This window comes from Cupressus sempervirens, chromosome 11 (assembly GCF_028749045.1).
Source record: "Cupressus sempervirens isolate cs-2001-9-10 chromosome 11, ASM2874904v1, whole genome shotgun sequence".
NCBI lineage: Eukaryota > Viridiplantae > Streptophyta > Pinopsida > Cupressales > Cupressaceae > Cupressus > Cupressus sempervirens.
In genome coordinates, this window is record NC_143128.1 from 240,490,182 (window position 1) to 240,634,360 (window position 144,179).

Sequence of the window (144,179 nt, forward strand, 5' to 3'; positions counted from 1 at the left end):
CACACGCATATCAACACTTGACATTCAAATCAAAACAACAAGATCAAGAAAGAAAGTCAAGAGACTACATGAACACAATACTCATTCACAAACAACACAACACAAAGCCCAAATCCACAATACAAGATTCACAAACATCACAACACAATATCCAAATCCACCATACAAGATTTAAAACACCACTTCACAATTCTCGAATCCACAATCCAAGATTCACTATACATTGCATGAACCCATAACAAATTTTTCCATACTTGCAGATTCATTATGCAATACAAAAGAAGGAAATGATCATGTTTTGAAAACACTAACCTTGGTCCAAGCTAAGGAAAAGAAAGTTGTAGTAGATCTCCCTTAATCTCCCTTCAAAACCTAACTATCTTTGAACTTAGAGAGTGGGTGAACACCCACTAATTTGACCAAGACTCTCTAATAAGGACTTCCCACTAGCTATTTTTAGCAAGGACATCAAGCCACTTTCTCTTGCAAAATTGTCTCCCTCTAAGTTTTCTATATTTTGCTTAGAGGAAACATGGAAGAAACACATGTGACAACACAAGTTTCGAATTGGTAGAAGAATGCATGGGTAAAGGGGCACCCTAGGCTATCTTGGTACTCACATGGTCAAAATTAGGTATCTAACATGATGTAATATCATATGGGTAACTTATTTTCACTTAAAGGAAACTTTGGGACCACCTAATGACCCCTCAAAACCCTAGCCAAGTCCAATTTCGAGTTTCCTTTGATTGTGACTCATCCTACTCCTTGTCAAGTGGGTTTACTTACTCATTAACAAGGTAATTAGTTTTAGTGTAAAATGCCACCTTGACCAAAACTCTACATGACATATCATTACACACAAAAGTACACAAGTGTCAAGTGACACATACAAGTATAGTCTACATCATCATGACATGCCCTTAATGTATCCTTATGATTAAACATTTCCACGTACAAGCAAGATTAAATTTATGAAGCAAAATACTTTCACAACGAGGCTTTTGAATCTTCCAAAGATTCACCTTGGTTAAAACTATATTCACATAGTTTTGGATCTTGTTTCCCCCCAAAATTTCCATGGTTCCACTTCCTACACATTAAACTTGAGCATCAGTAGTCCAAGGAGGTCATATAAAACATATATAATTAATTCATATAATTCCAAGTGTTACGTAACATGTATTAACATAATTCAGTAAATTTACTATCAAAATTTGCATATAATAAATCCTCATAATCACATCAACATTTGTCTGCATATCACATTAAATCATTTACCTTCATATCACATTAAACCACAACCATCATAATCAAATTAACATTTATTTGCATATCACGTTAAATCATTTATCTACATATTGCATTAAATCATTTATCTGCGCATCATATACCATCATAAGTCATTATATCATAATCTAATTCTATCATGTTGCATCCATATGTGTTCGATTATGCCATTCACCATATCAGGTTCATAATACATATCATAGGTGCTAAATACTATTGTAAATGCCAAATCAATAGATAAAATAAGCCATTATCTTTCTAAGTCTAGAATAATGCCAAAATATCCAATCCTGAATATCAAAATGCAAGTAACATATCCCCACTTAAACAGTACAATTTCACACTACAAGCATTTCCAAAATTTAGCATCCACCAATGCACATTGAAAAGGTTAGATCATGAACAAAATCATTATATCATTTAGGTCTTAAAGTGTAGACATCAATGTGCATCATCAAAATGTAGATATTAAAATAACATAATGCTATAGTCTCGAAAGTATATCAAAAAATCAAATTAGAGATACCATAACACAAATATGTGATCTATACTATGTCAGGTTAGGTGAGGCCTCACAGTGTTGCCTCTCCTACTCTAGTTATAGGTGCACAACCAAAAATTGTTCCTTGACAGAAGCAAGATATGACCAACAAGAAGCCTACCAAGTCTCAAGATGCTCAATGTTAGTCATCAATCCCTATAGATCTCAAGTCTTTAGCCAAGACAATTGACACTTCTCTTAATGTTAATATCTCCTTGTGGAATGTTTCTACTATGCCATCATAGAAGAAACTACTACAACTAGAGTTAGAAGGCATAAAGGTGGGAGGTTAGTTTTCCACCTTGGATGATACAATAAGTCTAGTGTAGCCAATAGAAGAGGGAGATACAAATAATAAAAATAGGCCTCCTCCTTTTTATGTCTCTTTGATAATAGGTGACAAGCTAGTTCATTCTAGTAGTTTTGTAATGCCTAGATGTATTACTGACCTCCTTGATATTAGATATGAGCCAATTGTTAGGGATGTTTTCCATTTAGATGATAGCTCTATTAAAATAGTAGGAATATTTTAAAATGTGCAAATGGCATTGCATGCATGCCCTGGCTATACTGTCACACAAGACATATCAATAGCTAAGCTCAATCCACATTTTTCTATTTGTCTTTCTAAGGACTTCTCTACACAAATAGGTGGCTATATTGCATTTGACTGGTCCTATATGTTTTTTAGAACAAGATATGGAAGAAAAGCTTTTAATAAGGGTAGAACCTCTAGCCCTTAATCATATAGATACCTATACTCCTAGTCCTATAAACATGAATTGTACAATTCATGAGATAAATTATAAAGACATAACACATGAGCCTACCATGTCTTTGGTAGAGGTACCTTATTACCTTTTGGATGAGTGGGCCACTACTTATCAATTTGATCCAGTATCGAAAGCTCTAGAAATAGGTCTTGGAATTTATTGCATGTTTGAGGCAAATGCTCCTATTCCAAATCTCATGAAAGAAAAAGAAGATACAAGTGGATTGTGGAATATGTTCTTTGATGGCTCAAGGGAAAAAAATGGTTCAGGTGCTGGTGTAATGCTTGTTTCACCTAATTTGGAGAAATATTACTTTTCATACAAACTTCATTTTAGCTACACTAATAATGGGGTAGAGTATGAAGCCATGATACAAGGTCTCCAACTTCTACAAAGGAGAGGAATTAAGCTCTTAAAAGTATTTGGGGACAATGAGTTGGTTGTGAATCAAGTTAGAAATTAGAATGTCATAGAGACAAACCTTCTCAAGTCATACATGCATAGAGTATGGGATTTACTTGAAGGCTTCCAAGCATTCAACATTTAGATTGTCCCAAGAAATAAAAGCAAGCATGCTAATAGGCTTGCAGCAATTGGTGCTCATCATGATATGCCAAAGCATGATGCTGATGAAAAGGAACAACATATCAGAATTGTTGTAAGGCCTGATGTCCTAGATAACTACTCAAATTGGCAACTATTTGATTCTAATTTTAAAATTATTAATTTCCTACAAAATGAGGTAGAGCTCTTTGCTAGAAATTAGCCTAAGCTATAGATCCAATATGGGGATAAAATTTTGAATCTTAGTTCCAATAAATTTCCTAAAAGTCTCATCATTTTAGAAGGCATTTTCAATTCTAACAACCAAGCAAGAAACAGGGGCTCAAATTTGACTGCAAGGAGAGTTGACTACATGCATGTCAGCATTGTTGATGGAAGGACTCTTAACTTGGAAAAGATATGCACTAAGACTAAACAATTTTTTTTGATTAATTTATGTCAAGAATTCAATGATATTATTGTTTTGATATATAAAGACTTAAAGGGTATTGACCCAAGCTTATTCTAGCATACTATAAATTTAAATCATGATGCAAAGCCTATTAGACAAAAATAGAGGCTAGTTAACCCTAAGATTGAACCTTTAATGAGAAAAGAACTATCTAAGCTCATAGAGGCTAATATCATTTTCCCTATTAAGCACTCCTCATGGGTAGCTAATCTTGTGCTTGTTAGGAAGAAGAATGGAGAAATTAGATTGTGCAGATTTTAGAGACCTTAAAAAGGCTTCTCTTAAAGATCACCATCCCCTTCCTTCTATGGAGCAAATTTTGTCGAAGGTTAGTGGCTCAAAAAGGTTTGCTTTCTTAGATGGTTTTTTAGGCTATAATCAGGTATTAGTCCAAGAGTTTGATTGATATAAGACAACCTTGATTACCAAATGGGGCAATTATGCCTATTGTAAAATTCCATTGGACTAACCAATACAAGTGCCACATTTCAAAAGGAAATGGAGATGGCCTTCAAGGGTGTGTTGGAGAATTTTTTACTGATATATCTTGATGATATAACTATCTTTTCAAAACATGTAGCAGATCACTTTGATCATTTGAAGTAGGTTTTCATTAGATGTAGAGAGTATGGTGTGTCCCTGAACCCCAAAAAGTGTGTTTTCCATTCAGTTTTCTTGGTAGGATCAACTTCGTAAGAAGGTTTATTCCTAATCTTTCTTCTATGGTGAAACCTCTTATGGATATGTTAAAGAAGAACATGGTGTTCATTAGGACCAAAGAAGGGAAGGCCAGTTTTGAGGAGATCAAGAAATCAATTGCATCATCTCCTACTCTTGTCAATCCCAAATTCAGTAGAGATTTCATCCTCTACTCTCTTTAAGGAGAATCAAGTATATCAATTTTTTTGACACAACTAAATGAAGAGAATTTTGAGCATCTCATTGCTTTCTTTAGTGAAGGGCTTAAATATTATGAGGGAAAATATAGCTATGTAGAGAAGCAGGTCCTTGTTGTTGTGAGGACTCTCAAAAAGTTTAGACATCTTTGTCTCATAAAAAAGTTCATCTCTTAGTTCCACATGCAAGTGTGAAAGAGTTTCTTCTAAACAAGGATATCAATGAAAAGAGAGCTAGATGGATTACCAAAGTCATGGAGTATGATATTAATATTAATATCACCAAGCTTGTAAGAGGAAAAGTATTGTGTGAACAAATGGCTTCATCTTTTGAGACACCTGAAGAGGCTGCCCTCTTAATATAGGGTGAGCAACTAGTGGAGAATGAGAGTGGAGATGATTGGTTGCATGATATAAATGCTACTTGGCAAATATTATGTCTTTAGAGATATCCACATTCCATCTTATGTTTACACACATATATAATCATATACAATGAAACCATAAGTTCATATGCTTAAAACCATAAATGTTTGCCTATGTGAAATCAAATGTCTTAGAAAGAGGATAAAAAGTGGTGAGAAAATGGCTAAGTTAGGAGTCCATCATTACCCCCAACTGAACTATTATTGGTCCCTAGCAATCATAAAGTTTTGAACCTTGGCACAAACCCTTAGATCATTAACTATTTTCTACCCTTGCTCATCATTAATATAATCAAAGTATCCATGAGTCTCATTTGAGTCTTTACCAATGTTGGACTTTAGAGGCCATGTCATAATATTCTACACTATCATTCATTGCTAGAAATGGATGAAGTAAGAGTGGAGGCTGAAACCTTAATGGAACCCAATGATTAAGGAGTGTCCTACCCAACATAGTATACCATGGAACTCTCCTTGTGGAAAGGGTTATATTCTGAGGTGAGTGAGGTTCCATTCTCTTTAAATCCAATGACATCCTTATCGACCTCTACTTGGAGGCATTAATTGCTATAACAACATCTCAAGAGGAATGCTGGTCCCCATTTGCAAAGGCTTGTTCTCTCACTAGATAGATCTTTTTGGCTCCACTTGTATTTCCTATGACAAAGATCCAATCAAAATATGTTCTTCTAGAGAGTTGTACCTTAGGCCTCATCATTAAAGGAACTGACATTTCTTCCTCCCTGTATGGAACAACCTGGTGTTCATGACTCATCTCATTCTACATCCATGACATAACTACTCTTAGCTATACATCTCCTACATAGAGGAGTGAATTCCACTCTGTATCATCAAGAACTACCAGGTTATGCAAGTACAATTCACACAATAGATTCTTTAGAGTCATTGGGGCAGATTGAAAGGCATAGTAAAATTCATGGAGATTTGATATGCTTGGATTGAGGCACCAAATCCATTAATGAATAGAAATAATATATGTACAAGGATATGTGGCACTAACTTGAAGGCGTTGTAGGAAGAGTTGCCCAAGAACTGCACCTACATATGTGAAGTGATGGGATGGGGTGGATGGGTGGGAAAAGAGAGAAGGTGAGGTGAAAAATTATTATGGATAAAGTATTCCATGAAATGTGAAATATTTATTATGGTGGTCTTGAATGGAATCAAGAATTAGCAGAATCATTGGTGGAAGACTGAGATTCTTTGGCTATAGGAGCTATTGTTGCAATTGTTCTCTAACACTCATCATGAATTATAGGCTTGTGGTAGAGTTTCAGACAATGCCCATTGATGAGTAATTTGAATTTAATAGGATCTATTATTGAAAGTTGTATAGCTCCATTGTCAAATACTGATATAATCTCATAAGGACCAAGCAATCTGGTATGAAATTTCCCTGGTGTATGTTGGTATCATAAATCATATAACAATGCCCAATCTCTAACCAAAAATTTCCTATCATGGATGAAATTATCATGCCACTTCTTCTATTTTTATTGTATCAACTCTATATTGTGTAAATTAGACTTCCTATATTCATCCAATCCATTTAATTGCAATAACCGGTCTTACTATACTTTGGTGATATCTATATCTAGATCTAAAGTAGTGCAAAGTGTTTTATGCTGGAACTCAATCAACATAGAGGCATATTTTCCATATACCAACTTAAAAGGAGTAAACCCTATGGTGGTTTTCCATGTGCTATGGTAAGCCCATATGGCTTCAAGAAGGTGAGTAGCCCAATCATTTTTATGCACAACTACTATTTTAGTGAGAATAGATTCAATCTCCCAATTTGTGATTTTAGCCTAGCCATTGGCCTAAGGGTAATAGGGTGAAGACTTACCATGATGCACCATGTACTATTGCATCAAATCAGTGATGAGCTTAGATGTGAATTATGCCCCTTGATCTGTGACAATCTCCCTTGGTACTCCAAATCTGGTGAATATGCATTCATAAAGGAACTCAACAACCTTGTGATCTCTGGTATATCTCATAGCTTTGGCTTCAACCCATTTTGTTGCATAATCTATACATACTAAGATGTAAGACTTTCCATTAGAAGAGTGCTCAATAGGTTGAATGAATTGAATACCCCACTTGTCAAAGGGTGTGACAACTACTTGCAGCTGTAGAGGCATTTCATTATTCTTTGTGGGATGCCCCATATGTTGAAACCTATCACAGTATCTTGTATGCTTTGCTACATCCTTATGAAAAGTAGGCCAATAATACCAAGTTTTCATGATTTTATAGGTTGTTATCTTTGTGAAAAATTTTCCTCCACATGGCTCATCATGGCATGCTCGAAGGATGTCATAAGTTTCATCCTCTCAAATACATCTCCTTGTGACCTAGTTTGGTCCTGTATAAAACATAAAGCCTGAGATCCAAGAGAAGTTAAAACTATTCTCAACTAATAGATGACACTATTTAGGAGAAAAGTGAGGTAGTGTTTTCCCTATAGCAAGGTAGTTTTCCAAGTCTACATACCATGGGTTAAAAGAATCAATAGAAACAAAGTTCTCATCAAGAAAAGTATCATCAATTGCTGCATGATCATCTAGCACTTGCAGTCGTGACAAGAAATCAACCACTACATTAGCCTTGTATAATCTTTACATCAAACTCCTACATGAGGAGTAACTAGTGTACTATTCTACCACTGATGGCAGGTTTATTCATTAAGTATTTGATAGTTGAATGATTAGTATACACAAATACTTCATAGCTTGTAATGTAGTGCCTAAATTTGTTTAGTGCATAAACAACTGCTAACAACTCTTTTTTAGTAACAATATAATTCAATTCTGCTCCTTGCAAAATTTTACTAATATAGTAAATTGCATGATTAGTAATACCTTCCTTTTTTCCTAGAACTATTCCAATAGTATAATCAGATGCATCTGTGTGGATACGGAATAGAAAATTCCAATTAGGTCCTCTCAGAATAGGTATTTTTTTTAGAGAATCCTTCAACTTCTGGAATGATGCTTCACATTCTCTTGTCCATGCAAATTTAGTCTCTTTCTTCAACAAATTATACAATGGTGCTACAAGTTGGCTAAAATATTTTATGAACCTTTTGTAGTAACTAGCATGACCAAGGAAACTTCTGACATCTTTCTGCTTAGCTAGTGTGGGAAGTGTGTTTATAACTTCAATTTTGGTAGGATCAACTTGAACTCCAAAAGATGAAAGATAATGTCCTAGGAATACTCCTTCTTCCATCATCATGTAGCACTTTTCACTATTAAGAGATATTATAATCTTGACATCTCTAAGAAATATTTTCCAAGTTAGCTTGTGCTTCTTCAAGTGTTGATCCATGAGTTGTAAAGTCATCCATATAGATTTCAATACAATTAACAACAATGTCAGAGAAAATACCCAACACTGCTCTCTCAAAAGTAGTAGGGGAATTACATAATCCAAATGAAAAGACTAAATAAGAAAAGGTTCCCCAAGGATAGGTAAATGTTATTTTGTCCTGATCTTCTGGTGATATTTGTATCTAATTATACCCACTTAAGCCATCTAGAAATGAGAAGTACTTTTTACCCACCAAATTATCAAGCACTTGGTCAATGAAAGGTAGTAGAAAGTGATCCTTCTTAGTGGCTTTGGTAAGCTCTCTATAGTCAACACATACTCTTCCCTTTTCCTCCTTTCTTTGGAACAATGACAAGAGGAGAAATCCACTAACTATCAGAGATAGGATAAATAAAGCCTACACTAAGAAGCTTTTGCAACTCGATCTTGATTATATCTCTCAAAGAAGATTTTATTCTTCTTTGGTCTTGCCTTACTGGCTTGTATTCTGGGCTTATATATTCTATGAGTACAAAGTTTAGGATCTAGGCCTATCATGTTAGTGGAATCCCATGCAAAGGCTTGCTCTCTATCTTTTAAAAGCTTTAGAAGACTGGACATCTGAGACTCAGTGAGGTTTTTATTAAAATTTGGTTCCCTTCCTAAAGAAATTTCAACTCTCCTTACTTTTTCTAACATCAATACTTCTGCTATGGATGGAGACTTTATCTCATGAGGTAGCAAAGTGTGAAGGTAATCAAGTGCTATAGGTAATTGAGATGTGGTTTGTTTGGGCAGTATTGCTTGAAGAAAACAATTTGGATCATCACAAGATGACTCCTTAAAATCATATTGGTTGGTAAGGATTACTACAAGAATCTCATCTTCTTCTTGGGATACCATGAATAGATTTATTTCAATGACCATGAGTTTTTTCATAGAGATTACTTCAAAAGTAATATCTCCCAAGTTAGGTGAGACAACTGCATCAAGTTCACTTTGGGGTTTTACTATAGAATACAAAGTTAACCTTTTGCTATTTATTCCATCTGATATGGTCATCTTTCCTAAATAACATGCAATGCAAGCATCAATCGTGGCTAACCAAGGCCTTCCTAGGATTAATGGGTAACCTCCAAGAGTGGCTTTGGGTGACAAAACTATAAAACCTGAAGGGTACTCTTAAGAATCCATAGTAAAAATGATATCTTCTACCATACCATCAGGTTTGACTGTGGAATTATTAGCTAACTGTAATATTGTTGGTGTGTCCTACAAACCAATGACACTAAGCTTCAAAATAACTTCTCTAGTCATAACATTAATTGATGCTCCTAAGATAATTAAAACATTATGAATTTGGATACCATTAATGAAGATGGTTACAATTGGATTTCCTAGGTCTGAATACTTAGGCATGACAACTTTACTTAACACAAGATCAAAGAGCTGGCCTAAGACATGGATAGTATTAGGGTCTTTCTTTTTCCTTCCAAGCTACTTGATATAGGCTTCTTTAATTTCTTTGGTATAGATTGGAATTTCTTTAAGTGTATCCAATAAGGGAATCAACACTATCATTTGTTTGAGCTGATCAATCAAATTAGTGGCGACATGATTTACTTTTGGAGGCACATCATGAGACAATATCTATAGATAAGGAGGTGTCTTAGACACTGGTGCAATTTGAGCAATAGGTAGAACATTAATAGGCTAGCTGATAGGTATATCCTCAGTATCACCAACTTCGGTTATTATTGGCTCTTTGGGTGCAAGCAATGTAGTTCCTAATCTAAGATGGATATCATTTATATGCAAGGAATAGGCCTACTACTTATTATTAAGATTTGGATTTGGCTGAGATAGAAGCTAAGTTGGCTTTTGAGGAGTACTATTTGCTATAGGAGGTGGTGGCATAATAGCTTGCTACTAAGGTGGAGGAATTAGTGCTTGCTACTAATTAGTTCTATTAGGTCCCCACTAAGGTTGTGGTTGCCAGTTACCCTGAGGTGCCATTGGTTATTCTATTATGGCTACTAGTAAGAGTTATATTGTTGTTGATATGGGTTAAATGGTGGTTGCTACTGATAGGCTTAGTTATAGTATGGCTATTGATTGGACCGATTGTGATTCCAATTTTGACCTTGAGGAGTAGAAATTTGGGGGTTTTGGTTTGGCCAATAGGTATTATTATTATTATTACCAAAATTATTTAGTGGGTCCAAAGATATACCTTGTCTTTGAGCCCATGGACGCCTTTGAGCAATGTAGAAAATGTCCCCATTCTCCTCATCTATATCTTTGAACTCGATGGGCATTGAGTTAACATCTATAGATGTAACCATATTACATTTAAAATTTCTTTTCCTCTTTCTGCAATGATAAAAATACTCACCAAGCACAACATCTGACACTTCCTTCTTCCTCCTTGCTTGCATACTATCTAGTTGAATGATGCCATTATTAATGATGTCCTGCTTGAAATTAGATAGTAGATTAGATAGCTCCATTTTAGATACTCTAGAACCATCGTTGGACTTATGTGGTAGGTTTCTAAGTCCCCTACCCTTCTTCAAAGTAGCACTTGAGTAATTTTTACATATATTCCTTATGTGAACCCATGCTTTTTGTGTGATATCACCTCCTGCCATCAAGTCTAGAGCCTCACTACTTCCATCATTCACACCTTTTAAGAAAAGGTGCTTCTGAGATGCCTCATTTAGTTGGTGTTGAGGATCATGTTGTAGGTTAAACATAGATCTAGATACATAATCCTCTAGTGTTTTTTCCTCCTTCTGAGACATTTTAAAAATGTCATCACCTTTCAAATCTTGACCTCTATAGTACTCTTTGTACATTGTAAGAAACCTTGTATGAATGGCATCCCAATATGTTACAACATTAGCACCCAACTCCATGAACCATCTCAAAGTAGCTTCTTTTAGAGTTGATGGGAAAAACTTCAGCTTGTGGGCATCGGTGTTATAGTCATAACTTCAGCAAAGAATATCAAATTCAAAGAGAAAGGTCTTAGGGTCTTCTATTAGGAGGCCATAAAATTTGGGAAGTACAACATAAGGTATATTTTTCAGATTTTGGTTGCCTTGCTTTTAAGGTATAGGAAAAGGAAAGAGAGCTCGAGCAACCATTCTGGGAGGAGGACCTTGCAGTGGTGGCTGATATACAACAAGAGCAAGCATATTATCTTGATATTCAAGCTTAGCAAATAGGTCATTCAAATGTAGTGATTCTTTAGATGATGAAGAAGATATGTCTTCCTAAGCATCAATAAATGGATTTTCAAGGGGTTCTTCTTCTTCATTCTCACTTTGTGGTTCTTCAATTTGAGTATTAAATAAATCAAATGGTTCTCCTTGATAGTTATAGGGAAGAAATCTCTGAAGGTGATCTCTTCTTCTATGCATAAAAGTGTTTACTAAAGTACTAACTTAAAATTAAGAATGCAACTACTAGGATTAGTTTTAATTAACACCATTCCTGAAAATGGTGCCAAAAATGCTTGGTCAAACAATGGTATTAGAAACCCAAAGTAATGGACTTCTTAATTAAGGATTGGACACCCCAAATGATTCCTAATGCACTATTTAGTCTCATTTAATTATCAACTAGGGACGTAAACTTGGAATGACATCTGCAAATTATATGCTTCAAACTTCCTCTTTGAGCCTATTTAAGGAATTTAAATGATTATGCTTTAGGAAAACTAAACTAAAATTGATAAGCAAATGCATTCTAATCAAAGTAAGAAATTACAGCTAGGAACTACTCCAACTGACTGTGTTGTAGGAACATACTACTAATTCTAGTATCAATGGCTATAGGAAAAACATAGTTCTAAAACATATAAATGAACAAGAAATGAACTCTATACTAACAAAGTAATTCACTCATCAAGTGGGCCCCTCTTGAATGAGTGAATGGAAAGTAAAATCAAGATAAAAGTTGCAAACTTGAGCTGAACATTCTATTCATCCATAAAAATGATTACAGTTGATTGAAATAGTATGCAAGAGTTTTGTATTAAAAACCAACTTGTTCAACTAACTTTGAAAAGAGTCACAACAGTCAATTATTTAAAAAGGAACTACGACTAACTCCTAAACCTATGATCACTTCATAATGAGGATCGGTCACAACTCATAAAGTTTCATAATAGAAACATTATTGACCATGAATAATCCCAAAATATAGCACACACTAAATCTGCACATTGCATGCAATGGAAAGCATTGACTTGCTTTGCAAAGATTTTGTGATCATGGTTGGCTTCGATAACTCTTGCTCTAGTATGCTAGTCCTTGAATATCCATGTTCATCTCCTACAAGATAATTAATACACACACATCCAACGATACAAAAATATATATCCACATAATCAATATTAGAAAAAGGTGTTACTCTTAATTATCACTCTTGTAAACCTACGACTATAGGAGGTAACTACCCAAAACATAGCTTAGGAGAGAAAACATCCATTAACCTATATAACTATTATATTCACCATTCTTGTCCATGAAATTAGGTAGATATTATGTCTTTAGAGATATCCACATTCCATCTTATTTTTACACACATATATAATCATATACATAAAAATAGTAAGTTAATATGCTTAAAACCATAAATGTATGATAAATTTTTTAGAAAGAGGATAAAAAGTGGTGAGAAAAATGGCTAATTTAGGAGCCCATCAACTGACTTCTTTATGGAAGGAAGATAGCCTCAAGGCCAAGACAGAGCCAAGAGAAGACAATTTAAGCTATAGTCTATTCATTATGTCTTGGTGGATGGAGTATTGTTTAGAAAGGATTCTACTAGAGTCCTATTAAGATGTATCCAGTAGGATTAGACTAGTAGATTATTAAAATAATTTCAAAATGGTCATGCTAGTGGTCATTTCTCAGCTAGGATCACAACAATGAAGATAATGAGGGCTAGTTATTATTGGCCAACCCTATTTAATGACTATCATAAGTGGGTGAGGAAATGTGAGAAGTGTGCATTCTTCCCAAGGAAGCAAAGATTGGTTACCCTTCCTCTTCATCCCATTCAAATAGACCAACCTTTTTCTCAATGGGGCTTGGATTTCATTAGTCCAATAAACCCACCCTCTAGTTTTGGTCATAAATGGATTTTGGCAACCATAGATTACTTCACAATATGGATAGAAGTAGTAGCTCTAAGAGATGCAATAGAGGCTTCAGTGGTTGAATTCCTTGATGGAATTGTGACCAAATTTGGCATTCCATCAACCATCATATCAGATAATGCCAAATCTTTTGTGGCAGCTCGTATATGTTCTTGGGCTCTAGAACATTGAATATATTTTATCACTTCCTCAAATTATTATTGCCAAGGGAATGGCTTGGCTAAATATTCTAATAAGAACCTCATCAGGATAATGAGGAGGAAAATCAAAGACAATCACAGGTGCTAGCATGCCAAGTTGAAGACTACCCTTTGGGTTGATAGAATTACACCCAAGAGAGAAATTGGGAACTCACCTTTTATGGAATTTCCTTCTCATGATGGAAACCAATGTTTTTGAAATAAATCACACGAATGAAATGCAAATTCTCTAATTTATTTATTTATTTTTCACTGTAACTTACTAGGGCCAAGATACCCTTACTTGGAAAAAATCCCCAATTTTTTTTAGTAAATTTGCTACCTTGAGAGAGATTTTTTCATAATTTTGCAATATCTTGCTTATTTTTGTTTTTCAATTTCTCCAAGCTTTTAGTTTAGGCTCCTCTACTATTCAAAAACCCAATACAAGTTTTACTCCAATTCAACAGGATGTGAGATATATGAAGATCTTAATAAATTGTTTAGAAATAGTAATTCTGCAAAAATTCTCTCAATTTTTCTTTAATTCCTCTAAGTTTTGGACTATATTTTATTTAATATGGTCTTCAAAAACCCTTTAAACATATTTGAAAAATTCAGTAAAATATGAAAGTTATGCTCTTCCCAAAATCACCCCAAAGTTGAGAAAAAATCATGCCTCTATGGTGCCAAGATCATGCTCTAATACTGCTTATAATGAAATAAATTGCATAACTTAGGAAATAATATGAAATATTATATAAATACTTGATAATAACTAAGAGTAATAGGCCACTTCGAGGGGGCAACCTCCAAATATCTCCAATGAGAACATACTTCACAATATGATATTGAAATAAGACTCACAACCTCCTATATATACCTAATTATGCTTTGGTTGAATAGACACAACCCTACATAACACCTAGGCCAACTTACCTACCTAAATAATAATATAATAATGAAAACATGACTTAATTAAGGATTAAGATAGCCACAAGTTGAATAACCCTATATACACCAATATTAAGGGTGTAGTATGCCCCCTCTCTTGAAAGAAGAATTTTCCTCAATGCTAACCAAGTGTGGATTCTTTTGAATGAACTCCTCATCCTCCCATGTGGTCTCTTTAACTAGTAAGTTCTTCCATTGGATGAGATACTAAGTCAAGGTTTTGTTCCTCAACTTCTTCATGCATGTTTGAAGAGTGCACTTTGGTTCCAAAATTATTCTTCCTTCTTCATCAAGTTCTGGTAGTACTATATGAGTAGGAATATTTTGCCCAATTACCTTTTTCAAAGAAGAAACATGTAAAACTAGATGTATTTTTGTTGGTGGAAACTCAAGCTTGTAGGCAATGCTACCAATCTTTTGCATGATTTGGTATGGTCCATAATATCTTGGAGACAACTTATTATTATTTTTTTGTTGCTTCATTGAGATTTTTTTATAAGGCCAAAATCTCAAGGAGACGTAGTCCCCAACTTCAAAATTTCCTTCACTATGATGTTGGTCTACTTGTTGTTTCATTCAATTTTGTGCATTAACTAAATTCTCCTTGAGTCCTGAAAGTACCTATTGTTGATGAAGCAAGTGGTCCTCCACTACCTAAACTCTTGGTGACACCTTTAATAATGATGTGATGGAAGGAGGATGATATCCATAAAGTGCCAAAAATGGAGACATTTTGGATGAGCTATGAAAAGAGGTAGTGTACCACCATTCTTCAAGAGGTAGCCAATCTATCCATTGAGATTGTGTTTCTAAAGTGAAACAACATAGATATCCTTCCAAAAATTTATTAACAACCTTAGTTTGCCCATCTGATTGAGGATGGTATGAAGAACTATGAGCTAATTAAGTACCCAAACATGAGAAGAAATCTTTCCAAAAGTGACTAGTAAAGATAGGATCACGATCACTAATAATAACCTCAGGTGTACCATGTAGCTTTTGGATATTCTCCAAGAAAAAATTTGCCACTATACTTGCTATAAAAGGATGTGATAATGTAGTGAAATCTGCATAACTAGTGAGGTAATCAACTACTACCATGATGACATTATGACCTTTAGATTTGGGAAGCCATGTGATGAAGTCCATGGATACCTCTTCCCAACGTTAGCTAGGAATAGATAAAGGCTGCAAGAGACCTAGTGTCTTAGCTGTTTCCTCCTTATTTCTTTGACAAACCAAACATTTAACCACAAATTTTTGAACATGACCTTTTAGCCCTTCCCAAAAAAAATCTTTCTTGACCCAATGATATGTCTTTAAAAATCCTGAATGACCACCAATTGGGGACTCGTGTAGTTCTTTGATAATCTTGTATTTAAGAGTGGAATTCTTGTAGAGATAAAGGCATTCTTTATACCAAAGAATATCCCCCTTTAAAGAAAACTTATCTGAACTACTAGGGTAACTTTTTATTTGATGGATGAGATTACTTATTGCAACATCATTTTGTCATTGTTCTTTGGCATCTACCACCCAATTTTCTTGTAATATTGAAAGGGCACACAATAAGGCTTCATCTTTTTCATCCTTCTTGGAAAGTGCATCGGCCATAATATTTTCCTGCCCTTTCTTGCATACAATTTCAAAGTCATATCCCAACATCTTAGTGACCCATATTTTCTTCTCTTCTAATGATAGTCTTTGCTCCAAAAAATATTTTTGTCGTAAACTTGAAGTGTCAAACCATTAAATAAGGCTTCCATTATTTAACTACATGAAGGATTTCTAGCATTTCATTCTCATAAATAGGGTTGAGTTGATTTTTACCTTTTAATTGATGACTCTCAAAAGCAAGTGGTTTACCTTCTTGCATGAAAACTACTCCTATCTAATTTCCAGAAGCATCACATTCCATACTGAATTCCTTGGTGAAGTTTGGAGTGGCAAGCACTAGAGTTGTACACATAGCCTTCTTCAATTGCTCAATGATACATTAGTAGATTCATTCCAATAAAAAGAATCCTTCTTCAATAGAGTGGTAAGGGGTGCTGCTATATTACCATAATTCTTCACAAATCTTCTATAGTATCCTGGAAATCCCAAGAAACCCCTCAACTTCTTAATAGTTTTTGGAATAGGCCATTCCATGATAGCCTTAATTTTGTTAGGGTCCACCTCTTCTCCTTCATTTGAAACTATGTGTCCCAAATACTCCACCTCCTTAAGACCAACATCACACTTGGATGGCTTAGCATAGAGTTGATGATCTTCGAGTAATTGTAATGCTTGATCTACATGCTACAAATGTTCTTCTCAAGTCTTGCTATAAATTAATATATCATCAAAAAATACTAACACAAACTTTCTCAAGAACTTCTTAAAAATGGAATTCATCAAACTTTGGAATGTAGATGGTGCATTGGTAAGATTGAATGGCATCACTAAAATTCATAACGACCCTCATAAGTTCGAAATGTTGCCTTACAAATATCTTCCTCAATCGGAATTTGGTGATAATATGATCTAAGATCTAACTTGGTGAAATACATAGCTCCATTTAATTCATCTAGAAGATCATCAATGACAGGAATAGGAAACTTATCTTTAAAGGTGTACTTGTTGAGAACTCTATAATTTGGACACATGTGCCAAGTTTCATCCTTCTTATGAACCATCACAATAGGTGAGGAGTAAGCACTTTGGCTATGCCTGATACTTCCTACCTGTAGTATTTCCTCAAAAAAAAATTCTATCTCATTTTTTTTGTATGTGTGGGTCCCTATAGGCTTGATGTTTAGCGGCTGGCTCCCTAGAACTAGTTGTATGGCATGGTCATGATCCCTCTTAGGAGGAAGTCCTTTAGGCATATCTCCAAGAATCACTGAGTGATGATTAATTATTGCTTGTAAATCTAGATGAGTAAGAGCATAAGATTGAGAGACTTCTAATAAACATAGTTAGGCCACAAATCCATCTGTACCTTTCTTAAGAAGCTTTTGTATTTGATGAGAGCTTATCATCTGTGAGGATTTTTCCTTCAATATCGTTAGCTCCACTACCTTTCCATCACATGAATAGTTCTTGGAAGTTCATCTCAGTTGTTCCCAATGTAGTAATCCATTGTACTCCCAAAACAATATCTATTGTACCCATGGATATCGCATACATTGGGGTTTCAAGTTGATAATCTTTCGTGGATAATTTAATGCTATGACACTTCCTTGAAAAACTAATTGTGCCCCCATCTACAATAAAAACCTAAAACTTTGGGGCTACATATATAAATCAATTTAGAAGAGTTGCCAAATTTTTGTTGATAAAATTATGAGTACTACCTGAGTCGATCAACACTGTTACTTTTTGCTTCTTTAAGAAACCCACTACCTTAAGAGTTTGTGGTGTACTAAAACCTAAAAGTGCATGACAAGAAATGATTGGTTGAGAATTATTTGATTCCTCACTTGACTCCCTATCCTCCTTTGATATGGGTTCATCCTCTTCTTCCTCACTTGGACCTTCAATATAACCATAAGAAAACTAGAAGAAAACCATAAGAACATAGATAACACATAGATTTAATGTGGTTCACCCAAAACCTAGGCTATGTCCACCTACATAGTCATCCAACCTTTCTTATTATCCAGTGATTATAGTACAGACCCTTACAGCTCAATACCACTGCAAGAACCATCTATCTCATTATACATTGCATGCTCTTGATACCTAACCCTATGCTATCTTATATGATATATCCCTCTTTAGAGTTATAATAAGCCTAAAAAAATAAGGCATGATAAAAATGGAGTGATTTTTTTTTCTCCAAATAATTATGAAGTATGTACAGTAGCTCTTTGATCAGTCACCAAAAACTAACAATCTCCCACTTGGGGACTGATCAGACTCCACCCTAGACAACAATCTCCTACTTAGAGACTGGTCCTATAGCAATACCACTACCACATGGGGCTCCCACTAGATAAAACCCTTTGCTATGTATTAACTTCATGATCATTAGTCAAGAAGCCCAATAGAAGTTAAGCAAGAAACCAACTTCTCCTTGGGGACTACCTTTGTGAACATATTTGCAGGATTATCACTTGTGTGAATCTTTTCAAGCTGTAGTTGGCCATCCTCCAAAATAGACCATTTAAAATGGTACCTGAGTTGTATGTGCTTTGTCCTTGAATGAAAAGTATAATTCTTCACAAGATGAATTACACTCTGGCTATCACTATACAATTGGTGATCTTCTTGCTTTTTACTGAATTCCTCTAGAAAAAAAATGTAACCAAATAATCTCCTTGCTAGCTTTTGTAGCAGCTACATACTCAGCTTGGATGGTTGAAAGTGCATTAACCTTCTACAATCTAGGAATCCAACTGACTGCAATACCACCTATAGTAAAAACATACCCTATAGTACTCCTCCTTGTATCAACATCTCTAACCAGATCAGAGTCAACAAAACCACTTAGAGTAGAACTAGATCGTGTGAAACATAATGCCTTTGTAGTAGTATCTCTCAAATATCAAAGTATCCATTTGATAGTACACCAATGTTCCATACCTAGATTACTCATATACCTGTGGATAACTCCCACTACATGAGAAATATCCAGTTGTGTGCATACCATTGCATGCATTAGATTGCCAATTTCTGATGAATACAGGATGTTAGACATTTTATCTACCTCTTCCTATGCCTTTGGGCACATCTCCTTAGTCAATCTGAAATGACTAGCCAAAGGTGTACTGACTATTTTTTCATCTTACATATTAAATCTTTTCAACACCTTTATATACTCACTTTGGGACAAATTCAAGGTTCTATTTTTCTTGTCCTGTGTGATCCTCATACCAAGGATTTTCATAGCAACACCCAAATCCTTCATAGAAAATGACCTTGCCAATTTCTATTTAAGATCATTTATCTGTTGCATATTAAACCCAACAACAAGCATGTCATCAACATAGAGTAATAGAGTAATGTAACTCCCATTATCTAATCTCTTAAAATATACACAATGATTAGAATGACATCTATGGTAACCTTTTTCAGCCATGAAACTATCAAATTTTAAATAACATTATTGGGGTGCCTGCTTTAGGCCATACAGACTCTTCCTTAACCTACACACCAAATTATCCATACCCTTGACATCATATCCCTCTAGTTACTGCATGTAAATTTCCTTCTCCCAAATCTCCATGAAGAAAGGCTATTTTCTCATCTAGCTATTCAAGATGCAAGTCATCTATAGCAACAAGACTTAGTATAGTTCTAATTGAAGTCATTTTTACAACAAGGGAGAATATTTTATCAAACTCTATACCCTTTTTTTGTGAAAAACCTTTTACCACAAGTTTTGCCTTATATCTTTTCTTTCCTCCATCTTCTTCATTTCGCCTATAAACCCATTTGTTAGGCAAGGCTCTTTTTCCTTTAAGTAAAGGGACTAAGTCCCAAGTCTTATTTTTCAACAAGGAGTCCATCTCCTCTTTCATGCCTTGTTTCCACTATTGTCTGGCATCTACCTGTATTGCCTCTTTATACTCCACTAGTTCACCAGAATCAGCCAATAAAATAGAGTATAAAGAAGGAGAAAACCATTCAGGAGATCTACTCAACCGAGTAGAATGTCTAACACTTACAGGAGTTTGTGGGATAACCTATTGTTGTTGAGCATTAGGTACCAGCAGCATTTCTTTTTCAAGACTCTCATCCAAAACCACATAGTCTTCTTTGACCTCTTCATGCTTCCTTTCTTGCAACTATTCTTTGTACATAATTAATTTAATATTTATTAATAAATAATTAATATTGTTAGAGTAACTAATTAATGACCTTCTCATTGAATATTGTTAGAGTAAATAATTAGTTTATTAATTATTTATTCTATTTACTTAAGCTTACTTAGGTAAATGCATTCATTAATTAGTTGTAGTCTAGGAGTTTGTTATAAGTTGTTAACAATACGAGAGTTTGTTCTCTCCTAAGTCATACTTATCCTCTCACATTGTTCAAGAACTTTCCACCTGATGTGGATGTATGCTTAATTGTCACACTTATCTCCTAGCATCTTCTAGCTTGTTCTAGGAGATTCCTGGAGCTCTTTATATTCGGGCTCCCTCATTGTATTTTCATATTACATTCTATTGTAAATACATTATTTCTTGTGTTTGCATATTTTCTCTCTCATGTCTGTTTAGGGTTTTTCCCTTGCTCCACGCTCTTCTCTCCTTGGCTTCTCTTTGACAAGTTTTCGGATGCAGGTGATCTTGGGCATCTTTGGAGTTGGATTTCATCAACTCCCTCATGGTATCAGAGCCTCCCTGCTACTGCTTCATTGAAGAATTTTTGAAGCCATAATTTGTAGTCACAAACCCTAGTTTGTTTGTGCATTTTTCTTTAAATTAGGGGGACAACAAATTTTCGGAGCACTTTTAGCCCAACGGATGCTGCCATTGGATTTGGAAGGCACTTTTCAGCTAGGATCCATATAAAATTTGTCTTTTTTGGCTATAGGGCATTTGGGATTTTTATTTTTTGGGACTTGAGGCCCTATCATATGGACTGTATGGACGCACAGAGCTAAAATTTTTTTTTTTGTTTCGGGCACGTCGCCGTAGTGCCACCAGGCAGCCACCACCGTGCCACCATAGAGCCAACACTATGCCTCCTGTAGTGGCTACAGCTAGCTGTGCCACCGTAGTTACACCATGTCCCAGCCTTTGCTGATGTGTCACCCTGGTGCGACCCTTTGTGATGCTCCTCCCGAATCTGCAGCCTCTGCTCCACCGAATTTTCTTTGCTCAGCTGGTGGTTCTGCTTTCAATTGCCACTCACTTGCCGCTCTACTCTACAAGGACACCTCAGCAGTAGTCAACTACCAGTTTTCCACTTGACACCATGTAGGGGTGAAACATGGCATGTGCGCCATGTGGCACATTATCGCATGGCCACTGCCACATCCTCTATCCTACCATGTGGCATCCATGTGGCACTGCCACGTGTTCTCCATGTGGCATCCTTTTTTGCACCGACAGTCTCCAAGTGATCAAATTTAAGGTCATGAAATGTTGACATTAGCATGACATCAGCACTGCATCATCCTTCCTCTCGCATTCTCCTTCTAGGTCCTTTTTGACCTACTCTCAATTTTTTGGCCATAACTTGAGCATACAAAGGTATTTTTATGATCCAAAAGAAGTGCCAAAAAGCTGGTTCCAAGATGGAGACATTGGTATAGGTATTTTTAGGTTTTGATGCATTTTTGTTGCCCATTTTTTTAGTTGAAGTCTAAAGTTATGTTTTTGACTCCAGCAAGCATATCTTTTGTGTCCCATGCCAATTTTTTGAAAACTTTATATTTTTAGAAAGCTGGTTTTGTCACCTTTTCAGAAATGTGGTCCTTTATCTTAGTTTTTGGCCCATGCTCTTTCTATCATATTTTTGGTATTTTTGCTATATGGTGGATATCTTGAATGTTTTAGGCCTGAGGATCATTTTCCTGGCATGGTTTCCTTTGTTTTAGGCTATACTATGTTTTGTATCATTTTTTTTTTAGTTTTGATCATTGTAGCTATCATTTTGAAGCACTTTTATGTATCACATTGAGATAAAGTGCCACTTTTTCATTTCAGGGTCATGAACATTGTTTTGAGTCAGTTGTACATGCACTATTTTCATAAAGCACCATGGGGGGGATAGTTGTTTGTTGTTTTAGGTATTCTCCCTTTTTCAAGTGAGTGTCCCTTCCATGACATTAGCCTCATGTAGCATTAGTTTGACAATGTCTTTATGGGTGTTTGCACCTCTTTCCCTCTCTCATCGTTCTTGGTTCGTTTGCAAGAGACTTTGGCCCACCTTCTTAGTTTCCTGTCATGTCACCCCATCTACATTAAGGTGGGGTTATGCTATTGTTCTAATGCATCCATTGTTCCTATTTTTCTAATGCATCCGTGGTTCGATGGTTTGTTAGTGTGAGCTATGTATTTAGTGGTTGATCCTATATACAAGGTGATTGCAGTGGCTGGCTACCTATGCATTTTGGTGAGATGGATCATCTACCATATAGACATGCTTAGTTAGTGCCTTCTTCTTCCATGAAGGTTCTTCAGATTAGTAGTTTCTTCTGATGATAGATTTTTGCGGCTTCTTCATGCTTCAGTGATGTTTCTTTATGACCACTCATTGTTCCTAGTTTTAGGGGACATTTCCATAGTTGGAGGCTTCTTTAGTTCTTCACTAGGTTCTTACCTCTTTTTGTGCAAGGGTTTTTCCCACATGGTTTTCTCTCTTTCCCCATTTATAGAGGTTTCATTTCTTTGCATTGTACATGGGTACCTAACATGGCCTAGTTGTCGGGACCCATTATGCATTCTGCTTTTTGCATTTCTTAGTTTTGTGAGCTTAAGGCATTTCCCTAAGTTGTACTTAAGGGGGGGTGTTAGAGTAAATAATTCGCTTATTAATTATTTATTCTATTTACTTAATCTTACTTAGGCAAACGCATTCATTAATTAGTTGTAGTCTAGGAGTTTGTTATAAGCTGTTGACAATACGGGAGTTTGTTCTCTCCTAAGTCATACTTATCCTCTCACATTATTTTAGGACTTTCCACCTAATGTGGATGTATGCTTAGTTGTCACACTTATCTCCTAGTGTCTTCTATCATGTTCTAGGAGATTCTTGGAGCTCTTTATATTCGGGCTCCCTCATTGTATTTTCATATCACATTCCATTGTAAATACATTTTTTCTTGTGTTTGCATATTTTCACTCTCATGTCCATTTAGGGTTTTTCCCTTGCTCCATGCTCTTCTTTCCTTGGCTTCTCTTTGATAGGTTTTCACATGCAGGTGATCTTGGGCATCTTCAGAGTTTGATTTCATAAACTCCAACAAATATAACATCTCTACTTCTAATTATTTTCAGATTTTCAAAATGCCATAACCAATAATCATAGTCATCTATTCCATATCCAATGAAGGTATATTTATGTGATTTAGCATCAAGCTTGGTTATATTTTCTTTATCAACATGGACAAAGGCTTCGCAACCAAAAGTTTTCATAAATGAATAATTTAATTTTTTACCAGTCCATTTTTCCTTTGGAATACGACCATCCAAATGAGTTGAAGGTCTTATATTCATCAACTAGACAACAATGTTTACAACATCTGCTAGAAATGAAGTGGCAGCCCAACATGCAATATCACTCTCCTTGCACATTCCATGATTGTCCTATTCATCCTCTCAAACACACGATTTTATTTTGGAGTTCCTAGAATAGTCTTTTTCCTTTTGATTCCATTAATAGAACAATAATCTTCAAAGGAGGTTTTGCAATACTCACCTCTATTATCCAATCTAAGATAGTTTAGCTTCTTTCCTGTCTCATTTTCAACCAAAGCTTTCCATTTCTTAAAAGTTTCAAAGACATCAGATTTTTGATTTAGAAAATACACCCATGTCTTTCAAGTTGAGTCATCAATGAAAATAGCATAGTAATGAGAGCCACCAAGAGATGATACGTAAGCTACTCTCCACACATCCAAGTGCACTAGCTCCAACTTCTCACTTTTCTTCTCTTTTCCAACTTTGAGAAATCTGACTCTTCTATATTTATCATAAACACAATTTTCATAGAACTCTAAATTAATATTTTTCAATCCTAGAAATAGATTCTTAGAGTGAAGGATTTTCATCCCTTTCTCACTCATGTGCGCAAGCCTATGGTGCCAAACAACTGAATCCGTTCTTGCAACATTTACAATAGCTTTCACTACATTATCAATATTAGTAGCAATTAAAGTGGAATAAGTGTTTCCAGTAAAAAAGTACAATGTTCCAACCTTTTCAGCTTTAGTTACTACTAGTGAACCTCTAGTTACCTTCCAAACATTGTCAGTAAACATGACTACATAGCCTTCACTACCCAGTTGTCCTACAGAAATTAAATTTCTTCTTAAATTAGGAACATGTCTTACCTCTTGTAGTATCTAGTCATTTCCATTTGGGCACTTGATCTTTATTTTTCCTTTTCCAACAATAGGACAGGGCTCATCATCCCCCAAATATACTTGTCCAAAATCACCTTGAACATAATCTTGAAAATATTTCCTATGGGGTGTAGCATGGAATGAGGCCCTAGAATCTGTTATCCATGAATCATTAGCATTATCTAAACACAAGATTAAAGCATCTTGTAAATCATTACTTGCAACATTAGCTTCCTTACTATCATCATCACTTCTATCTCCTTGTTTGTTTTTTTGAGACCAACAATCTTTATTCAGGTGACCAAGTTTTCCATAGTACCAACAATCTTTCTTTCCTTTAGACTAAGAATGTCCTTTCTTTGACGTTCCTCATGACTTGTCATGTGAAGGGCCTTTTCCTCTTTGAGTTTTTCTTCCTCTATTCTCCATATTCACTATAGAACTTGATGAGGTTGAAGTCTCACTTGTACTTTTTTGTCGCATTTCCTCACTTAGGATAACACGAACAACTTCAACAAATTTCAAAGTATTTGAACTAGAGACAAAGTTACTTACAACCATAACCAAGCTATTTCAGCTTTCTAGCAAAGAACATAAAATTAAGAGAGCCCTAACCTCTTCATCGAATGAAATTTTTATGGATTGCAATTGACTGGTGACTATATTAAACTCATTTAAATTATTTGCTATAGATCCTCCCTCACCCATTTTCATATTAAATAAATACTTCATAAGAAATACCTTATTTGAAGCTGAGGCTTTCTCATATAACTTAGCCAGTGTCTCCATCAACTCTACAGTCATTTTTGCCTTTGATATATTGAATGTTATAAATGGAGTAAGGTACAATCAAATAGATCCCAGTGCCTTCCTATTGAAGATCTCTCATTCTTCCTCTTTCATCATTCCTTGTCTCTTAGCTTTCCCTTCTAATGGCTTCCATAGATCCTTCTGATACAAATAATCTTCCATCTACATTTTCCATAAATAAAAATTATGGCCTTTGAATTTTTCAATCTTGAATTTGGAATCTTGCATTGCTCCCACTCAAATCTAAAAGTCCTATCAATATATAGCAATAAACCTCGCTCTGATGCCAATTGTTAGGAATTGATAGAGCCATAACAATATAAGAATAAATAGTTAAATGTAGAAACAAAAGAAGAAAATCATAAGAACATAGATAACACATGGATTTAATTTGGTTCACCCAAAACTTGGGCTATGTCCACCTACACAGTTATCCAACCTTTCTTATTATCTAGTGATTACAGTACAAACCTTTATAGCTCAATATTGTTGCAAGAACCATCTATCTCATTATACATCGCATGCTCTTGATACCTAACCCTAAGCTATCTTATATGATATATCCCACTTTATGGTTACAATAAGCCTAAAAAAATAAGGTGCAATAAAATAGGAGTGAAATTTTATTTTTTTCCAAAGAATTATGAAATATGTAGAGTACTTCTCTAATCAGTAACCACAAACTAACACTTAAGACCCCTAGGGACATAGGGTAATCAATGATATGGGTCAAATGGTGTCATAGGATAGCTCATGATCTCATTCAATTGATTGTATCATGACATGTTTCCCTAGGGGTCCTAGGATGCATAGGGACATAGGGTAATCAATGTTATGGGTTGAATGGTACCCATAACATCAATTACCCTATGTCCCTACATGTCTTAGGACCCCTAGGGATATATGTCATAATGTAATTGGTTGAATGGGGTAATGGACTATCCCATGACTCCATTTGACCCATAGCATCGATTTAGCACCCCTAGGGATAAATGTCATGGTGTAATGGGTCCAATGGGGTTGTGTGCTAGCCAATGACCAAATTAGACCCATTACATTCTTTACCCTATGTCTCTAGCAGTCCTAGGACTCGTAGGGATAGATATCACGATGCAATGGGCTGAATTGGGTCTTGGGCTAGCTCATGACCCCATTCAACCCATTGCATTGATTACCCTATGTCCCTAAGGGTCCTAAGAACCCTAGGGAAACATGTTGTGATGAAATGGGTTGAATGGGGTTTTTGGCAAGCCCATGACCCCATTCAACCCATAACATTGATTACCCTATGTTCCTAGGGTTCTTAGGACCCCTAGGGAAATATGGTTAATCGATGCTATGGGTCGAATGGGGTCGTGGGCATTCTAGGACCCTTAGGGACACATGTCACTATGAAATTGTTTGAATGGGGTCATGGGGGTCATGGGCTAGCCCACAACCCCTTTGGACCCATTTCATCAATTATCATATGTCCCTTGGGGTCCTAGGACCTCAAAGGACACAAATCGTGATGTAATGGGTCCAATGGGGTCATGGGCTAGCTGAAAACTCTATTGGACCCATAGCATTGATTACCCTATGTCCCTAGGGGTCCAAGGACCCTTAGGGATACATGTCATGATGCAATAGGTCTAATGGGGTCGTGGGCTAGCCTACAATGATATGGGTTGAATGGGTTTGTTTGCATCCTAGGACCCCTAGGGACACATGTCACTATTCAAAGGGTCAAATGGGGTCATGGGCTAGCCCACAACCCCGTTGGACCCATTTCATTGATTATCCTATGTCTCCTAGGGTCCTAGGACTCCTAGGGAAACATATTGCAATGCAATAGGTCCAATGGGGTCATGGGCTAGCTGACAACCCCATTGGACCCATAGCATTGATTACCCTATGTCCCTAGGGGTCGAAGGACCCCTTGGGACACATGTAATGATGTAATGGGTCCAATGGGTTCGTGGAATAGCCTACAACCCAATTGGACCCATTGTATTGATTACCCTATGTCCCTAGGTGTCCTAGGAACCCTATGTACACATGTCCTGATGCAATGAGTCTAATGGGGTTGCGAGCTAGCCTACAACCCCATTCAACCCATAACATCAATTACCCTATGTCCCTAGGGGTCCTAGAACCCCTCAAGACACATGTCATAATGCAACATGTCTAATGGGGTAGTGGTCTAGTTGACAACCCCACAGGACCCTTTAAATTGATTACCCAATGTCCCTAGAGGTCCTAAGACCCCTAGGGACACATGTAGCAATGCAATGGGTTCAATTGGGTCATGGGCTAGCCTAAAACCCCATTGGACTCATTGTATTGATTACCCTATGTCCCTATTCAACCCATAGCATCAATTACCCTACATCCCTTGTGGTCCTAGGACCCCTAGGGACACATGTCATGATACAATGGGTCCAAGGGGGTTGTGGGCTAGCCCACAAACCCATTGGACCCTTGCATTGATTATCATATGTTCTTAGGGGTCTTAGGACCCCTAGGGACACATGTCATAATGGAATGGGTCCAATGGTCATGGGCAAGCCCACAACCCCATTCAACCAATAACATCAATTACTGTATGTCCCTAGGGTTCCTAGGAACCCTAGGGACACATGTCATGATCCAATGGGTCTAGTGGGGTCTTGGGCAAGCCCACAACCCCATTCAATCCATAAAATCAATTACCCTATGTCCCTAAGGGTCCGAGGATCCCTAGGGATAAATTTTGTGATGCAATGGGTCCAATGGGGTCATGGGCTAGCCCATGACTCCATTCGATCCATAGCATCGAGTAACCTATATCCCTAGGGTTCCTAGGAACCCTAGGGAAGTATGTCCTGATGTAATGGGTCCAATGGGGTTGTAGGCTAGCCCATGATCCCATTCAACCCATTTCATTGATTAGATCCTATGTCCCTCAAGGTCTTGGGACCCCTAAGTACACATGTCATGATGCAATAGGTCCAATGGGGTCGTAGGCTAGCCTACAACCTAGTTGGACCCATTACATTGATTACCCTATGTCTCTAGGGGTCCTAGGACCCCTTGGGACACATGTCACAATGCAATGGGTTGAATGGGGTCTTGGGCTAGCCCATGACCCCTTTAACCCATAACATGTCCCTAGGGATCCTAGGACCCCTAGGGACACTTTTCTTTATGCAATGTGTTGAATGGGGTCGTGGGCTAACCTATGACCGCATTAGACCCATTGCATCAATTGCCCTATGTCCCTAGGGGTCTTAGGATCCCTAGGGACACATGTTATGATGCAATTGGTTGAATGGGGTTGTGGTCTAGCCCATGACCCCATTCGACCCATTGCATCAATTACCATATGTCCCTAGCGGTCCTAGGATCGCTAGGGGCACATGTCACAATGCAATGGGTCAAATGGGGTTATGGGCTATCTCATGACCCTATTCAACCCATTGCATCATTTATCCTATGTACCTAGGGGTCCTAGGAGCCCTAGGGACAAATTTTGCAATGCAATGGGTCGAATTGGGTCGTGGGCTAGCATACAACACCATTTGACCCATAACATCGATTACCCTATGTTCCTAGGGATTCTTGGACCCCTAGGGACATATGTCATGATGCAATGGTTCCAATGGGGTCATGGGCTATTTGGACCATTACATCAATTACCCTATGTCCCTAGGGGTCCTAGGAGCCCATGACCCCATTCGACCCATTGCATTGATTACCCTATGCCCCTAGGGGTCCTAAGACCCCTAGGGACATAAGGTAATTGATCATATTGTAATTTAAACTATATAATACTATGTGATAATTTATAATACTATGTAATAATATATATTATAGTAATGTTTATAAATAATAATAATAATATATAGATAATATTTATAATATTATAGATAATATATAAATAATAATGCTATATATTAATATATAGTAGTACGATACTAATATACTATCTAATCATCTTTAATATCATATATAATATTATAACAATAAAATTTGTTATAAAATATAAAATTAAAAAATTAAAAATAATAATATTCAAATATATATCATTATATTTTAAATCTGAAAACATATTTAAATATGTTTGTTAAGTTTTTGTTTAAAAGGTACAATTATTTCCCACCTTCTCAATTTTTGGAATATATTTTTTTGCCACCACATTTTGGGTACCGAATTAGGCTTCGTATTTACCAAACCTCTTTGGTCAACTCAAAAAATGTGTTTTAGACACGTTTCAATAACACTCAGACTTCAAGTAGTCATCTAATGATATTTCTTTCATCAAAATTCAATGAAGTGAAAAGGGTTTTTTGATAAAACTCTCAAGATTCAATTGATATAATTGCTGTCAAATTCTAAGTTGAATATGTATTTATTAGTTAATTTTTAATGAAGATGTTTGTAAACTACTGACTGACATACTGATTGAAAAATAGCTATAACTTTCAAATAGTATAATCCAAAAGTTGCATCACATTCTATGCTTCACCTAGTATAAGTAAAAATAAAATATTTTTGTACATTTTTTCAATTAGTTAAGGTGGTCAAACATGTGAGTTTTTTTATTGTGAAAAAGTTATAGTAGAAAATTTATATTTAACTATTTATTTGGAATAAAAATACCCAAAAATATGTGTCACATCCGAGCATGAGTCTACTTTTTATATCTATAATTATATCAAAAATTGTTATCATTTGATTTTGATTAAGGTGGTCAGACACACACCTGTTTTTTATTTTCACCGTAAAATTTTTGTAGTACTGCATTAAAATCCAAAATTTTGACAAATCAAATAATTTTTTCTCTAGATAAGGCCAAGTAATTTAGAAACTACATTCAATTGTTTATAGATTCTTTTCTTACATTTTTTACATAAATCCCATAATTACTTTAAAATTATGTGTCAACATAACCATAGTTTGTTAGTTTTTCACTTCCACTTAAGGCCATAGTTTGGTTGACCATGATCCTGCACATACCCAAATTTGTGGGTGTCATCCCAGCCCTAGTTTTTCCTTCACCTTGGAGGGTTTATGGGTAACCAAATCTCTATATTATGTGCTTACATTTCATTCATGTGATTAATAGTTAGATCTACATTCTATAAAATTTTATTTTACAAGTTATGTTATGCATGATTTAGATATGAGATGGAAAATGTGGCGAATGCACAAAAGTTATCTTGTTTCCCATGACCCCCCATGACCCCCCATGACCCCCCTGATTATCTTGTTTCCCAATTAAGACTTCCAAAAGCAAGGACTAAGATAGATGAGGTGTCTTTTAGGTGGCAAGTTACAATTGGTTTAACTAACATTTCAACATGTAGAAAGATAGGTTGGCGATAAGATTCACATAAAGTTGTAAAATGTGCTATGACTCAATGGTCTATTTTCAAATTTTCTTGTAGTGCATGCATACCCATTCTCTGTAGGATATTAATGGCAAGATTAGTTTTCCTCATGTGGATGTAATTCAAAAATATAATGTATGCATTTCTTTCTATTCTATAAATGAATGATTAGTTATCATAACAGAGCAAAAAGAGAAAAGATTTTAGCACCAGGAGACTATGAATTTTTGTGACAAACATGAAGTGTTACAACCAAGAATTTTTGAATATATTTCAGTAAGACCTTATCCCTTAAGATAGAGAAATTTTATGTGTTGAGATTTTCATAATTGTCAAGATACCTCCTAGAAGGAATTTTTGTGGGAAAGTAGATTACCAACACAAAAATGTTCACGATGATTTTTTTTGGAACAATTGAGTGCTTCAACCAATGAAGCTGCTAAACATAAAGAGCTGATTGTTAGAAATATATAATACTGAGAGGGTGGGGGGTGAATAAATATTTTCAATCCTTTTAGCCACAACTAAATATTATTAATCACTTTATGATGTGCATAAGAAAATAAACCTATAGTGCTGAGAAATGTAAACAACCATCAACATAGAGAGATCATAACACCATATTTTGTTAACTAGGGAAACTCTGGCCAAGGGAAAACCCTGGTGGGGGTGGAACCCACTAGATGATTCACTTTATATAAGGATCTGGTTAAGGATATTGACCCTATTAGGACTCTATGAAGCATGTATAGAGTCTCAAGTCCCTGTTAGGAGACTAGACCTTGTTAGAAGCCTCAACCCTATTGGGAGTTGCTTCAACCTTGTTAGGAGTTGGTGGATCATATACAAATGTGTCCAAGAAGAGCCCACTACTCTAACATGCAACTATATAATAAGTTCTTCAAGAAGTAAGTATACATACAATATTGACTTGTTTTCTATACTTTGCAAACATTTTGATTGATGATTCTTCACACAATAGAGACTGCACACATATTAGTCTACATCACATATTAAGGTGTCACATTTACTTGTTACTCTTATTTCACAAGATCATATCAACTTTGCATCACTAAATCATCATTCATTTTCACTTTCACAACTCACACTTTACACTTTAACTTTGCAAATAAAATGCTTTACTTATATGGAACATCTTAGTGAATTCTTCTTTAGTTGGCTCATATAACATCATTAGAGTCAGCTCAACAAGGAAATATAATTGAAAACAATAAATCAAATTGTTAAACATATTCTGTTGATATGCTCTATTTTGTATTGTGTCAGCACTGCATCACTATTTTCATCATAACTCGAGTTTAGTTGACTATATGGACATGTGCATTGGTATACATCATCCTTATGATGTCATGCATCTCTAGTTAACTACATAAGAGAATATTCCAAGGAAATATTCTATTATCATAGAAACTGTCCTGCTATTGTAACACTGTCTGATACTTAGACAATTTTCTTTTGTAACTGAATGGGGTTAATTTGCAAAAAAAATAAGTTTGCATAAATGACAACTATATCTTAATATATCTGATTGATTGGACATATTTCCAACAATCTCCCCCTTTGGTATTGATGGCAACATTTTGGGAAAATTGGCAAAGTCCCGAACATGCTGTCATGCCAATCAAAACAAATTATTCATGTTTATGAAAGATTACATTTCTTATCACTTGCTATTACAATTTATTGCTCCCCCTTACATACACATTACAATTTTTTACAATGCAATTTTCCATATATTCTCCCCCTTTGACATCAATGACAAAGGTTTCAAAAACTGTCAAAATCTAGTTGTTGCATGTCAAAATTTGGAAAGAAAATCATTGAAATTTGTCTTTAACTACTCAAATTATTTCTTCTAGCTATCCTTCAATGCATTAGATACATTGATAAGTGCACATAGAGCATATGTTGCCAATTTTTCTATGTTCAAGTCTGTAGCCACAAACTTTTCATATGAAGATTTTGTAGATAAGCACTCTTTCAATTGGTTTTCTAGTAATTTTATCTAAGGGAATAAATGTGCTCTCAAAAGAGTGAACCTTTTTAGGATTTTCTCCTTCTCCTCTTGTATTTCCCTTATATTATCATGAAGTATCTGTACTATAGGTTGAATGGTGTCCATTTGCTAATTCAGCTTCAAAAAGTTGTCAATGACTGTCTGAAGCTCAGTCACTTTGTCCTTGATCTAATCATCATATACTTTTAGATGAGTGTATGCTAAGTTATACTTACCATATACTTGTGTTCCTTCCTCAATGCACTACATTAGTGCTTTATTACATATGTTCAGAGTTTCTATGTCATTCCTTACATTAGTGTACATGGTGTTTAGAAGTTTACCATTGTGCTTAGTTTGTGCTTGTATGGTAGCCATATTTATAAGTGTAGAGAACTCATCATCAAAGGCCTTGCAAAAAATTGATACATGCTATTGGATGTTTTTTGGGGTGTCAATAGAGCTCACTACCTACTCCATTTTGTCCAAAATTATGGTCAAAGTCTTCTCAAGCAACTTGATTGACTTCTTCTTTTCGAGAAGTTTGTTCAAAGATGATATAAGATTCTTCACCTCATCTTCTTCATCTGATTGAGCTGGAAATGTTGTTATTGCTACTGCTATCTGTGTAGGAGTGGAAGTTCCTACTACTACTACTGAAGGCACACTTGTGGCACCTACTTTAGTACTTGTTTCTATCTTTAGTGTAGCTTATTTGGTAGTCTTTTGACCCTCTTCATTGTTAGAGCTACTATAATCTACAATATTTCCAACAATGTTGGCACCATAATTCTTAAATGGGTCCTATGATTTGTCAACAATCACTTTCGTGTTATCTACTTGCATAGAGTCACTACCAAAAGTGATGTGAGGAGGAGAGCTTGGTGTAGCTATAGGTTCAGCATTGTGAGGAGGGTTGTAAGATATTGGACTATCCTCCTTTGTCTGTGCACTCTCCTTGGCTTCTACTAACTACACACTCACTTTAGGCATTTGTAAACTTCCTCCAAGCATCTGGCTTGCCTCTACTGACTGCACACTATCTCTAGTAATTTGTGCACATAATCCAAGCATTTGGCTTGCCTCCACTCACTACGCACTATCCTTAGGCACAATAGACATGAAAGAAACTATGGCTTCTTGATTTTCCTTGTTGATTTTCTCAAAATTACCTCCCATAATTAGGATGGATCTTCTCTTATGCCTACGTACTGGTGCTATACTTTTCAAATTTTCTTTTATGTCTTCTTCACTATTTATAGTACATAACTTTCTTATAATGTTTACTCTTATCTATTTGTCCTCTTCTATAACTCTACTTTTCCTATTCAATAATCTATTTTACAAGTCTTTAGGTATTTTCCCCTTTAAAGTATCAAACCTTTTATCTTTCAAAATCATATTTTTAACTACACCATTTTCTAGCTATCTCCTATCCATGTTATTATACAAGTCATAATATTTATTCAACTGTACAAAATTTTTATCATTAATAATTTTCATGTTAAGGTTTTCTACCTTTGGCTTCCATGCTTTGTGTCCTTTTGATTTTTTGACTTCTTGATTAGCTGCTTCAACTAGTCTATTACTAGTTTCTTCCTCAAACTTAGATGAGCTAATCTATAGGGTTCTTTTCCTTTTGCTTGGGGGACTTATAGTATACTTTACTCTCCTCTTAGGAGGGGTTGAAGTCCATGTGGATTTTCTTGTTGCAGATGTTTCCTTTGTCTTCACTAGTTTTCTTGGTGGTTGCTACTATGCAACTGCTACATAGGGAAAAGAAGGAGTTTTCACACTTGTTTGGGCAACTGTGACCTCTTCTGTAGGTCCTACCATTGCAATGGGTGTCAATGTTTGGAGCTCAGTTTGGCCACTGGCTTTCATCTCCATGTTTATTCCCTTTACCTCATCAAACTCTTTTCTTGACATTCTAGATTCCTTCAAGATGGAATCAATAACTTTTTCTACCTTCTTCTTGGAGTCCTTCATGACTTGACTAGTTTTCACTTCCCTCATTTTCTTTGTAGATGTTCCTCATATGGGATAGTTAGAATTCACTTCAAAGTGAAGGATTATTTGCACATACCCTTCAATTAGGTCCTCACTCATTTCAAAATCCATAGGTTCAATGAATTTCACTCAAGGAACTACTGCCTCCATGCATGTAACGTCTGTTTCAACCATAAAACATATTTCATCCTTGTACTTTTCTACAAGTGCTAGAGGTATTCTATACCTCTTCTTCATTTCCATCTGAAAAGACTTCATGATTCTATCCAAGTTACTATCTCTGAATGCTTCAAGTCTAGATCTATAGGCTTGAGTGATCTACTGCATTGCACACTCATTCTTACTCTAAATTGTAATACCAAGAAATTTCTTGGTAGCATAGAAGAATATATGTGTCAGAAGGGATTCAAATTTGAATACTGCACTTCTTGACTTCTTGATTCTTGAGATATTGTCCAACAATTGAGTATTGACAATATCACACATGTTTACTTCTTCACCTCTTATAGCTAGCTAAGTTGCATGTAGAAATCTTATAGGAATTGAATCAATTCTTGATCCATGATTATATTTGTATCCCAAAATTTTGTAAATAAGTCTTACTCCATCATATTGGATTGAGTTGACCTTCATGTTCCTTCCATCAAAGTACATGTTGAGATTTGCTTCAACCAATTTGCACACATTCTTGATATTTACTAGATTGCTTCCCTAATTGCTCAATCCTGTGACCTTATGAATTAGGTCATTGTTTATGCTAATGATAGAATCTCCCAACCATAAAAGATCATTATGAACTCTGCTAAGAATGATTCTTGTCCAATCATTATTATTGAAATCCATGCAGAACATATGCTTAACTAGGTTAAGACATTCTAGATATCTATGTTCAGATTTCAGTGACAAATCATTATTGCACATCTTTTCCAATTCCTTGTGAATCTCAAAGTCACCTATACTTTCAATTTTGTAGTGGATATATCCTCTGATATCTTCCACATGAAGAACATTTTCTAGAACTTGTGAAAATTCTCTGATGGGGTCGTCAAGCAAAGAAACAAATGGGTGTTTCTTAAAATTATACCTAGGCATGCTACTTATATCATAAACTTCCTGCCTTGGAATTCTTGAAGGATTATGCTGAACAATTCAAAAAAAATACCTCAATTATGCACACTAGGGTTTCTAGCAACTTTGCATGCTTGTAGGGTTCTTTAATTCTTCAAATCTCACTTTAATCTTGCTCATAAACTTCACACAAATAAATTATGTGTGAAAGTCAATTCACATCCTTTAAATCTTCCATAATTTGTACTATGCAATAAATGTGTATTTGCCACTAGTTCACCATACTGTCTCTGTGTAACAGAGAGTTTGATGCAAACATATCTCCTCATCCTGATCATATCAGGAAATGTGCACTTTATTGTAGACTTCTCTCAATATCTACTACCCTCTATCAACTGTATAACTCTTAATACCTTCTCTAGCATTAGTTATCAATAACTAATAGTCTGTTCCACTAGGAATGCTTAATTCTGGTGAGAAGAGTCACTAACAATAAGTGACTTCATTGTCCTATCAGGTACATCTTCTATATAAGAACTTTATTGTTCCTTTGCTTTCACAAATGATTCCTTTAATTCATTTATATGTTCTTTTACTTCATTTCTTCTATTGTTCCTTCTGTAATTCTGATTCCTATTTAGATCTCTTCTATCCATTCTAATAAACCTTGATGTGTGTCCAAAGTTATTACATAACTGACATACAAGTACATCCTTTTTGTGTTCATTCAACTTTTCATCAGGTGTTCTACAATTTCTTGCAATGTGTCCAAGATTTTTGTATCTATAGCAAACAATCTGTCTTCTTTCTCCACTTTCATTACTATGAGATCTTCTCATGTTTCTTGCATGGTTAGTGTTCCTATGCATCCTACTATTTGCATTATCACTATCAAATTTAAGTTTCTTATAATCTACTGCATAATGACCATATCCATGACAATTATGACAATAAATTTTTGAAATAGGTTTGAATGACTTACCTTTGCAATTGGCTTTAGTGTCTTTAGGTTCATCGTACCAAGCAAAAGATTCCTTTCTAAACATATCTTGATTATATTCTTTGTCCTTCTCTGAGTGAGAAACATTTACTTTTTCCTTAGATATATAATATTTCTCGCTTAGGTCCTTATTGATTTCAAGAGTAACACATTCTTTTGTTTCAATAGATTTCTTGGTAGATTGACCAAGAAAGAATCCAAGTCTAGTCTTCTCATAACTGGGTCTTTGTACACATATTTGTTCTTCAATTTTATCACTGCTAGTATATAATTTCTCAAGTTGTTGCTTGGTTTGTACCAACCCACCTTTCACAATAGTGTTGTATTTTCTAATTCTGCATGTTCTAACTTAATAGATTCTATTTTTGATGTTACCTTACTTAATTTGGATCTTAGATCTACATTTTCATCTTTTAATTTAGAGTCAATCTTACCTCCATTTTTCTTAAGACTTAGCTTAAGTTCAACTATCTTCAACTCATGTTTTAGGATCTCATTTTCTTTCTTCAGATCTTCAATGTCATCATCACTAGTCTGATTAGCAGGTCCTTTCTATTTTATGTCATCTATATTTTCCTTCAATTCACCAATATAGGCTTTTGCATCCTTGTATCAGTCTTTGGGACCATCTCTTTCATTAGTAAGAAGATCAATCTATTCAAGTGTTTCTTCAAGGTTTTTCTTTAGTTGTTCCATATCCATAGGGATCTCATTCAAGCTATTAAGTCTTTTCTAAATAACTAGGCTCTAATACCAATTGTTAGAAATAGATAATACTAAGAGAGTGGGTGGGGGGGAGGGCGGGTTGAATTAGTATTTTCAATCCTTTTAGCCACAACTGAATATTATTAATCACTTTATGATATGCATAAGAAAATAAACCTATAGTGCTGAGCAATGTAAAAAACCATACACAAAGAGAGATCATAACACCATTTGTTAACTAGGGAAACCCTAGCCAAGGGAAACCCCTAGTGGGGATTGGACCCACTAGATGATTCACTATATATAAGGATTTGGTTAAGGATATTGACCCTGTTAGGAGTCTATGACGCATGTATAGTGTCTCAAGTACCTGTTAGGAGACTAGGCCTTGATAAAAGCCTCAACCCTATTAGAAGTTGCTTCAACCCTATTAGGAGTTGGTGGATCATATACAAATGTGTGCAAGAAGAGCCCATTTCCCTAACATGCAACTATATAATAAGTTCTTCAAGAAGAAAGTATACATACAATATTGACTTGTTTGTTGTACTTTAGAAACCTTTTGATTGGTGATTCTTCACACAATAGAGACTGCACACATATTAGTCTACATCAGATATTCACATCACATATTAGGGTGTGACATTCACTTATTACTCTTATTTCACAAGATCATATCAACTTTGCATCACTGAATCATCATTTGCTTTCACTTTCACAACTCACACTTTACACTTTAACTTCACAAATAAAATACTTTACTTATATGGAACATCTTAGTGAATTCTTCTTTAGTCAGCTCATATAACATCATTAGAGTTAGCTCAACAAGAAAATATAACTTAAAACAATAAATCAAATCATTAAATATATTCTATTGATATGCTCTATTTTGCACTATGTTAACACTACATCACTATTTTCATCATAACTCAAGTTTGATTAACTATATGGACATGCAAATTGGTATATGTTATCCATATGATGTCATGCATCTCTAGTCAACTGTGCAAGATAATATTCCTAGGGAATATTTTGTTATCATCAAAACTTTCCTACTGCAATAACATTGTTTGATACTTAGACAATTTTCTTCTGTAACTGAATGGGGTTAATTTGAAAAACAAATATGTTTCCATAAATGACAACCATGACTTACTTTATCTGATTGATTGGACATATTGCTAACTCTAATTCCTAAAAATCTAGAGTAAAATTTGATGATGGTTTCTATGGCAAGGTAAATCTACTAAGAGATGTGTAGACATCCATGGGTAGCCTAGAATTGTTTAAGAAATGGTTCTCTCAAAAGAAAAAGGATACACTCCATAACAATGCATGGGAGTTTGAATGGGGGAAACTGTTGGATACAATTGAAAATTGCATGATTGTCTTTGATGTTACACAAAATGTCATATCAGTCATCAGACAGAGTCTACCGAGCTCTGAAGGTAAGTACAGCTGTTGACAGAGTTTACCGAGCTTGCAAGGTAAACAAAGGAAGTTTAGTGTTTACCGAACTCAGTCGGTAAACAAAGGATATGAGATAGGTTTTCAATATTTACCGAGTTGACTCGGTCATCGAAGAAAAGTAGCAGACAGTGTTAACCGAGATCACTCGGTCATCAAAGAAAAGTAGCAGACAACGAAAAGTAGCAGACAGTGTTAACCGAGATCACTCGGTCATCGAAGAAAAGTAACAGACAGTGTTAACCGAGCTCACTCGGTCATCAAAGGAAAGTCAGATAAATCGGTGTTTACCGAGTTCACTCGGCGACTGAAGGATTTCACGAAATTCTCTGTATTAACCGAGCTCAGTCGGTTAACACAAGAATTATTTTTTGTGCAGTATTTACCGAGTTAAGTCGGCCAGCGAAGGATTTCTCGAAGGTTAAGTAATTAAAATTAATTACTTTATGTAATGTATAAATCCGACTTATAGCACAATTATTTATAATTGTAACTTGTATTTGAGCCGACTTGATAATCTGAAAGGTATATATGAAGGATCAAGTTGCGAATTCAAGTATGAAAGAATGAATGTAAAAAAAGGCTAGCAGATATGATTGAATATCTAATATGCAAATTATAAGGAAGATCAGAGCAAATTTTTGAAGGATCAGAGATGCAGAGTTGCATTTGATCAGAGAAGATCCAGAGGAACAGAACAGAGATCTGTATCAGCAAAGATAAGTTGCATTCATTTCAGATCACTCATTGTTACTTTCTAACAATTGTAACAGTGTTTTCAAATCTCTTAACAGAGTGGGTTTAACAGCCTTTTGTAAAATCCTCTAACAAGGTGGCAATTCAGTTGAATTGATCTAAAAGACCTCTAGCAAGGCCACTCCTAGCAGGGTGATCAAATCCTCTAACAAGGTCGCACCTAACAGTGTGTTTTGTAACCTTTAACAAGGTTGGCTCCTAACAGGGCTCACTTTAGAAGAGTGAAAAATAGTAACTAGTTACATTGGTGGTTTTTCCCATATTGGGTTTCCACGTTAAAACTGGTGTCTCTTGTTTCTTGTTTCTTGTGTTTTCAGTTTGATCATATGAATATCAGCAATAAGTATTTCCTTTGACATCTTAAGGGACTTGTGAGAAAAGTTATTGGAGTAACTGATTCACCCCTCCCCTCTCAGTCAGTCCATTCTCATTTTCCAACAGAAACTTATTGTACCTAGGGTATTCATGGATGTAGATTTATTAACTATTCTTGTGAGGGGATATGTCTCCATGTTATGACTAGTATAGAATCATTCTAGAGATGGCCTTTTAAGGGGACAATAGAGGTAATTGTTGTGGTTTCACAATGCACACCCTATTTCTCCTAGAAATGGGGACCCCCTAATTTATTTTTTGGTTTTTCAGATGCCTAATCTAGGGTTTGAGTCTTTTCTAGGGTTTTTCCTAGTGTCTTTGGTCATATCTAGGTCCTAATTTGAAAACCTAGATTTTGAAAGTTAGAATTCTGAGAGAATAAGTCATTTTGCAAAAGAAAATTGGCACACCAATGCACCTCCACAAGTGTGCTAGTGTGCCAAAGATTCAAGAAAGCATTTTCCACATGGTAATGTGTAATAGAGTAGCTACTCATATGTGCATCACCAAGTGGTGCTTTGGGTCCTGGGTCTATAAAAATTGGGACCCCTACCCCTCCCCCTACTTCATTTGCTTTGACACCCGCATTAGTGTAGCTCCAGTAGGTGCATTGCTACACCTAAAAACCTTTACCTACACAAGACAAACAATGTTAAAATACATAAAAGGTGCACAGTTGCACATCTATCTAGGTGTGCTACTATGCACCTTTTTTCTATGCAATGACTCTTTAAAACTTTAAAAGCATTAAAGAAATTAAATTTTAGTCTAGGTGCATAGTAGTGCACCTATCTAGGTGTGCTACTACACACCCGCTATCCTTGTATAACTCAACCTTAATCAAGGTGTGCAGTAGGTGCGCCTCAGAGGTGCACCAAGTGTGTACTCTAATTTTTTCAAAGGATAAAGGCACACCTAGCACACCTTTAAGGTGTGCCAGTTGCAATCATTTTAGCCTATCAGGGTTAGACATATGGTTTTTTGGTGTTTTTTAGTAGTTTTAAGGTTTTATGTTTTGGATCATTTTTCTGATCGTAACTAGGGTTTGTTTAGGGTTTTATTTTTTAGCCTTCTAGACTAATGTTTTCTTCTTTATGTAGGTAAAAAGGTATCCTCAACTTGTCAGGGTTTACACCATTGGAAAGAACTAAAAATCTAATTTCAATCCCTAAAATAGTGAACCTTTGGCTACCCAATTTTAGGGACCAACGAAGGTTTCAACTTGAAATTTTGAGTATAAGACCTTTGAAAAAGCTAGATAAAATGACCTAGGAAAAAATTGTAAAAAAAAGTATAAAAGTGTTTCAAACATTTGATCATTTTGGATAAATCTGGAGCACTTGGTCTCTGACTAGGAAGGATCAGGTAGTTGCAAAGAAGAATGAATCAAGCAATTTACACTAAAGATCAAAGATACAGAGGTTGGATACATGAACTAAAACAAGTTTTTCATCTTATGCAGCTATTTATGACAAGATTTAACACAGGTGCCTTGGGATTTTAGAAGCAAAAGTAGTTCATGACTATAAAATTTTTTAGCTATAAAGAGGGTATAAATCATCAAAATGATCAAATTAAGTACACAAAAGTGATCTAAAACCCCATTTGAGCAAAACCCAGAAACCATTTTCAAAATTGAGAACTTTGATTTTTTGGCGAATTGAGCTTCTAAGCTTTTGAGCTTCTGAGATGTGCAGATGTGTAGGTGCGCAAGGTGCATAGGTGTGCTAGGTGCATATGTGTACTTCTTTCAAGGTGTGTCAAAAGTTTTTGAAGAAGTTAGAAGTACACTGATAGTTAACTACTAGTTCTAAATTTATAACTTTCAATGAATCAAAAATGCATTTTGATGGTAGTTTAACTTCTACAGATGCCTAGTGAAGATGAAGCTTCTATTTTTGACAATTCCAAACACGTCTCCATTATTTTATGTCTCTCTCTTACTTATTTTCTCATGTGTTCTTTGTTTTAAGACATGTAAAGGCTCATGCATCCAATTAATAATATAAATATGGATGGAGTCCTACTAAACACTAGTTACATAGTTAGTTTGTACATAAATAGATTTGTTTTATTAGTTTAGAAGCATATGATTGCATAAAGATATCTCTCACTCTCAACACAAATTGAGGACAAGATTTCTTATAAATTCAGGAATGTAATATGTATTCCAAGCCACCATTATTTTGATGCAATAATATATGCTATTGGTGCTCGCATTTAGAGTGTAGTGATTCTTTCCTAAATGTGTTATATTTTATGGATGTATGTTCATGAAGTGTAATTGAGCTAATATTTTTATTGCATTGTTATGGTTGTGTGATCTTTTAATTCTAGTGTTTGCTACAAGTCTACAAATTTTGCCAACATACTTAGTTTGGGAAGAGATCACCATATTGTTCTTGTATAGCTTTTCATCTTGCATGAGTGCACTTTCTATGGCCTTATGATTTGATGAAAAGTGAAACATCTTATAGTTACTGAATTCCCATTGACAATTGCATCAATGTAATTAAGGAAGCGTTGCTCCTATTTTCATTGGTTACCCACTGATCTTTTCAAAGGCTTAACTCACAAACGTGTTATTTTCATAGTTTATGTCAGTTAGGATTTTACTTTCATGTTATTTTCTTAAAATTCTTGTTACCTTATCTTTGTTATTTTCTTTACTAACCCCTTGGTTAAATAAGGAATTCATATAGTTGCATTGTTAGATTGCATTCATCATAAAAATAGAAAAATAGAAAAATATATTTCTTTTTGTGTTTTTTATTCTTTTGAGATAGCAAGCAGATCCAAAATCTTATCCAAATTGTTTAACAAACTAGAAAAGGCCTCCTTGTGAACACTCACATTATCTTCAACTCAATAGGTTCTAGTAGGTCAGAAGATCCCCCAGAACCTTGGAGTTGATCCCAGATTAGCTTTTCAAGAGAGGAGTTCAAAAGGATTTTTGCTATTAAGCATCTCTCAAAATGATAGCTCAATAGAAGTGGTGCTAGAGGGAGGGCCTAGAACCATTCATCTCAGAAAAACCAAGTTTCTATTTGAAAAATTTTCAATTTAAAAAAAAAAAAAAATCTAAGTTTGTGAATTTTCAGTAGGTGTACAAGTGCACTATTTTGAGAAATTGTGCTTCTTGAGAGGTGCGCTTTTGCAAAATAAACACAAGTTCCTAGAACTCAATCACTTTCATAAGCATCATAATGATAAAGAGATACTAAGAACTCTACCCATTTGCATTACATATTCCATAATCATCATGATGATGAGGCCATGATGATGATTTAATAACAACATCAGAATTAGAGGAAGGAATGGCACAAGAGTCCCCAATGCTAGTTCTAGACCTCATAGTTGAGGATTTTAGGAGTAGGGGGATGGATCATGTCATTGAATAAGCCTCTAAAAGATTTATTTGTGATGATGATTTTGTTAAATCTATGGCTTTTATTCAATTCTTGTGGAGAGTTAAGACTCAAATTTTTAAGAAAAATACAAGAAATTGAAAGTAGAACAACCTAAAAGGATTCTGCAATAGAAGAGGAAGTGAAGGATGAATTAATGCAAAATTTTGACCAAATAACTCCAGAGGCTAGGATGTAATTGTTGAAGGATGTTGGTTTCTTGGTACTCCTTGAGTCAAACATTGACAACGCCATGGTTTTTGATGCCATAAGAAAGGAAAAGGAAACAAGATTTAGGATAGAAGAAGAAGCTAAGAAGGCTCATAAGGGAGTGAAATATAGTGGAGATCACCAAGAATTGGTGATGTGGTCAATACAAAAAATGTGTGAGTCCAGACTCCAAGAAATATTAGATTCAAAACATACAAAGAACCTAATGGTGTACAAAGTGTTGGAAATTGAAAGTGAACAATCAACTTTGATGATTAAAGAAGTGGCTGATTTCAATTTAGATATAGCTAGAAAAGAGAAACAAAAGTTCATTGATTTAAATACTAAATGTGAAAAAAATTTGGAAGCCTATAATGAAAAAGGAAGGAAAATCAATGAAATGGAAAGAATTATTGCCAACTTGGAAAATCAACAAAGGAAAATAAAGATGGTTGAAGGACCAAGTCAAGCAATGATTGTAAAATCCCCTACTCCACCTCTTCCTACTGGACCTATTATTGATATTCCAGACACCCCTCAACATTAGGAATATTATACCAAGGAGGAGTTGGAAGAAGAAAAGTTGAACTCAAGGCTTCCCAAGTGGAAGCATTATAGATTTATGAAGATAAAATTAGGGATGCTATTTTGTGTTTGGTTGATTGTGTTAACTAGCCCATGTTTCATTTTGAAATGTCTAGACTCGTAGATATGTGGGTTGAGTATAAAAAGAATTAGCATGTTTTGAGACCAATTCAGGAAAAATAGATCAGTGGGGAATAGGAACTAATTCATTGGTGGGTCAATATCATTGATAAATGTGACACAAATACATTGATTGAAAAAACATATGATCAAACCATTGACCTACTAGATTTTGATGCAAGAAAGAATATATTCCAAAGAAAGATGAAAGTATGGTTTTCCAAATATGTAAGTAAAAGTTTTGATCTATTCCTCCATGTTTTAAGTAACCCAGTTAATTTCAAATAAAAAGAAATGTGGGGAAATAAATTGAAATAAATTATGAGTTCATGAATGAATGGCATTATAAACAAGGAGTATAATATTTGGTTTTCCAGAATAGTTGAGGAAATAGTAAATGTCCAAATATTATATAATTTTTTTTGGCCTAAGTTTGAAGAACTAAAGAATATGGGAAAGAGCATCATGGATAAGGAGAAAGAAATACTCATTACTAATCACCCTAATGACTCAAAGTATAATGAATGGGCAACACAATATTCCTCAATAGCATACTATTCACAAGTGGAAGTAGAAGAAAAATCATAGGGCACAGACACAACTGAAGAAGAGCACAAATTCATTGAAATGATCTTATAAAAAATGAGGAAGCAAAAAAATTTGCGCCACCATCTTCAAGGGAAAATGTACAAGAGGAAAATAAAAAGGCTAGAAGGAGAAAATTGAAGAAGCCCATGCCCCACCACAAAGAAGGGACAATTAGAATGCATGGAAACAAATCACTGTCAAGAAAGGAAAAGTAGTTATCATAACAAGATACTTGACTTTTGTGACTCATCCACTATGTATATACCTACATAATGAATCATCAAACTAGTTTCAAATCAAATGAAATATGCCACCTATTCTGTTAGTTGGTGTTTTGAACCCCCAATTTTAAACTTGAAATTTTAGTCTTCCTAATGATTATCCTCTAATCAATATTGAAAATTACTTTATGTAGTCTTTTTTATGAAGGCAATGCTTAGATTAATTATCATAATAGCAAACCAAAGGACACATATGCCAAAGTTAAGGTTAGCTCACTAGTTTTATAATAGTCTTGAACTAGTATAAAGTGGCTCTAAACCACTTTGTACCATTTGAACTAGTTCAAAATTTCAAAGATTCAAGGTTTGAGCTCAAAATTGGGTTTATTGATTCAAGGTTTCAAGTTTGAGTTTCCAAAATCAAAGCATAAGTTGCAAGTTCAAATTTGCATCTTGCTAGGTCTGAATGTAGTTTCACTAGTTCAAAACAATGTGGATTCAGAGGTTCGATGAAAAAACAAGTTCAGATTCAAGCACCGAGTTCAAAGGGATCAATCATTAACAAAATCACAAGGTTTGTGTTTTAAAATTTCACATCCACTGGTTCAAAAGTGTAGTTCAAGAATTTGGTGGTGTAGATCCAAAAGTACAAATTATCAGATGCTCATTCAGATTCCAAAAATTACCAGTTCAAGGGTGCCTATATAAAAGTAGGAGTCACACGGTTCCAAGTAAAAAAGCTTAGAGAGTTAGATGGTTGGCAGTTCAAAATTAAGAACCTCATAGCCTATGATATCTCAATATTGTGAGGTGGGGTGTCCAAGAATTGGATCACCCTTGTATTTCAAGAATAAGTAAAATATAACATCATAATGATATGAAAGATGTGTTCATAGAAGATGTAGATAAATCAGTGGATAAGAGGACACACTATTTATCATTTTCTTGAAGATCTCAATAAAGAAAAAGCATAAATATTGCAAGAAATGTTGATACCATTGAAATCAACTAAAATAAGTGAGTGAGAGAAAACATTGAAAGGCCTCAAGTCTAGTCCCAATGAAAAAGCTCATATGTGGAAAATATCGGCAAGTTGTTTGATAATTGATTGCATCAAGCCATAGCCCAATCTCGTAGGCAAAGGTAATGCCTCATAGTCCCCATAGTGAAATGGATAAAGTTTGATATCTATGTCCTAGCCTCATCATTTGTGTAGGGTGTCATGGTTTCCACAAGTGGTATTGCATTGTGTTGATAGTATTTGGTCTCTCCACTAGAATATTTGACATCGACTAGTCCCAACTTGATGAACATCTTCATTTCCCAATTGTAGGGCCCATTTTTCATTGCACCAAAAGCCATGACTATTAGTGAACATGGAACACCACATAATTAACCACCTATGGGTAGGGGAGTGCGTCGCATCACCCAACAATCTCCCCCTCGATGCGCATACCAGGTGCTTACACGGGTCGGGAAGGCACCGGGGAGATTTGAACCCATGACTAGGCCAAAACCAGGCTCTGATACCAATTGTAGGGCCCATTTTTTGTTGCACCAAAAGCCATGACTATTAGTGAACATGGAACACCACATAATTAACCACCTATGGGCAGGGGAGCGCGTCGCATCACCCAACACCAATCCCATGACTACCAAAGGCCCAATAGTTTAAACATGTGAGTCTTTGTTTTGGTGTGATGAATGCACACTATTAAACTTATTAACAAACCTACATCAACCAAGTATGGGAGTATTGAAGTCATGAGTTTAATTGATCCACATGTAATGGGGAGTTCTTTGAAAACTCCACATAATCTTGGGGGAACATGGAGGATGATTCCCATGTATGATGGAAATATTTGGATATTTTCTACATATTATTCAACAAAATGTTGATATAAGAGCAGTCACCTCATTGATGACCCCCTATTTTTTTGTAGTACTTAAAGGGATATTGAATGTCACATATTAATAAAGAATTGCATAGTGAGTTTGATGACATGCTTGAAAAAATTGAATGATACCAAATATGAAGAGTGATGGCCAACTATTATGTGTGATGTATGCTTCCACATATCCCAAATTGCAAGCAATGGTAATCAATGTTTGTTTAAGGAGGTCAGTTATAACATTGTGAAGGATCACAAAATGTCTTAGACAGAGAAATGCCTCAACATCTTTGTCCAAGATGAATTGTACAAAGGAATCAAACTCAGTATTTATGAATATATGGTTATCAGGATCATGTTTGGAAGATCACATCTATGTTGAAGATGGATTTGTTTCATGATGGCTTTATTGATGCTCAAGTTCAAAGGCAAAGAATAGTATCAATTTGTTTGATAGAGGATGCTTTGAAATTCTATAGGAAACAACCTTTGGCAATATACTCATAGTGCATAGTTTTGCATAGCTCTCAGTGATGTCAAAACCATTAATCATCCCTTATGTTTAGAAGCCTTCAATGAAATTAATAGGGATAGTTCAAGTTGTAGTCTTGTGCTAAATGTCATGGTAGAAGTCACAAAGCTTCATCATTCATTGAAAATAGTTTTCTCAAAGGCATGGTTCACTGCCCATCCAATATATGTAGATTCATCTCTGAAATGATGAAATAAGTCTTTGCAAAATTAAGAGTAAAGAAGCTGATGATGTTGAGAAGAAAGGAGTGTAACAGAGCATGCTCCAAAATAGGGGATCATGACAAAGACTTTCTCAAGAAGGAGGATTCTCATACTTCCTTCTAAATGACACTTGGAGTACACTTGTTAACACATTACATCATTTTATATGTTATCTCTCCACATATAATCACAATCCATATTCAAGATACAAAAATGATATTATCTTAAACCTCAAATGTCAAAAAAGATATAAGCACAAGAAAAAGAGAGGATAGATAATCATTATAAAAAATAAAAGTTATCGAGAATTCTAGATAGATAAGAAATGAAAGAATATAAGTTAGAATGATTATTTTTCCAAAAATTAAGTTATGGAAACTATAAAAGGTCTTTTGGAGGAAGTCTATTTAGGGAGAGAAAGAAGAAAAAATTGAGGTTCCACTATTTTGGACAGATTGTATGCTGCAGAAGAAGGGGACAATACTTTGTAATCAAGACATGCAATTTTTTATTGTAATAACAGCTGCTAGTTTTAATTTAGTTTTCATTTTCAATTTTCTACAAGTATTATGAACTATCAGTAATATTTAGAAATTATATAGTTTCCAATTGAATGAAAGTTCCATTATTTCGAAGATGGTGTGCTTCGAATTGATCTTTTCTTGATCTATGTGTAGATTAAGGCTAGGTAGTGGAATCATATTATATTATTGATTTCATTTATTGCAGAATTTTTCTTGTGCTTAGTTGTTTCTTGATCTTTCTAAATGCATATGTGGGTGGAGGGACTGTGGGTTTATGTTGTTGTATGTGCTAATTGTTTCATTTCATTTATGTTATAGTTATTTTCCCCCTATCTAAGAATAGTGAGTGTAGCCTTCACTTTCAAGTTAAAAGCATTTCTAAGTCTCATTCTTTGCATATCTAATTAAGGAGCTATATCCTATAAAATTCAGAGGCCACTTGCATAATCCAATGACAAAGCAACCCAACTGTTGGTGGCTTTTTGTGTCATCACATTTGGGAAAATAAGGGTAATTTTGGGATTTTTATTTGAAGACAAATTTGTTTACTAACATATTTTTGGCGACTCTATTGGGGACTTAGAAATGATAGATCAATGTTTTTCTTTCCTTGGAAAAATTATTTATCTTGGTAAATAGAGATTGGCAACTATGCGTTTCAAACCTGTTGACTCATTAATATTGGAGCTCTAATATGTATTATGGTTGTGGTTACCACTCAACCATGGGGGGCTCGGATCAAACCATTTTCCTTGGTCTAGTATTCAGATCTACCTAAAGGATCAAGTGAATAGTTTCAAATGGTACAAAGTGTTTTTGCAACATTTTGTACCTGTTGAACTAATTACAAGTGGTTCAAAAGTTTAGTGGGTCTGCTTCGAACCAAGTTGCAAAAGACTTCAAAAATATGTGGGACCCATTCTGGAGGCTCATTTTTAATGATTCATAAGTTTGAAGGTTCAAGTTCAAAGCTATAGGTTTAGGTTCAAGGTTCAATCTTGAGAATTAGAGGTTCAAGTTTTATGGCTCAAAGCTCAGTTCAAAGTTTAGTTTCACCAATTCAAAATTGTAAATGAATGTTCAATAATTGAACTTCAATGTACATATCCAAAGACTTAACGTTCATAATTCATTCCCAATTTTGAAGATTCAATCTATACCATCCGAAGGATGTAAATTCATCAGTTTCAAACTAAATTTAGTTCCAAAGTCCAAAGTTCTAGGTTTGAAGTTTTGAATCAAGTTCAAATTATTAGAATACAGATTCAAAGATATTCAAGTTAAGGTCAAAGATATGGTCATTTGTTGGAATTACAATAGGAAAGGTAAACTTCTAAGAGGGGAGGGCAGGGCGGGGAGAGGGGGGGTGAATTAGTAGTTTGCACTAGGACCCATAAAACTTTGACCACACATCCATCTCATACATTTAACAAGTAAACTTGATATACCATGTAAAGCATGTAAATCGAAAGCATGTAAGCAAGTAAACATTCACACATTTAACACCAAATATGATTACCTAGAAACCCTCTAATGAGAAGGTAAAAATGGGGTGGGGATGACACCCAAAAATTTTCACTACTATAGTAATAAATTTTATCCAATGTGATGCAATGGACAAGTGTGATGTGGCTTGACCAAGTTCACAAAGTGAAAATGTGTAAGGGAAAGGCTATATTCCTTAAACCCACAAACAACAACTATCCACTCTACAACTTTGACACCATCCCAATGGCTATGGTGGATTTATTTCACTTATCTAAGATGGATATAAGAGGTTCTAATTGGTTTTAGACCCCAAATCCAATCCTAGCACTCAAATCCCTCAAGATTGCCTAGTAGCCCTAATTGCCCCAACTAGGTCTGTAACGAGAAAGATCTAAAGTTTTATCCAAAAATTTCCAAAGAAATCCTCCAAAAAAAAGGGTTTTTAGATACCCATTTCAGCCTTCTTCAACATATGTCAAACTCAATATAGGTTGTTTTGAACCAACAACTAGATCCCCAAACTTGGCACCCTTTTTAGGCATAAAATAGGGTGATTTTACAAAGCAAGTATATGCTTCCCATACATCCAAAGCTTAAAAATTTCAAGAGTCCTAAAAAATTATCCCAATCAAAGGAAAATCAATCAATTTAACTCCCCAACCTTTGCATATAAGAAACCCCCAATTTGGCCTCTTACAAGCCCTCAAATCTAGGGCTTTCTCAATGTGTGACCTCCCAAGCCAATACCAACTGAATTAATGTTGATTCACCATGTAAAAGGTATATGTAGATGATATATAATATAAAATACCCCTCTCCAATGGATAGATCTCCGGCTGCTACACTCCAGGCATGCATTTCACGCACCTACAAGCACCAAAAACCCATTAGAAACCTCCAATTGTGCAAACTCTTTCCCAATAATTGTTAGAATTATTATTTAAATTATAATAAAGCTTCATTAAATGGTAATCATATTCCTACATCCATGGAATGACCAAATGCTTCCAAAGTGACCAAAACTTGCACAGATTGTTGCAAAAGTTGCTTGAAATCAGCACTTTTGGTAAAATGAAAACCTATTTGTCTTACTACACTAGAAATGGTTTATATATCATCACAATAGGTTAAAAAAATTAAAACAAAAATTAGAAACCAATCCAAACAGAAGATCTAATGCAAATTCTCAAAAATGGAGTTTTTATTGCATTCCAATTGCCAAATCCATACACTACTGATGGAATCCATACAATGCCTTAAATCTAATGATCTTATGCCTTTACTAGGCTATATAGGATGAAATAAAACTTCCCCAACCATATTCCATTGGTTGGAATCCATAACAAAGGTTAAAATACTCAAATACTATTTTTCCCTCCTAAATCAAAATATAGTCGTAAAGACTTTAAATTTGAGTTTAAAACCTTATTAAAATGTTTTAACTTATAATTTATTTGTTTATACCACTTATGAATTACTATAATAACCCCCTAGGAATTATTTGATCCCTCTAACCAATCTAGATCCCTTGTTGGCAATATTGACCACCCTTACATCATTTTTATGCCTAAATCCTTTATCTGGATCTTTAAGAATTTTCAAGTTAACTTTAAATTGTTCATTAAATTTAGCCATTATAGGCTTCAAAACATTCCAATCCACTTTCAAGGATACCATAGATCCTTTTCTTTTGTTTGCATCCAAGGTGTGCCTAGATGTTTCTCTTGGTGCTTTCACACCACAATGAAGGTTACAATGATTTGACCATGAAACATGATCTATCGTATGAAATGTCTACCTTGTTAAATGCTTACAAAGACTATTAGGTCTTACCCTATTAAAGGATTTCAACACCTTGTTAGAAGTGTGCCTGGTCAAAGGACTTTAACTTACAATTAAGTAAGCACCCTGTTAAAGGATTTCATACAGCCTATTAGAACTACTCTGTTAAGAGATTTTGACTGAAATCACCCATGAGAATATCTCACCATTGATCCTACGATTAGCACTTGATTTCCTAGTAATAGATCACCTCTAAACTAATGTATTCTCGATCATCCCTGATCAAAATGTCTCTTTGTTGTATCATTTTCCTTTCCTTTGTTATACTCTAAATGATTATGTAATGCAATCTCACTTCATAACTCCTTATCCATCATGAATGCTTAGTTTGTGCATGCAAACTAATCTTCTTCTCTTTCATAAACCTTACATACTCATTAGAGATTTTAGGGTTAATCCTCCTTAAAAAGACTTTGATGACTTAGGGTTAGGTATGAATCTATGGTTGAGATTCATCAATTTTTTTGCTTAAACCTTCCTATTTTCTAATTGGTTCAATGTAATTGCATAGGGAATCCAACTTGAGATTCATCCTTATCTCCAAAATATCAAAATTCAATCTTAAGTTGGCTCAAAAATGGTTTACATAGTTGTTTGTTCCATTACAAACAAATATGTCAAAACTATGTCACTCGGCATCTGAAGTCTCTAATGCTCAGCAAATACTATTCTCTATGCTGTGACTCGGCATCTGTATTACTCAACATGCACTATTTCATTAGCTCATGTGTTACTCAACATACACTATCTACTTGGCACTTGAGTGACTTGGCACATGAGTGGCTCAACACTCACTATTGACTCGGCATGCTCTATAATATATGTTGTGCTCGGTATGTACTACTTGTTCAACATAAACTAAGTAAATAACTTAAGTGTGTTGACACTCACTTGTCAAAACTAATTTGAGATCAACAATCTCCCCCTTTGACATGAGTGTCAAAAACACTTGAGTATACATTAATATCCTTCTCCTTACAAGCATAACATATCTTACATTGGCTTATATACAAAACTTCAAAATTTCAAAATTGGCAGGTCTATTCTATATCCAAAATTTTGTACTCCTACTAAGTAAATGAGTCTTAACTAGTCTTAATTGATACTCTTTCATCTAATACTCCTTGTATTGTGATGCTTGTGATCTTGGCTCTATTTTAGCTTAATATTTTTTGTCTTTGTCCCTCCTCCTCCAAAGTTCTCTCAATTTTCTCTCCCCCTTTGGCTTATTCTCCTCCTTTTTTTATATCATTTCTCCTTTATCTTTCTTGGTACACTCCCCCTTTATTCTATCTCTCCCCCAAAATATTTCATCTCCCCCTTTTTGACATTCATGTCAATGGGCTATACACTTATAGTGTATTTGTCCAAAAAAGATTTATGGACATCTAAGATTATCTTGAGAGCTGCATCCCAATTTTCAAATGCAACATCTAGGGAATTGATTTGGATAGAAAGCTTGGTAGAAAGGTGGACTAGGCCATCTAATGTTGAAAGATGGGGGTCTTTCTTCAATAGCGTTTCAACATAACCTAGTTCCTTGTGCAAAATTTCCATATGGGGGTCAAACTTTTCTGAATGCTAATCAATTTAGCCCTTATGTTGGCCTCTTTTGCTATTAATGTAGATAATTGACTTTGGGTTTTTAGCAATTTCCTAAAGTGCATTTCACCCTGAGCTGGTGTCACTGGTTTCTCAGGTGAAGATTGTTGGACTACACAATTTAGTGTACAATGAGAAAATATTCTCAAGTACCTTCTTCACATCCTCAACCTTAGTTGTCAATGTAACTTGTGTTAGTGCTATGTCACCTGATATCTTTTCATTGACTTTGCTTTGAAATTTCTTTTCTGACCATTTTAGCAATTTTGCATTTGTATCTAGGTAAGCATCACTCACCTTTTCCAATATGTTTGTCTGCTATTCAATTAGTGGCTTGGTCTCATCTAGAGTTGGGAAAATAAATGCATCTAAAAAGATGTCTTTAATATCTTGTAGTTCTTGCTTCTACCTATGCTCCCTTCTAAGCATTTCTTGATACTTCTTCCTTGCTAGGGCTTATTGGAGTATGCCCATTTTCTCTATAGTTATTGTATCATATTCATACTTAGGTAGAATAATTTCTTCATCAAGGCTTATGTCTCCATATTGGATTAATTCCTCTACCTTTGATGTACTTAGGCTTGACACTGAGATCTACAATGGAGTTGCATCTGTGCTCAACTTCGAAAGAGTGTGACTTAAAGGAGTGCCAGATACTACTAATGTTACTATGGCTTGAATGGTTGTTTGTTCCTTTAGTTGTAGTATCATCTTTCAATCTTTAGGCTGGCCATGTTCTTCCATAATGACTTGTGATGCACCTTGATCTTGTGTTGTAGGTTCAGATAAGATTACCTATCTTGTTCCACTCTATGTTTCTCTTATGGATTGGGCTTCCACTATTTCCTTTGCAATTGTATCAACATTGTCTGATGTAGCTTTAGGTTTTGTGTCCAAAGGTTGTACACAAGTGATTTGACGGGGCATTGAAGGTGGTTCGTGTGTATTCACCTTCTCCCTTCTAGTATTAGACATTGTCTTTTACAATTCTTCCATAGTTACTAATATAGGATTATCACATAGTTTTGCCTATAGTGTGGACCGATCTAGTATCTTCTTGAGATCTTCCTCCAATAGGGGATTGATGTTCTGAGCTGATTGATCAAAAACATCCTTAACTATGATGTTTTAGTGCTTTCACTTGTCACATGTTGAACATTGACACTCAAAAATTGTGTGTCTTGTACACTCTATTCTTATAGCTGCTCTAGCTTAGCTTTTTCCTTATCATCTATTTGCATTTATGCTCCTCCCTCAAAAGTGTCATCATGATCATCTTCTTCATCATCCTTGACTTCAATGGGTTCTTGTTAACCTTACATGACTGTAGTCAACCCATAAGTGAGTTTCCACATTTGTGTGGACTTCTTAACTACATCCTCAATATTGTTTTGTAAAATGTTGAAGGCTCTGTATTAAGGTTAAACATAACTACATATTTCTTCATAACCTTAGCAATCTATGCCTTAGTTATTTTAGGCATCACTTGTGCTAGAGATGTTTCTCTCATTTATCTCTCCAAGTTTAGACAATAGTGCCATTTTTGCTCAACTCTATCATACAAATTCTTGGGCATTGTGTTGGCAAGCTCTAGTGGGGTAGTTTTCAAATTTTTCATCATGGCATATATGGCCTCCTCCACTTGATTTTTCTCCACTTTACCAAGGTTATCAAAATCTTCATGAGAAAATCTTGATAGATCTGCACTATTATGAATATTTTCACAAGGGTTCTCAAGATCTAATAAAGGATTATGACTCACCACTTTGAATTGGTTGATGTCATATGACTCTATTTTCTCTTCATTGAAATCTACTTGTGCTACATATTTCCTTCTTGGCCTTTTCTACCCTTGGCCTTCTTTTTTTGCTCATTTGGTCTTTTCTTTAGCATTTTGTGCTATTGCACATGTACTAGCTCTTGTAGTAGGTGTAGTAGGCTTGGCTTGGCTTGGTTTGATAGTTTTCCTAGCCCTTGCCATAGGTTGTGCCTTGGCCTTTCTCTTCTTTTTTTTAGTGGGAGTAGGTTCTTCCTTGGCTTCTTCAACCTCAACACCTTCAGCTACTTTTGTCTCTTCTTCATATTGTTCTTCTCCCATACCTTGTGTTAAAGCTAATTTAGCTTGGGCTTAAAAATCTTCTTCCTCTTCATCCTCTTCTTCATCATCTTCTCCTTTATACTTGGCACCCTCTCCAAATTTATCTTTTTGTTTCTTCACTATCTTCTCCTTCTTCTTCATTGCAAAAGTTGTCTTTAATTCCATGGTAATTTTGGACTTTGCCAACTCATAGTTTCCAAATGCCTTGGCATTTTTATCTACCTCTTTTTCAAGTAAGGCTATAATAGCTACAGAGGCTTCATACACATTTATTTCATAACCTAAGGGTCTTAACCATCTAAAACCATCTAACCCTTGGTGTAGTAGCTTGTGCAAAAGTATAGTCAACATCTACTAGAAAATAGATATCATCATAATGCTTTTCTACTAGAGATACTAGTATTCTCATTGTCTTCTTCATTGATTGTTTGAAATCCTCAAAATAACTTGTCATTACAGATTCAAAATTCTCTCCTAAATGCTCAATGTATTCATTGATTTGCACTGCTACTAACCTATTGGTTTTCCAAGAAACTATTCCAAAAGTAGGAAAAGCATTTTGTACATAAAAAAAATATACATATCAATATAGAACCAAATTTACATTATGCAATCTTGTCTTTCTGATGGATCCAAGGTTCTCAACTAGCTATTGTAGTTGTAAATCTGCTAGATCATATGTATGATCTTTCTTAACAATTTTATATCTCACATCCACAGCTATGCAGGGAACACTATTTAATCTACTAGAATGGTAAAACTTGTGTGAAATCACCTTGACAATAAACTCAATCAATGGATTAGTGATTTTATCAATAGTCATACCTCTCTTGTTCCATATAGCTCTAGTATTATTTTTAATTACCTCTTTAGCATCACTTCTTAGTATCTTAGGTGGATCTAGGTTTGGGTAACTAGTAACCCTATGAATTATTCTTGTAGTTATCTTGATAGGTCCATTATCCAGCCATAGTGAACTATCATGAATTCAGCTAAATACTATCCTTATCCATTTAGTCTTAAACACATTTGGAAAATCTAGGGCTCGTGTTAACCCTTTCTTCTCGACAATTTTGAATTCTTCTTTCAAAACACTATTATTACAGAGTATGTTGTATGCTTCCCTAATCTCCATATCACCGATGCTACCAATTTCATAGTTATAGCATTTTCTAACATCTTGCACCTTTAAATCATTCGGTGGTATCATAGATAATGAAAGAAAAGGGTCTTTCTTGTAAGAAATATTAGGAATAGCTTTGAAAATGGGTTTCTTAACTTCATTAATCACTAATTGGATATTGAAATCTTCCTTTCCCTCTACATCTTTGAACTAGATGCCATTGTGCGAAACTAAGGTTTATGAAAATGAAAAATTGCATAGCTCAGTTCTTGATAAATACCTTGTAAGATCAGATGAAATGATATTGAATCATTGCTTAAATCTTCTACAATTACTTTGGATATGTTTTTTGATTGCCTTCTACTCTACTCAATCTTTATCAATTTTGAAGTGATGAAAAATGAGTAAAAAATTTGATCAAATAGCCTTTGAAACCTTGCAATTAATGCTAAGTGCTTACATAGTTGTAAGCATGGCATAAACCAATTTCAAGCTCACTCAACATCCATTATTATTTCAATCACTCAAAACCCACTAAGAGCTCAGCATCAACTAGCTAGTCTATTAGCTCAAAATCTTCTAGCATTTCAATCAGTACACATAGGAAATATTAGATGCTCACCAATAATAGGAAAATCTTAAAGACTTATCTTGGATCTCTATCAACATTTTGCATCTTTGTTCATGCTAATGTAATCTTTTCTGTATTAAAACCTCTTGGAACTTATGTATGATATAACTTTTAAATATCAGTCCCACATACCTCTTGATTTCCTAGTTTAATGGGGTGTGATCACTTGACCCATTGGGTGAAGTGATCCCTTCTCCATTTGATGTATTGCAATAATCCTCTTTCTTCCATGTCTTATTCATCTCATCTTTGATGTGTTCAATGTTTGTCTTGCCTTTGCCTTTATCAAACTCACAACTTGGTGCCTTTGACCTTGTTGGACAACATTGACTGACGTGACTAGTCTTCAAACAACTAAAATAAGTGTTTTGACTTAACCATCTTTCAGAGTCACCTCTGAAGGGTTTCCTAATACAATTCTTAGGAATATGTCTATATTCTTGATAATAACGACAACTATATCTTGTATTAGAATCCATGTTATAAGAGTTTCCATTGTTCCTTACCTTCACTTGCTTGTTTGATGAACACATGGGTTTGGATCTGCACTCAAAAGCTCTATGTCCATACTTTTGATAGTTATAGAAATATCCTATAAATTTTTGTGTCTACATGGTCCTGGTTCTACATTTATATGCCTGATGAGCTTGCTTATTTCACTTATGGCAAAAAACCATGTCTTATATTTGACATTTTGATTTAAATTCTTGCTCCTGCAGGTATTAGTAGTATGTCCTTTCTTACCACAATTATGACAAGTAGGTTGAGAGTTCTTACCTTTGTTGTTCCTTTCTTCAACACTTTTGGATGACTCTCCTTCTTCAATGCTTGTGTATCCTAGTCTAGATGTATTATTATTGGATCTAAGAGATCTCAATAATTGCTCAAAGTATTTGATGGCTTCACTTGGTTTGTTGAAGGTCTTAGCAGATTCCTTTTCCCTTTTTAGATCATTCTACTATTGCTCATTTTTCAATTTTAATGTAGTTATCTCAATGTCCTTGACATTCAATTCATAGTTAGTGTTCATCATTTGACTTAAAGTATCGAATTGTATGTTGGAAATCTTGGTTAGCTCTATTGAATTCTCTTCCATTTTGTTGGCCAAAATTCTTTTTCCTTCTTCAATCATGGCTTTGTCTTCCATAGCAGTACAAGTTGTGATTCTGGCTCTAACTTGAGATTTTTGATTTCCTCAGCTTGGGCTCTATTCTTTTCCATTAGATCTATAATTGCTACATCAAATTCACTAGGGTATCCACTTATAAATAGCTTAGTAGTGTCCATCTCTTTGTATTGTGTGTCATTCTCTACAATAAAAAAATCTTTCCTTCTCTTCAAAGATTTTTTTAGCTCTTCTCATGCTTCATCCAGTTGATGTAGAATGGTTGTATTTCAATTCCCTGGTTCTCAATAATCTTTCCCAAGTTGTAGACTTCCATTTCAAGATCTTTCCTCAAAGGTACAATGCTTCTCTTTTAGAGAACTAGGCTTTGATACCAATTTTTTGAATCAAAATAGGAAAGGTAAACTTCTGAGGAGAGGGGGGGGGGGGGGGGGGGGTGTGGTTGTGAATCAGTAGTTTACACTAGGACCCATAAAAATTTCACCACACATCCATCTCATGTATTTAAGAAGTAAACTTGAAATACCATGTAAAACATGTATATCTAAAGCATGTAAGCAAGTAAACATTCACACATTTAACACTAGATATGATTACCCAGAAACCTTCCAATGAGAAGGTAAAATTGGGGTGGGAATGTCACCCAAAAATCTTCACTACTGCAGCAATAAAGTGTATCTAATGAAGGTTACAATATTTTGACCATGAAACATGATCTACCCTATGAAAGGTTTTCCCCGTTAAAGGCTTACAAAGACTATTAGGTCTTACCCTGTTAAAGGATTTCAACACCATGTTAGAAGTGTGTCTGGTTAAAGGACTTTAACATACAATTAAGTAAGCACCTTGTTAAAGGATTTCATACAACTTGTTAGGACTACTCTATTAAGAGATTTTGACTGAAATCACCTATGAAAATGTCTTAGCATTGATCCTATGGTTAACACTTGATTTCTTGATAACATATCACCTCTAAACTAGTGTATTCTTGATCCTCCTTGATCAGATGTCTTCTTTTTGTATCCTTTTCCTTTCCTCTTAGTGATTCTGTAATGCAATCTCACTTTACAACTCCTTAGCAACCATGAATGCTTAGTCTATGCATGAAAATTACTCTTCTCTTGCATACACCTTACATACTCACTAGAGAGTTTAGGGTTAGTCCTCCTTTAAATGACTTTGGTGAATTAGCATTAGGTATAAATCTACGACTGAGATTAATCTATTTTTTTGCTTAAACCTTCCAATTTTCTGATTGGTTGCATGTAATTGCATAGGGAATCCAACTTGAGATTCATCCTTATCTCCAAAATATCAAAATTCAATCTTAAGTTAGCTCAAAAATGGTTTACATAGTTGTTTGTGCCATTACAAACAAATATATCAAAACTGTGTCACTCGACATATGAATTCTCTGATGCTTGACATATACTATTCTTTATGCTATGACTCAACATTTGTATTTCTTGGCATGTACTTCTTGCTCAGCTCCTATGTTACTCAACGTATGCTATCTTCTCGACACTTGAGTGACTCGGCACATGCATGGCTCAACACTCACTATTGACTCGACATTCTCTATAATATAAATTTTGTGCTTGGTATGTACTACTTGTTAAACATAAAATAAGTAAACAACTTAAGTGTGTTGACACTCACTTATCAAAACCAATCTAATATCAACACATTTTCCCAAAAGTAGAGATAGATATAAGCCCATAGCTCAAAAGAACATAATCAATTCAAAAGACCATATCCATCAATTTGAAAATGATAGTTTAAATTTAAGTTTCACGTGCAAGAATTTTGCATACAGTATTGAACATGACTGGAGATCTCTGATTGCAACCCAATTCATAATTGGTGGAGGCTCAAATCCAAAACTTTATCAAATTGTTGTTAGTGAGTCCTATGTAAGAGTGGCATGACCAATGTTAGTATCTAGTAGTGAATTACAACTAGACAGTAATGCACAAGAACCAAGACTAATATAAAGGGCTATGAGGTTCTCTTTATATAGTTTTCTTTAACACATCCCATGTTCATAAATAGGTGACATCAAGAATCACTTGGTAAAAAATACCAATTTGGGAAAGCATAGGATTCTTTGTCACAACAGTATAAGAGTCCACTGCAAATCATGAATACATAAGGGGAACATGTCCTCAATACAACATAATGCTATTAATAGGATGATGCCTTTAATTATCATGAGCCACTCGATGGTGTGTATTTTGAAAAGATCTTTGAAATGGAATTTTCTTGAAGTATCATAGTATTCAATACTTGAACTTGAAATCATTAGCCTCTGTGGTGATTCACCATAACCAATGGTATGGAGATTGTGTGTGAAGTGTTTGATGAAATGCAAAACACTGAGAATGCAAGCATTGCACATGAATTGTGTGCAAACTATGAATCAAAATGCATCCTAATATACCTTTGAATCTAACACCAATAGCTAATACATCATTGGGAGAAGTCATCTTACATCTTCAAATGTGACCACAATCTTATTTTCCACCTATTAACATTGATAGTGGAAATGATTATGTACCTAACCACCAAAGTCTCAATTGGTAAAACATATGAGTCTATGCTTTGAAGCAATGCAGTTACATCATTAAAAGCATATTTCCATATTTGGGAATCATAACCATAGTAATAGAATTGAGTCCATAGAGGGAGATTCAAAAGCTTAAAAAGTTATTTACATTTGAATAAAAGAACATGAGCCAATATCCAAACTTGAATAGTGATTGATACTCTCAATAATTTAGTTGATGTCAAGATTGTTAATTTGACAAAATTTTAACTTCATGAATTTCCTTTGCTACCATACTTGTGAATCTAGATTGCAAAATATGAAATTGAAGATAAAAAGCTGACACCAGTGGTAATAATAGATAAAAGCATTAGATTCATTTTGAGCTTGAATAAACATCCTCATCCATACAAATAAATGGCATTAAATAGTAATATACTATAAATTACAATATGCTTTAGGGTCATCAATCTCGTAAGCATGAGTTATCTCCAAATGTCATTTTGACCTTGCAAGCCAAAGCTCGATGAGTATGGTGTTTGTTGCTTCTATGTGTTTAGTTTATGGGTTTTGAGTAGTTTTTATTGTTTTCCATTTTTTTTGGTTATTTCCTTTTCTCTCCCCACTAGCAATCCCTCTTTCTTGTCATGTTCTTTGACTCTACTCCCTAATGGAAAAGGCACTCATCTTTTGACTAGAAATGTTGGATTCTTTATGTGCCTTTCATGGACATACTCCCAAGTCAAAACTAATGTTAGTTGATGTTTTGAACCCCCAATTTTGAACTTGGAATTTCAGTCTTCCTAATCATTCTCCTTTGATCAATATTGAAAAGTACTTTGTGTAGTCTTGTTTTATGAAGGCAATGTTTAGATTAATTTTCATAACAACAAACCAAAGGACACATGTGCTAAAGTTTATGTCAGCTCACCATTTTCTATAATAGTCTTGAACTAGTAAGAAGTAGTTATGAACCACTTTGTACCATTTGAACTAGTTCATAATTTCAAAGGTTCAAGGTTAAAACTCAAAATTAGGTTCATTGATTCAAGGTTTCAAGTTTGAGTTTCCACAATCAAAGTTTAAGATGCAAGCTTATAGGTCCATCTTGTTGGGTTTGAATGCAGATTCAAAGGTTCGATGAAAAAACAAGTTTATATTCAAAAACTAAGTTCAAAGGGCTTAATTATCAATACAATCATAGGTTTTGTATTCTACAAGTTTACATCTAGTGGATCAGAAGTGTAGCTCCATAATTCTATGGTGTAGATCCAAAAGTACAAATTTTCATGGGCTCATTCAGACTCTAAAAGTTACTAGTTCAAGGCTGCCTATATAAAAGTAGGAGTCACATGGTTCCAAGTTCAAAATCTTTTAGAGTTGGATGGTTAGTGGTTCAAAATTAAGACCCTCATAGCCTATCATATCTCAATATTACAAGGTGGGGTGTCCAAGCATTGGATCTCCCTTGAATTTCAAGAATAAGTAAAATATAACAGCATAATGATACGAAGGGTGTGTTTACAACAAATGTAGATAAATCACTAGAAAAGGGGGTACACTACTTATCATTTTCTTGAAGAGCTCAATAAATAAAAATAAGAGATATTGCAAGAAATGTTGATGCCATTGAAATCAACTACACTAAGTGATTGGGAGAAAACATTGAAAGACCTCGAGTCCGATCCTGATGAAAAAACTCATATTTGGAAAATATTGGAAAGTTTTTTGATAATCTATTGCATGAAGCCATAGCCTAAGCCCATAGGAGAAGGTAATGCCTCACAGTCCCCATAGTCAAATGGATGAAGTTTGATATCTATGTCCAAGCCTCATCATTTGTGTAGGGTGTCATTATTTTTGTAAGTGGTATAGCATCGTGTTGATAGTGTTTGGTCTTTCCACTAGAATATATGACATCGACAAGTCCTAACATGACAAACATGTTCTTTTCCTAATCCCATGACTATGAAAGGCCTGATAATTCAAGGATATGAGTCTTTGTTTTTGTGTGATGAATGCACAATATTCAACTTGTTGACAGACCTACATGAGTCAAGTATGTGAGAATTGAAGTCACAAGTTTAATTAATCCACATGTAATGGGGAGTTCTCTAGAAACTCCACATGATCTTGGGGGAGCATGGAGGATGATGACCATGTATGATGGAAATATTTGGAGACTATCTACATATTATTCAAAAAAAATTTGATATAAGAGCAGTCATCTCATTGACGACCCCCTATTTTTTTTCACAGCACTTAAAGGGATATTGAATTTTGCCTATTAATAAAGAAGTACATAGTGAGTTTGATGATATGGTTGAGAAAATTGAATGATACCAAATATGAAGAGTGCTACCTAACTATTGTGTGTGACGTATGACTCCACATATCCCAAATTGCAAGCAACGGTAATCAAAGTTTATCTAAGGAGGTCAGTTATAACATTGTCAAGGCTCACAAAATGTCTCAGATAGTGAAATGGCTCTACATATTTTTCTAAGATGGCTTATATAGATGAAGAAGACTCAAATTATTTTTGAATCTATGGTTATCAAGCTCATGTTTGGAATTTCACATCTACATTGAAGATGGAGTTGTGTTGCAATGGCTTTACAGATGCCTAGGTTCAAAGGTGGAGAATAATTACAATATGTTTGACAAAGGATGCTCTGAAATACTAAAATAAACAAACTTTTCTATATACTCACATTGCATGGTTTTTCACAACTCTCATTTATTGGTAATGTCAAAACCATTAATCATCACTTATGTTTAGAAGCCTTCATTGATCTTAACAAGGATGGTTCAAGTTCGAGCCTTGTGCTAAATGTCATTGTAGAAGTCAAAAAGATTCATCATTTAATGAAAATAGCTTGCTCAAAGGCATGGTTCATCATCCATCTAATAAATGTAGATTCATCTCTAAAATAATGAAACAAGTCTTCGCAAAATACAGAGTGTAGAAGCTAACGATGCTGAGAAGAAAGAAGTGTAAAAAAATGTACACTCAAATAGGGGATCATGATAAAGACTTTCTCAAGAAGGAGGATTCTCATACTTCATTCTAAATGACACTTGGAGTACACTTTTCAACAATTGGAATAATTTTAGATGTTATCTCTCCACGTATAATCACAAGTTATATTCAAGATACAAAGAAATATTATCTTAAACCTCAAATGTCTAAAAATATATAAGCACAAGAAAAAGAGAGGATATGTAATCACTATCAAAAAAAAATTCATCAAGAGTTCTAAATAGATAAGAAATGAAACAAGATAAGTAGAATGATTCTTTTTCCAAAATTTAGTAATGGAAACTATAAAAGGCATTTTGGAGGAAGTCTATTTAGGGAGAGAAAGAAGACAAAATTGGGGTTCCACTTTTTTGGACAGATTGTATGCTACAGAATAGAGGGAGCATAGTTTGTAATCAAGCTGAACAATTTTTTATTGTAATCAAAGTTGTTAGTTTTAATTTGGTTTTCTTTTAAAGTTTTCTGCAAGTATTTTGAACTATCAGTAATGGTTAGAAATTGTATAGTTTCTAGTTGAATGAAAGTTCCATTATTTTGAAGATGGTATCCTTCGAATTGATCTTTTTCTTGATCTATGTGTGGATTAAGGCTAAGTACTGGAATAATATTCTATTACTAATTTCATTTATTGCAGAAATTTTCTTATGCTCAGTCATTTATTGATCTTTCTAAATGCATATTTAGGTGGAGAGACTGTGGATTTCTATTGCCATATGTGCAAATTGTTTCATTTCATTTATGTTATAGTTATTTGCTACCTATCTAATAATAGTGAGGGTAGCCTTCACTTTCACGTTAAAAATATTTCTTAGTTTCATTCTTTTCATATCTAATTGGGGAGTTGTATCCTGTAAAATTTAAAGGACGCTTGTACAATCTAATGGCAAAGCGACCAAATGTTGGTGAGTTTTTGTGTATTCACATTTTGGAAAATAAGGATATTTTTGGATTTATTTTTGAAGACAAATCTATTTACCAACATGTTCTTAAGTCATCCATCTTGTGGGTTGATGATAGTTACACTTTTGCCTTATTTATAATTATATTTTGTTGAAGGACAACTATCTTTTTTCCTCCATGCTTGAAGCTTGTTAAAACTCATCCTAGATAAATGAATTCCCAAGGTTAGAGGAGAGATAAAGTTTTGATTTTGAATAAACATATACTTTCATATTTTAGAGTTGGTCTAAAGCTATATAATTGTATTGGTCTAGAAATTCCATTAATGGAAATACAAAGTTAGATGGTTGAGTCTATTTTGTGTTTTTTCTTATTGAAGTTGACATTGAGTTGTATATTTTCAAAGAAGATAATACAAAATTTTTTACAATCTAGTTACCCAATCTAGATATTGTTTCTTCTTTTTTTTCTTTTGATTTTCTTGAATTTGATGATACTATCTATTGAATTTCAGTTATAATTCACTTCAAATTATATCTTAGTTCATGTGTTGCTAATAATCTAATGGGTTGTGTAAATTCTCGATATGAAATTGAGAGAATTGAAATTTGTCTAAAAGAAGATCATGATAAGAATGAAGTTTTAGATTGAGTATTTTTCTCCTCTTCACAAATTGATATGATAGATCTGATTCTATGCGTCAAAGTTTTGTGAGTAATAGCCCAATGGAAAAAACACTAATCATATTTTGAATTGGTAAAATATGAATGGATTATATAGAGAAAATATTAATCAATCAAAATCTTTAAATTTTTTTGTTGTAAACTTGAAAATATAGCCCACACTTGTTTTAAGGAGCATTAGAATTTGAGGAGTTTTCCATCTTGCACCCTTTTTTAAGTGATAAGTATGTTGAAGACTTGTGAATTCTTAGGTATACCCATTATTTTACCTATTATTTTACTTTAAGAATACCCATTATGGTTTTTGGTTGTCTCCTAGGTATCCTTTTCATTTAGAAAAGGTAGTTAAAATGTTATCCAAATCAAGAACCAACACCATGCTCCCTATGCTTGTTTCAGTCCACACAATGGCTCCTTCAACTTACAAACCATGTTCCTTTGATCAAGCTTAATCAATCCTTTTGGTTATTTAATGTAGACTTCTTCAAGTATTCCATTCAAAAATACATTTTTGAGATCCATTTGATATGCTTTGAACTTATTTTAGGTAGAATAGGCCAAAAATGTTCTTACACCCTCTAATCTTTCTAGAGGTGCAAAATTCTCACCATAATCAATTCCTTCTTCTTGTGCATACCATTTATTGCATTACCAACTCCCAAATCATTCAAGTACCCATTGACTACTATACTTATAAACTCTAACATCAAAATACTTTCTTCAAATCGTCTTCATCAATCAAATGATATGACACTCTATTGAATTAGTATAATGTCTAATCAACTAAAATTTGACATCACCAGAAACATAATAACTGATATGAATCTATTACATAGATTTGTAGAATTCTTAGTTGCATTAGTAGTTGGGGCTAATACTACAATCTACAATCTATTCTAACTTCTTCTCAACATATATAAATAAAATTATCTCTACATTAACAAGACTTTCATCTTTAATAGCAAAAAATCTTATTTCATTTTCATTGTCATTGACCTCAAATTTAATATCAAGATCATCTTCACTAGCATAGAAACATTCTTTAGTAATCTTATATTTGCAACTCTTTGGCTTGAACTTAGGAACTCAAGTAGGACATCTAGATGCAAAATGACTAGCTTTTTGCATGAAAAATATTTCAAATGTAACTTAATCCATATTTACCCTTACCTCTGAATTCCCTTTTTGACACTAAATCTTCAATATCTTCCATCTTCCTTTCTTCTTCCTCTATCTTTTCCCAACCCCTAGCACACTCTTCAATATTACCACTAGTTCTACTAGTGGTCATACTCCTTGCTAGAATTATTTTATCCTTGTGTACAATATTTTTGAAATAAGATTCAAATTTAGGTAAACAATATCTTAATTTAGAAGTTTCAAAGGCTTGTAACTCATCAATTAGTGTATCTTTGTTTAATCCCTTTGACAAAGGTACACTCTAATACCACTTGATGAGGGTACTATCCAAGACCAAAATGAGCATGACAAGAAAATGGGAATATTATTATCAGAAGTGATATGCTATTACATTCAGTAAAATGAGGATAGACTCAAAGACGTGCCCTATGGGCTTATAATGTAGTCTGATCTTGGAGAAAAACCCTCCTCTAGTACCTTCTCCCAAAGTCCACTAGAAATTGCATTCACAATGCCAGAAATGTCCTTAAGTAACCCCAATTAGGTTTAGGATTAGGAATATATTTTAGAATATGCCATTTGGCATTCACTACCAAAATAGAAGGTTCTAAAAAACATGTCAGAAGTCAGTGTAAAATTAGAAGAATCCAGAAATGGTTGTCCAACTTCAAGGAGGCATAACTTTTGATCTGGGACTCCAATTGACAAACCATTTACATGTCTGTTGGGCATTTGTTTTGCACAAGGTCAACGATAGGAATCCATAGTGTAATTCCTCTCTTGAAAATCAAATCTTTTTAAGAATCCACTCCAAGGTTTAGTGTTTGTCTTGCGACGTACCAAAATTTGCTCAGTAGAACATAAACATGAATGTTCACAAGGAGGCCTTTGCTGGTTCCAAAAACTCTTTTACCTTGGAATCAAGTAAAATCTGTTTGTTGTCTCAAAAATATCACACCAAAAGAACAATGTTTTTTTGTATTTTCTATTTTTTAATGAATGCAATTCTAACAATGCAGCTACTATGAGGTCCTATTCTAACAAGGGGGTTATTAAAGAAAATAGTGAAATTGAAAAGAAAATAACATGAAATCAAATAACTCGAAAGTGAAATTCGTAAACAGACATAAGCTACATAACACAACATGCTGTGAGTTAAACCTTTGAAGAAATTGGTAGGAAACCAATGAAAATAGGAGCAGTGCTTCCTAGAATCCACTGATGCAATCGTCGATGAGAATTTGTAATGAATTGAATGATGCATCACTCTTCATCAAATCGCAAGGCCACAGAAAGTGTGCTCATGTGAGACAAAAAGCTATGTAGACACAATCAGGTGATCTCTTCTTAAGCACGTTACGTCAACAAAATTTATATATCTATAGCAAACACTAGAACTAAAAGATCGCACAACCATAAACAACGCAATAAACCTTTGGCTCAATCACAATCTCATGAATAAAATTCACAAAATAATGACACATTCAGGCAAGAATAACTACACTCCAAATGCTAGCACCAAAAGCATAACTTTATTGCATAATAATGGTGGGCCTTATTACATTTTACAATGGGGTATTTATAAGAAATCATCTCCTCAATTTGTGTTGAGAGTGAGAGATATCTTGATGCAATAAAAATTCTTTTAAAACATTAAAACAAACTAAATATATACAAACTGGTAATCTAACTAGTGCTTAGAGGGACTCCATCCATATTTTATTCATTAATTGGATGCATGAGCCCTTTACATGTCAAAAAAAATGAAAGCGTGAGAGAGAAAGTAGGAGGAAGCCATCAATCAAAGTAGAAGTGCATGGAGACACCAAAAATAGAAGCTGGCCCTTTACTTGATGTGTGTTAGAGTTAACTTGCCATCAAAATGCGTTTCCAATGCATGGAAAGTGTTATTTCTAAAACTGCCAGTCAACTGTCAGCGCACCTTTGAATTACAGAGCTGTAGATCTACAAACCTGTGGACCTACCTAGCTGCAAACCTACAAAGCTGTGGACCTTGACTGAGTCAAAAATCTCAAAAAATTTGTAAGTGTCAAAATTGAAATTCTGGCATCTGGGTTTTGTTCATCTTCATCCTAAAGATATGTTTGCATATTTTCCCTTGAATTTCTCTATAATCACAAAAATCTTAACAGCATCGGGAAGATCCAAAGCCTCATACTTATCTTTGACCTTCTGTCTGTAGTTGTCCACCTCAATTCGAGTTTCTGCAAAATCTCCAAGTTTGGTATCCAACTCTAACAATGCTTCTTCTTTCCTGAAGGCTTGTTTGATGCCTTCATCACTAGATGCTTCCTCTAAAGTCTTTCTAAAGTTTTCTACAACTAACTCCACTGATAAAAGCTTTTCTCATTCTTCATCTTCAAAAATATCCAAGCATGGATCACTATATAACTTTTCTGCTTCCAAAATTCGCTCTTGAGCTTAGTCCTTGAGCCTATGTATCTCATCATGCAATGTTTCCATCACTTTATTTCCCTCTGCAATCTTTTCTATCCAATCATCTATCATGTCTAGCTCTTTGCCGGTATATACATCAATCAGAATGCAATACCTTTGTCCTTTTATGGCCTATAGAATTTGCAAATCCTTGCTCCAAACCCTTACCTCATCCATAATGTTGAAGTCCTACCTCAAAATTGCCACGATCTTATCAACATTGTCTTGTGTAGCATGCAATAATTTCAGACTTCCTGTAATTATAGTGATACCCTTATCCTCAAGGTTGTCTCACCAATCCTGACAAGCTCTTAGAAATGGATTGAGCCGTACACCTTCCCCTTCTTTAAGAATGGTAGTCAAAGTCTCCTCAAGGCATTCAGAATCAAGAGGACCAATAATTTTAGCTAGATATCCTTTCAAGATCTCAACTTGCATTCGAAGTGCTCTGATTTCAATCTCATCACATTCCATATGGTTAAGAACCTCTTTGACTCCCATAGTCATCATTTGTCAAGAAGTATCCTATGTAGGTTTCCCTAACATGATATCCTTTACTTCATAGTCCTGAAGGCTGACTGCTTCTTCATTTGTACCTTTTGGGGGATGAGCCACTTGTGCAAATAAGTCTTGATTCTGAGTAGTGGTAATGAATGCAAATGGTGTTGCATCCTGTAATGGAGAGTCAGGCTTGTTCAAAATCTCTGCAATGTCACAAATATCATCCGCTGAAGCAAGGAATTGATTCTTAGCACTCCTCATATTTCCTTCTAGAACCATCTCAAGATATGTCTTTCTTTAACCTTGGCTCTAGATGATGAAGGGATGTGTTCATCTACCTCCTTCCCTCTGTCACTTTTTCTTGGAGTTTCCTATTGTGAGGGTTCTTCTTCTATAGTCTTAGTTTCTATAGATCCTATAGTTTGATCCTCAACTTCTTGGGAAGGTTGTTGTACACATTCCATTACCTGTGCCTCTTTTGGTGGCTCATTAGTAGTCCTTGGTTCTAGTTCTCCTCGTAATGATGATCCTTTCTGAACATGTTCCTATGAACTCAGAGGTGGAGGTGTCACTAAAACCTTATCTACCATCATAGCTTGAGGTGAAGATGGGGGCGTTGGATGAGGACCTTGTGTCTTAGGTGGCATCTGTGTCCAATCTTGCTATTGAGATTCACCTATAGGAGTATCTCTAATCTTATCTCCAACCAATTTTGTACCCACTGGCATGAAATCAAAATTTGGAATGGAGAGAATATCATCACTTAGCTCTTTTTGCTCATTCACCCATCATTTTACTTCATCTTTTGAAGAAGAGAGCTCTACCATTTCAGCTTGGGTGGTTGGTGGGGTATTTGTGACATTCTTCTTTCTTTCCAATTATGTGGCTTTGGAAAACCGAGTTCTCCCTTGTAAAGGCACTTGTTCTTCCTCCCCATCTGACTCTGTTTCATCCTCATCTGATTCTTGCTTGGCAATGGTTTGAAGAACAGATGGATTAGGCACTTATCTTTTACAAACTCTCCTCCTCTTGTTCATTCTAACCTTAACCCTCCTTTGCTTCTGTGGAACCATAGGAGAAGCGGGTTCTTCATGCATCGGATGAATGGATATCTTTGGAATCTCTCCTTCTTCTTGTTGGCTTGACAAAATAGGAGGTAATGGAAAATCAACCTAGATATGAGAAATTGTAGGGTCTCATGGATCTTGGGAAGTAGATTCATGTTGCTGTACAGGGGCCTGTTCTTCAATATGCTCTATCTGGATGCTCTGAGGAGAGGCTCTCTTCCTCTTTTCTTTCTTCTTCTCTGAAGGATGGTAATATCCCACTGGATGATCAAGATGGTAGACTATTTTTGGCCTGATAGGAGACTAGAGCGCAAAGATAGGAACTGTGACCTTCCTCCCTTTTACCCTTTTTAGGTGAGCATGTACATGGAATATCACTATGTCCGAAATCAGATCAAGTGGAAAGGGTTTCTTGATCCAACTCTTTATCATTCTAATGACATGTCTTGCTTGATGATTAATATCATCTCCTTCCTTCCTATCAACTTTTGCATTCAGAATGGGCCTCTCACCAACCTTATCTATATTGAATAAGGGATCCAGGAGCTCTTGCGAATCTTGTAGCCTTATCTCATCCGGGATGGTCAAATGGAGAGCCTTCTCTACTAGATATAAAGTCATTCTACAATAATCCCTAATATGAACATCATAGTCATTTGTGGCATTCATCCAATGATCTTCAATGGCGTCCTTGTGGTAGAACTCTTTTCCTGCCAGATTTTCCACTTTACCAACATTGTCGAAGAGTAGCTGGGGAGAGTTATATTCTTCGAGGGGATAGTTCTCCCATTCCCACTCAAAGTCAGGATATCCTGCTTTCTCTTTACCTGGTATGCTCCTATTACAAATGGCCAATCCCAACAAGGTCTTAGTTGTTTCTTGATCCTCTCATATGCTGACTCAATTTTCCGAGAAATTTCCATTAGAACCAACTTGTCACTTGGGTACCTTGGGAGCTTCTTTGGATGGATAGATGCACCACCAACTTGAATGTATGTGAATGTTTGGAACTCGATAAAATATGCATTGAGAGTTGTGATCTATGCCTTGGCCTCATCAAACAATCTCTTTCCATAATCGCCTTCAATGAACTGAATGATGGCAAAGATAAAGGCATCATTCACAATCCTATACTCTTTGCTTTTTGGCGAGAGCTTCTTCTTAACTAGCTGAGGATAAACTATATATGGCCATGCGTTAGGGTCCTACATACTACCCTTTTTGTACAATCTGGGATAGTCAGTGGCTCTTGCTGCAAGTAGATATACCACATAAGAAGTCATATAAAACTTCTTCTTGTCGTTTACTATCCGCAACTGATCACACACATTCTCACTAAGTGTGGTGGCCCAATCCAGTGGCATTTTTGCGTGTCTGATAGTTTCAATGAAGTTAACCATGAATGGAGTGAGATGACTTGCAGCAGGCAATCCCATAACTCTACTTAGAAGAATGATTAAATATCCAATGTCATCCTTCATGTATCGTCGCACCATATCTACTTTGCTGATTGTCTTTCCCCAAGATGGCTTCTTAATGAAGTATGAGGAATATATGATGTCCATGGCCTCCTAGTGATGATCTTTATGCCACCTCTCAACTGCTTCATATGAAAGTCTGATAAACTGATCAGGTCTAGGTAAGTGAAAAACTCTCTCGATATTATCAAGTCGTAGATCTAAGACCACTTCCCCAATGATGCTCTTTACCACCCTTTCCTCAGGAACAAAATGTGGAGATAAGGTCAAAATCAATTCAGCTGACTGAATGGTCCCAAGATGTGATGCTGCATTTACCAATCTAGATCAATTTAAGGCAGATCTCCAAGAAGATCTTTCAGTTTGGTTGTTACAAACCCTCAAAATTTCTCCCAAGTCTGTGTGTCCAAGTTCTGTGTCTTTGATCTCAGAGTGTTCATTGTGCAATCGTGACTTCAGGGTTACGCCTTCGAACTTGTACACAACTAGCTTTGCTATTGATCTGGATGTGGACGCCATTTGATTATATTACCTGTACATCACAAAGGAAAAAAAATGATTAATCACTGGATACATATAAAACATTTTTTAAAAATAAAAAAAATGATATTCTAGAATTTATTTTACTTGTGATTTTATTTTTTTTAATTAATTTATTTATTTTTTAAATTTTTTTTGGTTTTTTTTAGATCATATAAAAATAAAATAATAAAAAAAATAAAAAATTTTAAAAAGTGAGGAGGGTGGCTCACGCATGCACCAAGAAGGGCGCGGTGAAGACTGCGCGCGCCCAAATGGGTGCCGCGGCAGAGCAGCACGTGCGCAGCCCAAAAGGGTGCATGCAATGGCCATGCCACCACGCATCCATAAGGGCGTGTGGTGCAGTGGCACGCACACAGCCCAAAAGGGCACGCGCAGCAACCACGCTACCACGCATCCATAAGGTTGTGTAGTGCAGCGAGGCGTGTGTGGCCCAAAAGGGCGTGCATAGTGGCCGCGCCACCGCACGTCCATAGGGCACCATGGTAGAGTGGTGCGTGCACGGCCCAAAATGGCATGCGTAGCGACCACATCGTAGCGTGTCCATAAGGGCACATGGTGTAATGGCTCACGTGTGGCCCAAAAGGTGCGCATAGTGACCGCACTGCCGCATGTCCAAAAGGGCGCGTGGAGTAGCGGCCACGTGTGGCCCGAAGGGATGCGACGGTAGCATGTCGTGTGCTTCTTCTCTTGGGCGTGCGCTCAAGTGCGAGACCATGTGAATGGAGGGGGGGGGGGGGGGGAGGTTTCTCACCTTCCTCTCTCAGCTCTAAAAAAATGAAGTGAAGAAATGAAAATAGCAAGGGAGAAGGAGGGGGTTTTATAACCCCCCTTCCTTCCTTGTTTTTGCAAAGTGCACGAGCGCGAAATTTTTTATTTTTAATTTTTTAATTTTTTTGTGATTTTCAATTTTTTGATTTTTTGTGATTTTCAATTTTTTGATTTTTTGTGATTTTTTATTTTTTGATTTTTTTTGTGATTTTCAATTTTTTTGATTTTTTTGTGATTTTTGATTTTTTGACTTTTTTCTACTCTAAATAATTTAATCGAGACTTTCTCCTTCTTCAGATTTTTGAACTATGAGTCTGGGAGTCGAAAGAAAGTAGGGGGTCCCCATTCCTAGTGAGGAATGGGGCGTGTGTTGTGGATACCACAAAAAATAGCCCCAAAAAAAGGAAGAAATGACCAAGGCATTTTTTCATCAGCAAACATTCTTCCACTATCCGTCAAACACCAACCAGACTTCAAACACCTCGAGCGTATTTCAGATGACCTTGCAATCCAAATTTTCGAAGTCTAAACCTTCAAACTCAATTTTTGCATTGTGTATTCATTCTCTTTGATGTATTAGGATGGCATCAATCAAGGTTCTCTATTAACTTAAAACAATCTTCCACCCCTCCCAGTTCATTCATTCAAAATTTTCATGAAGGCTCCTTATTAATCAATTGCTTGACCAGAGAAGAGAATCAGTTCAAGGGCTCTTGGAAGGATGTCACGTTCTTTTATTTTAGGCCTTTTGCATAATTTCTCCATTTCATTTAAAATGTTACTTTAGATGAAACAATAGTTTTGACTCTAAGGCACTTTGTTTTGTAATGCACCTCTAGCCATTTCAGATCGGTAGAATCCTTTTGACTTAACACTGTCTCTCTCCTTTTTTTTTTTAGTTTATGTATCCTAACTACGCTTAGATTGTGTAGCAAGAACATCGATGTCATTTCTTGGATTCGATCTCTTATGAACATCCCTTGCATTCCTCTTTTAGAACTTCTTCTTCTTCTTCTTTTTTTAAGAAACTCTTACACCAAACAATGATCTTAGCAACCCTCTGAGGAGACCCCTCCTATTTGAACCAGTCAGAATTTGGATAATTTCTTGTCATCTTTGACTTGAAATTGAACAACACCTAACACCATGCAACCTTTAAATTTTCAAAGTGTTGAGAGCTTGTTAGTCTAGGCTTCTGATTTCTAGACTAAAAGTCCCTTTAATTCCATGGGAGATGTATGTTGCTTGGTTGGTATAAAACACACAATCGTCCAAATGTTTTGTCAAAGAAATACCTCCTCCTGAAATCAGGACCAAAGAGTGGTTAGTGAAATCTCAAGAAAATTCCCAACTACACCTTACCCCCTAAGACTGATCTAACTTTAAAAGAAAACACACGACTGAAAGTAAACACACAACTTAGAAAAAAGGAAACACACCATTGTGGAAATGAAAATTTAATCCACGTATGGAAATGAAACCTAACTAATTTTTTTTTTTAAAATTTTTTATTAGGCTTCAAAATAATGTTTCAGAAATTGCCCATTTATGGGAAAAGGTAGAAACTCCCCTTGTAAGGAACTTAGCCTAAATATATTTTCTTTGAGAATTTCCACAATCTGATATGGACCTGTCCACAAGCGTTGAAACTTGGTATGGCTTCCCGGCTTTTCTTTTGCCTTATCCCAAAGTAGGACTAGGTCATAAATCCTGAAGGATTTTATTGTGGCCCTCTTTTCGAACCATCTCTTGACAACGGCTTGATGTTTAGCCATGTGTTCTAATGGAGTTGTTCATTTCTCATCCATTTCCAGAAGATTCATCAATCAAATTTTTACTCTGTCAGTGTCATCAGCATACCTCCTCATGAATTTTAAAACAGGAATCTTGAGGTTGAGCTGGAATACCAGTTCTTGCCCGTAAACAAGTAAATAGGGAGAAGTACCCAAGGCCTTTTTCACTCTGACCCAATCTATCCACAACGCATATTTAAATTGTGTATGCCAATCCCTAGGGTTCTCCTTTAGCACTCATTTTATTACAGTGATAAAAATTTTGTTTGTGGACTCTGCTACCCCATTTCCTTGTGGGTAGTAATTTGAAGAGAATATAATGATGACTTTGTTTTCAAATTCCCATTGTGTCAAAAATGCAGATGGAAATGCAAATCCATTGTCGCATACAAGAGCAAATGGCATTCCAAATCTAGTAACAATATGTTCTTCCAAAAAGTCTATCACCACCTTAGCAGTGCAATTCTTGAAAGTCTCAGCCTCCATCCATCGTGTGCAGTATTTCATAGTTGTAAGGATGAATGTGTGTCTAGTTGATGATGGTGGGTTTACTAGACCAATGAAATCTAGTTCCCACTTTGCGAAAGGGTGCACCTCATTTACCGATTGCAGTGGCATTGCTAGGTGCCTCTCTTTGTTAGCACTAGTTTGGCATGTATGATAGGAATGTACATGTTTAAAAGTATCCTTGAATATTGAGGGCCAAAAATAACCTAATCTTAAAATCATGTAAGCTGTTGCTTCTACTAAACTATGTCCCATACCATACTTATCATGAAAATGTTCTAGGACATCCTTGGCTTCTTCACGTCCTAATCATTTCAAATAAATCCCTTTGTAGTTACTTTTATAGAACTTGTTACCAAGTAACTTGTAAGACTCACATTTCATATTAAGTCCCCTATGTTGTGAACTGTTCATCCACTTGGGACATTAATCTTGTAGGAGAAAATAGACAATATCCTGGTACCACACATCTATCACCACACCTTGATTGATATCAACTTGTGATACAACCATCTTCATTTGATCATCTTCATCAATTTTGTCATCAAATTTGAATTCCTTTTGATTTCCTTCTTGGTTTTCAGCGATCATTTTGGATAATCCTTGGCCTCTGACTAATCACATCAGTTGAAACTCTAGATTGAATTCTTGAAGTATTTCCATCCACTTTCCTCTTCTTTCGCCAAGTTCACTTTGCATCAAAAGCATCTTTACTGCTGGGTTAGGTACAATTGCATACACCTTACTTCTAAGTATGTAGTGACAGAACTTCTTTACTTCCTTGATTAATGCAAAGAACTATTTATCAAGATTTAAATATTTTAACTCAGCGTTCTTTAGAGGACAACTCATGAAAGAAATGGGTCATTCATCCTCCTTCTCTCTTTTTTGTGTCAAGATCCCTATGCAAGAATGTTCGAAAGTAAAGGAATAGATCTTGAAGGGTAACCCGTAATCTGGACTTACCAAAACTGGGGCTGTAGAAATGGCAACCTTGATATCTTGGAATTATTTCTTTATCTCTGGTACCCATTCTGTTTTAGCCCCTTTTTTGAGTAAATCATTGAGGGGGTGTACTATCTTTGTGAAACCACTTATGAACTTGCATGCAAAGTTTATCTTTCCAAAAAAAGATTTCAATTCCTTTCGACTATGAGGAGGTGCTAACTTCAAAATAGACTCAACTCTATCTAGATCAATGGAAATTCCAACTTCAGAAATGACATGTCCTAGGAGCTTTCCTTTAGTAACACCGAACGAACATTTCTTGGGATTGAGTGATATGCCGCACCTGCAACATCTATTGAATACCTGCCTTAGATCAGCAATATGAGTACATCGATCCTTCAAAAAGATAGTCAAGTCATCCATGTAGATGACTATACACTTGTTTATCAATCCTTTGAAGGCTTCATCCATTGCTCATTGAAATGTAGCTCTCGCATTAATCAACCCGAAAGGCATCCTTCTGTAGGCAAACGTTCCCCACTTGGTTGTGAAAGCAGTCTTTAGCCTATCTTCTTCATCGACCATCACCTGGTTATATCCTAAGTAACCATCCAAAAATGACATCATCTTTGAACCATTAATTATTTGCAACACTTCATCTAATGAGGGTAGAGGGTAGTTATCCTTCTGAGATGCCAAGTTCAAGTTATGAAAGTCAACACAAAGGCGAATCTCTCCGATCTTTTTTTGTACATGGACCAAATTTGCTACCCAGGTGGAATGACGAATAGGGAATATGATCTTAGAATCTAGTAGTTTTTTGACTTCTTTCATAATCAGTGGTTCAATTATCAGATTTACTGGTCGTTGTCTTTTCCAGAAAGGTTTAGCATCTGGTTTCAAGAGGATGTCGTGTGTGATAATCTCAGGATCATAAGTTTTTAATGCTTCATAGCTCCAAGAAATGACATCTTTATACTAGATGAGCAACTTGAGCATGTCATCTCATTCTTTTTGATTGCATGCTTTTATAATTTGTACCATTTTTGGTTCTTCATCAATACCTAAATTGTACAAGTCACATTCTTCGATTCCTTTCTCTTGAGTTTCCCTTCTATTGAGTGTTGATTCATCATGGTCGAAGATGCATTCAAGTTCAACCATCCCTTCCGAAATGATATTGGTTTTCAAATTAAGGATTTTTTCATCATCCTCAAGCTCATCATCTTCAAGCTTGTCTTCAGGTGTATCATCAATATCTTGTCCTTAGAAATGGCGACTACACATAATGAACTCAAGTATATGTTGATCATCTTGGAAGACCTGAAAGTTTGTGATATTGTCGGGAATGGCATGAATGAAAACTAATTCAACTGAGAATCTTTTCAAATTTTTTCTTTCTACTGGTTGTAAAACACTGGCAGAAATAGCAAGGGCATCTGCTACCACATTATTTCTTCTAGGAATGGATTTGATGTTCAGAGCTTCAAAGTCATCCATTATATCCCATACCCTTTTTTTGTAAGCGATTAATCTTTTGTTGTTGCATGAGTATATGGATTTTACTTGTATTATCACTAGTTGAGAATCCCCTTCAATTATAAGAGCAATGACTCCTTTTTCCAATGCAAAGAGAAGTCCTCAAATCAAGGCTTCATATTCTGCGCCATTATTAGTACATCTAAACTGCAATCGATATGCGGCATAGAAAGACCTACCTTTTGGGTTGATTAGTTCAATTACTACACCGGATCCTGATTTGCATCTAGAACCATCAAAGCAGAGTATCCAAACTACATTTTCCTTGGGTTTTCTGACTTTGTGTTTATTTGTCCTTAACTTTTCTTTTACTTGAGCCTTAAATGACTGTTTCTTGGGCACCCATTGTAACTTTTCTCGTGTAGGGCTTGATGAACCTCCTTCATACCCCATGGATAGAGGAAGAGTGTGTTTTTCTTGCTCCTCCTAAATTTCCTCTATTAGCTTAGTGATTTGTTTAACTTTAGGTTCTGGATGAATGACTATTTTGGTCTATCCTTTACCTTTAACATATCATCTTCTTCTCTGAATTTTAATCATCCCAGGAGGAGGAGAAGATAAACCTCCACCATCTAAAGAGATATCGATGTATGATACATTTAAATCTTCACTTTCCTCTTCAGCTTGCTTAACAAGGTTGGATGAATTCACTAAATTTTGACTTTGGATAACTTCATTGCTTGAGGTCTTTGTACTTTTGTTTCCCATTATTTGTGTCAAAACTTTTGCTACTGTTTCTTGGCATGCTGAACATTCAAACTCTGAATGACTAACTTTGTGCAACCAAAAAAATCCTGGAAGGAGGATACTGGGGTCAGCTTCCTCTCCTAAACACTATAGATTAGTCACCATACTTTCTATTAATTGTGTCACGGTCTCACTTTTAAGTATCGTGACCTTAGGTTCTTCATTTTGGTCTTGAGATGTCTTGTTTGGAACCATGTTCAATGCCATTACTTTGTATGAACCCAAATGAGATTGTAAGAATGCTACCTCATTCAAGGCATTCTAATCTGTGATCATTATTTTTAGTTTGGGCTCAACATCTATCTTGATTTGATTGTTCAAACCTTTCCATGGTAACCATAATTGAGTGAAATCTATAGAGAACCATCCTCTAAGATGTTTTATCCATTCTCTACTTAGGAGTAATCCATATGTTTCTGGGATGTCAACCACATGTATGTCAACAATATCTTGGATTTGAGGATCAACTATTAGTTGTATCTGCACATCTTTCAATACTCCAATGACTTTTACCTCTGTTTTTTCCAACTGTATTACCACTCGATTAGAGGGTTGAGGGTTAACTCCTAGCCTTTGAGCTATTGATAATGGCATCACATTAAAGGAAGCTCCTGAATCAATAAGACAATTGTGAAGATTCTTTCCATATATCCTTATGCTCAGCAAAAATGGGGGTATCTCGAATTTCTCCTTGAACATAGTAGGCATCGCTTCTGCAGCATTTACTTGTTGCGGCACTGTCTTTTGGGGGACATTATTCATATTATGGGAAACCTTTGTATTATCCAATGTCTTCATGAGTGCTTCTCTTTTTTGTGGGAAATTCTGCAACATGTCAAACATGGACGTATTGGCTTTTTTTTTCTTTAGGTCTTCAACCGTATTATATTTTTCAGTAGACCAAGCAGGGTTCTTCAGTACTGTCAGTATGTTTACTTGATTTTGATACTGTGGTCCTCCTTGGGCTCGCCTTATTGGTGGTGGATTATTGCTTACTCTAGGATCAGGTGGGGTTGGTTGCAAACTAGGAGGAATTCCATGGGTCAAGGGATCCTTTTTGTTTCTAATATTATATGTGTTTCGATTATCATTTCAAAAGGAAAACATCTCATCATGTTGAAGATCGGGTTCTTGACTAAACAGGAATGAGAATTCTTCATTTGCTTGTTGTTCCACTTTTACATTCTATGTAGAATCATAAGATTCTAATAGCATTGCATTAAATTGAACAGGAGGTGGATTATCATTCATTGGTGAGTTTTGATTCACATCCAGATTACTATTGTAGTATGCATCATCGTTGCTAGGCATATTTTGGCTATCATCATACTGATTAGTGTCGGCATACTGAATGTTGTTGTTATCGGCAGGAATGCTTCCATTATTTGGTCTAGTGTTCCATTGTCAGTTTTGTCTTTGGAATCCATTATTGTGATTAGGAGGATTCAAGTTGTTTCCTCCCCCGTTGTTTCCTGCATTGTTGTTACCATTATTGTTCAAGTTCCTATTGTATTTCAAACCAAAATTGTTGTTGTAGGGGCCAACATTGTTTCTCTGGAAGTTGTTATTTTTTCCTTGAGACAATATAAGACAAGTCAATTCGTTGTTCATTTGCGACATGGTTTTCTTCATCTGACCAACTTTTGAAAGGAGATTGTTATTTGCTTCCACAAGAACCGTCACCTTTTGTTCAAAGAAGGTTGTTTTCGAGGGCTTATACCCTAGATATGTTATCTATTGAGTTTGTGGAGCGGGTACCTATTATAATGGAACTGGGTTCATAGGTATGAACTGACTAGGTATAGTGGGTGATCCCACAGGAACCGTTGGCATGTTAGGAACTGTTTGCATAGGAAGCATCATTCCCCCTCCATTAGGATTAGCTTGCTTTGTGAACGTGATTGCTTCTGCAAAGACTTTGTCCAATGTGTCAATATTTGTTGTAGGAAGTCTTCTCAAAAAAATTGCAGTGAGAGGATCCATGGCATTGAAATAAAATTGGATGGCAGCTTCAACCAAAATTGTGTATGGTGTTTCCAAATTGCAGTAGGCCATATGAAAATGATGATTAAAGCATGAAACTGTTTCAGCTAGGTCCCTTTTTTATTGACATGAATTGTTAATGTATCATTGCTAGTTTGATGAATGTTTTGAATTGTTCCAAAAATGCTTTTTCAAAAGTGTCCCAGTCTCCAATACATCCTAGTGGTAGGTTCACGTACCAATTGAAGGCAATTTCCCCCAAAGAGTAGGGAAATAAACGAAGAACCACATCTTCATTGGCAATTTGCTTCCGGTTGCAAATTTCCTTAAAAATCTTGACATGATCTTCGACGGTTCTTGTTTCTCCATAAATAAACCTTGGAAAAAATTTCTTAGGATTCTTAGGGAGCTCGTGGAGGGCACCTCTCAAGCTAAGGGGTGAATCAACTAAATTTGCAAAAAAAGCTATCGGAAGATTTTGTGGACCTAAAGGCAGGTGGAAAGGTGATGGGAGTGTTGGAATATGTGGAGGTTCACCTGGTGGTTGAATGGGTGGTAGAGTAGGAGGAGATGATGAAATGTCAAATGGAAGTGGTTGAATTCAAGGTATTCCTTTGTCACTACGTGGCTTACGAAAATGAGTAAGCTCTAGAAATTCTTGGGCTGTTGGTGAAGATCTTAATGCTCACTGGAATGGAGATCTAGGATCAATATCTTCTAGCTTGTATCAATTTTGGGAAAAGTGCACCTCTGCAGAAGTACACTTCCTCACTTCTTCTAAATATTGCTGACCAGAGAGTTCTGCAGACTTGTGGAGCTGTGGACATGCGGATCTGTGGACCTACGAATTTGCAGAGCTATGAACCTGTGGATCTGTGGACCTACGGACCTGTGGAGCTACGAACCTGAATTTCTAAAAATTTCACAAGTGATTTCTGAACCTTTTACGTAGTGTAGATTATTGCAAGGGTGCAAAATTTTTGAAATTTGATCAAATCTTTCTTGTTTCCAATAGTATGTTCCTTGTACAGCCCTCCTTCTAGTGCCACTTCTATTGGGCATTCATTTTGCATGAGGTCAATGGAAGGAATCCATAGTGTAATTCCTCTCTTGAAAAGAAAATCTTTTTAAGAATCCACTCCAAGGTTCAGTGTTTGTCTTGCGACATACCAAAATCCGCTCAGTAGAAGATAAATGTGAATGTTCACAAGGAGGCCTTTGCTGGTTCCAAAAACTCTTTTACCTTGGAATCAAGTAAAATCTGTTTGCTATCTCAAAAATATCACACCAAAAGAACAATTTTTTTTTGTATTTTCTATTTTTTAATGAATGCAATTCTAACAATGTAGCTACTATGAGGTCCTATTATAACAAGGGGGTTAGAAAAGAAAATAGCGAAACTGAAAAGCAAATAACATAAAATCAAATAACTTGAAAGTGAAATTCCTAAATGGACATAAGCTACAGAACACAACACAATGTGAGTTAAACCTTTGAAGAAATCAATAGGAAACCAATGGAAACAAGAATAGCGCTTCCTAGAATCCACTGATGCAATCGTCGGTGAGAATCTGTAACAAATTGAATGATGTTTCACTCTTTATCAAATCACAAGGCCATAGAATGTGTGCTCATGTGAGACAAAAAGCTATGTAGACACAATTAGGTGATCTCTTCTCAAGCTCGTTACGTCAACGGAATTCATATATCTATAGAAAACCCCAAAACTAAAAGATCGCACAACCAGAAACAATGCAATAAACCTTTGGCTCAATCACAATCTCATGAATAAAATTCACAAAACAATGACACATTTAGGCAAGAATAACTACACTCCAAATGCTAACACCAAAAGCATAACTTTATTGCATAATAATGGCAGCCCTTGTTACATTTTACAATGGGGTATTTATAAGAAATCGTCTCCTCAATTCGTATTGAGAGTGAGAGATATCTTGATGCAATAAAAATGCTTATAAAACATTAAAACAAACTAAATATATACAAACTGGTAATCTAACTGGTGCTTAGAGGGACTCCATCCATATTTTATTCATTAATTGGATGCATGAGCCCTTTACATGTCAAAAACAATGAAAGCATGAGAGAGAAAGTAGGAGGAAGCTATCAGTCGAAGTAGAAGTGCATGGAGACACCAAAAATAGAAGTTGGCCCTTCACTTGATGTGTGTCAGAGTTAACTTGCCATCAAAATGCATTTCCAATGCACGGAAAGTGCTATTTCTGAAATTGCCAGTCAACTATCGGCGCACCTTTGAATTGCGGAGCTGCGGACCTCGACTGAGTCAAAAATCTCAAAAAATTTCTAAGTGTCAAAATTGAAATTCTGGCATCTGGGTTTTGTTCATCTTCATCCTAAAGATATGTTTGGATATTTGCCCTTGAATTTCTCTATAATCTTAGTAATCTTAGTAGAATCGGGAAGATCCAAAGCCTCATACTTATCTTTGACCTTATGTTTGTAGTTGTCCACCTCAATTCGAGTTTCTGCAAAATCTCCAAGTTTGGTATCCAACTCTAACAATGCTTCTTCTATCCTGAAGGCTTATCTGATGTCTTCATCAGTGGATGCTTCCTCTAAAGTCTTTCTGAAGTTTTCTACAACTACCTCAACTGATAAAATCTTTTCTTGTTCTTCATCTTCAAAAATATCCAAGCATGCATCACTATATAACTTTTCTACTTCCAAAATTCACTCTCGAGCTTGGTCCTTGAGCCTATGTATCTCAACATGCAATGTTTCCATCACTTTATTTCCCTCTGCAATCTTTTCTATCCAATCATCTATCATGTCTAGCTCTTCACTGGTATATACATCAATTAGAATGTGGTACCTTTGTCCTTTTATGGCCTATAGAATTTGCAAATCCTTGCTCCAAATCCGTACCTCATCCATAATGCTGAAGTCCTACCTCAAAATGTCCACGATCTTATCAACATTGTCTTGTGTAGCATGCAATAATTTCAGACTTCCTATAATTATAGTGATACCCCTATCGTCAAGGTTGTCTCGCCAATCCTGACAAGCTCTTAGAAATGGATTGAGCCGTACACCTTCCCCTTCTTTACGATGGTAGTCAAAGTCTCCTCAAGGCGTTCAGAATCAAGAGGACCAATAACTTCAGCTAGATATCCTTTCAAGATCTCAACTTGCCTTTGAAGTGCTCTGATTTCAATCTCATCACGTTCCATATGGTTAAGTACCTCTTTGACTCCCATAGTCATCATTTTTTGAGAAGTATCCCATGTAGGTTTCCCTAACATGATATCCTTTACTTCATAGTCTTGAAGGCTAACAACTTCTTCATCTGTACCTTTCGGGGGATTTTTTTAATTTTTTTAATTTTTTTTTTAATTTTTAATTTTTAATTTTTTTGTGATTTTCAATTTTTTGATTTTTTGTGATTTTCAATTTTTTGATTTTTTGTGATTTTCAATTTTTTGATTTTTTGTGATTTTCAATTTTTTTTTTTTTTTTTGTGATTTTCAAGTTTTTTAATTTTTTTCTGATTTTCAATTTTTTGACTTTTTTTCTACTCTAACTGATTTAATCGAGACTTTCTCCTTCTTTTGATTTTCGAACTATGAGTCTGAGAGTCGAAAGAAAGTAGGGGGTCCCCATTCCTAGTGAGGAATGGGGCGTGTGTTGTGGATACCACAATAATGTCTAGAAAGTTCTCCAAGTGCTCTATAGGCCTAAGGACTAGATTTGAATGTCCCCCATTTTTTAGGCCTATACAAGGCCATTTAGTGCCTCAAATTTGACTTTGAAGTGCTCTTAGGGGGCCTCTAGGCAACTTAAAACTACCATAATGTACAAACTATAAATCATTTTGACTTGATTCTTTTTCTAGTGTACTTTAACTTATAATTATAATCATCCCTACAACTTACAGCCTCTAACTCATCATAATTATGGATCATTTATAAAATAACCTATTTTCTACATTGGCATGTATCAAAGGTGCTAAAAAACTCTAACCTAGAAAACGGATAGTGGAACTATGAGAGTTGGAATCTCTAATTGACCCAAATGGGTAACCGAAAATGAAAACACATTAAGTAGAAACTAACACTAAGCATATTTTTGGGTGATACAAGATTTCCTTTACACCACTAGATGTTCCTACATCAGACACCTAGGGTAGATTGAAAAGTGCCTCTGTCACATTAAAGTTTGTAGAGGAAAACCTAAATGGGCAACCTCCACTGTGGATATCCAAGTTAAATCGTCTACTAGTTGTCCTTTCCACTTCACTAGGTATTCTTCATACTACCTATTTTTGGTACTCCAGCCCACATGACTATCCATAATTTCTCCCATCTCTTCCTTCTTAGAAGTAGGAATCAGACATTACTCCAACATCAACTCCTCATTTGCACCATCATCATGCTATTCTATTAAGTATGCAATATTGAAAATAAGAGAAATATGAATCCCATTTAGTAACTCCACCTCATATGCATTCCTTGAATCATGTTTCTTCAAAATTTTGCAAGGACCAAATTTCTTCATCTTCAGCTTGTTGTAGGTACCCACTTGAAATCATTCCTTCCTCAAAAATACCATAACATGATCCCCAACTTGGAACTCGTTATGTCTCCTCTTTTGATCTACCCTACCCTTATATTATAGGTTCATTTTTGTAATATGTGCCACACCTCCTCATGTAGGTTCATGACATGTTCAACAAAGTCTTCTACCTCAACACTTGTCCTCTCTCCTTGCTCCATTTTTCTCAGCTTTGGTGTAGTCCTTGGACTACTCCCATACACAATTTGGAATGGTGATCTACTAGTACTCCTATTCATAGAATTATTGTAAGAAAATTCTTCTTGTGGTAGAATCAAATCCCATCCCTTGGGCTTATATCCTACTAGATACCTCAACAAATTGCCCAGACTTCCATTTACTAGTTCTATTTGTCCATCAATCTGTGGATGATGTGCAGAATTGAACTTCAATTTTGTCTTTAACCTCTTCCATAAAGTCCTTTAGAAATACCCCACAAATTTAGTATCTTTGTCAGAAACAATACTTTTTGGTAGACCATGTAGCCTTACCACCTCTCTAAAAAATAAATCTACAATATACACTGCATCATGAGTCTTGTGGCATGGAATTAAATGTGCCATCTTGGAGAATCTATCAACCACCACAAATACTAAGTCATTACCCCCTTTGTGTCCTTGGCAATCCAAGAACAAAATCCATACTTATTTCCTCCCAAGGCTTTGATGGAATAGGGAATGGTTGATACAGTCCAATATTGTGACTAAATTCTTTGGCTATTTGACATACTTGATAATTCAACACAAACTTATTCACATCCTATGACAATTGATTCCAAAAATAATGTTCTCTAATAATGGTAATGGTCTTATCTTGACTAAAGTTTCTTGCCATCCCTCTACTGTGCTTCTCCTTGATCAAGTTTTCACACATGAAACTCCTTGGAATACACAATTGACTTCTCTTGAACAATATACCATCTTGAATTGTGTAATCTAGCCACCTGGTCCTATCTAGAGCAATAGGTTCTTTAAAGGTTTGCTAAAACATTACAAAGTCAGGATCCTTAGGCTACAGATTCTTGAGTTCATCAAACCCAACCACTTCATCCTACATTACTATCAATAATAGTTATCTCCTACTTAATGCATCTGCAATCCTATTAGACCTCCTTCTGCTTCTATGTTTCAATACAAATGTATAGCTTTGCATGAACTCTACCCATTTCAAATGTCTCTAATTCAATTTACCTTGGCTATTTAGGTATTTCAATGCTTGGTGATCAATATACAAGACAAATTATTTTGGAAATAAATAATGCCTCCATTTCTTTAAGGCCTGAACTATTGCATAGAACTCTTGATCATAAATAGAATACTTCTTCTTTGCATCATTCAAATTTTCACTAAAATAGGCAATAGGCTTACTTTCTTGGGTCAATTCAACCCTAATAGCACTACCACTAGCATCACAATCCACCTATAACACTTTATTGAAATTATAAAGTGCCAACATAGCTTGCTCTATCACCTTCTTCCTCAACAATTCAAAACTCCTTGCAGCTCCTGTAGTCTACTTGAACTCTTTTCTATCCCCCCTCATTGTTTCAGTTAGGGGTGCACATATACTACTAAAATTCTTGATGAACTTCTTGTAAAAACTAGCTAGACCATGGAATGACCTCACCTTAGTGGTAGACCTTGGAGTAGGCCATTCCAAGATGACCTTCACCTTCTTTGGGTTCATTTTGAGACCTTCAACTAATACAACAAACCCCAAATAAACTAACTTCTCTTTGACAAAGCTACACTTCTTCAAATTAATCAACAATTTTTCTTCCCTCAACCTTTCAAAGACACTATGAATGTGCAAAAAATGTTCATCCAAATATTTATTGAAAATCAAAATATCATCCAGATAGACAATAACAAATTTTTCCAAAACTTTCTTTAGTACCTCATTCATAAGTTGCAACAAGGTGCCTGGCACATTGGTCAGTCCAAAGGGCATAACTAACCACTCATATAGACCCTCCTCGGTCTTGAATGTGGTCTTCCACTCATCTCCCTCTCATATCTATATCTATGATAGCCAATCTTGAGATCCATCTTTGTGAAGTATTGAGCTCCACTCAATCAGTCCATAAGATCATCCATTCTTGGCAAAGGAAATCGATACTTGATGATTATTCTATTTGTAACCTGAGAGTCTATACACATTCTCCACTATCCATCCTTCTTTGGTGCTAGCACTGCTAGTAGTGCACATGGACTCGGGCTCTTTCAAATCAAACCTTTCCTTAATAGCTCTTGAACTTGTCTATTTAGCTCATTAGTCTCTTTAAGAGTCATCATACAAGTAGCCTTGTTAGGAAAACTAGCTCTGAGGACTAAATCTATTTGATGACTAATTTTCCTTATTGGTGGCTACCCTTTTGGAACATTATCAGAGATGACATCTCCATACTCACTTAATAGACCTAAAACTTCAAGTGGAACTTCACTACTACCTTCCTTATCTTTTAGAGTAATCAAAGCATAACACGTGCTGATGATTCATGCCATCTAAAAATTTTCTTTCATCAACAAGACATAACCTAGCATTACTACATACCTTTTCACCCTCCCTTATCAAGGGCTTCAATTTGTGGAAAACTTCATCCTTTTTCAAAAAGTATGTATTTTCATGACCATCATGTATAGCCTACCCATCAAACTGCCATAGCCTCCCTAATAATAAATGGTAAACATCCATTAGAATGATGTCATAGAGAGCCTTGTCATGGTAACTTCCAATCTTGAATTTTACCAAACATTTCTCACTAAATAGGACCTTATGATCATCCTACACCCAAGAAATTTGATAAGGTTGGGTGTGTTTCTCCCTCTATTTAGCAAATTGGTATGCCTCTTCAATTCTAGTCATTCTAACCAGACTTAACTTCTCCTGAATGTTAGGTCTTAACCCACTAAGGTAATAGGTAACCTTCTCCTTGTTTGCTTCCATGTGCCCCACCCTAATAAGGACTTAGTAAAATTCCTTTATGTATTCCTAGATAGTTTTTCCCACTTTCTTTAACCCTTGCATCTACTTGAACAAATCAAGCTCGTAATCAACAAGAATGAACTGCTTCTTTAGTTTGTCCACCATGCGATCCCATCTTGTCATTTTCTCCTTTCCTCTTCTATTTCTTTCCAATTGAATCTCTTGCCACTAGATTTTGGCATGGCCTTTCATTTTTTTCTTTGTAAACTTAACCCTATGAGGGTCCCTAATATCCTCATACTCAAAATATTCCTCGAGCTCATTGATCCAATTGATCGACTCATCTGGGTTTAGGTTTCTCAAAAACATGTGGATGTCAATTTTAGGTCTTTTTTCAAGCTTGGAAATGGCCCTAAAAAGCTTCTCCTCCACCTAGTTTAGGACTTCTCCATCTCCTTCCCCTAAATTCCCAATAGTTCAATCTTCTTCATTTCTTGCCTCACTTTCATTGCCTACAATAATATTCATCCCTCTACAAATCTCCTTCTGCAATGCCTGGACTTGTCTCTGGAGGGCTTTAACCTTAGGTGTAACAACTCTAACCCCTCCAACATGCTCCCTTCATGGAGGCATCTTCTTGTATCAAAACCCACAACCACACAGTCCTAGTGCAACTTCCTCATAGTTGGCACTCTATCTACACACTCAAAAAAAATGCTCTGATACCACTAACAAAGGTACACTCTAATACCACTTGAGGAGGGCACAATCCAAGACCAAAATGAACATGATAGGAAAAGTGAAATATTATTGTCAAAAGTGATATGCTATTACATTCAGTAAAATGATGATAGACTCAAAAAAATTCCCTATGGGCTTACAATGTAGCTTGATCTTGGAGAAAAACCCTCCTCCAGTACCTTCTCCCAAACTCCACCAAAAACTGCCTTTACAATGCCAAAAATGTCATTAAGTAACCCCAATTAGGTTTAGGGTTAGGAATAAATTTTAGAATATGCCATTTGACATCCATTGCTAAAAAAAAAGGTTCTAGAAAACATGTTAGAAGTTAGCATAAAATTAGAAGAATCTAGAAATGATAGTCCAGCTTCTGGGAGGCGTAACTTTTGATCTGGGACTCTAATTGACAAATAGTTTACATTTCTAGAAAGATCTCCAAGTGATCTATAGGTCTATGGGCCATCTTTTTTTTTCCCCCATTTTTTGGGATCATACAAGGCTATTTAGTGTCTCAAATCTGACTTTGAAGTGCTCTCAAGGGTTCTCTAGGCAACTTAAAACTGCCATAACTTTCAAACCATAAAGCCTTTTGACATTGGCTTATATCCAAAGGTTCTCAAAAACTCTAGTCCATTAAACCAATAGTGGAACTATGAGAATTGGAATCTCTAATTGACCCAAATGGTAATCTAGAAATGAAAACACATTAAACAAAAATTAACACTAAGCATATTTTTGGGTAATACAGGGTTGCCCTTACACCACTAGATGCTCTTGCATCACCCTTAATGAGAGGTATCACTTCCTCACTAGCCATAATCTAGGTGTCATAAGCTAGTGTGAAGGATCTCAATTTTTTTGTATTAATTTATCTTCTAAAATAGTTCTAGATGTTATCCTTATACCAATAAAAATCTCTATTATCCTTTGAACATAGGATATAATAGTTTCATCTTCTCAAATCCTCATATTTTCTATATTTTCTTTTCAATTCTGCAACTTCACATTCTTTGTATATTTGTCTCCTTCATACAATGTTTCCAACATAATTATGATCACATGAGAAGTATCCAATTATTTAACTTCAATAAAGTCAAATTTTGATAACACACTAATAATGGCTTATATCAAAATCATATTTCATATAAATATATCCTTCTCATCTTCTATACGTGAAGGAAAACAATTCTCTATCTTTATAATTTCCTAATTCTTTGTGATCATCTAGTAATCAATACCAATATAGACTAGATATGTTATCATATTGTTCCTCTAGATGTCATGGTTTTTGATACCTCCTTTTCCACTGATGATAAAAATTTAAATTTTATGGTGAAAATATTTAAATTATTTGATGGGGTTATGTTTATAGTTTTCCTATTCACAGCTTAACCCTAGCAAATTTTCATGGTCTCCATCATTTTGATCCCTAACACTAGGCCATATAAGTGAGTGGATATTTATTTTTATCCAAGCACATTGCTTCTTACGATGTTACGAGGAAGGGTTAGCAAAATATCATAAAAAAAGGTTGTATCCTTTCCTGATATTATGATTGTTGTTGTGTCATGTTATCATAGATAAAATTTTGAGTTTCCCCGATCATACGATATCCTTTCTATCATATGATCGTATAATGTTTTGAGTTCTTGCATTATTGTCTTCTCTAATGTTATGATGAAAGGCTTATCATGGTTTCATGAGAAATAAAAGGGGCATCTACGATCTTGCAACAAGGTGTTTTTCATAGGATTGGAAAGGAATAAAGAAGGCATTGCGATGACACAATACTGTGTTATCGTAGGATCGTAAAGGTGAAACACAAGATGAGTTGTTAGAAAAGTGTCTATTCCCTGATTAGATAGAGAAAATGTACGAGTGCCATGTGTGTTCAATGTTAGAATTAGTGGGACCAAAAAAGGTTTAAGTTGGGTAGCAAATTATGGTGTTCGATCTTACGATGAATCCTTCATTGTAAGATCTCAAGGTTATGAAAAGGGATCTCCAATCTTATGATTAGGGCATGATCATAGGATCACATAAGAAAATTAATAAGTTTCTGATGTTACGATATGAAAGTTTCAAGGGTTTAGCATAGCATAGGATTATTTGTGATGTTACAAAAAGGTGAGCCTAGTCACAGTCATATGATTGTAGGTTAAGAAAAAGTGACTTGTGATGCTACAAAGTTGCTTGTCATGTGATTGTGGAAGGAGATAAAGTTGATTTTGATGCTACAATAAATGGGATGTCATAAGATCATAAAGGGTTTTGCCAGTGTGTCCGACTGATTGACAAGAGCTTATCAAAGGGTGTTCATAAGATCAAAAAGCCAAGGTTGTAGTGGTGCAATGTTATGAAAGGTCTTTTCAGCTACCTTTGTCATAATATTGTAGGAGCTTATTTTGACAAAAAAATAATGTCATGAAATGAATAATAAGCTTCTCGACTAGTATGATTTTGGTGCACCCATGTGTATAAAAAAAAAATTGCCAAACTTGAGGCCAAAATCTAGGGACTTGAGGATGAAATCACATCTCTCAAAGAACAACTGGCACAAGAAAAATAGAGTATGGCTCTAGCTTAGAGAAAAGAGGGACAAGGAAAATCAATACCAATCAAGGATACTATTGAAGCCCTAATTCAAATAGAAGATACAGAGGAGGATGAGTCATTACAGCCAAGAGGAGTGAGTATTGATACTCAACCAGTTCAACAAGGAGGTAGCTGAGATATTTTGCAAGAAAGGCAAATGGAGTACGAGGAGAAGGAAAGACTAAAGGACAGATATGAAATTTTTTCTACCTTTTCATCTACCTATCTTTTTGATCAATCTTCTGGGAGATTCTTTTGTAAAATTTGTGGTTCCCATCTTCCAAAGTTTTTGTTTTCCATTAAATTTTTTATGTGTGTCCTCCTCTCATCTGTAGCTTTTTGCAATCCTATTTATGGATTCCCAAGATGAGAAGTAGAGGTCGGTTGTCTATAGAATTTTTATATGTGTCATGTATTATTTTGCTATCCATCCATTTTTTGTTCTATAATAATCTGAATGAGTTCACATGTATGCATACTTGAATACAAAAGGAATATTTGGGACCAATGGTTTTATCTCTGTGTCATACAATGAGTTTTATTTGTAGTGTTAAGATTTAAACTGAAGGATTTATCCTTAAATATCATTATTTTTGAAGTTTTGTCTCTTTTCCATGTATCTATAGCTTTAGGACTAAACAGACAAGTTTATTTGTTTAGTTTAATGCAATCCAAAAGGTTGTATATCTCTTATTGATTGCTGCTGATTTAAAGAATCAAGTAATTTCTTTCTATAACTGATAAGGTTTAGGGTTTATGGAAAGGATGAGAATCATAATGAAACTAAAAGTTTAATGTTGACATTTTTAATCACAAGTTGATTAGAAAGTTCCAAACCTGCTAATCTCTTACTCTATATCCCACTAGATAAAGCATCGTTCCATTCTAAAGTTCAAGAGTACATTGTTGATTCATCTTTTTACATAACAATCACAACAAAAAATCAATTTCCCATTTTAGAAGTGTAGGTTATGGCTTATTTCTTATTACTTTCTTTTGTTGTAATTAGCTACTGCAATCAAGAAGTTTGTCAACAAATTATAGAAGAATATTGATCATTTCTACTATAGGGGATAATCTTGCAGAGAAGAATATCAAATTAACAAGATAAATCCCTTATATTTACCCATCTTGGCTTAGAAGAGCCTAAAGTGAAGTGAGTCTTGTTGACTCTGTTAATTTTTGGCCTACAAATGAGATTTAGCCTTGTTGCATATAGGATTTAGCTCATCCTTAGGCTTGTCCTTGTCTTTGTTTCTTGGTATTAGGTTTAAATCCACTTGATATGTTCTTTACCAGAAAGAACTCCAAAAAAATGGTGACTTTGCTGGGGAGCTAAGCTAACAACATCAAAATCCCTGTGTTGTTCATCTTTGTTTTTGGCTTCATTGCATTCTTCTCATTATAGGGTGGCGACTCAAGTCAAGGATCTATAGCTCGTGCTAAAAGGTTTAAGAAAATCCTAAAATCAATGGCTGAGAAAAAGAAGAATACATGCACCTTTACTAGAAATCATCCTGAGATACCACTCTTAGTTGAGCTACCTCTTGGGGTAAAAAGGAACCAAAATAAGAAGTTTTATTTTAATTCTACATGGGTCCCTAGAAGCAATATGTTAGCCTAGTCATTATATCACCCTGTGGAAGAGAAGGAGTTGTCCTCCAAAAGTACTGAGTCAGAGGAAGTTGCACTCTTGGGAGAAATTTTTTCATCCCCATTAAAGGTTTTCCATGATAAAAATATGTCACCTATGGGGCATTTTCCTTATAGATCAAACATGGTGAATGAAATGAACCACAATTGGGGTTTTAAGGAAAATATGGAGATGGGTTTTAGCCCTAGACAAGAACCATATGTAGGAAACATTATAGATTTTGACCTAGTAGATTCTAAGATTACTATTATAGATCATGAGGAGTTAATTATAGAGCTTACCCTTCTCAGGAAAAAAGTTGCAGATGAGGAAGCTAGACATACGCACTTGGAAAAGGAAAAGGAGAAAATTATTCTAAATACTATTATTGAAAGAGATAACCTACATAGGAGGATGGTCTCCTTACAAGAGTAGAATAGGAGATTGGAAGAAAGATATTCTAATTTACATTCTAACATCTTTTGAGACATGGATGTTCTAAAGACTAATGTTCAAAGATAGGAACAAATTCTTAAACAGAATCATGCCCTTATTGTTACACAGGTTCAACCTTACAAGCCTTTGGAGACTAGAGTGGAGGAGGCACATAGAAAGGACTTAGATAAAGGAAAGAAAAAGGTTGTTAGGATACAAATTAGTGAGCCACATCTCCCTAATAAGCCCATTTCTTTAGTTATGTCAAAACTTGATTTGTATATAGAAAAGTCAAGAAAAGAAAAGGAAGATCTGACCAAGGAACTTGAAAGGGTAGAAAGTGAAGCTCAAGTAGCTGAGGCTAGAAGAAAAATCCAATTCATTAAATCAAATTCTACCTTAGTAGCTCAATTAGGCCAACCTTCATAGGTTTTACCTACCATATCTAGTGTTGGTCCTCTTATAGTAGGCGAAACTTCCTCACATCTAGCCCTTGTTTCAACTCCTACTACTACTGGCCATTCTCCCTTACTCCAACTTTCCCAAAAAACTCAGATTCCTTTCCAAGGTTAGGCCATTTTGGAAAGTTCTTCAAGCATTCTAATCTCCCAAAGGAAACCAATCCCTATGGAAAGATATAAGCAGATGTCTTTCTTGGGTGTCCCTGGTTTTCCTCATCTTGTCTCAAATGACCTTAGGGACAAAGTCACCAAGTTTGCTAGAAATAATGCTATTATTGGTGAAGAGCATCGCAGAATGTTCATTAATATGCTTAATGATTATGAGGTTGAACATGAGGATGTAGTGATGAAACTTTTTTTTCATTCACTAATTGAGGATGCTAGAGATTGGTTTAGAAGGTTGGCTGATGATTGTATCAAATCATGGAGTGGTGTTGAAACCTTGTTCAAGGAACAATATGGTGACAAGACTAATGCTAGTTTCATGTTGAATGACTTCAATAACATTGAGAAGAACCCAAATGAATCAGCTTTTGACTTCAATGTCAAGTTTCAAAAAGGTGTGTATAAGCTTTTCCAAGTAATGAGATTAAATGAAGATGTGTGTCTTACTACTTACTTCAATGTTTTTTATAGTGAAATGGCTTATGTCCTTAGGGATAAAGATCCAAAAACATTAATGGATTCTTATACAATGGCTATAAATATTGAAAATAATAGAAGAGATGCTGGAAAACTTGGGAAAAGGGATGACCCTAAGTTGTTCAATCTAGAGGGAAGAAAGATAATGAAAAACCTATTTTAGGAAAGAAACCTAAGGATGATACAATGGGACAGGTTCTAGGTTTACTAAAAAAATAAAGTCCTCTAGCTTACCAAGCAATGAAAAAAAATGTTGTAGAAAAGGCTCCTTTTAATAATAGTTTTAATAGGCAACCTAGGATGTAGAATTATCCTTTTACTACTCAGTGGAAGGATGGAAAGCTACTCCCTAATCCCACATAAGGGAATATGGGAAAAGGAACACCAGACCCTTTGCAAAGAAACTATGTAAATATGAGTAATGATGTCCTTTCGTGTCTTGTTTGTTAGTCACCACATTCCCCTCACTTTGGTGCTATGGCTTAGTCTTTTACTTCAAATTAGTAGGTGCAAAATGATGAAGATGTAAATGATAAAGATCAAGAGGATGTTACATGTAATACGATTCATCTTTGTGACAGTGATGGAGAATAATATATTAATGAATCTAACCATGATATTACAAATCAAAGAGATGTATATCACACAAATCACCAATAAGTATTTTATGATAGTGAGGACCAAGATGAAAATGTCATATTTAACACTTTAGCTACACTGATCATATCAATTTGAGAAAACTTTCCAATGAAGAGATTGATAGAATCACTTTAGAATTAGTTGTACAAGTCTAGAGTACTTACAATCTGAGAAATAAAGTTGTAAATGGTGCCCCTATGAAGTCATCTAGCATTTTCATCAAAGATAGTACTAAAAAAATTACTCATGAAAATAAGAAGAATTCTCCTAAGGTTCCTAAGATTAAGGAAAATAAGAATAAAATGTGGGAACCAAAGAAAAAGGTGCATTTCCAGAATGAAGAAATTAGTAAGCCAACTACCTCAAAAAAGGAATCAAGATCTAAAGTTGTTAAGAAAAAAGAATTATCTATTGTCCAAACTCCTATACCTCAGGTGTTAGTGTCAAAAATACTACTTATGATCCAATTGATATGATTTCAATGCTATCACAAATCACTGTCAAAGTTCCTTTATAAGAAATTTTTAGGATAGAGACACATAAGAGAAAGGCTCTGTCTTGGCTAGGAGGGATACAAGATAATAGTGTTGTTACACAAGAAGCAGCAAGTACACTGTAGATCCTACTTCTAGAAAAGGAAAAATAAGAGAGTGGATTTATGTCTCAAATACCCCAAATGTATCTAGACAATTTATCAGTTGCATACTTGCAGGATATTGACCCCTTTTTCCTAAGTTTGATCATAAAAGCTAGGACATTAAAAATTTGTATGATTGACTCAGGTGCTTCAAATAATATAATGCCTTTCAAATTCATGGAGGCTCTTGGTCTAGGAGTTGACACTAGACAAGGTAGATGCAGGGCAATGGATGCTAGAGAGGTACCTGTCATAGGTATTATTAAAGTTTTACCTTTTAGACTTGTTGCATATCCTGATAAAGAACTAACTATGTGAGTCCTTGTAGTAGATATTCTCCCCCCCCCCCCCCCCCCCCCCCCCCACTATGGGATGTTACTTTCAAGGAAGTGGAGTGCTACAATGGAAGGTAGTATGCAATGTGATTTTTCATATGCTACTTTCCAAGTAAGGAAAAGGCTATCAAGATCAATAGAGAACCAAGAGTAACTCATATCTTTGAGGAAAATATTGACAAGGATATAACTTGCTTCATAGACACAAATGTGAATTCATTTAGAGCTAAATTGATCATCCAAGAAGTTGAAAAATTGCCTGCACTAATTGAAACGGAGGTCACATGTTTCTTGGATTCTCCAAATTTGTGGAACATGTACTTTGATGGATCAAGCTCAAAGGAGGGATTAGGATCCAGGATTGTCTTTGTCTCCCAAGATAAAAATACATTTAGGTATTCCTTTTCTCTAAATTTTACATGTACCAATAGAATTGCAGAATATGAGGCTTTGTTGTTAGGATCGAAAGTTGTAGCACATAATGGAATCAAGAAAATACATGTTATTGGTGAGTCTGAATTGATTATCTCTTAGGTTAGAGGTATATATGTGTCAAAAAATAAAAGAATGAAGCAATATAGGAATTTTTTTTGGGACATGATTGAGTCTTTTGATGCTTTTGGGATAATATAGATAGGAGTAATAATAAGATGGCAGATCTATTAGCAAATGTGGCCATAAATCCTAATGATATAGCATTTGTTGGTGTATCTACTATAGAAGTACAAGATAGGCCTTCAATCCCAAATAATGTACATAGCTGGCAAGTTTTTGAGGATGGCAAGAATATCTTAAATTTTCTACTCAATGAGGAGAAATATCATGGATAGAAACTTGATTGCAGTGCCTGGGTAGAAATAATTGATGGGAGAGAAACAATTTTTGGGCAAGAGATCCTACAATTAAAGAATAACAAGGTACCCAAAGGTTTGGTTGTATTGGGAAGTGCCTTTGATAATCAAGATAGAGTGCACTCAAATGCACAAGATAACAAACCACAAGAATTAGAGGAAATCAATCTAGGCACAGTTGATTCCCAAAGAAGGTATACATTGGAAAGACCTTAACCCCTAAGATTAGAAAGACTTTGATAGATTTAATAAGAAAATATAAACATGTTTTTGCATGGTCTTATGATGACCTCAAGGCTTATAGGCAAGATTTGTTCCAACATGTTATACCTCTTAAAGAAGGTGTGAAACCTTTTAGATAGAAACAAAGACCCGTTAATCCTACTCTAGCCACTAAGATGCAGAAAAAATTATTAAGCTCAGAGATTGGGGAATAATTAAGCCTAGATTAGGAATTCTTCATGGCTGTGTAATTTGGTACTTGGGTATGTGCAGGATCATGGTGTTCCAAAAAGTGGTGATGTGAAAAAAATAGAGTTTGAACATGTCTAAAAGTGCTTCAAAATCCACTCTGACTTTTTTCCACCTATCTAGGTACCAAGCCTGGAAGGAAAAGCCGAGCCTTATCGAATATCTGATTTAATATCTGATATTCGATAATCATATGACATTATTATTATAATATTATAATAATATAAAAACATTATATTATAATAATATAATATATTATTTAATATTATATAATATAATATTATAATAATTATTATTATTATACTATAATATAATATTATTATTATTATTATTATATTATAATTGTATAATATTATACTATAACAATAATATTATATTATAATAATATTATATTATAATAATATAATAATATAATATAATATTTTATATTATAATATATATTAATGTAATATAATATATATAAAATATAATATAAAAATATATAAAATATAATATAATATAATATTTCAAAGCTATATGTTATATGTTATATATCTTATATCTTATATATAAAATATAAGATATGCGGGCAATCAGATATTCGATTCAATATCGGATATCCGATATCTATAACATTACATATTAAAAAAAGACCAGACTCGTGGGCCCTTATTTTTCACATTTTGGGGTCCAATATTACCGCACGATCGGATATCAAATATAGGATCAGATATCGGATATTAAGGTTTTTTTTTTGTTTTTTTAACTAATTTTTAATCTAAATTTGATATATTTTAGCATGATTTTGTTTGTTTTAGTTGAATCTAGGGTTTTTTTGAAAAAAAAGGTTAAAATTAAGGTTTTTTTTTAATATATATTACGTTTTGCAATTCAATAGGAATGACTGATCAGAATGATAACACTGAGGCAGGGAATAATATTCCTCATAACCCCCCACCAAACAATCTAGTACCCCCACAAAACCATCCACCAAACGATCCTCTACCCCTCAAAACCCTCCATGAATCAAGGATTTGATAAATGAAAATCTCACCGAGTTGAGAGGTTTGCATAGAACACATAATAATGTACCCGCATTGGCTCCTATGTTATCCACGTTAAACACCATAGTGGATAACATTGAAACCCTTACAAACCAACAAAATGGTGCTCTTCATTGGTGTGATCAAATGCACAAGATGTCTGATGATGGTTTGGATTATGATCAAGTTGCGGCCCTCCACATAAGAAAACACAATTTGGCCAGCCTTTTTGTGAACCTGAAAATAGGTTTACCAGTTGACCCAAAAAAATCTAAATTATTGATTAAATGGTGCACAAATGATGCCATACGTGCAAACTTTTGGGATCATTGGTGGATGGTCTTTGATATGCCTCCACATGGCAAATTAGACATACCATTTTATTTCCTTAGAAAATTATATGCTGAATTTGTGTTGAAACTTAAAGTGAACTATTGGAGCATGAAGCCCAATATGGGCTTAGGACTAGGAGCTCTTCAGGATAGACCCTCTTCCCAACAGAAGAAAGCTAGCACTTTTGTCCCCCCCACTAATATCTCCCCTCCTCCTCGAGTGCAGCATCCAGATATTATGATAGAGACTAGCTCTCAGACTATCAGAGCCATTCATAGGTTGAGTGGCCTAATGATATCTTAGGCTAGGTCAATCCTACCTCCTCGTGTTGATGATGCTGGTGCCAGTTCATCATTGGCTAGCTCATCACACATTTGTGTGCCTCACATTTGAATTACATGTAAGAATATTTGCCCGGGTCCCATAGGTGATCTTCCTAAGTATCATTTTGTATTAGACGAGGATACACCAGACACACACACAGAGGCTACAGACCCTAATGTGAGAGAGGAGGGGAATGCAGAGGAATGGACTCCTTCAGTGTCGGTACGTGTATATAGTTTTTTGTTATGACATATGTGATTTAAAGTTAATTTTTATAATAGAGTAATTTTAATTTTTAAGCCATATTGAATTTTATATGTATGTGATCTTCATTTACATTTAGTTGATGACTAAGGAGGAGCTCAAATAGATTGATGATGCCACACTCTCAGCCATTTCATTTGGCCTTGAGACATCTACGGTACATTATGTTGTGTTCGCATTTTTTTTCTATTTGATATTGTAGCATAAATGGTTGCTAATCGTTCTTTTATCTTGCAAGTAGCACCTGTCCCAGAGGGACAAAGTGTGAAGGGTGAGCCAGCACTCATTGACAAAGGAAAGGTAATTAGGTGCTTTCTATTTGATTAAATATCGATGCATTCTTGTAAATTTTTTTTGGTAATCCCATTTAATTACATTCTTTATTGTATATAGGGCATTGCTACTGGTGATGAGCCTATACAGATTCTGCGTCGTAGACCATCAGGAATTCCCATTCGCACTAAGAGCCCCATTGTATGTATAAGTATCATTTATTTTTAATTATCCTTATCTTCATAAATAAATTCAAAACTGATTTTTGTGATATTAACAACTACTATTTTGTATCTCATAGAAGACTCCTAGTGCACATGAGGTCTGATGGGAGAGTTATGTAGATTTGATGACGCAACCACTCACTCCTAAGGAGGAGCCTACAATAGTAAGTTGTAGTTTTAATTCATGATTAAATATGTTATAAATTTAGCATGCTATGAATTATAATGTTATAGTTTAAATTGTAGATTTATCCGATAAAGGTATTTGAACATATACAACCCACACTTAGAGAGGTACCAGCATTGTCAAGGGCATATGAGAGGATGCCTGACCAGCATAGGAGGTTGAAGAGAAAGGTATTTATTATAAATTTTTGATTGTATTAATCTCCATTACAAAAAAAACATTATGCATTTAATTAATTCAATGTTAGATATGTAGAATCATATAAATTTAGTAGTCTAACTTTGGGTTTTTCTTTTTTGTTTATGTAGGAGGCATATGATCCACCTAGTGCAGTGAAGAGGTTGCATTTTGATCATCCAACAGCACCCTAGGATAGTATAGTTTTGTTAGGATGCATCATGAGACATTTTGAGATGGCATATGCCACATTGTATACAGAAACATTGATATTATACACATTTTGATGGCATGATCAACCACATTTTGTATATGAATCTATGTATTTTAATATATATTTGAGTACTTTGTCTATGGATACATGATATTTGATATATATTTGTGTAAACTTTTATCTATGGATACATTTATTTTGATATATATTTTTGTCATTTATGTGCACAATGATATACATATTAATTTAGTATCTAGTATTGTTCAATTTATCGTGGATCATGTGTATTGTTCATATTTATAGAATATCATTAATTTTGATTATATTTTTTATATTCGATTCAAATGCAATAATTTTTTAATAACATTTTAACAGCCTTTATTATCAAATTTGGATGCAATGTATAATTTGAAGTGCTATCATGACATAAACACAATTGTTAATCTCTTGCAAAAGGTTCAGATAACCCCAAATCTGATTTTAAACTCCACCTTCAACCTCGAAACTAACTCTTGGCTTCAACTCTAATCTCAACATAGTTAAGGACTCCACTCCTCAACCATGGATTCTATCCCCAACCACCAAGTCATTCATAGATTCATAATCTTTGATAACTAGTACTTCACTTTGTTACTATCCTCATACTATAACTTTTCAATTTCAACATAACTTCAAAATATCTCAACTTAAGAGACTTGATTGGATAGTTCATCGATAGCCCTCATGAGCTCCAAATTATTTTAGGCCTCAGCATCACTGTCCTATAGTAGTCAATGGTTCATTGATAGCCCTCACAAGCTTTGAGTTATGACCCTCAAAATATCGACCTCAAAATGCACTTAGAGCACCTTGGAGACTCCTCGGTATGGGGTGGCCATGGATGATGGATGGTCTCTGTGGCCAGAAAAATGGTGTCACTAAGGTTCACCCACCCATCCGGAGCTAATGGCACTGGCAATTTGATGCCAAGATTAGCAGTTTCAAAGTTACATTGTGGTGCGCCTATGAACTAAGGCACACTGTGAGTTTTGGCATCGAGCAAGATCGTTGTGCCAAATCCAAATGGAATGTGATCTCTCAAAATTAAGATAGATTATTTTAGGTCTCAGCATCACCGTCCTGTAGCATTCAACAGTTCATCGATATACCTCACGAGATCTGTGTTATGACCGTCGAAAGATCAACCTCAAAATGCACTTAGAGCACCTTGGAGACTCCTCGGTATGGGGTGGCCACAAATGATGGATGGTCTCCGTGGTCAAAAAAAGGGTGTGACTAGGGTTCACCCACCCATACAGATCTAATGGCACGAACAATTCGATGCCAAGATCAACGGTTTCAAAGTTACATTGTGGTGCACCTATGAACTAAGGCACACTGTGAGTTTTGGCATCGAGCGAGATTGTTGTGCCGAATCCAAAAAAAATGTGATCTCTCAAAAATGAGATAGGTTATTTTAGACCTTAGTATCATTGTCTTATAGCATTTGACAATTCATCAATAGCCCTCACGAGCTTCAAGTTATGACCCTTGAAAGATTGACCTCGAAATGCACTTAGAGCACCTTGGAGACTCCTCGGTATGGGATGGCCGCAAATGATGGATGGTCTTCATGGCCAGAACAAGGGTGTGACTAAGGTTCACCCACCCATCCGGAGCTAATGACACTGATGATTTGATAACAAGATCAGTGGTTTCAAAGTTACGCTATGTTGCACCTATGAATTGAGGCACATTGTGAGTTTTGGCATCGAGCGAGATCATTGTGCCAAATCCAAATGAAATGTGATCTCTCAAAAATGAGATAGGTTATTTTAGGTCTTAGCATCACCGTCTTGTAGCATTTGATAGTTCATCGATATCCCTCACGAGGTTCGAGTTATGACCCTTGAAAGATCGACCTCGAAATGCACTTAGAGCACCTTGGAGACTCCTTGGTACGGGGTGGCTACAAATGATGGATGGTCTTCGTGGCTAGAACAAGGGTGTGACAAGGGTTCACTTTCCCATCTAGAGATAATGGCACTGACAATTTGATGCCAAGATCAACGATTTCAAAGTTACGTTGTGGTGCACCTATGAACTGAGGCACACTACGAGTTTTGGCATTGAGCGAGATCACTATGCCAAATCCAAATGGAATGTGATCTCTCAAAAATGAGATAGCTTATTTTAGGCCTCAGTATCATTGTCCTATAGCATTTGATAGTTCATCGATAGCACTCACGAGCTTCGAGTTATGACCCTCAAAAGATCGACCTCGAAATGCACTTAGAGCACTTTGGAGACTCCACGGTACGGGGTGGCCGCAAATGATGGATGGTTTCCATGGCTGGAAAAAAGGTGCAACTAGGGTTCAGCAGCCCATCTGGAGCTAATGGCGCTGATGATTCGATGCCAAGATCAGCGGTTTCAAAGTTACGATGTGGTGCACCTATGAACTGAGGCACACTGCGAGTTATGGCATCGAGCGAGATTGTTGTGCCAAATCCAAACAGAATGTGATCTCTCAAAAATGAGATAGGTTATTTTAAGCCTCAATATCATTGTCTTGTACCATTCGATAGTTCATCGATAGCCCTCACAAGCTTTGAGTTATGACCCTCGAAAGATCGACCTCAAAATGCACTTAAAGCACATTGGAGACTCCTTAGTACAGGGTGGCCGCAAATGATGGATGGTCTCTGTGGCTAGAACAAGGGTGTGACTAGGGTTTACTTGCCCATCCAGAGATAATGGCGCTAACTATTTGATGCCAAGATCAATGATTTCAAAGTTACGTTGTGGTGCACCTATGAACTGAGGCACACTGTGAGTTTTGGCATCAAGCAAGGTCGCTGTGTTGAATCTAAACAGAATGTGATCTCTTCAAAATGAGATAGGTTATTTTAGCCCTTAGTATCATTGTCTTGTAGCATTTGGTAGTTCATCAATAGCCCTCACAAGCTTTGAGTTATGACCCTCGAAAGATCGACCTCAAAATGCACTTAGAGCACCTTAGAGACTCCTCGGTATGGGGTGGCCAAAAATAATGGATGGTCTTTGTGGTCAAAACAAGGGTATGACTAGGGTTCACCCATCCATTCGAAGCTAATGGCACTGATTATTCGATGCCACTGTAGACACCTAAATTTGATTACACCACTTTAGTAATCCTATTTAGTTATCTCTAAAGGCATCATTAATTAAATTTCTATTTAATTAATCCTTTGCCATCCCTAGTTGATTAATTTAATTAATCATCTATAGTCCTAATTGATAAATCAAAATACCTATTATTTATCAATTAAATCCTATTCTTCTATCTAATTTCAAAAATCCCCATTTATTAAATAAATCTATTTGATAAATAAAATCTTCAAATCCAAAAACCCCTAACTTATCCCTAATCTTTCATTTAGCCTAATCCACCCCATCCACCCATGCTAACCTAGCTTATCCACTAACTCACCCACCCTCATTAATGCCATCCACTTGCACATCTCTAACATCTCTAATCTAATCCTAAACCCAAGCCTAATCCACCCCGTAATGTTGTCACATTCCTTAAACAAGTTTAAGACTTTCCTAAACCAAACCAAAGTCTCCCCTCAAAAATCCCAACCACCAAGTCATGAGTGCTCTTACAAACCATAAAAGACTCTTAAAAGCCCACTCATGACTCTTATATCCATCTTCCACACTCTTCCATCTTCCACACTCATTCCTCTTACATCTCTCTTACATACTCAACCCCACTCATCATGCCTTTAACCAACCCTTTACCCTACCCTCTCACACTCATCCTCCTTGTGACAAGTGTCACCTTCCCTTTGGTGTTAAACAAGCACAATCCATGTGCTCCCCTTTGAGTACATCTTAGCCCTCCTTAACCATCTCCCCATCCTTGCATCTAAGCCCTCCATCCCTCCACCCCTTGGCCTATAAATTGAATCCCATCCCAAGCCATTTCAATCACAATCTTGGAGCTAAAGTTATAATGCCCTTTTGAGAGCCAAAAGCCATCAACCATACCCTTATGATGCCAAATTGAGAGGTCACAAAGCTACCAATTTTCCATTTTTCATCTCTATTGAAGCTAGTTTTTGGGAACCTTGAGCATACATCCACATCAAAGGACACATCTACAAAATCAAGGAAGCATGGAGTGTTTTCTTTTTTGGGTTTGCATTCTTTAATTGTTTCCTTTGTCTAATCTCATATGTGAATATAGTTTTAGTTTGTGAATGTTTCTCTTATTGCTAATGTTCCTTGCACACTAAAATCTTGTTCTACATTTTGGCACGCCTGGTGGGACCCTGCTATGGGTCATTCCTTAATCTTTTTCAATTCATATTTTGCTTTTACAAACTAACAATCTAATGGTTTATGTTGTTTGAGTTGTTGCAAGGTGTGTTTGCTTGTTTTTGCAGGTGGAAGGATGCACTAGAGAAGAAGACATACCCTCAAAAATCTGAAAATAACCAAGAAAACAAAAATTTAAAAAAAAAACTTGCATCCGTCGGTTCACTTCACACAGTGTCATCTCCGCCTGTCGTATCTGCAATTTGGCATCTCTGCCTGTCATCTCTACAAAATGTCATCTACACAAACTCAACTATTGTCTCTGCAAGTTCAACTGTCATCTACGCCTATACAATCGTCATTTTTGTGAGCTCAACTGCCGTCTTTGAAAGCCCAAACTGTCAACCGCAAATTTTGGTGTCTCTGCCTGTCAAACTGACGTCTCTGCCGCCGCAATCTGCCAACGGTCGTCTCCGATGCCGCCAGCAACTTTCTTCATCAGACTGTCGTCTGCATAGATCAGCGTCTGCAAAGATTAGCATTTGCGCAGATTGACGTCTCTGCCTGTTGGATTGTTTTTCAAGATTTGTCGCCTATTTTTTTGCTTTCTTATCCAAGTCATTGTCTTTGTGTTCTAAGCATTTTTACGCATATTAAAAAGAACAAAAAAAGTTAAACTTTTTTTTCCCATAGTTAAGCTTTCATTTTGGAAGATTTTGGGTAACTAATCAAATTGTTTTTTTGTCTTATTGTAGGTTGGAGCAATGAACTTAATCATGTTTCTTAGGTTTTCCTTGGAATGAACTTGAATGTTTAAGAATTTTTCTTTGAATGAATGTTGTTCAAAAACACACTCTTGAATGCCATGGATAAAAATCAACCTTTTATTGGAATGCATGCTTAAAACAATGAACACAATCTTGAATGTCAAAAATCAACTAATCATTGCAATATCTCACACTTCCAATTTGAGCTTAAAACACTCTAACGCAATCTTGAATGCCTAACAATCAATGAACATTGCATAGTTTTGATGCATCTCAATGACGCTCGCATTTCTTACGTTGACGAATTCTTGATTTTCATTATGTTGACGACCATGTCAAGTTGGAATGAACATTGTATGTTATAATCACAAGTGTCTTCAATCATAGCTTACAAAATCTAAATCATCAATTGGAAAATAACTTTTCTTTTTAGCCCAAGGTCATCCAAGTCTTCTCTCCCCTTGTCGTCTTTTGAGGCCATCTTGGGTGCATAAGATTAGGATCCAAAACCTTGTTTTCTTTTTTTTAGGAGGCCTGCTTGGAGATTTCATCACCCCTTGGGACGACCTCAACTCCAGTGTTCCGACAGAGTATAAAAATTGGGAGGTGAATCGAAAGACACCTCTCTTGGGATCAAGATTTTGTCACTCGGGCTAAGCCTCAAGGAACTTTATACCCTTGAGAAGTGAAAGAGGAGAAGTGAGTTACCGCTCCTCTCGGTTGTGTGACATCTTTTTGATTTCATCTATGGATATGGGCCTCACGTACCTTGCATATATCGAGGACTCCCTAGTTAAACCAAATTTTATCCTTGTAGAAAGCTTTTGAGGATGTTGGTATGTTTGATGTGCTTGCTCCAAAATTTTGTCTGCTTGTTTTTTCATAGCCTTTGAATGAATGTTTTCCAACTTTGGTCAAAATCACAGAAAAATAGAAATCTCCTAGCTCAAGGCATACTTAGCGTAGTCACTGCCTCATGGGAAAATCACCCAAGCTCCCTTGCCGTAACCAAATCCATCTAGTTCTTTGCCTTAGAACAATCCCAAATCCAAAGTCCATCTAAATCATCCGCCCCAGCCAGCTAGCAACCCAATCCAAAATCGCACCCAAGCCTTTAAAGAGTTCTTGTCACTCTGCTAGAATTTGCTATCCAGTCAATCCTACCAATCAATGAATCTCACCAAAGTTATCCCTCTAACAGAGCATTGTCTAGGGTAACCCAGCTTTTTTCACTTGTATCCCTCATCACCTTGAGCTAAAGGTTGGGATCCACAAGTGGTCAATCTCGTCTTATGCCCATAGGATCATTAGTCTATCCTTAAGTTGACACAATCTCCACCAATCCTGCACATAGGAAAGCAAAACTCTCACTTTTTGACAGCATGCCCTTGAAGTCTTCCATCCACAAGAAAGCCAAAAATCTCCAGCCAATCCTCCTTAGGTCTGTCATACAGCTTTGACTCCCCCAGGAAATCTTTCATCAGCCAATCCAAAATCTGAGCTTAATCCAAATCCAACCATAAGCTTTCATGTTCATCCATATGCAAGACCCCATCCCCATCAAACTCATCGTCAAAGCATGAAGTACCAATCCTATCATGATATATTCGGTCGTATTGTCCTGGCTCCTACCACCTCCTATTCCAATGATGAGGAAGATCTTGTTGACTATGAAGGGTATCTTGAGAGCCTTAGAAACATTCCACCAACCATCCCCCAAAATCCAAGAGTTATTCCAAACTATCTAGTCATGCCATCTGATATCCCAGCTTCTCCTCCATCACCCACTCAACCAAGCTTCTAATCTTCCACCCCCATCACACTAGCTATTCCTGCCAATCCACCTCCACCTCTGACACACAAATCTCCAAGGAATCTCTCAGAGAAAATACAAGAAAAGCCACCTCCAGTAGTCGATAAGCCATGTCATCTAATCCAACCATGTGAAGTAGTCAGTGATGAAGCTTCCCCATCTATAATATCACCTCCATCACCCATAGCTATCATCCCCATACCATCCATCAAATTGCTTAAAATCCTTCCACTTCCCACAAGAATCAAAATCCCACCACCTGTCAAATCCCTCCAAATCCTATCCAAATCCCCTCCAAGAATTTTCCAAATCTCCCGTGATGACCCTTATGCATCCATCTTCTACTCACCCATCTCCACTACTGAATCTCCCATCTATCCATCTGCTACCTTTGAAGAATCCATCCCTTCACCTCCTATCGCACCATCCACTCTGAACCAATCCTATCAAGATCCTGCCCAAAAGCATGTTGACATCCCCCAAAGCATAAACGAAGATATCATCGTATCATGTCTTCCATCCATAGTGCAGTCACCATCCCCTCCATCTCTAAAAACTCAAGCCATACCTCCTCTACTACAGGATATCTTTTTATCCCATCAGCTAAATCAAAATCCTATCCTACCATCTCCTCCACTCCATGCTTCCATCTTACCACCTATCCAAGCTATTCCACCATCTATAATCTACCCTCTTGGTTCACTTACATTCGTCCATGGTGGTCTCCTCTCAGCAAAAGAATTAAGAACAGTATCTCCCTGTTGCAGTACATCTGATAAAATACTTCCACCATTTTCCACAAGCAAAAAGTATCCTCAGCTAGTTCAAATGCTCAATCGATGGCATTATCAAGGTCAAGGTTTAGGACCACAAGAGCAAGGAATCAGAAAGCCTATTATTGCACAAAAGAATCCAGGATTTCATGGTCTTGGATATGTATCCAAAGGCTCGCCATCTAAAGGTGTTGGTACACCACACCCCCAAACCAAGCCTATCTCCAAACCCACCATGCCAGCCTCTCATCACTCCTTCAAGAAATCTTATGGCATCCCCCCTCCACCATCTTTGCAACCCAAAACAACTTACCATATCCCCCCTTCATTCACTAAATCCATTTTGGGTCCCTATGTCCCAAAATCTACCATCCTCCATCCTCCTATCAGTCGTCATAAAAATCCTATTCCATCTGTTCCTATGCAAGGTCAACAAAGGCACATATCAGGGCACATTATCCATCATCATACCCCTACATGCTCTTCCATATCCTCTTCATCTCACAAAGCTTCTCCTAACCATCTTCCCAAAGCTTACCACAGTAACGTGAATGCCAACTTCAAAATGCATAATGCTAAAAATCCACATCCTAGGCAATCATATGTCTATTCTAAAAGACATACTCCAAAAAGGAAAAATCCCATCAAAGAATGCAAAACAATGCAAAAGCTTATGAAACGAAAATCCAAAACCATGTGGATCCCAAAGAAAAAAGTTGAAACCCAATGCATAATGGCATCCACCATTGCTAATCCTCTATCCAGTGACTCATGTCCCCCATCTTCTAACTCCATCTTGGGTGCCTATATCCCCAAGCATGCTTCCACAAATCCACCATCAAGCCTGCATCTACCATATATCCCCCATATGCTCTTTTCACACCTATCCCAACATGTGCCAATGTTGATCCTGCAAGCATCCTCATCTCATGCTCCTTTTTGACCTTTTCATCCATCCATCTCCTACCATCAATCCCATCTAATCCAATCTATTGCATAAATCACACATCCGGTGTACCAACAGCTAGCAACAAAATTGAACATTCCAATAGCTAGTGAAAAATCTCAAGGAAAAAAGCCAAAAATAGCTAAAGAAAGCCAAAATCATTCCAGCTAAGTCCAAAGTCAAAAATTCAAAAAGAAAAAGAAAAATAAAGTGTCCACTAGTGAAAACTTGGCAATTCAAGTGCCTTGGACAAGTACCATGGTGAAAACTTGGCAATTCAAGCACCTTGGACAAGTACCATGGTGAAAACATGGCAATTCAAGCACCTTGGACAAGTACCATGATGAAAACTTGGCAAACAAGCATCATGCGTAATCTAGCCATCCCTAGTTTAGCCTATCACCCTCATGCTTTTGGTCATCTCTTGACATCCAACTCCATCTCCCAATCTATCCACCTATCCTCCACCCTCCATCTTCCAATCTATCCACCTATCCTCCACCCTCCATCTTCCAATCTATCCAACCTATCCTCCACCCTCCATCTCCTAATCTATCCACCTATCCTCCACCCTCCATCTCCCAATCTATCCACCTATCCTCCACCCTCCAACTTCCATCTCACACCATCCACTTATCTCCTGCAGCTTTAGCCAACCATCATAGCTATCATCCATCTCCCTAGCATCTTCAGCTTTTCCATCCTAGCTTCAATCCTATCACATCCATTGTAAGACCTCCTTCCACATGTCATATTCTGACTAGGGGCATTGTATTCCTTGGAGATCTTGTGTTGTCCATCTTCCCTTGTCATTGGTATCTAGCTCTAGGCTATCCTCATGCAAACCCAATGTCAGCTCTTAATATCCATCATAATCCTCGCTATCTACTATCCTATCTAGCCATTTCATCCTTCTCCTCTAGTTATCCTTGGTCACAAAATATCTCATCATCATTGGGATGCATCCCCCCAAATCCATATCTTCTGCTATCACCCCATCCTTCACTTTCGCATCTTGCACAGCATTGAACCATCCCGCTATCCTATCATCCTGAGCTTTTGCCTGCTTGTAAATATCTTGGTCAGCCAGCTTGTACATCCTCTTTAGCTTAGTACCATTGTATCTATCTAGCTTTCGTGTCAGTTCATCCTTGGTCAACATCTTGCACACATCGCACATCTTGGTTAGCTATTCCAATGCATCCTTTAGCTAGATCTCTTGTCACCAAAGTGTTATCCTTCTTAGTTTAGCTTGCCGGACGCATCACTCATCTAGATCCATCATCTTAGGTGCTCTCCGATAGATCCTTGCAGGATATAGCTTTCCTCATGTCTAATATTGGTTCGTTAGTACCTCGTCCTACCCATCTCATTGGAAAACAGCTCTCTTTTGGATTTTCATTTTCTTTTGATTTGGACTCTTCCCTATTGGGTCTTGAAATATCTTTTCCAAGAAATCTCCTTGTTCCCTCTTCAAGGTTGCCACGATCTTCCATATCATGGTATGCTGCGAATGGGGCAATCAAAGCGTAAGGTCTTGATCAGGTCTTTTGCTTGTTTTCTTTTTCTTCTTGTGGGTTATCTAGTATCGTTTCCACGCTGCTTCCTTTGGGATTCATGTGTGATTTGGGGAAATCCTTGCGTGTTTGTTTTGAGTCAGTTCGTCAGTCCTCTGGATGGTTGGTGAAAAGGCCTTGATGTTCTTGGTAACCTTGGAAATTAACCAAAAGTCCTATAGCAAATCTAGTGCTCAACTACATGGTGGTACTTCTCTTTGAAGTATCCCCCTGCTCAAAAAGCTTCAATGGATTCCCTTCATCTCCATTATCCCCCATCCATATCTTGCATCTGTCGCTCCTACCCTAGCTTATGCATCAGTATCTCTTTGAATCACTCCTCACGCTTAGCTTTAGGGATCCACAATCCTAGTCTTAGGGATCCACCAATCAAACCAATCCACCAAGCCTCATCTTTCAAGATCCACAATCCTAGTCCTAGGGATCTCCAAAACCCATCTTTCATCAATCTGACTCTTTGAAATCCTATTGCATCATTTTTATCATTCTATCATCCATCTCCCTACCACGGATTCCTTTTATAGTGCTCCGCTCCTCCATCCTCACCCCCCCAATCCTGGAAAGTCTTAAGCTTGCTTTACTTTTGTGCCTCTGATTTCCCTTTATCATTCTCCCGTAGTGACAGTTTGAGCTAATTCAGCCCCTTCTCTTTGCCAATCTGTGTCTCAGCTCATCTCAATTTCTTGTACTTTTCAAGAAGTCATCGAGCCTCATTTCTCTCCCCGCCACCTTCTCGAGGGGGCATCATCTAAGTCTAGTCTCTCCTCTTCTTATCCGAGACTGGGGCAACCTTATTGCTAAAACATCTTCCTTGTGTCGTCTTCATTCAAACTTCTTTGAAATAGTTTTGTCTCAACACTATGTCAAAGAGGGGCAAAATGTAGACACCTAAATTTGATTACACCGCTTTAGTAATCCTATTTAGTTATCTCTAAAGGCATCATTAATTAAATTTCTATTTAATTAATCCTTTGCCATCCCTAGTTGATTAATTTAATTAATCATCTATAGTCCTAATTGATAAATCAAAATACCTATTATTTATCAATTAAATCCTATTCTTCTATCTAATTACAAAAATCCCCATTTATTAAATAAATCTATTTGATAAATAAAATCTTCAAATCCAAAAACCCCTAACTTATCCCTAATCCTTCATTTAGCCTAATCCACCCCATCCACCCATGCTAACCTAGCTTAGCCACTAACTCACCCACCCTCATTAATGCCATCCACTTGCACATCTCTAAAATCTCTAATATAATCCTAAACCCAAGCCTAATCCACCCCCTAATGTTGTCACATTCCTTAAACAATTTTAAGACTTTCCTAAACCAAACCAAAGTCTCCCCTCAAAAATCCCAACCACAAGGTCATGAGTGCTCTTACAAACCATAAAAGACTCTTACAAGCTCACTCATGACTCTTACATCCATCTTCCACACTCTTCCCTCTTCCACACTCATTCCTCTTACATCTCTCTTACATACTCAACCCCACTCATCATGCCTTTAACCAACCCTTTACCCTACCCTCTCACACTCATCCTCCTTGTGACAAGTGTCACCTTCCCATTGGTGCTAAACAAGCACAATCCATGTGCTCCCCTTTGAGTGCATCTTAGCCCTCCTTAACTGAAATGTCCCTTTACTGATTTTACATGGTATTTCCAATCTCAAATCAGATCTTTAAAATCAAACAACCAATATTACAAAGATCTGCCAATTTCCCAATAAAACCCAAATTGGGTATGTCCAAATTAGTGACAATAAACTTCACAACTTTACAAATTACTAATAAATCTGAGAATGGACATATTTAAAAAAAATTTAGCAGCATAACAGCCTACAAAATGAAATTTCTAGATTTGTATAGCCTTTACACAACAGCTTACAAATGTAGGACAAAACTATGCTCAATCGGGCTCCCAAAATTAACACACAATGCCCGGAAACACCACAAAAACACTCATAAACTATCTCAGAAGTTTAATCACGACCCAATACATATATTCAGCTCTATTTTAACATCTTAAAGTCTAAAATACAGCAGCAACCCAAACTGATTGAAACACTCAACTGAAAACACCAAACTCAAACCAAAAACAACCCCGAAAACCCACAAATCGGCACTATTCACCACAAAGGCAAACTCTGCATGAGCATGCACATAGAATGGCTTCAAAATCCCATCCTTAGCCTTCTTGGAAACCTACAAACTCCCATTCTTGGGTCTCCTTCTCCACAGGTTTGGAAGCCTCTGAAGAACAACAAGAAAATTAGCAAAAATCAAGTTCTGGAATGAGCCCAAAATGCCTCCAAACCCCTTTAAAAGAGGGCACAACCCTAACTCACGTCCAAGATGGGTTAATAAAATATAATTTAATAATAATTTTTATTTATTAGTCCATTGGTTTCCAAAGATTAGCCCCTTTTTCCGAAACTTCACCTTTTTGGAGCCTGCCTGCCTTAGCAAAGTTTTTTTTTTTTAAATTATTTGAACAGGGGACATGACAAGTCCTCCCCTCCCAAATATTGCTTGTCCTCAAGCAATGACGGTTGGAATTCTCAAGAATATGTGCTCCTTCCCAAGTTGCATCTCTCTTGTATCCAAAATCTCTTCTGATATCAAAACTAATTTCCCTTCATCATCAAGAGGTGGTAATTCTGTAGATACTATGGTTTTCTGGCCTAGAACCTTCTTTAAGCAAGATACATGAAAAATATTATGTATTTTGCTGTTTTTTGGGAGCTCCAATTCATAAGCTACCTCTCCTACCTTCTTGATGATTTTATAAGGCCTATAGAACCTTGGCTTGAGTTTCTTTGCCCCACTCCTCTTCAAGGTGCTTTGCTTATATGGCTGCAACCTAACAAATACCAAATCTCCCACCTCAAAAAATCTTTCAATCCTTTTCCTGTCAGCATATATCTTTTGTTGGTTCTGTGCATGTTGTAGATTATCCTTTAGGGACCTTATTATGTCTTGGCTTTGCTTGATGAAATCACTTGTTGCGGGTACTCTGCTATCGGAAAGTATTAGATCAACAAAGGAGAGGGCATCATAACCATAAAGAGCATGAAAAGGAGGCATACCAATAGACATGTGATGAGATGTATTGTAACAATACTCTCCTAGGTGTAACCATTTCACCCAAGCATGTTGTTGATTTGAAACATAGTTCTTCAAATATCCCTCTATCCATTTATTAACTATCTCTATTTGTCCATCTGTTTGAGGGTGATAGCTAGTACTGGGACTGAGTTCAGTTCCTACCAAATGAAAGAGCTCCTTCCAAAAAGAGCTGAGGAATCTACTGTCCCGGTCACTAACAATGTTTCTAGGTAGACCATGTAATCTAAAAATTTCCTTGAAGAACAATTCGGCCACTTGTGATGCCTTAAAATCAGATGTGATAGGAAAAAAATGTGCATACTTAGTTAGTCTATCTACCACCACATATATGCAATCCTTACCTTGAACCTTGGGCAACCCAATGATGAAATCCATGGAAATACTTTCCCATTTTTGTTCGGGAATAGGAAGTGGCTGCAACAACCCTACAGAAAAATTTTGCTCACTCTTGCTTTGTTGGCATACCATACATTCCTTAATGTGTTTAAGGACATCCTCCTTCATACCCTTCCATGAAAACTGCTCTCAAATTTGCCTATATGTATTGAAGTATCCCTGATGACCAGCCAAAGGTGTGTCATGAAAGGCCCTCAATATCCTCTCCTTAGTTTTTCACCCTGGCACTAAGAAGATCCTGTTCTTGTAATAAATCAATTCATCAACAACCTTGTACTGTTATCATCCACTAACTTATCCAAAATCTTGGTGGCAAATGAATCTTTAGCATACTCTAAAATTATGGAGACTTTCCAATCAGCAGAGATAGATGATAAGGAACACAAAGTGGGCTTTCTTGGGAGAGCATCAGCAACCACATTATTCTTTCCTTTCATGTATTCAATATCAAAATCGTAAGCTTGCAATTTGCTTACCCATTTTTGTTGACGATCATTCAAATCCATTTGGTTCAAGAAGAACCTGAGGCTATTATGGTCTGTCTTTACAATGAATCTCCCACATACCAAATATTGTCTAAACTTATGAAGTGCATGCATGATTGCCAACATTTCCTTATCATAGATGGAGTAAACTTTCTCTGATTGATTTAATTTTCTACTCTCAAATGCTATTGGATGTCCCCTTTGAGTTAGGACAGCCCCTATAGCTTCTCCAGAAGCATCACATTCAACAACAAAAGGTAAAGAGAAATTTGGAATTGCAAGCACAGGGCATGAACTCATTACCTCCTTAAGCTTATCAAATATTTTTTGTGCCTCTTCTGTCCAAACAAAAGCTCCTTTCTTTGTCAAATCAGTCAAGGGGGCAGCAAGCTGAGAAAATCCCTTGGCAAATCTCCTATAGTAGCTACACAACCCGAAGAAACCTCTCAACTGTGTAAGATTAGTGGGTGGAGGCCAATCCAAAATTGCCTGGATTTTTTGTTGATCAACCTGTACTCCTTTAGAACTTATAATATGTCCCAAATATATGATCTCTGTCAAACCAAACTCACATTTAGATAACTTAGCATAGAAGGATTGTTGCTCCAAGATTCCCAAAATAGTGTCTATGTGCTTTAGATGCTCTTCCCATGTTTTACTGTATATCAAGATATCATTGAAAAATACCAAAAAATTTTTTTGAAGATGCTGACTGAATACCTTATTCATACAAGATTGGAATGTTGCAGGTGCATTAGTGAGTCCGAATGGCATAACAAGAAATTCAATGTGCCCATAGTGACATCTGAAAGCAATCTTTTCCACATCTTCACTCCTCATTCAGATTTGATGGTAGCCTGATCTTAAGTCAATTTTTGAGAAGTATACAGCACCATGTAACTCATCAATGAGTTCATCTATGTGTGGTATGGGATACCTATTTTTTATGGTCTTCTTGTTTAGAGCCCTGTAGTCTATACACATTCTCATTGTACCATCCTTTTTCTTGACAAGTACCACAGATGATGCAAATGGACTAGAGCTAGGCCTTATGAATCCCATTTCCAGGAGTTCTTTAATAGTTATTTCAATTTCTTCCTTATAAACTCTTGGATGGCGGTATGGGGTTGTTATAACTAGTTTGGCACCCTGTTCTAACTCTATAACATGCTCAAAACCTCTATCTAGTGGTAATCCTGGAGGCAAATAATTGAAAACTATACTATGCTTATCAAGAATATTTTAAATTTCAAAATGGAAATTACCTTGATATTTTGAATACTATGCCCATGTTACTTGTCTTCTTCGAAAAGTCCTCTCCATCCTCATTACAGAGACTGCCTTAGGTGCTTCATTCGATAACCGTCTCAATATGACTTCTTTCTTATTGGAATGAAATTTAAAGTCCATAGTTTGATGGTTCATGTAATAGCCTTCGATAGAGTGCAACCATTGAACACCCAATACAAGATCTGTCTCCCCAATACCAACCACATAGAAGTCATCACATAACTCATAATCTCCTAAGGTCATCTTGAGTTGTTTCACCACCCGTGTGCAAGGCATAGTGAATCCATCAGCTACAGTAACATTGAATCCCTCAAAATCTTTTGCTTTAAGCCCTCTTTTCATGACAAATCCCTCATCAATAAAATTGTGAGTTGCCCCACTATCAAGAAGAATGGTCAACCTTTGCCCTGCTAGTACCCCTCAAATTTGGAAGGGATGGTATCTTGGGACTCCTGATAATGCTGCTAAAGTGCCATCCTTGCTGATTTCTTTTACTTTCTCTTCTTCTACCTCCTCCTTAGTATCATGAAATTCCTCATGCTCATCTGAATCAAATTCTGAAGCAACTTCAATATAGTGCACTTGACCTTTCCCCAAACATCTGTGTCCTGGAACCCATGGTTCTCTACAAGTAAAACAAAGCTTTTTCCTTCGTAATTCACTCCTAGTCTCTTCATCTACCTTATTTTTTGCCACATTTGTCACATCTTTTGGTGGTAGTGTTGGGAAACTCTTTTTCTGAAAATTTCCCTTATGTTGCAAAAGATTTGGGAGTTTTTGATTAGTGATTGATTTCATAGGCATGCAAGTTTCAAGTTGCAAGCTTCTTTTGATAGCTTCCTGTAAGGTTGAGGGTGAGAAAGCCTTAACCAAACCCTTAACAGAATCTTCAAAACCATCAAGAAAAAGATAAACGATCCTCTTTTCACTCATATCAAGTACCATAACAGCCACTTTTTGAAATTCTTCTATATACTCATTAACTGATTTGGTTTGCTTCAACTTTGACAATTCTTTAAAGTACTCTTCATCATCCTTGAGGTCAAATCTATCTATCACTCTTTGACTGAAATCTTCAAATATAGTTACCTGATCGTGACCTTCAGTAGTCATTCCATGATACCACCAATCATAGGCTGCATCTTCCAAGTGTAGACTTGCAAATTGAACATCATCACTCTCTTTCATGGGGTTAAGGGTGAAGAAAGTTTGTAATTTTTGTAGCCATGCTCTAGCTGAAATTTTATTTGTTCCATCAAAAGTAGGTGCTGTAAACTTGCTTATTTTATTTTTGAGCTCTTTTCCACTTGTGTCATGCTCCCTCTTGTTCTCTTTCTTGGGCATCAAAGTGTTCATTATATCCAAATATTCTCTAAAAGGAACTGAACTACGAAAGTCATCATCTAAGCCATTATAAGTAGCTCTTAATGTAATCAAGTTACCTGTAACCTCTTCCAATGGATTAATGGTTGGATTTGGTACTGGTGGTTCATCTGCAGGCAAGAAAATAGTTTTGGTTGATTTAGATGGTGTGGATCTCCCATTTTTTGGCTCCTCTAAAGTGCTCCCATTCTCATTAATAGATGCAACTCCTTGTAATTTTTCTATCAATATTCACAAAGCCTCTCTAGTTTCCGCCAAACCATCCATTGTTTGCTTTTGAGTATTTTGGATGTCTTGGAAGAATTTCTTTGCCATCTCATCTGGATCAGCCATACCTTTTTCTTCCTTGGATTTTGTACTTTTGCTTTCAACTGGGGGTTTGATAAAAAAAAAATTATTCTTTTCTCGCTGCAAATATCTTTTTTCTCTTTCACTTAGTTGCATGCGATCATAAATTTTGACATGCAACTAATTAGAAGCAACATGCAACCATAAAATATGACATGCAAGATCTAGGTAGTTGTCAAAACTGACATGCAAGATCTAGGTAGTTATTAAAATTGACATGCAACTTCTACAAACCCTCAGGCTGGCAAGATCATGGCTCTGATACCACTGAAATGTTCCTTTACTAATTTTACATGGTATTTCCAGCCTCAAATCAGATCTTTAAAATCAAACAACCAATATTACAAAGATCTGCCAATTTCCCAATAAAACCGAAATCGGGTATGTCCAAATTAGTGCCAAAAAACTTCACAAGTTCACAAATTACTAATAAATCTGAGAATGGACATTTTTACAGAAATTTCAGCAGCATAACAGCTTACAAAATGACATTTCCAGATTTTTATAGCCTTTACACAATAGCTCACAAATGTAGGACAAAACTATGCTCAATCGGGCTCCCGAAAATTAACACACAATGCCCGAAAACACCACAAAAACACTCATAAACTATCTCAAAAGTTTAATCATGACCCAATACATATATTCAGCTCTATTTTAACATCTTAAAGTCTAAAATACAGCAGCAACCCAAACTGATATGAAACACTCAACCGAAAACACCAAACTCAAACCAAAAACAACTCCAAAAATCCACAAATCGGCACTATTCAGCACAAAGGCAAACTCTGTATGAGCATGCACATGGAATGGCTTCAAAATCCTATCCTTAGCCTTCCTGGAAACCTACAAACTCCCATTCTTGGGTCTCCTTCTCCACAGGTTTGGCAGCCTCTGAAGAACAACAAGAAAATTAGCAAAAATCAAGTTCTGGAATGAGCCCAAAATGCCTCCAAACCCCTTTAAAAGAGGGAATAACCCTAAATCATGTCCAAGAGAGGTTAATAAAATATAATTTAATAATAATTTTTATTTATTAGTCCATTGGTTTCCAAAGATTAGCCCCTTTTTCTGAAACTTCACCTTTTTGGAGCCTGCCTGCCTTAGCAAAGTTTATTTTTTTTTAATTATTTGAATAGGGGACATGACATTAACCATATCCCCATCCTTGAATCTAAGCCCTCCATCCCTCTACCCCTTGGCCTATAAATTCAATCCCATCCCAAGCCATTTCAATCACAATCTTGGAGCTAAAGTTATAATGCTCTTTTGAGAGCCAAAAGCCATCAACCATACCCTTATGATGCCAAATTGAGAGCTCAGAAAGCTACCAATTTGCTATTATCCATCTCCACCATTGAAGCAAACTTTGAGCATTTGAGCATACATCCACATCAAAGGACACATCTACAAAATCAAGAAAGCAATGAAGTACTTCATCCTTTGAGGTTTGCATCTCTTGTTTTGTTTTCTTTGTCTAAGCATATATGTGAATTAAATTTTAGTTTGTGAATGCTTTCTTTAATGTTAATGTTCCTTGCACACTAGAATCTTGTTCTATAGCCACGATCGGTGGTTTCAAAGTTATGTTGTGGTGCACCAATGAACTAAGGCACACTGCGAGTTTTGGCATCGAGCGAGATCATTGTGTCGAATCCAAACAGAATGTGATCTCTCAAAAATGAGATAGGTTATTTTAGACCTCAACATCACTATCTTATAGAATTTAATAGTTTATCAATAGCCTTCACAAGCTCCAAGTTATGACCCTCAGAAGATCGACCTCAAAACGCACTTAGAGAACCTTGGGGACTCCTCGGTACGGGGTGGTCATGGACGATAGAGGGTCTCCGTGGCTAGAACAACAGTGTCACTAGGGTTCACCCACCCACCCTGAGCTAATGGCATTGACAATTAAAATAGTTCTAGCCGTTAGGAGTTAGATTTTGAAAAGTTGTCAAAAAAATTGCAAAAGTTGCTAAGCAACTTTTTGCAATTTTTGTGCTAAGACAAGTTTTATTGCAAATAGACTCTACAAACTCCTAGGGACCCTAATAATTTTCTAAACATCTAGACTTACCTTAAAAATATGGAATTTACCAAAAATCCACTTTATTGTACCAATTGATGGCCAAGGCTTATAGTTGCACCATGGGGTCTTGTGTCCATTACAAATGTGGATGGTCATAAGGAGATCATTAGATCTATCCCTAGACCTTATTACATCAAGAAAAGAAAAATGATTAGGTGCTTTGCACTAGTGTTCCCTATATTTCATAAAATTTAAACTATGGAGTTTCCTTCCAAAATGCTCATGTAGTCGTTACATTCAAGATTTGAATTTTCTAAAGCAATAAGCTAAATTTTAATTGACTTATTGAATGTTTCAACTTATGAAATTACTTAAGATTATTATGAGACCTTATTAGGACTTATCTAATGACTTACTTGCCCTATGTAAACCTAGACATTACTAAAGTTCAATTCTCATGGTCCTTTACAACTTTTCAATATGAAAGTCTTTCAAAACATTATACAATATTATGACTCTTTATGCTTTCAAATGCCATGATTGGTTGCAAAATGGAAGAAATCAAGTATTCTAATTGTTCATCCATACTTTCTAGATTTTTCTTATTTGATTAGTTTGATAAAAATAGTTTTAATAATCATAATGTCAACTTTATGTCAAATAAGGAAAAAAGCAAATTTGTAATAAGATATCTGCAAGCAAATATCTTTCATATAGTTATAAATGCTCTTAAAATTGTCCTTATAGCCTTGTATCATATGCAAATATGATTTGCAAGAACTTTTTCAATATATTTCTCTTATAATTCCTTACAAAGAACCTACCAAAATACAAATTAGAATGTGCAACTAATTTAACCTATCTTTTCCATTATTAAAAAAACCATATACAAAAAAAGTTCACATTTTACATCATAATACATCATAAATCTTAAGAATTCTCCCCAATATCACCCCCCCCCCCCAACTCCTCATGATGTACATACATTCCAATATCATAAAAAAATTAGTAACTTATTGTATTAAACAAGATAATCATCAGTTCATTGAATCATTATGAAGAAAATAACATAAGAAGTAAATATACCTAGTCGAGTGTTCCAATAGGGTCCTCTCTCTATTTTAGGGTCTCCAATAGGGCTTCATGATCAACATTAGCAATAGTAAAAAGTTCTTTTACTTTTGGTCTTCCTTGATGCTTCAACAACTTTACATTTGTTGCTATAATAAGATGCGAATATATGAGAATTATTTTTTGCTTCTGATAGTCTTCGAATGTAGGAATTTCATTCCTTCTAAGCATGTATGTTCGCTGTCATGTTTTAGCGACAACCACTGAACCAGTAGGATATGTGAATCCACCATCATCTGTGATTGGTTGTGCAAGTTTTTGTTTACCTCTTACACAACGTGCTAACCAATAATCAGATTTCTCATCATTCTTTTGTGGTGCAACCAATGCAAAGACATGTCCTGGCTGAAGTAGATCTAATGGATGGTTATGCTCAAGTGAACTTTTCATGTCATCATTTCTGATAGAGGGTATGATAGACAATGGAGTAAGATAATGTGGAGCCCATGTGTCCACCCACTCACTTGACTCACAGTGATCTCAATCACACTGAAAACAACTAGGACAAAAGCAAGCTAGCTATCGTGTCCAAATGGTCCATGTACTAAAATCAGAGCTCTAGAATGAATGCATTTTTGATGAGTCTCTCACTATAGCACAATCTAATCTATCAACTATGGACCCTTCCTCAACCAACTAAAAGAACATGTGTACCACTGAATCAAGAGTCCCCCCTATGATAATGCTAAACTACACCAATCAATAATGCTACGAGCATCAAGAAGCTCTACTGCTGAAATCTTCAGTTGCTCCTTGACTAAAGTTGTCTTCACACATGCCCCCGCTCCATCATGTTCCCCTTTTCCATGGCCGGACTCAAAAAAACTCCAAATATGAGGCACCCCTCTCTCTACGTGCATCCTACACAACCAATAAAACATGTGAGCATTCTTGAATTGACCTGTACATTTATCTGACCAAATGATATGTCTATCCATAGCAATTGCATGCTCATGTAAGAAATCAAAATAATTCTCGAAACAATGTTGCACAAACTCGTGAGAGTGAGATCTATCATCACTCATATAAAAATGATACTCTCTAATAATTTTTCGATTATCTTCTACACTATCAGGGGCATGTCTATATATTATGTGAACAAAAATAGCGATCTGAATAGAGTTGTAATATTGAGATTATGTCTCATTTTGAGGTTGCAATGTGTAGTTCTCAGCAAAATCAACAACTAATATAATAGTGTCAATGGGAAAAGTCTCCTTGCACATTCTAAATAATTCATCCAACCACTGAGACCTGTGACTATGTCTTGCATACTTGTAAAAAATATTTGCCTTGAAATCTGAAATAAAACTAGCCACACTAATATGTTTTCCAACTAATTCACATCTAGAGCTCTCACCTCCACTCTTCAATGTGTATTTCACCATTTCATATACCTTTTTTTCACTATTGTCTTTTCAAGATCTTGTTCGCACCCCTCATGGAAACATGTGTCAAACTTGGATAAGCCACCATATTCTGAACACTTCTCATTTAAGCAAACATTTCTATAAAAGAAACAACCATCAACTCTACGACATAAAAGTTGATCTAACAAGTCTCTTGATGATTTTGGAAGCTCACTAGCACCACAATCCTCCAACATTTCTTTACTATGCAAAGTAGAATGGATGGAGTGTAATAGTTCATAGTGCATAGAAAACTCAACATGATATTTGCAACAATATGTATTTCAAATTTTAAGCGGCACACAATAAAATAGCTTGAAAGATTCAAAAGCCCTTTCTGATATATGAAGACTTGGATGACTCTCTCTATGTTGTATAAACAACATAGTTTGAATTACCTCCAAATAGTGTTTAGGATGTGGCATGTGGTCTCTGATGCCAATTCTCAACTTTAACACGTCTTTAGCATTAGGTGATACTCGGGAGTTAGAGTGTCAAAATTGTGTAATTTTTTCTTTCACATCATCGGATAGCTTCTTATCAAAACATGGAAGTCTCCCACCAAATGCCCATGTTTCATTTTGAAGAGGATCATCAATTTTCTCTCATTGACTAAGTGCTCTTCTCAAAGTAGTATGATTTAGATTCAAATCAATACAAGTTTGTCTCATATATCTACCATTTCTCAAATGATGACTTACCAAAAAGGTTGTAATAACCCTTCGAGCAGCTCTGTTATCCTTCTCCTTGTTATTTTTCTCAATTCTATTGAGAGCATTGAAAAGTTTCTTCACAATAATGGCATTTCTTTCCAACTTTTTATTGACATGAATCTTCAATTTGGAAAGCATAGGTCTCATCTTTTGCATCTTTAATAAGTGCATGAAAAGCTGACATTGCTCTACCACTGTCTTGTTGCAGAAAAATATATGATATAGACTTGAAGCCCATAACCGAATGGTTCTTTCTGATTTTTTCCCTTCCAAACTAGTAATAATCATTTCATCAATTTCAATTATCCATTTTGGTGTTTTAGAACTTTCATGTCGATTATAATTAGGAGATATGTAATGTTCTTGTCCATTAGGTTCCTATGCATTGTCATTTTCGACATGGTCAATTATGTAATTTGAATTATGACTTGGTAGCATTTCATCTTCAAAATTTGTATTCTCTAAATTTTCAATTTTGGCATTATCATTTTCAATAGGTACATTTTCATTCCCCAACTATACATATTCATTATCTGACTCTATGATTTCACCTTCGACTAATTCATTGTCAACTTGACTGATATTTAGCATACCTTGTCTTTTTCTTCGGTGTTCCATTTTGTCTCTTTCCCTATGTGCTGCAATGTGTTCATTGGATATCTTCCTTTTGTGTTTATCCTTTTGATAACTGTTGCTCCCCATTTAGATGACAAATTTGAACACCTAATGTTATATTTTCAAATTTTTTTTTATTAGTTGGGCCCCAAAATACACATTTTTGGAAAACCCGTGAAAAAAGAACTTAAAAAGTTATGTTGTCGGGTCTGTAGGGACAGGGATATGTTGGAAATTGGTGCCAGAAAAAAATCAATATCAGATATCCGATTTGAAATTGGATATCCGATTTCAGATCGGATATCTGATTTTCTCCAATGACATTTGGAGGAAAAATAGCCTTAGCTATAATAGTATTAATATTATAATAATTATTGGAGGAAAATTGACTTTGGCTTATTAGTATTAATATATAGTATCAATATTATTATTATACCTATAATAGTATTATTATTATTATTATAGATATAATAGTATTAATATTTAGTGTTTATTTATATTATTATTATTATGCTACAATAGTATTAATATATATTAATACTATGCCATAATAATATTAATATATATATTATCATTCTACTTATAATAGTATTATTATTACTACTATAGATATAATAGTATTAATATTTAGTATTTATTTATATTATTATTATTATTATTATGCTACAATAGTATTAATAGTATCTAAATATGTTGTCATTTAATGGGCCAAAGGGGGTCATAGGTCACCCTATGACTCCCTTTGACCCATATGAACAATACTAATATGTCCCTAGGAGTTCTAGGACCCCTAGGGACATATTTTGTCATTTAATTAGTCAAAGGGGGTCATTGGTCACCCTATGTTCCCCTTTGACCCATATAAACAATTCTAACACGTCCCTACGGGTCTTAGGAACCTTAGGAACATATGTCATCATTTAATGTGTCAACAAGAGTCATAGGTCACACTATGAACCCCTTTCACCCATTTGAACAATTCTAATATCTCCCTAAGGGTCCTAGGACCCCTAAGGACACATGTCATCATCTAATGGGTCAAAGGAGGTCATAGGGTGACCTATGACCCCCTTTGACCCATATGAAAAATTTTAGTATGTCCTTAAGAGTCCTAGGACCCTTAGGGACATATGTCATCATTTAATAGGTCAAAAAGGTTCATAGGTCTTCGTATGACCACCTTTGACTCATATGAACAATTCTAATATGTCCCAAGGGGTCTTAGGACCCCTACGGACATATGTCATCATTTAATGAATCAAAAGAGGTCATAGGTCACAGTATGACCCTCTTTGACCTATATGAACAATTCTAATATGTCCCTAGGGGTCCTAAGATCCCTAGGGACATATGTCATCATTTAACGGAACAGAGGGGGTCATAGGTCACCCTATGACCCCCTTTGACCCATATGAACAATTCTAATATGTCCCTAAGGGTCCTTGGATCCCTAGGGACATATGTCATTATTTAATGGGTCAAAGGGGCCCATAGGTTACCCTATGACCCCCTTTTGACCCATATGAACAATTCTAATATGTCCCTAAGGGTCCTTGGACCCCTAGGGTCATATGTCATCATTTAATGAGTCAAAGGGGATCATAGATCACCTTATGACCCCCTTTCACCCATATTAACCATTCTAATATGTCCCTAGGTGTCCTATTACCCGTAGGAAAATATGTCATCATTTAATGGGTCAAAGGGGGTCATAGGTGACCCCCTTTAACCCATATAAAAAAATTTAATATGTCCCTAGAAATATATATCATCATTTAATGGGTCAACGGGGATCATAGGTGACCCTATGACCCCCTTTGACCCATATTAACCATTCTAATATGTTCCTACGGGTCCTAGGACCCCTAGGGACATATGTCATCATTTAATGGGTCAAAGGGGGTCAAAGGTCACCCTATGACCTCCTTTAACCCATATGAACAATTCTAATATGTCCCTAAGAGTCCTTAGACCCCTAGGGACATATGTCGTAATTTAATGGGTCAAAGGAGGTCATAGGTCATCCTATGACCCCCTTTGACCCATATGAACAATTCTAATATATCCCTAGGGGTCCTAGGACCCCTAGGGACATATGTCATCATTTAATGGGTCAAAGGAGGTCATAGGTCACCCTATGACCTCCTATGACCCCCAATGAATGATTCTAATATATCCCTCAGGGTCGTTGGTCCCCTAGGGAGATATGTCATCATTAATAGCTCAAAGTGGGTCATTAGTCACCTTATGACCCCCTTTGACCCATATCAACAATTCTAATATCTCCCTAGGGGTCCTTGGACCCCTACGGACATATGTCATCATTTAATAGGTCAAAGGGGGTCATAGGTTACCCTATGACCCCCTTTGACCCATATAAAGAATTCTAATATGTCCTTAAGGGTCTTCGGACCCCTACGAACATATGGTGTCATTTAATGGGTCAAAGAAGGTCATAGGGTGTTTGACCCATATGAACAATTCTAATATGCCCCTAGGCGTCCTAGGTCCCTTAGGAAAATATGTCATCATTTAATGGGTCAAAGGGGTTCATAGGTCAACCTATGACCCCCTTCAACTCATAAGAATGATTCTTATATGTCCATAGGGATCCTAAGACCCCTAGGGACATATGCCATCATTTAATGGGTCAATAGGGGTCATAAGGTGACCTATGACCCCCTTTCACCCATATTCACTATTCTAATATGTCTCTAGGGGTCCTAAGACCCCTACGGACATATGTCATCATTTAATAGGTCAACGAGGGTCATAGGTCACAATATGATCCCCTTTGACCCATATCAATAATTTTAATATGTCCCTAGGGGTCCTTGGACCCCTAAGGACATATGTATTCATTTAATGGGTCAAAGGGGGTCATAGGGTTTGACCGATATTAACTATTTTAATGTCCCTAGCAGTCCTATTACTTCTAGGGACATATGTCATCATTTACTGGGTCAAAGAGGATTGTAGGTCAATCTATGACCCCCTTGGACCATATGAACAATTCTAATATGCCCCTAGGAGTCCTTGGACCTCTAGGGACATATGTCATTGTTTAATGGGTCAAAAGGGGTCATAGGTCACCCTATGACCCCCTTTGACTCATATGAACAATTCTAATATGTCTTCCTAATACCACTAAGGACATATGTCATGATTTAATGTGTCAAACGAAGTCATAAATCATCATATGACCCCCTTTGACTTATATGAATAATTTTAATATGTCCCTAGGGGTCCTAGGACCCCTAGGGTCATATTTCATCATTTAATGGGTCAAAGGGGGTCATAGGTCACCCTATGACTTTCTTTGACCCATATTAACCATTCTAATATGTCTCTAGGGGTCCTATTACCCCTAGTGACATATGACTTCATTTCATGGTTCAAAGGCGGTCATAGGTCACCCTATGACCCCTTGTGATGCATATGAACGATTCTAATATGTCCCTAGGGGTCCTTGGACCACTAGGGACATGTGTTATCATTTAATGGCTCAAAGCGTGTCATAGGTCAACCTATGACCCCCTTTGACCCATATGAACAATTCTAATATGTCCTTGAAGGTCCTAGGACCCCTACTGACATATGTCATCATTTAATGGGTCAAAGGAGTTCATAGGTTACCCTATGACCCCTTTTGAGCCATATGAACAATTCTAATATGTCTCTAAGGGTCCTTGGACCCCTACGGACATATGATGTCATTTAACAGGTCAAACAGGGTCATAGGTCACCCTATGACCAACTTTGACCCATATGAACAATTCTAATATGTCTCTAAGTGTCCTAGGACCCCTAGGGACATATTCCATCATTTAATGGGTCAAAAGGGGTCATAGGTCAACCTATGACCCCCTTCGACCCATAAGAATGATTCTAATATGTCTTTAGGGGTCTTAGGACCCCTAAGAACATATGTCATAATTTAATAGGTCAAAGCGGGTCATAGGTCACTCCATGACCCCCTTTGACCTATATTAACCATTCTAACATGTCCTTAGGGGTCCTAAGGGCCACTAAGGACATATGTCATCATTTAATGGCTCAACAAGGGTCACAGATCACCCTATGACTCTATTTGACCCATATGAACAATTCTAATATGTCTTTAGCGGTCAAAGGGGGTCATAGGTCACCCTATGACCGTCTTTGACTCATATTAACCATTCTAATATGTCCCTAGGAGTCCTAGTACCCCTAAGAACATGTGTTGTCATTTAATGTGTCAAAAGAGGTCATATGTCACCCTATGACCACCTTTGACCCTTTTTGACACATTTGAACAATTCTAATACATCCCTAGGGGTTCTTGGACCCCTAGGGATATATATCATCATTCAATGGGTCAACGGAGATCATTGGTCACCCTATGACCCCCTTTGACCCATATTAACCATTCTAATATATCCCTAGGGGTCCTTGGACCCCTAAGGATATATGTCATCATTTAATGGGTCAAAGGGGGTCATAGGTTACCCTATGACCCCTATGACGCCCTTTGGTCGATATGAACAATTCTAATATGTCCCTAGGGGTCCTATGACCCCTAGGGACATATGCCATCATTCAATGGGTCAGAGGGGGTCATAAGTCACCCTATGACCTCTGTGACCCGTATGAACGATTCTAATATGTCCTTAGTGGTCCTTGGACCCCTAGGGACATATGTCATCATATAATTGCTCAAAGCGAGTCATAGGTCACCCTATGACCCTTTTTGATCAATATAAACAATTCTAATATTTCTCTAGGGGTCCTAAGACCCCTACCAAAATATATCATCATTTAATGGGTCAAAAGGGGTTATAGGGTCTTCGACCGATATGAATAATTCTAATATGTCCCTAAGGGTCCTTGGACCCCTACGGATATATGGTGTCACTTAACGGGTCAAAGGGGGTCATAGGTCACCCTATGACCCCCTTTGAACCATATCAAAAATTTTAATATGCCCCTAGACATCCTAGGACCCCTATGGATATATGTTATCATTTAATGGGTCAAAATTGTCATAGGTCAACCTATGACCCCATTCGACCCACAAAATGATTCTAATGTCCCTAGTGGTCCTATGACCCCTAGGGACATGTCATCATTTAATGGGTCAATTAATGTCATAGGGTGACCTATGACCCCCTTTGACCCATATTAACCATTGTAATATGTCCCTAAGGGTCTGAAGACCCCTTGGGACATATGTCATCATTTAATGGTTCAACGAGGGTCATAACTCACAATATGAACCCATTTGACCCATATGAACAATTCTAATGTCCCTAGAGGTCCTTGGAGCCTTAGAGACATATGTTTTCATTTAATGGGTCAAAGGGGGTCATAGGGTGACCTATGACCCTCTTTGACCCATATTAACTATTCTAATATGTCTCTAGGGGTCTTGTTACCACTAGGGACGTATGTCGTCATTTACTGAGTCAAAGATCCATAGAAACAATTCTAATATGTCCCAAGGGGTCCTTGGACCCCTAGGAACATATGTCATAATTTAATTTGTCGAAGGGGGTCATAGGTCACCCTATGACCACTTTAACCCATATTAACCATTCTAATACGTCCCTAGGGGTCTTAGGACCCCTAAGGACATATGTCATCATCTAATGGGTTAAAGGGGGTTATAGATCACCTTATGACCCCATAGATCCATATTAACCATTCTAATATGTTTTTAGAGGTCTTAGGACACCTAAGAAAATATGTCATCATTTAATGCGTCAAAGAAGTCATAAGTCACCCTATGACCCCCTGTTACCCATATGTACAATTCAAATGTCCCTAAGGGTCTTTGGACTCTTAGGGACATATGTCATCATTTAATGGATCAAAGGGGACCTATGGCCCCATTTGACCCATATGAACAATTCTAATTTGTCCCTAGGGGTCCTTGGACCCCTAGGGACATATGCCATGATTTAATGGGTCAAAAGGAGTCGTAGGTCACCCTATGACTCCCTTTGACCCGACATATGTCATCTTTTAATGAGTCAAAGGGGGCCATAGGTCACCCTGTGACACCCTTTGACCCATATAAACAATTTTAATATGTCTCTCAGGGTCATAGGACCCCTAGGGATATATGTCATCATTTAATGGGTCAGAGGGGGTCATAGGTCACCCTATGAACCCTTTTAACCCATATGAACAATTCTAATATGTCGATAGGGTTCTTAAGACTCCTAAGTATATATGTCATCATTTAATGGGTCAAAAAGACCTATGACCTCCTTTGACCCATATGAACAATTCTAATATGTATTTAGGGGTCCTAAGACCCCTACGACCATATGTCATCATTTAATGGGTCAGAGGGGTTCATAGGTCACCCTATCACCCCCTCTAACCCATATGAACAATTCTAATATGTCCCTAGTGGTCCTTAGACCGTTACGGACATATGTCATCATTTAATGAGTCACAAAGGGTCATATGTCACCCTATGACCCCCCTCTAACCCATATTAACCATTCTAATATTTCTTTAGGGGTCCTAGGACCCCTAGGGACATATGTCATCATTTAACGGGTCAAAAAGGGACATAGGTCACCCTATGGCCTCCTTTGACCCATATTAATCATTCTAATATGTTTCTAGTGGTCTTATTACCCCTAAAGACATATGTCATCATTTACTAGGTGAAAGGGGGACGTAGGTCAACCTATGACCCCCTTTGACCCATATGAACAATTCTAATATGTCCCTAGGGGTCCTTGGACCCCTAGAGACATATGTATTCATTTAATAGGTCAAAGAGGGTCATAGATCATCTTATGACCCCCTTTGACCCATATTAACCATTCTAATATGTTCCTAGCAGTCTTAAAACCCTAAAGAACATATGTCATCACTTACTGGGTCAAAGGGGGTCGTAGGTCAACCTATGAGCCCCTTTGATCCATATGAACAATTCTAATATGTCCCTAGGGGACCTTGGACCCCTAGGGACATATGTCATCATTTAATAGGTCAAAAGGGGTCATAGGGTGACCTATGACCCCCTTTGACCCATATTAACCATTCTAATATGTCCCTATGGGTCCTAAGACCCCTAGGGACATATGTCATTACTTAATAGGTTAAAAGGGTTCATAGATCACACTATGATGCCCTTTGACATATATAAACGATTGTAATATGTACCTAGGGTTCATAGGACCCTTAGGGATATATGTAATCATTTCATGGGTCAAAGGGGGTCATACGATGATCCTATGACCCCCTTTGACCATATGAAAAATTCTAATATGCCTCTAGGGGTTCTTCGACCCCTAGGGACATATGTCATCATTTAATGGGTCAAAAAGGGCCATAGGTCACCCTATGGCCTCCTCTGATCCATATAAACAATTCTAATAAGTCCCTAGGGGTCTTAGTACCCCTAGGGACATATGTCATTATTTAATGGGTCAAATGTGGTCATATGTCACCTTATAACCCCCTTTGACCCATATGAACAATTCTAATATGTTTTTAGGCGTCTTAGGACCCTTAGGATCATATTTCTTCATTTAATTGGTCAAAGCAGGTCATAAGTCACCCTATGACACCCTTTCACCCATATTAACCAATCTAATATGTCCCTAGGGGTCCTATTACCCCTGTGATGCATATGAATGATTCTAATTTGTCCTTAGAGGTCTTTGGACCCCTTGGGACATATGTCATCATTTAATAGCTCAAAGCAGACCTATATGAAGACTTCTAATGGGTCAAAGGGGGTCATAGGTCACCCTATGACCCCCTATGATGCATGTGAACGATTCTAATATGTCCCTAGGGCTCTTTGGACCCCTAGGGACATATGTCATCATTCAATGGCTAAAAGTGGGTCATAGGTCATCCTATGACGCCTTTTGACCCATATGAACAATTTTAATATGTCTCTAAGGGTCCTAGGACCCCTATAGACATAGGTCATCATTTAATGGGTCAAAGGTGACCTATGACCCACTTTGAGTCATATGAACAATTCTAATATGTCCGTGAGGGTCCTTAGACCCCTACGAACATATGGCATCATTTAACGGGTCAAAGGGGTTCATAGGTCACCCTATGACCCCCTTTGATCCATATGAACAATTATAATGTCTCTAGAAGTCAAATGGGGTCATAGGTCACCATATGACCCCCTTTGACCCATATTAACCATTCTAATATGTCCCTAGGGATCTTAGGACGCCTAGGGACATATGTTGTCATTTAATATGTGAAAAGAAATCATAAGTCACCTTATGACCCCCTTTGACCCATATCAACAATTATAATATGTCCTTAGGGGTCCTTAGACTCTTACGAACATATATCGTCATTTAATGAGTCAACGGGGATCATAGCTCACCCTATGACCCCTTTTGACAAATATTAACTATTTTAATATGTCCCTAAAAGTCCTAAGACCCCTACGGACATAGGTTAGCATATGACACCCTGTGATCTATATGAACAATTTTAATATGTGACCCATATTAACTATTCTAATATGTCTCTAGCAGTCCTATTACCCATACAAAAATATGTCATCATTTATTAGGTCAAACAATGTCATAGGTCAAACTATGACCCCATTTGATCCATATGAACAATTTAAATATTTTCCTAAGGGTCGTTGGACCCCTAATGACATATGTCATCATTTAATAGGTCAAAGGGGGTCATAGGTCACCCTGTGACCACCTTTGACCCATATTAACCATTCTAATATGTCCCTAAGGGTCCTAGGACCCCTAGGGACATATGTCGTCATTTAATGTGTTAAAAGGAGTCATAGATCACCCTATCACCCCCTTTGACTCATATAAACGATTCTAATATGTTCCTAAAGGTTTGTGGACCCTTAAGGACATATGTCATCATTTAATAGGTCAAAGGGGGTCAAAGGTCACCCTATGACCCCCTTTAACCCATATGAACAATTATAATATGTCCCTTGGGGTCCTAAGACCCCTAGGGACATATGTCATCATTTATTGGGTCAGAGGGAGTCATAGGTCACACTATGACCCCCTTTGACACATATGAACGATTATAATGTCTCTAGAGGTCTTTGGCCCCTAGTGACTTATGTCATCATTTAATAGCTCTAAGAGGGTCATAGGTTACCCTTTGACCCCCTTTGATCCATCTAAAAAAATTTAATATGTCCTTAGAGGTCCTAAGACCCCTACGGACATATGTCATCATTTAATGGGTTATAGAGACCTATGACCCTTTGTGATCCATATGAATGATTCTAATATGTCCCTAAGAACATATGTCATCATTTAATGGCTCAAAGCGGGTCATAGGTCACCCTATGACCCCCTTTGACCCATATGAACAATTCTAGTATGTCCCTAGAGGTCATAGGACCCCTAAGGACATATGTCTTTATTTAATTGGTCAAAAGGAGTCATAAGTCACCCTATGGCCCCCTTTGACCCATATGAACAATTCAGATATGTCCCTAAGAGTCCTTGGACTCCTATGGACATATACCATCATTTAACTGGTCAAAGGGGGTTATACGGACCCATCTGAACAATTGTAATATGTCCCTATGTGTCTTAGGACCCCTAGGGACATATGTCATCATTTAATGGGTCAAAGCGGGTCATAAGTCAACCTATGACACCTTTCAATCTATAAGAACGATTTTAATATGTCGCTAGGGGCACTAGGAACTCTAGAGACATATGTCGTCATTTAATGTGCAAGCATGGGTCATAGGGTGACCTATGACCCCCTTTGACCTATATTAACAATTCTAATGTCTCAAGGTGTCCTAAGAACTCTAGGGACATATGTCATCGTTTAATGTGTCAACGGGGGTCATAGGTCACAATATGACCCCCTTTGACTCATATGAATAATTCTAATATGTTCCTAGAGGTCCTTGGACTCCTACTGACTTATGTTTTTATATAATGGGTCAAAGGGGGTCATAGGGTGACCTATGACCCCCTTTGACCCATATTAACCATTATAATATGTCCCTAAGGGTCCTAGGACCCTTAGGGACATATGTCATGATTTAATGGGTTAAACGGGGCCATAGATCATCCTATGACCCCCTTTGACCCATATGAATGATTCTAATATATCCTTAGGGGTCTTTGGACTCTTAGAGACATATTTTATCATTTAATGAGTCAAACTTTGACCCATATGAACAATTCTAATATGTCCCTAAGGGTCGTAGGACCTCTAGCGACATATGTCATCATGTAATGGGTCAAAGGGGGTCAGAGGGGTCACAGGTCACTCTGTGACCCCCTGTGATCCATATGAACAATTCTAATATGTCACTAGAGGTCCTTGGACCCCTACAGACATATGTCGTCAATTAATGGGTTAAAGGAGGCCATGGGTCACCTTATGACTCACTCTGACCTATATGAACAATTCTAATATATCCCTAGGGGTCCATATGTTGTCATTTAATGAATCAAAGGGGGTCATAGGTCACCTTATGATGCACGCTGACCCATTTGAACAATTCTAATATGTTTTTAGGAGTTTTTGGACCCGTAGGGACATATGTCATCATTTAATGGATCAAAGGGGGTCATAGGTCACCCTATGACTCCCTTTGACCCATATGAACAATTCTAATATGACCTTAGGGGTCCTTGGCCCCTAGGGACATATGTAATCATTTAATGGGTCAAAGGGGGCCATAGGTCACCCTATGACCCGATTTGACCCATATAAACAATTCTAATATGTCCATAGTTATCCTTGGACCCTTAGAGACATATGTCATCATTTAATGTTTCAAAGGGAGCCATAAGTCATCTTATGACACCTTTTGACCCATATGAAGAATTTTAATATGTCCCTAGAGGTCCTTAGTCCCCTAGGGACATATGTCATGATTTAATGTGTCAAAAGGGGTCATAGGTCACCCTATGACCCCCTTTGACCTATATGAACAATTTTAATATGTCTCTAGGGGTCGTAAAACCCCTACGAAAATATGTTGTCATTTAATGGATCAAAGGGGGTCATAGGTCACCATATGACCCCCTGTGACCTATATGAACAATTCTAATATGTCCTTAGGGTCCTTGGATCGGTAGCGACATATATCATCATTAAATAGGTCACAAGGGGTCATATGTGACCCTATGACCCCCTCTAACCCATATTAACCATTCTAATATTTTCTCGTTCTATCCATATGAACAATTCTAATATGTCCCTAGGGGTCTTAGGACCCGTAGGGACATATGTCATTATTTTATGCATCAAAGGGCGTCATAAGATGAACTTATGACCCTCTTTGACCATATGAACAATTCTAATATGCCCCTACGGGTCCATGGACCCTTAGGGAAATATGTCACCATTTAATCTGTCAAAGGGGGCCATAGATCACCCTTGACCCCTTTTGACCCATATGAACAATTCTAATATGTCGCCAGGGTCTTAGGACTTTTAGGGACATATGTCATCATTTAATGGGTCAAATAGGATCATAGGGTGACCTATGACCCCCAATGACCCACATTAAATATGTCATCATTTAATAGGTCAAAGTGGGCCATAGGTCACCCTATGGCCTCTTTTGACCCATATTAATAATTTCAATATGTCCCTAGGGGTCCTAGGACCCTCATGAATATATGTCACTCTACAACCCCCTTTGATCTATATAAATGATTATAATATGTCCCTATGGGTCTTAGGACCCCTAAGAACATTTTTTTTCATTTAATGCATCAAAGGGGGTCATAAGGTAAACCAATGACCCCCTTTGACCATTTAAACAATTCTAATATGCCCCTAGGGGTCCTTGGACCCCTAGGGACATATGTCATCATTTAATTGGTCAAACAAGGCCTTACGCCAACCTATGAGCACTTTTGCCACATATAGACAATTGTAAGATGTCTCTAAGGGTCCTAGCACCACTAAAGACATATGTCATCATTTAATGGGTCAAAAGGAGGTAATAGGTCACCCTATGACTCTCTCTGACCCATATGAACAATTATAATATGTCCTTAGGATTCTTAGGACCTCTAGAGACATATCTCGTTATTTAATTGGTCAAAGGGTGTTATAGGTCACCCTATGACAGCTTTTGACCCATATGAACTATTATAATATTTCCCTAGGGGTCTTATGACCCTTAGGGACATATGTCATCATTTAATGTGTCAAAGGGTGTCATAGGTCACCCTATGACCCCCTCTTACCTATATTAATCATTCTAATATGTTCGTAGGGTTCTTAAGACACCAATGGATATATGTCATCATTTAATGGGTCAGAGAGGGTCATAGGTCACCCTTTGACCACCTATGATCCATATGAGCAATTCTAATATGTCCCTAAAGGTCCTTGGACCCCTAAGGACATATGTCATCATTTAAAGGATCAAAAGGGGTCATAGGTCACCCTATGACCCCCTTTGACCCATATGAACAATTCTAATATATCTTTAGGGGTCCTTGGATCCTTAGGGACATATGTCATGATTTCATCGGTCAAAAAGGGTCATAAGTCACCCTATGACCCCCTTGACTCATATGAAAAATTCTAACAGGACCTATAAAGACATATATCATCTTTTAATGGGTCAAATGGGGTCATAGGTCACCCTATGACCCTTTTTGACACATCTATGAACAATTCTAATATGTCTCTAGGGGTCATAGGACCCCTAGGGATATATGTCATCATTTAATGGGTCAAAGGGGGTCATAGGTCACCCTATAAAACTCTTTGACCCATATGAACAATTCTAATATGTTGTTAGGGTTTTTAGAACCCCTAGATACATATGTCATATTTTAATGGGTCAGAGGGGGTCATAGGTCACTCTATGACCCATTGTGACCCATATAAAAAATTCTAATGTCCCTAGGGTTCCTAAGACCCCTAGGGAAATATGTCTTCATTTAATAGGTCAAAGGGGTTCATAGGTCACCCTATCACCCCCTCTGACCTATATGAACAATTCTAATATTTCTCTAATGTTCCTTGGACCGCGAGGGACATATGTCATCATTTAATGAGTTACAAGGGGTCATATGTGACCCTATGACCCCCTCTAACCCATATTAACCATTCTAATATGTCTTTAAGCATCTTAGGAACCCTAGGGACATATGTCATCATTTAATGGGTCAACGGGGGTCATAGGTCACAATATGACCCCCTTTGACCCATATGAACAATTCTAATATGTCCCTAGGGGATCTTGGACCCCTAGGGACATATGTCATCATTTAATAAGTGAAAGGGGGTCATAGGTCACTCTATGACCCCCTTTGACCCATATTAGCCATTCTAATATATTCTTAGGGGTCTTTGGACCCCTAGGAACATATGTCATCATTTAATGGGTTAAAAAGGGTCATAGATCACACTATGACCCCCTTTTACCTATATGAACGATTTTAATATGTCCCTAGGGATCATAGGACCCCAAGTGGCATATGTTATCATTTCATGGGTCAAAGAGGGTCATAGGGTGAACCTATGACGCCCTTTGACCATACCAACAATTCTAATATGCCCCTAGGGTTCCCTAGACCCCTAAAGACATATGTCATCATTTAATGTGTCAAAAGTGGTGATAGGTCACCTTATTACCCTTTTTGACCCATATGATCAATTATAATATGTCCCTAGGGGTCTTAGTACCCCTAGAGACATGTTATTATTTAATGGGTCAAACGGGGTCATAGGTCACCGTATGACACCTTTTGACCCATATGAACAATTCTAATATGTCCCTAAGGGTCTTAGGACCCCTAGGGTCATATTTCGTCATTTAATTGGTCAAAAGGGGTCATAGGTCACCTTATGACCCCCTTTCACCCATATTAACTAATCTAATATGTCCCTTGGGGTCCTATTACCCCTAGTAACATATGTCATTATTTAATGGCTAAAAGGGGGTCATAGGTCATCCTATGACCCCTTGTGATGTATATGAATAATTCTAAAATGTTCATAAGGGTGCTTGGACCCCTAGGCACATATGTCGTCATTTAATGACTCAAAGAGGGTCATAGGTCACCTTATGACCCCCTTTTTCTCATATGAACAATTCTAATATGTCCCTAGGGGTCTTATGACACCTACAGACATATGTCATCATTCAATAGGTCAAAATAGGTCATAGGTCACCCTATGACCCCCTTTGAGCCATATGAACAATTCTTATATGTCCATAAGAGTCCTTGGTCCCCTACAAACTTATAACATCATTTAACAGGTCATAGGGGGTCATAGGTCAGCCTATGACCCCCTTTGCCCCATAAGAACATTTCTAATATGCCCCTAGGTGTCTGAGGACCCCTAAAGACATATTCCATCATTTAATAGGTCAAAAGAGGTCATAGGATGACCTATGACCCCCTTCGACCCATAAGAATGATTCTAATATGTCTCAAGGGGTCCTAAAACCCCTAAGGACATATGTCATCATTTAATGGGTCAAAGAGGGTCATAGTTCACTCTGTGACCCCCTTTGACCCATACTAACCATTCTAATATGTCCCTAAGGGTCCTTAGGACCCTTAGGAACATATGTCATCATTTAATGGGTCAATGGGGGTCATAGGTCACCCTATGACCCCCTTTGACCTATATTCACCATTCTAATATGTCTTTATGGGTCTTAAGACCCCTAGGGACATATGTCATCATTTAATATGTTAAAGGGGGTCATAGGTCACCCTATGACCCCCTTTGACCCCCTTTAACCCATATGAACAATTCTAATATGTCCTTAGAGGTACTTAGAACCTTAAAGACATATTGATATTTAATTGGTCAAGAGGGATAATAGGTCATCTTATGACCCCTTTTGACCCATATTAACCAATCTAATATGTCCTTAGGGGTCCTATGACCTCTAGGGAGGACTCTTAGAGACATCTGTCATCATTTAATGGGTCAAAGAGGGTCATAAGTTAACCTATTACCTTCTTTGACCCATATGAATAATTCTAATATGTCTCTAGGGGTCCTATGACCCCTACAAACATATGTTATCATTTAATGGGTCAAAGAGGGTCATAGGTCACTCTCTGACCCCTTGTGACCCATATGAACGATTCTAATATGTACCTAGGGGTCTTTGTACCCCTAGGGACATAAGTCATCATTTAATTGCTCATAGTGGGTCATAAGTCACCCTATGACCCTCTTTGACCCATATGAATAATTCTAATATGTCCCTAGGGGTCCTAGGACCCCTACGAAGATATGTCACCATTTCATGAGTCAAATGGGACATATGACCCCCTTTGACCCATATGAATAATTTCAATATGTCCTTAAGGGACTTTGGACTCTTACGGACATATGGTGTCATTTAATGGGTCAAAGGGGGTCATTGGTCACCCTATGACCCCTTATGACCCATATGAACAATTCTAATATGCCCCTAGACGTCCTAGGACCCCTAGGGATATATGTAATCATTTAATGGGTCAAAATGGGTCATTAGTGGTCCTAGAACCCCTAAAGACATATGTCGTTCATAAAACGATCCATAAAACGATTTTAATATGTCATCAGTGGTCCTAGGACCCCTAGATACATATGTTGTCATTTAATGAGTCAACAGAGGTCATAGAGTGACCTATGATTTCCTTTGACCCATATTAACCATTCTAATATGTCCCTAGAGGTCTTAGGACCTATAAGGACATATGTCATCATTTAATGGGTCAACTGGGGTCATAGGTCACAATATGACCCCCTTTGACCCATATGAACAATTCTAATATGTCCTTAGTAGTCCTTGCAGCCCTAAGAACATATGTCATCATTTAATAAGTCAATTGGGTTCATAGGTTACAATATGACCCCCTTTGACCCATATGAATGATTCTAATATGTCCCTATGGGTCCTTGGACCCATAGGGACATATGTCATCATTTAATAAGTCAAAAGGGGTCACAGGTCACCCTATGACCCCGTTTGACTCATATGAACAATTGTAATATGTCCCTAGGGGTCCTAAGACCCCTAGTGACATATGTCATCATTTAATGGGTCAGAGGGGGTCATAAGTCACCGTATGACACCCTGTTACCCATATGAACGATTCTAATATGTCTCTAGGGGTCCTTGGCCCCTAGGGACTTATGTCGTTATTTAAAAGTTCAAAGCGGGTCATAGGTCACCCTATCACCCCCTTTGACTCATATGAAAAATTTTAATATCTTTTTAAGGGTCCTAGAACCCCTACGGACATATGTCATCATTTAATGGTTCAAAGGGGGTCATAGGTCACCCTGTGACCCACTTTGACCCATATGAACAATTCTAATATGTCCCTAAGGGTCCTTGGACCCCTACGAACATATGAAATCATTTAATGGGTCAAAGGGGGTTATAGGTCACCCTATGGCCCCTTTCGATCCATATGAACAATTTTAATTTGACCTAAGGCGTTTGAGGACCTCTAGGGACATATGTCATCATTTATAGGTCAAAGCGGGTCATAGGTCAATCTACGACCCCCTTCGACTCATAAGAACGATTCTCATATGTCTTTAGGGGTCCTAGGACCCCTAGGGACATATGTCATCATTTAATAGGTCAACGAAGGTCATAGGGTGACCTATGACCCCCTTTAACCCATATTAACCATTATAATATGTTCCAAGGGGTCCTAAGACCCTTGGAAACATATGTCATCATTTAATAGGTCAACGAGGGTCATAAGTCACAATATAACTCCCTTTGACCCATATGAACAATTCTAATATGTCCCTAGGGGTCCTTGGACCCCTAGTGACATATGTTTTCATTTAATGGGTCGAAGTGTGTCATCGGTCAGCCTATGACCCCCTTTCACCCATATTAACAATTCTAATATGTCCCTAGGGGTCCTTGGACCTTTAGGGACATATATAAACATCTGATGGGTCAAAGGGGGCCATAGGTCACCTTATGACCCGATTTGACCCATATGAACAATTCTAATATATCTCTAAGTATCATTGGACCCCTGGAAACATATGTTGTCATTTGATGTGTCAAAGGGGGCCATAAGTCACCTTATGACCCCATTTGACCCATATGAATAATTGTAATATGTCCCTAGGGGTCCTTGGACTCCTATAGGCATATGTCATCATTTAATAGGTCAAAGGGGGCCATAGGTCACCCTATGACCCCTTTTGACCTATACAAACAATTTTAATATTTTTTTCTGAGGGTCCTAGGACCCTTACGGACATATGTCATCACTGAATGAGTCAGAGGGGGTCATACGTCACCCTATTACCCCCTATTACCCATATGAACAATTCTAATATGACCCTAAGGGTCCTAGGACCCCTAGAGACATATGTCATCATTTAATAGCTCAAAGGGGGTCATAGGTCACCCTATGAACCCATTTAACTCATATGAAAAATTTTAATATGTTCCTAGGGGTCCTAGGACCTTTAGGGATGTATGTCATCATTTTATGAGTCAAAGGGGGTCATAGGTCACCCTATGACCCCCTTTGACCCATATGAACAATTCTAATATGTCTCTAGATTTCTTAAGACCCCTAGAGATATATGTCACCCTCTGACCCCCTATGACCCATATAAATGATTCTAATATGTCTCTAGGGGTCCTAGGACCGCTAGGGACATATTTCATCATTTAATAGATCTTAAGACCCCTGAGGACATTTGTCATCATTCAATTAGTCAAAGGGGGTCATAGGTCACCCTATGACCCCCTTTGACCAATATGAACTATTCTAATATGTCCCTAGGGGTTTTAGGACCCGTACAGACATATGTCATTATTTAATGTGTTAAAAAGAGTCATAAGTCACCCTACGACCCCGTTTGACACATATTAACCATTCTAATATGTCGATAGAGGTCCTCGGACCGCTAGGGACATATGTCATCATTTAATGGGTCAGAGGTGGTCATAGGTCACCTTGTGACCCTCTATGACCCATATGAACAATTCTAATATGTCCTTAGGGGTCCTCGGACCCCTAAGGACATATGCCATCATTTTATGGGTCAAAGAGGGTCATAAGGTGAACCTATGACCCCCTCTAACCATATGATCAATTCTAATATGCCCCTAGGGGTCCGTAGACCCTTAGCGAAAAATGTTATCATTTAATGTGTCAAAGGTGGCCATAGGTCACCCTATAAACCCCTTTGACCCATATGAAATATTTTAATATATTTTTAAGAGTTTTTGGACCCCTAGGGACATATGTCACCCTATGACCCCTTTTGACTGATATAAATTATTCTAATATGTCCCTAAGGGTCCTAGGACCCCTAGGGACATTTCATCATTTAATGAGTCAAACGGGTTCTTAGAGTGAACCTATGACCCCCTTTGACCATATAAACAATTCTAATATGCTCTTAGGGGACATATGTTGTCATTTAATGGGTCAAAAGGAGCCCTGGTCCAACTTATGACCCCCTTTTATCCATATGAACAATTCTAATATGTTCCTAGGGGTTCTAGGACCCTTAGGGACATATGTCATCATTTAATGGGTCAAAGGGACCTATGACCTGCTTTGACCCATATGAACAATTAAAATAATTTTCTAAAGTTCCTACAACTCTTAGGGACATATCTTGTCATTTGATGTGTCAAAGGGGGTTATAGGTCACCCTATGACAACGTTTGACCTCTATGAATTATTCTAATATGTACCTAAGGGTCCTAGGACCCTTAAGAACATATGTCATCATTTAATGTGTTGAAAGGTGTCATAGATCACCCTATCACCATTTTTGATCCATATTAACTATTTTAATATGTTCGTAGGGGTCTTAGGACAGGTAGGGACATATGTCATCATTTAATGGGTCAAAAGGGTCATAGGTCACCCTATGACCCCATGTGATCCATATGAACAATTCTAATATGTCCCTAAGGGTCCTTAGACCCATAAGGACATATGTCATCATTTAGTGGGTCAAAGGGAGCCACAGGTCACCCTTTAACCCCCTTTAACCCATATGAATAATTCTAATATGTCCCTAGGGGTCCTTGGACCCCTAAGGACATATGTCATAATTTAATGGGTCAAAGGAGGTCAAAGGTCACCCTATAACCCCCTTTGACCCATATGAAAAATTCTAATAGAACCCCTAGGGACATATGTCATTTTTTATGGGTGAAAGGGGGCCATAGGTCACCCTACAACCCCCTTTGACCTATATGAATAATTTTAATATGTCCCTAGGCGTCATAGGACCCTTACATATATATGTCATCATTTAATGGGTCAGAGGGGGTCATAGGTCACCCTATGAACCTCTTTCACTCATATGAACAATTGTAATGTGTCGCTAGAGTTTCTAGGATGCCTAGGTACATATGTCATCATTTAATAGGTCAGATGGGGTCATATGTCACCTTATGACTCCCTCTGACCCATATGAACAATTCTAATATGTCCCTAGGGGTCCTAGGACCCCTAGGGACATATGTCATCATTTAATAGGTCATAGGGGTTCATAGTTCACCCTATCACCCCTTCTGACTCATATGAACAATTGTAATATGTCCCTAGGGGTCCTTGGACTGGGAGGGACATATGTCATTATTTAATAGGTCACAAGGGGTCATATGTCACCCTATGACCCCCTCTTACCAATATTAACCATTCTAATATTTTTTTAAGAGTCCTAAGACCCCTAGGGACATATGTCATCATTTAATGGGCCAACGGGGATCTAGGTCACAATATGACCCCCTTTGACCGTTATGAACAATTCTAATATATCCCTAGGGGTCTTTGGACCCCTGGGGATATATGTATTCATTTAATGGGTCATAGGTCACCCTATGACCCCCTTTGGCCCATATTAACCATTCTAATACGTCCCTAGTAGTTTTATTACCCTTAGTGACATATGTCATCATTTACTGAGTCAAAAGTGGTCAAAAGTCAACCTATGACCCCGTTTGATCCATATGAACAATTATAATATGTCCCTATGAGACGTTGGACTTCTAGGGACATGTCATCATTTAATGGGTCAAAGTGGATTATAGGCCACTCTATAACCCCCTTTGACCCATATTAACCATTCTAATATGTCCCTAGGTGTCTTGGGAACCTTAGGGACATATGTCATCATTTAATGGGTTAAA